The sequence below is a fragment of the Antechinus flavipes genome, chromosome 2 (genome assembly GCF_016432865.1).
Source record: "Antechinus flavipes isolate AdamAnt ecotype Samford, QLD, Australia chromosome 2, AdamAnt_v2, whole genome shotgun sequence".
NCBI lineage: Eukaryota > Metazoa > Chordata > Mammalia > Dasyuromorphia > Dasyuridae > Antechinus > Antechinus flavipes.
Window position 1 is genome coordinate 57597997 of NC_067399.1, and position 144179 is coordinate 57742175.

The 144179-nt window shown below is 37.7% G+C and overlaps 1 protein-coding gene across 1 annotated transcript; it reads right to left on the reverse strand.

Annotated features, from left to right (window-relative positions):
• Positions 1 to 22972: 22972 nt before the first annotated feature.
• Positions 22973 to 103605, reverse strand: CRISPLD2 (cysteine rich secretory protein LCCL domain containing 2). The gene is made up of 15 exons (XM_051974915.1): positions 103507 to 103605; positions 79609 to 79952; positions 73674 to 73792; positions 69483 to 69615; positions 68434 to 68549; positions 63405 to 63505; positions 57691 to 57834; positions 56039 to 56099; positions 54409 to 54475; positions 53543 to 53673; positions 50817 to 50860; positions 49749 to 49821; positions 46912 to 46987; positions 35894 to 36027; positions 22973 to 25761 (listed from the first exon to the last, which is right to left on the reverse strand). Exons 2-15 carry the CDS (start codon positions 79846 to 79848, stop codon positions 25707 to 25709), a joined length of 1494 nt encoding a protein of 497 aa, XP_051830875.1. The 5' UTR covers positions 79849 to 79952; positions 103507 to 103605; the 3' UTR covers positions 22973 to 25706.
• Between the last annotated feature and the right edge of the window lie 40574 nt (positions 103606 to 144179).

Sequence of the window (144179 nt, forward strand, 5' to 3'; positions counted from 1 at the left end):
CTTGGACAAACCATTTCCCCTCAGTCTGTTTTTTTCTCATGTAAAATGAGGGGGTGTATCCTCCTTTTCTTTCTAAAATTCTATGATTTTATTGTTTACCAATATTCTCTCTACTTTCCTGCTACAGGTGTGACCAGAAGAGCTGTTTGACACCACTGCCAACGACAATATCTCATTGCTGCCAATGCCAAAGAGTCAATGCTTCCTTATCTTGCTCCCTTTGGGGCTGTTGCCACAGGCTAGTAATCCATAGGACAAGACATCACTGCTTTCCCTAGCACCAGTGTTGATAGCGCTGTCCAAATGCTACAGCCTTCATTATTCCTTGGCTGCTGATGGCCAGGGAACTCCTACCCCCATTCCTTTATAATTCTTTTAAAAAGAGACCAGTGTACCAGATCTCAATCTTGTTGTCAAGATTTTAGGAGATATAGGATGAGATCAAGCAGGGGGAACTACTCTGACCAAAAGTAGGACACAGGGTAGAGCCTAGTTCTGGTACAAAACCCACTTCAGTAACTAAAGATAAAGGGATAAGTGAAGTAGTGAGTAAATTAAAGATAACACAGACTAGTATAAAATACATACATTAGCTAGAAATCCCTCAAAAGTAAGAGTGAACATAAACTCAAAGTATTTAGAAAAACAAGGAGTAGACTTTTTTGGGGGGGGAGAGGGAAGCAGAGTTAAATGACTTGCCTAAGATCACACTGCTAGTGTCTGAAGCCATATTTAAACTCAGATCTTCCTAACTCCAAGGCTGATGCTCTCTCCACTTTGCCCTTCAGAAATGGATTTTCTGAAAACTAGAAGAAAACAAAAGAAAAAATTAATTTTTCTACAAAAACTAAATGAATACCTAAAAAAATTCATCAAAAGGAAGAAAATTAAATAATAGTAAACAAAATATCAAGTACTCCACCGACTCACTGACGAATGTAGGAAAGATTTATTTTACATTCTTCCAAGAATAGGTGCCTAGGTCAGCAGAAATACCTTTGAAACTTCAAAGGCAGCATTTTATTTTCTATCCTGAAGCACATCTCTCCCCTGATTCCTCATTAATTGGATATTACAAAAGTTATCTATCATGAATCTCCACCACTCATTATATAGCCAGTCCCTGCTCCCAAAGAGCTTATATTCTAGAAGGGAGAAGCTAACAGAGGAGGACTAAGGGCAGAGAACAAAAGATTCTTTTCAAATCTCAGGCTTCAACCCTGATTACAAAAATCAGACTCTACTCCCAAGGAACTTGCATTCTTTTGGGAGAAGATCAACCCCATCCTTGATTATTCTTTAATGTCCTTGTGGCTTTCAATTTTCCAATTTAAGTTTCATCTCTCCAATTTGATTTTCATAATTGTGGAAACCAAAATGCCCATCCATTTCTCACAATAGCCACAGAGAAAAAACCAAGGAGAAAAAATACTTAGAAAAACAAGGGGTAGACTTTTTTTTTTTTGGGGGGGGGGGATCAGAATTAAATGACTTGCCTAAGGTCACACTGCTAGTAAGTGTCTGAGGCCATATTTAAACTCAGATCTTCCTGACTCCAAAGGCTGAGCTGCTTCTCAGAAATGGATTTTCTGAAAACTAGAAGAAAACAAAGAGCAATCAGTGACTCCATGTCACAGCAAAGAATAACAAAACAAAATTAAAAGATTGAAAAATAACAGAAGAAAATGTGAGATATCTGATATGAAATACAACTGACTTGAAAAATAGGGCACAGAAAGATAATTCAGGAATCATGTGTGTATGTATATAACCCACCCAATAAATTTCAGAGATCTCTCAAGGTATAAAGAAAAAGTTTTATTCATTTCTCATGAGAAGCAGAGGTCACCCTCAACATATAAGAGGTAGAAATGAGGCGCTGAGCACAGGCAGCAGGGGAAATATATATTCCCGACACAACACCATCCTCCTCTTGATGGCTCATCTTCATTGACTGAGAATATGACCTTACATTCTAGCGCAAAAGCTGCAGCAAATGAGGAAGCAACACATAAATTCAAATTTAAACAAAGACATGGCTTTTGCTGAGTCTGAGTGTGTTCTCAGCTTATGGACTGAGTAGATAAGAGTCAGGTCAGTCTGCTCTGTACATTCCCAGAATTGTTCTATTTACCCATGTCCTGGGAACTGTTTGTCAGGGAGGAAAGGTAGGGGAAAACAGGAATCTGATCCCATAGCTTGGTTAATTTATAGTTTTCTTTTTTTAAAGAAATATCAGAGTTTTCCCATTCAATCCCTCCTCTTTATTTTAATGAGATTTCTTCATAATTTGGTAAGATTAATTCACACTGTTGGTCTATCTGATCCTCAGCCTTGGGATCCTCTCATCCCATAGTATTGAGGGGAATCCATCCCTGTCCCTTCAAGATTAGCATCATTAGTTGATTAGAAGCAATGGTCACCATATTGTTAAGACTATCCCAAGCTACTCAGGTCATGAACTGAGTTAAGCAGGGTAAACAGATAGGTAGTAAAATAATTACAGTCACCAAGGAAAATGAAAGAATGTGTTTCCATCAATTCCCACTTAACCTGGACCACCATTAGGTGCCAAAGGGAGAGTTTCAAGTCTGTATGGGAACATGTGCTAGTTTCCTAATATTCTTGGTAGTTTCTTTTACCAAGGCAAGAGTCCATAGACATCTCTTTCTTATTGATTGGAGTTTTCTTCTTGGGCTCAGTTATTAGGGCCACCTATCATCTTAACCAGTTATGTCCCCCACAATTGGAGTAGGTAACCTTTCACAAATAAAGATGTCTACCACAAAAGTCAGCAATGACAGAAATGTTAAAATAAACAGACAGCCATATGCATAGATAACTAGGCCAAAAACTCACCTATCTACTTTAAGATATAATGACCACATTTTAAAAAAATTGTGCTCATGGCGTCTACTGATCATTTGCTCTATTATAAAAACTTACCATAAGAGAAAAAAAGGCAGGGACCTCATTTAAATAGCATCAAATCTGGTCCTTAAGGCCTTAGCCTGAGAACACATTCATGATACAGGATAAAGCATCCTTAATTTAATTTTACTTCAGGTAAATTGTCCCAGTTTTCAATTAATCATGTAGTAACAATTCTACCTTAATCCAAACTCAGAAATAATCAGGTGAGTTCTTATTCAAAAGAACACCACTGGGAAACTGTAAAGGGCTGAATCTCTGAATAGGTGCACTGGAATCAGACAACTGAGCACTTAAGGCTAATTACCGATTGGACAATACTCTATTAGCATATGCTTGGAAAATAGCCCTTCTCTTATTCTGTGCTGGCTCAATCTTTTGGTGTATACAGATAATCATAGGCGGAATTAAGGGATGGAGTAAGACAAGCCAGGGCCACTTTGGAGGAGGACAATGAGGAGAGAGGAGATTGGTGGCAAGCCTCGTGGAGTTTCATCCATTTACTTCTTCCCCTAAAGACAAAGGACTTTTGCTGATCTTGACTCTGGCTGACCCTGAGGTCAACAGGGAGCTGACCCAGACTTCACAGGAAACTGAGTCAGAAGGATCCTACCTTAAGAGGAAGTCAAGGTTGTCCTCACAACTCTTGCCTAAATATTGACTTCCACCTATAACAATTCAGGATCATGTTTTGAATAGTTTATGGCATATTCATTTTAGATGGAAGATAACTGACTTGATGATCCATAAGACAATCATACCTGAATTTAAAACTTCACACAATATCAGCTACAGTACAAGAGATCTTTTCTCCAATAGCAAATGTCATTAATCACAGCTTTAGGTTAATTTAGCTCTCAAGGATCACATATCCTTAAAAAGAATTAATTATGACTTTACATTGATAACAGTAAGAGATTCATTATAGAAAGTTCACAGCTTATCTTTCATATCTAAGCAGATGGTTTTAAGTTAAACATTACACAAATCATTTTGCCTTTAGAATGCTCGATACATAGGAAAAATTCTAAACTGCTTATTGTTTATAGTGGAAACGTTCACAGGGACAAAGGCAAAAACTATTATCCTCCCTTTAAATAATGGGTACAACTTTAAGATGATTCAATACAATCAATTAAAACAAAATTTGATAAACTTCACATATATAAAAGGTTTCACTTAACATTTTTGGCCCTTTTAATAGTACAAATTTGTTATGGGCCAGAACTTGAAACAAGGTGCTAAATCACTGGAATTGATAGAGACAATGCTTATGTACTTAGTTCACATATTAGAGTTCATACCTTTAAGAGATCATATATAAGGAGGAGCCCAGTAGAGCTTCGGGAGATTCACAAGTCAGAAACCCATAAGTCCACTCTCTGGGAGGTGGATTCAATTCATTCCATTTTCAACCTTTGTGCAGGCTGGAGTCTTTGGATTCAGAGGGAGCTAGAAGCTGAAGAGACAAAGGACTAGAGGCAAGAGTCTCAGAACTAAGGAGAAAGATAGGCCTCTAAAAAAACCGGGCTATTTTGACAATAAAGGATTTGGACTTTAACCCCTGAAACTAAGGCTGCTTCTAGAAGCCCCCCAAGAAATCTGCACCCAGAGAACAATAATATTTTAGAGTAGAGAATATTACATTTTGGTGCCTGAACAGGAACATATATAATCCTGATTTTTAGTGGAAAAGCCTCTGATCCTGATCCAGTGGAAAAGTCTCCTCGACCCAGAAATTAGGGTGAGTACAACAAGGAAACTTTATTAAGGGCAAAAGTAATATTTCAGCTGAAATGGGACAGATGTTTAGAAACAGCCTTCTATTTCTCTTCAAGGAAAATGTGTAGAGAGCATTGTCAAAATTATGAAAAGCCAAGGTTTGATTATAATGTGGGAGTAGATCACTGAACTTTTAGAAACTGTACAGTACACATCTCCTTAGTTCTCTATAGAAAAAGAATTGGATCTAGATGAATGGAAATTAGTAGGAGAGCAACTTTGTCAATTCCACAAGAAAAATGGACCTGACAATTTCCAAAGACACACTTAATACATATAATTTAATACAACTGGCTTTAGGAAATTATATGTGTTAGAGTAAGGAAAAAGAAGAAAGATCAACTAAACTAGGTGAAAAGGATGAAAAATTAGATAAGCATTCACAGCAAGAGAAATTAAATCATTCCCAATACCCTGACCTATCTCCCTCAATTAACCCTTCATGGGTGGAGAGAGAAGGAGGAGGGGGAGAGGCAGTAAAGTAATCAGCTCCTCCTATGAAGCAGCCTATGACAAGATTAGAAAAGGCATTGGTTAAGGCAAAAAGTGAAGGACAGAATGTATCTGATTTTATATATGCATACCCTGTGATTGAAGAGATTGACTCTTCAGGTCAAAAAATTAGAAGATATACTCCTTTAGATCTGGAAAAAATTAAGGATTTGAAAAAAGATTGCACTCTTTATGGGGCTACATCATCTTATGTTAAGATGTTACTAGATAGTTTGGCTTATGAAATCTTAACCCTGAGTGATTGGAAATCCATAGCAAGGACATGTTTAGAACCTGGAAAAAAAATTGTTGAGGCTTTCAGAGTATCATAAATTATGTAGGATTCAAGCCAGAAGTAATAGGCAAACAGGAGTTAATGTGCAAATCACTTTTGACCAACTAGCAGGTGAAGATGGTGAAGATCAGTATGGAGAGAATTCAGAACAGATTAATTACCCCACAACAGCTTATGAGCAGATCACAACTGCTGCTATAAAAACTTGGGGTACTCTTCCAGGAAAAGATCGAGGGGAAGCCTTCACAAAAATAGAGCAAGGTCCCAATGAACCTTTTGCAGATTTTGTGGGACATTTGCAGACAGCTATCACAAGAACCATTGGAGAAAATGCAGCCAGACATCTGGCTAAGGAAAATGCTAATAAGATTTGCAAAAGAATTATATGGGGACTACACAAAGGTGCTTCTTTAGAGGAGATCATAAGACACTGTGCCACAACGGGTACAAATGCTTATTATACACAGACTATGATGAACATGGGAAGACAGGATCCCTCTTGGCAAGGGACTTCTAAAGAAACTCATTGATGTTTTCAGTGTGGAAAACTAGGACATCTGAGAGCCCAGTGTAGATAAAGAGATAGAATGAGAGGACAGGGTGAGAAAACCCCAAAACCCCATGTCCAAAATGCAACCGAGGCTTCCACTGGGCCTCAGAATGTAGATTGACCCAGGGAAATGAGAGGCTCAGCCCTAGATATCATGCAAAAGATAGGTGGGGCATGATGGCAGCTGAGTTTACACCCAGAGAGTCTTTAGAAGGTCAGGACTCTGATGTGATTTGCCAGCAGAAAAGCAATCACATGGCAGAAAGGGATTACATGATCAGCCAGCCAAAAAGCAATCAGATAGCAGAAAGGGATTACAACTGGGGAGAATACAGGCTTTTTAAACCAACAGGGCAGTGTCCAGAGCAAACAGCTCCAATGTAATTACCAGATGAGGAGGAGAGATTTAGAAAGTGGTAAATAGAAGGGAATTAGATAGGTTAACTGCTTGGGAGAAAGGGTTTGTTTATATTCTTACAGACAGAGAAGGAAACAGATGGGTCACAATGAGCACCTGGAGAGAGACAGAAAAAGAGAAAAATCTCAAAACAAAGGAAAAGATCTAAGAAACATCTGACACTGAAAGAGCATGGCTGATAACGAGACTGTTTCAGGACTTGAAAGCCAGCAGGAATCATTGGATTCTCTAACACAAAATGAAACTATTGCAGGACTTCAAAACTTGCAGGAATTATTGGATTCCTGGCACATGAACTAATAGACAATAGATTCCTTTTGGACTATTTCTGGGACTTAAGGACATGTGTAATTCTGCATGTTAATTCATGTTATTTGTCACATCACTATTAGTCTGTGTTACTATGTGCTTATGTAATTTATGTAATTATGTGTAATACCTCCCATATTGATGGATTTATGTATACCTGTTTCAAGTGAGCACCTTCAGAAACCCGCTAATTTGATTTGATTTCTCACTTCCTTTGGTGTTTTCATCTCCCTTCCTGAGAAGTCAGGGAGGGCATGATCACTTCCTTTTTATGGTGTTTTCACTTCTTTTTTGAGCAGTCAGGGAAGGTGTGATCACCTTCTGGTTGGGGTTCTCACCTCCTTGAGAAGTCAGGAAGGTTATGACCACCTATGTTCTAAATCAAAAGAAAGTGGGAGATGTTATGGGCCAGAACTTGAAACAAGGTGCTAAGTCACTGGAATTAATAGAGACAATGCTTATGTACTTAGTTCACACCTTTAAGAGATCATATATAAGGAGGAACTCCCACAAGCCCAGTAGTGCTTCAGGAGATTCACAAGTCAGAAACCCACAAGACCACTCTCTGGGAGGCGGATTCAATTCATTCCATTTTAAACCTTTGTGCTGGCTGGAGTCTTTGGATTCAGAGGGAGCTAGAGGCTGAAGCTGGAAGAGACACAGGACTAGTGGCAAGAGCTCTCAGAACCAAGGAGAGAGATAGGCCTCTAAGAAAACTAACCAGGCTATTTTGACAATAAAGGATTTGGATTTTAACTCCTGGCTACATTTGAGGTGATTATTACTTTGAACTGAAACTAAGGCTACCTCCAAAAGCCCCCCAAGAAATCTGCACCCAGAGAATGATTATATTTTAGAGAAGAGAATATTATACAAATTCATTCTGGTATGAGGTAAACATTAAAAATATTTTTTATATAATAAACTTGTAGATTATCAATAAACCCATTTCTTGTTTGGAGACTATAAAACCTAAACAAATTTGTTACCCAGGGCTGTCAAAATGGTCATTGCCCTGGTGCAAAGTCAGTTTTTACAGATTACAAATTGTCTTCAACATTCTATTCTTGAGGTTCCTTTATAGATCTTCTAGCTATGGTATAGAGTCCACCTCTTCTCAGCCTCTGGACCATGGTCTAGGTCATCAGTAACATCTGATAAGGTCCTTCTCATTCTAAGCCTTCCAGGATTTAAAAGGGACCCACCCAGTCTCCTGGAATTACAGACTCCAAAGGTGTTATCTAATTCTGGCTTCCTAAGGGCTAAAAAGGGATGAAGACACTGCCAGTATATTATTCCTTAAAAACCTATCCTTTGTTCCAAAAGAGAGTCTTTCCTTTCTCCTCCCAAATAAAACAAACCAATTTCATATAGGGAAAGTCCCAGGTCACTTCTGGGAACAATTCTAATTCTTTAACAAAGCAATAAGCAAACATTTGTCCAAGGCAATTTAGTCTGTAACATCAATTTAGTAATCAGTTTCTTAAGAATCTGATTCATTCCCAGATGAGGGCAGATGCCCAGGTGTATGGAATTGCCCATTATTTCTTATAAAACCTTAAAAGTAAAATATGTTCATTTATCAGAATCAATAATCTCTACCAATCCATACTTCAGTACAATTTATTCCAATGTTATTCCGTTAACCCCCCTTAAAGCAGCAGAGCTCAGGGGAAGGCTTGCACCCCATTTCCTATATTTCAGTTTCCGCACTGGTATCATTTCATTAAAGCCCTAATCTAAATATTTTGGAGCCAGACTCCCTTCCTGTGAAGGGACATCTCCCCAATACCTTCTTATTTATCTTTAGACATATTACACACTTTTCAGACACAATTTGTTCTGCAATTACATACATTCCCACAAAATTTTTTTGCTTTTACTTCTTTGTTAAAGGGAGAAAGCAAGACAAACCTTAAGATTAATATTCTAAATAGCTTTTTACCAAATTTCACAACATTTATGCCACATATCCAGCTGGGCTGACAAAATGTTAAAACACAGCTCATACAATTTTTATAAATTACCCAATATACAATTTAGCAAGCAAAATTCATCTAATTAGGAGATACAAACATGTTACCTCTTTAGGTAAGTTACCAGAGAACCAAAAATTTTAACTTAAAATCAAATCAAAAACAGATTTAAATTTCTAGTAACACTATTTGAATATCAATGCACACATTTCTAAACTCTTATACCAAAATAAACAAGTTCACAATTTTAGCATGCAGTTCATTATTTATACAATTTCAGAATCAGAATTCCAATACACATACAATTCCACACATAGCCCCAAACTTAAGGTAACAGAAAACTGCCCTTTCAAGTATGATCACACATCTTTAAGAATTTGGCAGACTCTAGGACTCTGGGAAAGAGGGTTCGAGAAATTTGGACCCAGGTGCCAGGCTACAGGTCTGTGGCCAGTGATTATTTCCCCCTCTATTTCAGAAATGCTGGGGAAGGGGTCCATATCAAAGATATTGAGGCACCATGCAAACCCCAAAAGAATTCAGGCCAGCCAAAATAGATTACACAAATCTGAAAAGCTTGGAAAAACCCAGAAAGAGCAGTTTTTTTCTTTTTTCTTTTGGCAGTTCCCCTCAGAAGGCTCTTAATCATGTAAATTAGGCCTACTTAAAATCATAATAAAATAACTCAATTTAGCTGATAGTGCCAAGCAACTTAAAACTTATTCTCAAAAACCCCAGTATCTGTTGAAAATGTTTTTGACAGTTATATAACTTTTCACTATTTCTGCAGACTCAAATTGACCAGAAATGTCATTTTTTCCAAGGTGTAGTAATTGAACATATCCCTATATAGCCAAATTTTCTTAAAAGACATCACACATTGCTTGAGCATCCCAGTGGTTTTCTTAATACAGTTACAATCTTCCCACTCAAAGGCTTATTCAACATTCTCCTCTCATCAGCTAATTGCCAATATCCTTTAGGAGGGGTTTATTGCTCCATTATCTTCCAACCTTTTCTCTTCCTCTTTAGAACACAATGGGGCTGCCACAAAGTGGGGAGAAGGACAAACATTTGTTTTTGCACTCCTCCCTTTACAAAGCCACTTCCTTCAAACATTTTCCTCTTCAGTCAAACAGTTTCCCACTACCTCACAGGTTATTCCCTTTTAATGCTCTCTAACACTAAATTGTTTACTCCCCCAAGGTCTTGTATTAATCCGATTTCTTAAGGAGCAAAATAGATTTATTGAAAGGGAACATACAAAAACTTTAATAGTTCATCCTTCACAAGTCCCTCTATTACTGAATACAATCTTATTTTTCTTTCCAATGATATAGAATATTGTTTAACACACATGCCACATCCTCTGGATTTTTCAGATTGATTTTAAATGGGGAATTTTTAAACTTCCCCTATCTCTTCCATTCATATTCTACCAAAAGAGGGTGCATTTTAAATACTACCTAACATTTCAACATCTTTAATTCCAATACAAATTGCTTGATTCAATCTCAGCCTCAAAAATTATTCTCTATCTCTGGGATTTACATCTATCCTTTATTTTTTTCCATATTCAGGAGCGACTTCTATATAGGTCACACAGAAATCTTTTCCTTTATCCCCATCCATTAACAATTCCTTAAATTTCAGACTAATTTACAGATCGAAGATCTCTCTACTCCAGTAACTACTGAATCTTCTCTTTTGTACTCTTGTTTTACACACACACACAGTAATTACCAATTGTAGCTTTTAATATAATGAACAATCTTAGAATTTTCATAAATAATAACCAAATGGTCTTAGTTATAATTTCCTCTTAATTCACAAGCAAAAGTGGAAATACCCAATCTCCTAAATTACATTTACTGAGTTAGAAAACCTGATAATAACAACAGATTTTTAAACACATTTTCCAGTTCCTATTATTTTTTTAGTTTATATTCTAATAACATTCAGGATACTAGATAACAAACTAAATCTGGGTTCTACAATCTCAGAAAAAACTACTACTACTTATCAGTTCAAATAGAGTAGAACCAATCTATCACAACCAAATTCCTACATACTTAAACTTTCTCATTCACTTTTCTATATACATATATCTCCTTTCTTCTACTTGTTTTTACCATCTTCACTGTGTTAAATATATTTTCCTCTTCTCTCTCATTCTTCTGCAAAGTTCTGTAGTTGAACCAGACTCAGAGGGAGAGAAAGAGAAAAAAGATTCTCTTTCCTTGGGCTAAGGATCCCAAAATTAATTCCCAAATTACTTTACCAAGATAAAAAACCAAGACACTCACCCATCCAGAGTGATCAGTTAAAAATCTTGCCTTGAGCCACTCTGAAAGAATTATTAATATGAATTCCAAGAATTCCAACAATTCAGCCTGATCTTTTCCAAAACAGCAACACAGGCTGTTATCTCTCACAAGTTTACTAACTTTTAACATAATGTACAGAATGCAAAGCAGACATACACACAGAAACCACACAGACATATCCAGTTAAGTTGGACATACTCAGTCAGCTTTGGGAGCGTCCTCCCCATAAAGTACAACAATATTTGATTGTTTTAATCATATTTAATCTTCCCAAGGGACTATAAACCAGTATCTCTATTTTCTTTTCCATGGGGGTAGGCTTGGACTGAGACCTTCCCATTTTGAATCGTTGACAAGACTTTTCAGGATCAGGTGTGCTTAGATCCCAGGCTCTTACACCAATTCAGGGGGGTCGTCCCCAAATCCTCAGTCACCCAAAAGATTCAGACCCTTCTGGAATCTAATGCATTCAGATTCTGAAATCTAGCTTACCTGTCTTTGGGTTTTGAGCACAAAAATGTTGCATCCTCTCACTGATCAATCAGGTTTTTAACCACGGATTCACTTTTACTTTATACTAAGTCTCTCTGCTTCAGGTCACTTTTACTCAAAGTGGGGGAAGAACTCTCAAGCCATGACAAACTGCCAAAATGGGCAGGGTCCCCTTTGCCAAGTTCCAAGAACCTGGTGATCCCCCCAATGATCACATGATCCTGGACGAGCCCCCAAATTGTGTGGTTTGTAACCCATTCAATAAATTTCAGAGATTTCTCAAGGTGTAAAGAAAAGTTTTATTCATTTCTCATGAGAAACAGGTGTCACCCTCACCATATAAAAGGTGAAAAGTAAAGTCCCAAGCATAAGCAACATGGGCAATATACATATTCCTTGACACACCATCCTCTTCCTGTTGGTTCATCTTTGTTGACTGAGAATGTGACCTTACATTCTAAGTGCAAAATCTGCAGCAAATGGGGAAGCAACACATAAATTCAAATTTAAACAAAGACATGGCTTTTGCTGACTCTGAGTGTGCTCTCAGCTTATGGACTGAGTAGATAAGGGCCAAGTCAATCTGCTTTGTACATTCCCAGAATTGTTCTATTTACCCATTTCCTGAGAACTGTTTGTCAGGGATGAAAGATAGGGAAAAATAGAAACCGTATCCCATAGCTTGGTTAATTTATAGTTTTCTTTTTGAAGAAATATCAAACTTTCCCCATTCAATCATGATTTTAAAAAATAGTCTGGAGACTATATTTTGAGAAATTATAAATAAAAGCTGCCCAAATCTATTAGAATCAAAACTCAAAATGTAAATAGAAATAATCCACTGATGATCTCCAGAAAGGAATTCCAAAAGGAAAAGTCTTTGGAATGTGATACACCCATATGCAGAACTTCCATATCAAATAAAAACATGGCAAGCATCCAGAAAGAAGCAATTCAAATTCCAAAGAATATCAGTCCTGGTAGCTTTCACTAAAAAAAAATGATTTTGTAAATTCCAAAAATATAAACTTTTCATTAAGAATAACTTTCTGCAAGGCTGATTATAAATCTTACTATTGAACCCCTAGTGGAATAGTTGACTTTCAAGCACCTCTGGTGAAAAGATCAAACCGAGTAAAAAATTTGAAATAAAATCATAAGTCCACAGGTAAATTTATTTGAGCAATTGGAAGGAGTTGTATAATGATGTAGTGCTAATGTTCTTACAGAGGGAGAAGAAAAAGACTTTCTCTAGAAACTTAATGTTTTCAAACAGTATTGAATGAAGATCTGTTGGCTGAAAAGTTAAAAGGGGCTTCACAGAAGGTATAGATGAAATCCATTAGTGCTTAGAGAAATAGATCCTTTTTACTTAACTTTTATTAGAGTTCCCCAATGAGGCCCTTACAATGGAGGCAGGACTGACACCTTTAAACCTTCTTCATCACGTTCTTTCTCCCAGTAGTCTTCTCACTCTAGAAGAGCACACTGTTTCTATGGTCCCTTCCTCTGATTGGATGGTTCCTCCTGGAACCTCTATAATAAGGAAAGTGCCCCAGACCATCATATTCACACCTTCATTCCTCTCCTTTTCTGTATCTCTAGACTTGTTTTTTTCACCATAAGCCCCACCCACCCCTTTATGCTTTCTTTTGAATGTATTGTCTTTTTCCATTAGACTTTGGGTAGGGATTGGCTTTTCTTTTGCTCATGTTTGTATTTACAGCACTTAGCACTGTCTCTGGCAGTAGTCAGTGCTTAATAAATATGTCTATCAACAACTCCTTCAGGATAGCCAACGCTTCTTCCCTTATTGTGGTCAAGACTAATACCTACAGAGAAAGATGTCACCAGGAAACAGATATTATCTTGATGATGGTTTTCAAGTCACCACAATAAAAAAGAAGTCTAGGATTCCTACATCTATGTCTTAAGGCAGTTAGCTCAGTTGTGAGGTTATAGCATCCTAAGAACATGGAAAAGAGAAAAGGCTTAGTATGCATTTATATAGTGCCTACTCTGTGCCAAGCACTGGTCTACATGCTTAACAAATGTTATCTCATTTCATCCCCATAACCATCCTTGGAGGTAGGTGTTACTTTATCTCCATTTTACAGTTGAGAAAATTGAGGCAAACAGAAATGTCCAGGATAACATAGGCTAGTGAGTGTGTGAGACCAGATTTGAACTTAGTTCTTGAATCCAGAAGCATTACCCTATGCACTGTATCACTAGTTCCTAAGGAGCTCTTAGAGGCCATCTCTTCATTTTAGAGATGAGGAAACTGAGTGACTCAGCATTTGAACTATGTCTTCTGTCTCAAAAACCACTGAAATTTTCACATGACTATATGTTCAACTGAGGAGTAAGGGTGAGAGATCATAGTAGCTCAGTAATCTTCTAGTTTCAGGGCAGAAGGGGGATGGTGGCCCCAGAGGCAGAGTTGCTCAAGCCCATTCTGGGAGTGAGAAAGGCTGTCCAGATCGCTTGGAGCCAAAGGGCAAAGTGGAAACAGAAAGAATCCACCAAATCATCTCCTGAAACTCCCAAAGGACAATTACTTCCAGGAACATCACAGAAAAAAGCCCAGAGCTTCTAGATCAAAGAAAAATATAGCAAGCTGCCAGAAAGAGAGAATTAAAGTACTGAGGATGTACAATCAGGATTACACAAGACAGCAGCTACAAATATAGAGGAATGAAGAACTTGGGATATGGTTTTCCAGAAGACAAAAATCTTTAGCCTTACAACAAAGAATGATATACCCAGAAAAATGGAGTATAATATTGGGGGGGGGCACTTTTAAAGAAATAGGAGACTTCCAAGCATACCTATTGGAAAGACCAGAGCTGCATATTTTGAAGTGCAAAAAATGAAGTTAAGAGAAGCATAAAAAGGCAGATGTGAATAAACAGCAGTAAAAAACTAAGCAAGGATAAACTACTTATATTCAAGTATGGGGATATATGTGCCCCTTCAGAACCCTAATATCACCAAGGGTAATAAAAGGAGTCTAATTAGACAAGGCTTGGGAATGGTTATGTCAGGTCTTGATGATCCTAAGAAAAAAGGGAATAAGGGGGGGGGGGGAATATGCTACAAGGGAAGGGAGGAAAAGTTAGGGAAAATTACCTCACATAATCAGGGTAAATAAGTAGACATCTATTCAAATAAGAAAAAGGATGTCAGGATGAGAAGCTAATATGAACCTTACTCTTATCTGAAATAGTAAAGAAAAAGAAGGGAGAAGAGAGAGGGGGGGAAAGAGGGAGAGAGAAAGAGAAACAGAGACAGAGAGAGAAAAAGACAGAGAGACAGAGACAAAGAGAGAGAAAGCCAGAGGCGGAGAAGAAAATAGGGAGGGAAAGAGGGAGAGAGAGAGAGACAGAGACAGAAAGAGACAGAGACAGAGAAAGAAGGGAGAGATAGAAAGAGGTAGAGACGGAGAGAAAAAGAGAGAAACACAGAGATACAGAGACAGAGAAGGAGAGAGGGAGGAAAAAGGGGAGAGACAGAAACAGAGAGAAATAGATATACACACAGAAAAAGAGTAGAGGGAGCAGAGACACACAGAGAAAAACGGGAGGAGAGAGAGAGAAAAAAAAGAGAGAAGTAGAGGAGAGGGATTAGTGGTAGTACCCCTGTAGTCTGGCCAGATGATAGCTGGAAAATTCAGCCCAAAGTGGCAGATTTTAGGAAGAGCATCAGGCAGGTGGAAAACACTCAGAAGAGGTAGCCAAATGTATATGAAGGACTTCAAGGTCATGTCATTTGAATCTAATCAGTTGAAGGAACCAGGGATATTTAACCTGGAATCAAGAAGATCTAAAAGGTTCATGAGCATTGTTTTCAAGTATAGATACCACTTGGAAGATTGATTGAATTTATCCTGTTTTGGTCCCAGAGGGCACATCTAAGAGCAGGGGGTAGATAATCAAATAAGTAAATGTAAGCACAGAACAGGACCAAGGACAGAACCCTATATAGCATACCACTGACAGCTAGGTGACCCAGTAGATAAAGTGTGAGTCAAGAAGACTGGCTCAAATTTTGCCTCAGACCCTGGAAAAATCATGTCATCTCTCTCAGTTACAGACATAATAATAGCATTCACCTTGCATTGTATTGTAAGGCTCAAATGAGATATTCCATGAAAAGCACTTTCCAGATGCAAAGGAACAATATAAAGGCCATTTATTACCATTAGACATCTCTAGGATGGGGCAAGACAAGGCAAAGGACATAAATGCTTTTGTATGGTTTGTGGTGCCCATCCCTGTTCCATATATGTGGCAGATTTTTTTAAAGTAAATTAAAATGAATTTTGTTCAGGTAATTTGATCTTACAGTTGTGGTTCCTCTTGAGATTACTGGAGACATTCTGGGGTGTGGTAAAAACCAGAATTGGGTTGAGCAATCATGCTGGCTGTGTATCAGATAGTCAGCAGAACTCCCTAACTAGAAAAGCCAAATGAAAACCCATACCAGGGTAGTTCAGTGGCAAGAGCCCAAGATTGGCATTCAAGAAGCCTGGGTTTCAGTCCTGGCTCTATCACTAAATATTTATGTGGTCTGATATAATCAACTCGAATGTAAGAACTGTTTTCATGATTCACATAATTCTGTGCCTCTGTTTCTAAATCTAGAGAACAATAAAATTAACTTTAAATTAAAAACTATTAATTAAATGCCTACACAAGACCATAATTAATATATAATACTCATAATAATGAGTATTATTATACTATCTGCTTCATTAGTATACCAGAGCAATCCCATAAATTAAAATCCTAAAACTCAAGATTTGAAGCATTTTTTAAGCTTTTTATTTTCAAAACATAGGCATAGATAATTTTTCGACATTTACCCTTGTATATCCTTGTGTTTCAGATTTCCCCTCCTTCCCCCCAACCCCTTTCTCTAGATGGCAAGCAATCTAATATATGCTATATATGTTAAAATATATGTTAAATCTAATATGTGTAAACATGTTGATACAAATCTTTTGTTGCACAAGAAAAATCAGATCAAAAAGGAAAGAAAATGAGTAAGAAAACAAAATGCAAGTGAACAACATCAGAGTGTGATCCACACTCAATTCCCACAGTCTCTCTCTGGGTATAGATGATTCTCTTCATCACAAGATCATTGGAACTGGCATCAATCATCTCATTAATGGAAAGAATCATAGTGAAGCAAATTTTAAAAGAGTTCTGTTTCAGTATTCAGTTCAACACACATGGAAGGGAAGTTTGTGGAGTAAAAAGAATAGTCACAGGACTTGTGAGCTATGATAATTCATTTCATATCTCTGGGTCTCAGTTTCCTCTTCTGTCAAATGATGCAGTTGTAGTAGTTGATCTAATGTCCCTTCCAGCTCTTAATCTATGAAACTACTATGTATTAAGTACTGGGATATGAAATCAAAGTGGAAACAATCTTTGCATTTAAGGAGATTAAATTATTTAAAAAATAACTTTTGTTATTCTAAAATTGATAAGAACAGAAAAAGAGGATTATATGTGAAACTACACATTTCCATTTCCTGGGTGGTGTAATGAATAGAGTAGACAGACGTTTCCTGAGGTCAGGAAGACCTGAGTTTAAATCTAGCCTTAAACATTTCTTAGCTGAGTTACTTAATCTTGTCTATATCAGTTACTTCATTTGTAACATAGATATAATAACAGCACGTACATATCAGGACTTTCATGAGGAGCAAATAAGATATTTGTAAAGTGTTTTTCAATCATTAAATTATTATAGAAATGCTAGCTATTATTTTCATGATATGCAACTCCTTTTTAAAAAAGTATGTAATACACTGAATGTTAGTCCAAACCTGTTCTCTTGTCTGTTTCCTTCTGATCCTCCTGTTCTATCCTGTATATTTTTTAATGCTTCATTGATGCTCTTATCATTTTTTTCTGCCTGGTATTATCTTCCCTTTCCTCCATCCCACATAATAAATAGGCATAGCCCAGCAAATATCAAAATTACAACACAAATCTACACATTAGCCACATCCAAAACATATGTCCCTTTTTTTCCAACTCTAGTCTACCTCTCCTTCATCAAGAGGTGGGAAGTAGATTTCATCTTTACTCTTCTAAAGCTGTGTTTGGTCCTTCTAAAAATTGCGAGAGTGGGAGTATATGCAATATGTTCATAAATAAACAAAAACAAGGTTGTTTGATGAGGGAGAAAACATCAAGATCTGGGGACATTAAGGGAAAACTTCATGGAAGTGTTAATACTCTGGTTCAACCTTAATGGAAGATAAAGAGAAGCCAAATTGAGGAGAGGGTGTACAGTGGCTTGTGTGAATGCATCAGAAGCAGCAAGGAATACTCTAGAATCTGGAGACTAGCAAATTAATCCAGTGGAGTATATGAATGAGGTGGAGGTAGAAGGCATAATTTGAAATGAGACAGGAAAATTAGGTGGAGACAAACAATGGAGGACCTTAAATGCCAAGCTGAGTAATTTGAACTTTAACCTAAAGGCATTAGGAAGTCCTTGCTGCCTTCTGAGCAAATTGGATAGGAGAACAACCTGTGCCTTAGGAAGATTATATTTGACATGGAAGATGCAATTAGAAATGGAAAAGAGTGGAGGACATCAATTAGAAAACTATTACAATAGTCTAGGCAAGAGGTGATAAATGAAAAAGTGTCTTAGTCTTGTTAAGTGATGTAAACAAAGAGACTTGGTAAATGACTTGATATAAAGTGAGAGGAATGGGCAGCTAGGTGGTGAAGTGGATAGACCTCCAGCCCTGGAGGTAAGAGGATTTGAGTTCAAACTAGATATATGAGAGAGAGGGAGAGAGAGACAGAGACAGAGACAGAGACAGAGAGAAAGACAGAGACAGAGAGACAGAGAGACACAGACAGACACCTGTGGGAACTGATAAGGTCACCAAAGGACAGAGTAAATGGTTCAGGACTGAGCTTTGGTGGCCATCACAATAAAGATTGGGACATAAATGATACAGCAGAGGAGATTGAAAAGGAATTAGAGTACTAAACTGTACCTGAGAGTTTTTATTCCTTTAAATCTTGCTCTTTAAATGTCCTTTTTTTTTCTGTAAAATAGCATTATAATATTTATTCTTTAGTTGTCCTCATAAAAAAGTCCCATCTATATTGGGGAAAAAATAAGGCTATTTCTTTTGAGTCACCATTTTATGATGCTCATAGAAAGCCTAGCTATTTGGATAACAAAGCTACAATTATTCTTCTAACTTTTCTTTAAAAAAGTTTTTTTGAGAGGCAATTGGGATTAAGGGACTTGGCCAGGGTTATAACAGTTAATAAGTGTTAAGTGTCTGAAGCCTATTTTGAATTCAGATCCTCCTGACTTCAGGACTGGTTCTCTATCCACTGTACCACCTAGCTGCCCCGACTTTGTTTGTTTGTTTGTTTGTTTAAAGCATTTTCCTAGGTGTTCAAATCAATCTTTGCTTCTTCTTCACCTCCTGCCAAGTCCTGTTCATTCTATTGTCATAATCTCTCTCACACATGTACTCTTTCCATTCCATGACCACTGCCATCATTCTGGTTCAGGTTTGCTCATCTACACTATTTCAATAGATTAACTGATTTCTTTCCCTCCTCCCACCCCAATCCATTGGTAAATCCATCTTACATATATTGCCAAATTAATCTTCCTAAAGCATGCCGTATTTGCTGAATGAAGACAAAACAATATATCCCTGGATTCTCTTTGCCACTACTGTCCTGTGTGTACTGCATGCTTTAGTCAAACTGGACTCGATGCTGTTCACCAAAATGTATCCCCATGCTATTCAACTTTTGCTCATGTTATTATCACTTTAAATAACTACTATATTTCTCTCTCTCCCCAATCCAATTTTGCCTGTTTGGACTCTCACCAATCCCTCAAGACTCAATTTAGATACTAAATCTACCATAAAACCTTTCTTGATTTTCCCTTGCCCAAAGTTATAATCTCTTCCTTCTTGAAACCTGCCCCACCAATAACATAGAATTTGTACTTCAGATGATAGCATTTGACCACACATTATAGCCATTTTTATAGTGGATTATTTTATCTCCTACCAACCCATTCCTAGACTATAAAGGGAGGAATTATATCTTATTTGTAAACTCACAAGAGCTTAGCTTGGTATCTAAGTCATAATGAGTACTTGATTAATACGTATGATAATGCATCTGTATAGAATGATGGACTCATGTTCTCCCTGAGTGACAGATTGTTCAAATGGGATTCTCTCTTCCAATCATAACCCTCTTCTGAGACTAATTGTAAGACAAAATAATCAAGTTGCTGACTTTTGTTATCTTTTGCTAATTTAGAAAACCAGGGAATGGACATATGACCTCTCAGAGAGCTGAAGAATAAATTTCCAAAAGAACTGGAGTGATCAGTCCCTTATTCAGCCTGACAGCCATTTAGTTAGATACTTAATGCCCTTGATAAATTGGTTCCCATTCACCTTTTCAGTTTTAAATGAGATTTTGCCTTTTAATACACTTTCTATACAACTCTAAATATACAAGTGATCCCAATTACATCAACTTTTTTTTGCTTCTATGACCTTCTTTTATGTTCTTTTTAAAAATAATAACTTTTAATATTCAAAATACATGCAACATTCAGTCTTGCAAAATCCTTCTGCTCTAAATTTTTCTCCTCTTCCTCCCACTTCCTTTCCCTAGACAGTAAATAATCCTATATAGATTAAACATGTGCAATTATTCTATACATATTTCCACTAGCAGATAGCAGATTGCCCTCTAGCATCCCTACTCTCTTAGTTATTTTCAGTTTCTCTCTTTCTATTGGCTGCTTCTCTACTGTCTATAACCATTCCCATGTCACCTTTAAAAAAACCCTAAAACCTTGTGACTCATCTATTCCATCTAGCTTTTGTCCTGTATCACTCTCGTGTTTTGTAGCTAAACTCCTTGAGAAGGCCATCTACAATTGTTACCTTCTTATTCTCTCTTCTCACTCTCTTAAAAAAATTCTTTTAAATCTTTCTTCCAACTTCATCATTCAACTGAAACTGCTCTCTCCAAAATGATTAGTGTTCTCTTAATTGACAAATCTAATGGCTTGTTCTCAATCTTTCTGTAGTCTTTGACACAATTGATCACCCTTTTCTCTCGCTAGGTGTGCAAGCACTGTTTCCTCCTTCCCCAACTCTTCTCCTACCTATCTGAGCACTCCTTCTCCATCTCTTTTTTGGATCTTCATCCAGGTCATTACCACTAACTGTGGATGTCCTTCAAGAGTCGACTTCTCTTCTTCCTACATACTACCTTGCATAGCAATTTCATCCTCTCTCGTGGAGTTAATTATCATCTCTGAGAAAAGATTCTCAGATAATCTTTTTATCCAGTTTTAACTTCTCTCCTGATCTCCATTCTAGCATCTTCAGCTGCTTATTGGACATCTCTAAGTGGATGTCCAGCAGACATCTGAAACTCAACATGCCCAGAACTCAATTTATTATCCCTCTGTCCAAATCCTCTCTTCCTCAAGCTTCTCTATTTCTATTGAGGGACTGGGAGGACCATCCTCCCAGACTATGGAAATAGTCCACAAATTGAGCTTCCTTCAAGTCTCCTCCCCTCCAATCCGACCTCCACTTAGCTGCCAAAAAGTTCCCAGTGTCTGGCACATAATAAATCCTTGTTGATTTGACTTGAATAAATGTTCCCAAGTCTTCTGCCCTCTGACACTTTCTTACGTTGTTGCAGACCATATCTAGAATATCTCCTTTTTTCATCTCCTTTTGTCAGAATCCTTTAAGGCTCAATTCTGGTTTCATCTCCTCGGTAAAGCCTTCCCTATTGCTCCAGCTAAGCATGAAAGCATTTTCCTACAACTTTCCCATGGTACCTCCTTTGCCTTCATCCTATCATAACTTGTGTTATAGTCTATGTACCCCAATAGATTAAAATCCCCTTAAGGGCAAAGAGTGTTTCATCTTTGTCTTTCTGCTTTGCATGATGTTTCATACATTATCAAAACACTTTAAATGTTTGTTGAAATAAATGAAAAGGAAAAAAAAATTTCAAAAGAAAACCTGAGCTAATTGCCTAGGACTGGGTCCTTATTTCCTGAGGCTCTTTCCCCAAATTCAATAAGTACATAAAGTGGGGTTCAGATTTCAGATTTCGTGAATGGAGAAAGCTACAATTTGCGGGGATAATGTCAGTGCAGGGAAGCTGCCACCAACGTAACAGAATGAATATGAAGTTGTGGATAAGAAGGCTCGAGGGAAGCAGGACCTGAAGTTTTGTCTTCAATTATTGGAAGGGTGTTGTCCTGTAGGAGAGTCAAGTCAAAAGCATTTGCTAAGAACTTACTATGTGCTTTCTATGAAGGACACTATTAGCAGGATGGCGCTGGCCCAGATTCAGGTTCTTGGTTATCATTCAGTCCTGACTCCCCATGATCCCATTTGGGATTTTCTCAGCAAAGATACTAGAGGAGTTTGCCACCTCCTTCTCCAGCTCATTTTACAGATCAGCAAACTGAGACCAAACAAGTCTCTTAGTTATTTTCAGTTTCTCTCTTTCTATTGGCTGCTTCTCTACTGTCTATAACCATTCCCATGTCACCTTTAAAAAAAACCCTAAAACCTTGTGACTCATCTATTCCATCTAGCTTTTGTCCTGTATCACTCTCGTGTTTTGTAGCTAAATTCCTTGAGAAGGCCATCTACAATTGTTACCTTCTTATTCTCTCTTCTCACTCTCTTGTGAGAAGTGGGCATCCCATGCAGCTACTGAGTGTCTGAGATCAGATTTGAGCTTATGAAGATGAGAGTTCATGGTTTTAATTAAGCCCAGTGTTCTACCCCTAATCCCAGCTTTTTCAAGTCATAAATGTCCAATGATAAGCCAGATTTACCAATCATTCACAGCTAGTTGTAGGTAATACCAATAATAGCTCCCATTCAGAGTACCGCCTTCAAAAATCCTACAATATTGGGGCAACTAGGTGGTGCAGTAGATAAAGTACCAGCCCTGAGGTCAGGAGGACCTGAGTTCAAATCTGATCTCAGACACTTAATACTTCCTGAATATGTGATCCTGGACAAGTAACTGAAGCCCAATTGCCTCAGCAAAAAAAAAAAAAAAAAAAAAAAAAAAAAAATTCTACAAAATCATTTTATAGAAGAACAACTGCTTATAAAGGTTGAGTGAACAAATGAACATGGAGATAATGAAGTTTTTTCATTCAGATGCCTAACTTCATAGGGAAATGAGATCCTGTAAAGTGACTCACTCACAGGTCATATGTGGCCAAACCAGGACTTCTGACCCCAAGTCCATCACTCTTTCTATGAAACCACACTGTCTTTATTATAGGGAAAAAATGAAATAGCTAGAAGGATCCTTTGGGGTTTAACATTTTTTTATTTTATGAATTGTTCAAAATTTTTGAAAATGATTTACAGAAACTTTAGGGAAAAAATTAGAATTAAAAAAAATAACAAAGTAAGGCCCCTTGTTCATGCAAAGCACACACAAAAAATTTACAATAAATTTTTGTACATAGGAAATAGTAAAAATACATCATTTTTCATAGAAAAAAGCACATATATAAACTGCAGGTAGAGGTGGCCTGCAGATAATATTATTAAACACAACACAGATTTAAAAACAAGGTGAAAGTTGACAATCCAAGAAAATGATAAGCATTTTATTTGCGAAACAGGAGATGTGAAATAACTCAACCCTACTTTTGTTTCATCTTATTAAATCAATTTCTAATAAGATGCAGAGCCCAATACAAAATATGGATTTACGGACAGCCCTTGTCCAATGGGCTACCAGCTAAGAAGACCAGTGATTATAAATGAAAATGATTCCAGTTTCAAAATACACAGGTGATGAATGAAAAGGGGGGGAAAAATCAAACCAGGGAGACCTGGTTCTGGTCAAGTTGATTTTATACTGTTAAAAGGGCCAAAGGTATGGCTTTTATAGAGCACCAATAATTGATGTTCAAATAGGGCATATAAAAGACACCTAAGTATATGAAAAGATTTTCTTATATCTACTTAATAGCAAGATGCTTGCCGGTGAAATACACCCAGGTTTCACTGGACTGTTACCATATTATTTATCAAACTAAGGAATCTGATTGACTTTATAACACAACCATAAATATCTCATTAAAAAGAGAATAATTCTGTCATTTCAAACCTAGGCATCCAGAGGCAGCCAAATATCCAGATACTTGGCACCTTTAATACAAAATGAAAGTGTCTAGCACTGAGCCTTGCATACAGTAAGTGCTTAATAAATGTTGAGTGGATGAATGAACACACAAATATTGGGATAATGAAGTTTTTTCACATAGATGTCTATGAATAACATTAAGCAGACATTTAATTAAGCAAAATATGCTCCAACTAATTTTTAACATCTGTCTAGCTACAAGTTTAATTGCTTTCTCGCTAGCTAAAGCTAAAGTCTACCTATCTTCAAACGCTGTGGTAAACCGATATGCAATAATGTAATTTTGCCTTACTTATTCCCAAGATAGACAGATCTTTTATGCTTAACTTCTTGATAAAGCGCAAACCAGCTTAGATTTTTTAACTTGATGCATGGTCCCTGTCTCTGAACTTAACTCCATGGAAAACTAAATTTGAAACCAATATTTTTCAAGAAAAAGGCAATCTTTTACCATCCTACAAAATGAATTTCTAACATGTGTATCTTTATTATGCAGCTTTGTTACAAGCTCATAAGGAACTGAGGTTTAAAAAAAAATGAGCATGACCCAAACAACACAGGACTCCAAGGAGCCTTGGAACATTTGGAAATTACAATTCCACAATAACAGGAAGAGAAATGATACCCATGTGTTACAATCTACGGTTGTCATTAAACCAAGGGGTAGCTTCATAACCACAAGGCTGTCCCTCTCCAAATCTTGCTAACCACAGAGAAGAATGTGCACCGTGGAAGAGTGCTGGGCTTGAAGGGAGCCAATCTCAGTAATATTTAAGGAAAAAATAAAGGTAATCCTTTTAGAAAATAATTCATAAAAGGGAATTTTTATGCCCTAACAGTGATGTTAAATGTATGAATAGAAATAAACAGAATGTGTGTAGACATTTATTTTATACACATAGACACACATCCTCATGCATATACAACATTGGGCATGGTCTTAAACTTATTGATGACTAAAAAAAAAATCTCATTTTAAAACAAGGACACATGAACAATAAAAACTCATAGTCTGGCATATCATATGGGCTAGCATTAAAGACTCTAGTCTGTGAGTTCCCAAACTATACCAGAAATTGGGATTTAAAAATAGGTGCTATGAATGAATGAAATGAATGACAACATTACTATTTTGAATCACTGTTTAGATAAAACCAGCACTGCTGTGTATCTCAAATTTTATTTGGTTATCAAAAACCAATGACCAGTTGGGACCCATTAACTTGGAGATGTGCCAGGACAAGAGATTTATGCCCTTATTATCTATTTTCCCTCTTCCCTATCTTCTCATGTCTTATAAATTGTCTGACCAGCAAACATTAAACCCATGTTTCTTTATTATTAAGGATGGTTTTTATTTATTTTTACATCTTCTACCATCCATCCTTCTTGACTAAATTCTACACGCCCATCATCTAACATACCTTTTCCCCAAACCATTCTGCAACTGAGCACTTTTCAGTCAAAATCGTTTCTTCTCTGAAGAAGATGAAACCCTCCTGCTCCACATATCAGAATGGCTTTTTAAGTAATCTCTCATTCATCTCAGGCAGCCACTTGTTTCCTGTGCATAATGGCACAGGGCTTTGGGCAGTGGGTCTCAGAACCCCTGGTCCAGGTCAAAGATAGCCTGTCTCTGAAAGCCTTGCCCTAGAATGTTGCTCCTCAATGGAAACGAGGTGGTGCTCTCTCCCAAGGTGATGAATGGGAAAAGAAGGGTTCATTCAGCCTGGATGTCACATCAAAGGCCACTAGAAGTAAATTTTCCAACGCTCACAATTTATAAAAAAAACAAAACACACACACACACAACAAACAAAACAAAAACAAAAACAAAATCGTAGCACTCAGGTGAAGAAGATCTCTTCTTCCTTGGTTCTGGGAGTTTACTGCTTCACTGCAAAGATCCGGAAAGCCTTCCCATCTCGAGGAGTCCTCAAACTGCAAATTAATATAAGAAATGAATTATTGATCCTAAATTCATTGCCCAGTGCACTATCTTGAGAGACTCAGAAAGAAAAAAGAAGACTTGATTCCAAATATTCAGGGATTTAATAACTACAGAACACACAAAAAAGAATAATCAGAAGAAAGACACAGTAAGAATGCTGATATTTAGATTGCAAGCTCTTTGAGGGGCAGGGACCGTTTCTGTATTCCCTATTTCTATATTCCCAGCACTTAAACAGTTCCTGTTTTCATACCTTTGATTCCCCTGATATGGATTGTTCAGCCTATAAAATGAGGGTCTTTTGACTACTTGGACTCTGGAGTCCCTTATCATCCTATAGCTATGGTCCTGTGAATGGGTTCCAATATCATTGAGAAGTATAGCATCCTGGTGTGCCAGCAAACAGCTGTATGTCAGGATAAATCACTTTTCTCAGTTATCCAGATTTTTAAAAGGGAGCCGGGGGAACTAGGAACATGGGGATTGGAGAGGGATCATGAAAGAGATAGTATTTGTGACATTTAAAAGAGCTCTTGAAACTGGGAAATTTCCATAGTAAACACAGGGTCAAGGAAAAAGCATTAGAGATAGCAAATTGAATGAGAAAAGAAATGGAACACTACTAGTGGGGATCTATGAAGAATGATCAATAACCAGTGATCTGGCTGGAGTGAGTCCATCTACAGGGTCAAAGCATGAGATGAAGAAGCTCAGTGCCATATTGTAAAGAGTCTTTAATGCCAGCCTGGGAAAGCTGAACTTTATAAGCAATGAGAAGTCCCTAAAGACTAGTTGTGAGCCATAGATTGGTATGAAGAGAATTTTGTTCAAGAAGCAAAAGCAGCACACATCAAGAGCATTTTCTGTTCACTTTTTCTGGAAGCACAAGATGGATTAGAGTAGAAGAGGTTTGTGGCAGAAAAGCTTTGTGCTATAGGAGGATTGACTATCATATTGACCAGAAATAGTTTATAAGAAGCATAAGTTCTTCTGTCAGAAGAAGCCTTAGAGGTCATTTAGTCTCTCTACTAATAAGTCAGCTAGGAAGGAAAGGAGAGAGAGGGAGGAAGAAAGGGAGAGAGAAAGAGATAGAAGGAGGGAAAGAGGGAGGGAGGAGGAGAAAGAGACAGAGAGACAGATATACAGAGACAGAGAGAGGACAGAGACAGACAGAGAGAGAGAGGAGAGACAGAGAGAGGAAGCAGAGACACACAAAGAGAGATACAGAGAGAGGAGAGAACAGGAGAGGAGGGGAAGAGAGGGGAGAGGAGGAGGAGAGAGGAGAGGAAGAGAGGAAGGGAGAGAGAGAGAGAGAGAGGAGAGGAGAGAGGGAAAGAGAGAGAGAGAAAGGGAGGAGGGAGGGAAAGAGAAGGAGGGAGGAAGAAGGGAGAGAGGGAGGAGAGAGAAGACATGGGCAGAAAGGGAGGGAAGGAGGAAGAGAGAGGGGCGGGGCAGGCAAGCATGCCTGGAGGAGCAGCTGGCAGATTGAATGCGATTTGTGAATGCTTCAGGGTTTGAATCTAGGTCAGGCTCATTAAGCTATTTTCTTTTAACTGAATACTTTGATAGGACTCCGCCGAAAACAAGTGTGAAGGCCAGAAGTCGCTGGCCATTCTGCGGCCCTTCTCCCTCTGAATCCCTGGGGCCGAGGAGTTCTCGCCAGCTTCTCCCTTCGCCTGGTACTTGTCACTGTCAAAGCAGGCAGAGCCAGACGGCCCCGCTAACAAACAGGTCCGCGGTGGCTAGAAAGGGCGGATCACATGGGGTTGGGAGGGTCTTCATGCCATCGGGCGGGAAGCAACAAAGGGCATGGGACTGGTTTTTAATTGCACTTTGAAGAAGCAGAGTTCGAGAGACAGAATCTATGAGTCTTGGTCTAGGAAACTCGAGATCCGGGTTCTAGTTCAGCACTGGAAAAAAGCCCCCAATTTGGAGGCACAGCTGAGAGATCTCTTCTGGGGAGATATGGCCCAGCCCGTACTGAATAAGAACTCTCCCAGCATGCCCTTTTAGACAAGGTCTTGTAGACCTTGCCAGGAACAAGGGGAAATCAAAGTCCTGAGTTTGAATCTCGGCTCTGTTACCTTAAACCCGGTCAAGACAGGTTTAAAATAATTTGAAAAACCCACACAGATACCTTCCCAAACCACCTGAAAGCACCGGTTAACTCCTGAAGAGCTTCTGGTCCTGAAATGCTTCTAACATCAAATTCCATGATAGTACAAGAAGTCACTTTCCTTCCCTCTCTTTCTCTCTTTTTCTTTCCCTTTTCCTCCCTCCCTCCCCCCTCTCATTCTCTGTTTCTCTCTCATTCTCTGCTTCTCTCTCTGTCTCCATGTCTCTCTGTTTCTGTCTCTCTGTCTGTCTCTCATTCTCTGCTTCTCTCTGTCTCTGTGTCTCTTGATTTCTGTCTGTCTCTCTGTCTCTGTCTCTCTTTCATATTCTATAATTCCATGGGAAAAACCGCCACTTGCCATTTTTAACCCCTCTCTTATCTGCCTTCTTCTTCCCCCACCCCAGACTTCAGGCCAGTTCCAAGCTTTTGGCTACCCTGGAAGTGAACTTCTTAATACATCAGCCTGGAGTACACAGTGTGATTGAAACCTAAGGCAAAGCCAAGATCCAAGACAGAGCTCTCTGACACACACTTAATCTGTGGCTAGCCCTTCAACCTTGCTGCCAGAAAAGGAGGGGACTCTGGCTACAGCCCCTCTCCTCCAAGTTTTTTCTGGAACAAGGGTAGTCAGTGCTCTGCTGACTTACTCAGGATTCTCCTTCCTTCTTACTCTTTTAAACATCAGCTTTAGGAAGAAAAAAGTCCCTCAGAATCTCTTGGCAAAATAAATCTCCCCCCCCCCCCACCTTTCTGAAATGTCCAGAGTTCTAGGCTGCATCATTCTGGAATTCTCAATTTGATAAATACCAAAATATCTTAAGGATTCACTGGAAATGCCAAGTGCCTGAAATTTCCTGTTATCTGCTCTGATTTGGTAATAGAAGGGATGCACATCTGACCATGTCACTTTCTAGCTCAAAATTCTTCCATCTCTACTATTGCCTCTAATGTAAAATAAATATGAAGTCCTCAATCTACAATTTAAGGCTTTATAATCTGGCTCTCACCTATCTTTCCACACTTCCACTTTCCATTCAACTCATTATGCCCTGCTAGATGTTTCCCCTCTATATCCCAGCATTGTACATTTACTCAGGTGGGGCCACATGTCTGGAATGCACTCCCTTTTTCTTAATTATGTTTCTAGAAACTCACAACTACCTTCAAGACAAAACTAAACCGTTGCTTCATTTCCTTGACGCCACTAACTGGTAGTACTCTTTCCTCTTGAAATTACTTTCAAATAATATTTAAGGAAGGAGTGAATATTGAAAGGACTCAGAAAAGGTTTCTCCATTGTACACAATGACAGACATACTGTACAATGATCACCTGTGAATGACTTAACTATTGTCAGAAACACATTAAACCAAGACAATTCTGAAAGGCTATCTACCTTCAGAAAAAGAAGTGATGGATTCTGAATACAGATCCAAGCATACTTTTTTAAAAATACATTTTTCTTGTTTTCTTTGGTCTGTGTTTTCTTTCACAACATGACAAAAATGGAAATATGTTTTGCATGACTGCACATGTGTAGCCTATATCAAATTGCTTGCCTTCTGAATGAGGAAGGAGAGAGGGAGAAAATTCAGAACTCAAAATTAAAAAAAAAAAAACAAATGTTAAAATTATTTGGAAAAAAATAATTTTTTTAAAAGAAAAGGTTTCTCCTAGGAGTAGCATCTACATTGAGCCTTGAGGGAAGATAAGGACTTTAAGAGATTAAAAACAAGAAGGAAGTTCTGTTCAGAGATGGCAGCCAATCTGGCTGGAACGTAAAATGCAATAGGGCTGGAAAGATAGGCTAGGACCCATTTGTAGGACCTCTGAAGAATTGAGGTTTGGGATTTTTTTAAGGTAGCTGAAAAGATTTATAACTAGAAAGCACTTCAGAGAGCATTTGGTGCAGATAAAGAAATGGAGGGACAGAGACATAATGGTCACACAAATATTAAGTAGCAGGGATGGGACAGTCAAATCTATGCTTTTGGAAGATCATCTTGGCAGTTCTATTGAGGATGCATTGGAAAAGGGGAAGGATCAAGGACAATAATTAGGAGTCTCCTACAATCATTCAGGCAAGGAGAATGAGGACCTGAGCTATAGTGGAGGCTGAAAGAGTGGAGAAAAGGGGATGGGAGTGAGAACTCTTGTGGAAATGGAATGGATATTTAATTATATAACAGAAGTGATAGGGAGAGAAGAGTTAAACTTGAGATTGTGAAATATGTGGCCAGATGCATGAGGACTCCCTTAACAGAAAGAAGGGAATTTGGAAGCCTGGAGTGGTGGAGAGAAGATAATAATAAATTGTGCTTTAGACAAAGTTTGCTGCCTATGGGACATCCAAATTAGAGAGTGAGACTGACCAACAGGGAGTTGGTATCTTTTTAAAACTCAATTTCTGCCTCTAAAAAAGGATGGAGAAATGTAAAGGGAGATATGGAAAACTTAAAGGAGTTTAATACATAAGAGGTTGTTAGTTTGGAACCTTTAATTTCAAAAGAAAATCGCAATGACTGTATTTTAATATAATTGTTTTTCTCTGTTTTTATTTAATGCATTTAAAAATATGATTCTGAGAAGAGGTTCACAGGTCCTCTAGATTATTACTGAAGGAATCAAAGACACACAAAATGTTAAGAACCGCTGGGTTATCTGCTCCTTAAAGTTATTTTCAACTTTTTAAAAATGTCTTGGATTCTATCTAGATTCTAGTACAATGTTACTTGATTCTTCTGGAATATACGGGAAAAAATGACTAGTTTCTAAAAGGGGATCATGACAAAAGAATAATCATCTCATAGGATTTCAGAGGAAAAGTTAATAGGGAAACATTAGGATTATCTACAGTGTCTCTTTCTCTTTCACAATGGACTTCCCCAGAATCCTACCATTCTGGGAACAAAGAACTGAGAAATATCTTCAAAATCAGTCCCCAGATTGTGGGAATGGAGTCCTCAGGGCAGAGACCCATCCCGAAAAACAGTTACTGTCTGCCAACATGGACACAAACTCCCCCCATGAGAGTTCTTCAAGTCTTTGTGTCTCCCGATAAAAATAAAGTTGTATTTTATAACTTAGGGAATCTTTAAAAAATGCTCAGAATACATTTCAGCTAATAGCCCTAACTTTGGCTCTGTTTTCAAAGCAACTTCATCCTAGAAACTATGTTTCAATATTGAGCATTGCTTAAAACAAACCAGGTCTTCTCCTTCTACTAGGGGGTATGGACATTCCAAAAATAGCAGGAAGAAATATTTTTTGCATAGTGGCAAATGCATTGGATTTGTGCTCAGAGGGCCAAGATTCGATCTAAGTTTCTGTTACATACTTTATATGTGACTTTGGATACAGTTTTTAAAATTAATTTTATTATTTTAAAAATTGATTTCATTAATTCATTTCTTTGAGTTGCAGTTCCCTTCTCCACTTTTCAAACATATAACTCAAAGACATACTGTCTCTCAGACAGACTTAGAACCTCCTTTTATGAAAGTCATTTCCATTTCTAGAATAACATAATGAATCTACTCTCCAGTGGCTATGGTGGATAGGCCTTATGGAAGCCACTGATAATAATATTTATTTACTAATCTCATTTTCATTATGTCTGTAAGTGACAATATGTGTAAAAAGCAGGGAAATTGATAATGAGCAGTAAAATTCATCTTGGCTTATTTTAATCTTAATTGCCTTTTTATTAGAAACACTTATTACAAGAATTTTGTTTTCTAAAGATAACTTTTTGGTGACTGAGAAAGTCAGAAAGACAAATTTGCCGTTCCAGATTTAATTGTTTTTGTAGCTTTTCCAAGTACATTATTCCTTATCTGAATATATGGGGATAAATTAAGGTACTGCATATTTCACATTAAGAAAAAGCCCCCAAAACATTACATAAACGTGTGTTCTTCTCATCAGCTAATTCATCATTCTCATTTTACAGACAGGGCAACTGAGGCTTGGAAAGCTAGAAGGATTTATCCAAGATCCCATAACTGTCTTATGGCCCACCAGGGACCAGAGCCCAGAGTTTTTGACCACCGCCACAACACTTTTTCCTCCAGGTCCTATTATAATATTATGAATTAATATAATATTATGAAAAGCAAGAACTGGGGAAAGAATGGCTAAAGCAAAGCCCCTGGTGAAGAGAATCATTTCTCTTGGCAGCTGGCTAGAGCTGGTGAGCTTTAGGAAAATTGCAACAACATGCTTCACTAAGGGCTTTCCTCATAACAACCTTGAGACTTGAGCTAGCAGAGTAATACTTTCCCCATTCAACAGAAAAGGAAACTATGGCCAAGATGCTTGAAGTTTCTTGCCCAAAGTCACACATTTAGCAGGTGGTAGGGCTAGTGGGCCAATCTAGGTCATCCAAATACAAATCTAATGTTTTTTCTGGTTTTATGGAAGAGACTCATTGCGCCACATCTGAGACCCAGTGAAAGAGGGGTTGCAAAGCCCCATCAGGATTCAAATGAACCTGTGATCTAATTAGCCAATATGCCTTCCAACAATGCAGATAATTATTTAGCCATCCCTTCCTGTGTCCTGTGTGACCTCCAATAAATTCCCAATAGGGAATTCATCTCAATTAGGTGGCACAGTGGGAAGGATGAGAGATTTGGATTTGGGAAAACTAGAGTTCCCACTCAGACTCAGATTCTTCCTAAATGGGTGATTCTAGACAAGTCTTAATCTCTTTCAGCCTCAATTTTCTCATCTGTAAAATAGGGCTGACATAGCAACTACTTCACTAGATGCTTTGTTTTCTTTTAATAATAGCTTTTAATTTTCAGATACATGCAAAGATAGTTTTCAACATTCATCCTTACAAAATCTTGTGTTCCAAATCCCACCCGTCACACCCCATTTCCCTCACCCCTCTCCCCTAGACAGCAAGTAATTCAATGCAGGTTAAACATTCACTAGATTTTTTGTGATGATCAAATGGGATAAAGTGATTTCTAAATGTAAATCTAATAATAATAATAATAATCCTCCCCCCAGTAAACTGTAAACCTCTTGAGGTTGAGATCAGGGAACCTTATCCCCTCTTCATCTCCCACCAAGCTCCTTTGTACCAAGCTGGTGAAGTAATTTCTTCTCCCTCCTGAGGTACTCAGCTAGGAGCATTCTCCTAACAAATTATTATTCTCTATCCAATTGGCTGGCATAGATACTATTCACACCAGTAGAAGCAAGCAGTGAACAAACTGTAGCTCATAAAACTACTCTTCAAAACATTGTTTTCTCTTAAAGGGGAAAAAAACAGCCCTCCAAAAATTGGTGTCTTGGGATTTCTTTTTCCACTAGACAGGAAATTCCACCTAATCAGCTGCCTCATTTCCCTCCATTAAGTCAATGGAATTTCCCTTCATTAAGCATTTCCAAATGAAGGTTATAATGACAAAAAGAGAGAGAGACACTAGTTGGTGATGATGATAATAATAATAGCTTTCAATTATATGACACACACATTTGGCCAGTGATCTGGCACAATGGGGAAAGCACCAGACTTGGAATCAATCAAGAAGACAAAAGTTCCAGTCTTGTCTGACATTTAGTAGCTGTATGATCCTAGGAATGGCATTTAATCTTCTTTTAGCCTCCATCTCCCTATCTGTAAAATGGAGATAATACTAATATCTGCCCCATACGATTACTACAAGGAACAAGTGAGAAACTTATGTAATATGTTTGCAAATGTTAAAATTTCAATAGCAATGCTATTATTTTTATTGATTTTAATACTTAATATGAATGTTATGTCAATGTTGAATTATTGGTATTGAAGGAATACTACATTGATATTACCGAGTAATTGATTTTAGTTGTTAATAATTATCTGATAAAAATTGATTCTATTAATTGTGAGTAATTTTACAATTAATTATTTGTTAATCATCAACAGGTAATTAATATATTGATATTGCTTACATTTTATTAATATATAATGATTGTGGTGATAGTGGTGATGATGATGATGATGGCAATATGGCATAGCAAAATTCTTTTAGGGTGCTAAATGATGGCAAAATAGCATAGCAAAATTCTTTTAGGGTGCTAAATCTCTTTCAGGATTTAGCTTGTTAGCACCACAACCTCATGGGATAGTTCCTTTCTACTGGATAATTGTGAGCTACATTAAGGAACTCACAATTTATATATACACATATACACACACACTCACAACACATGTATATATACACATACATACATATATGTTCATATGCTCTCTCAACTCTTATTATATATTTGCCATTCCTAGTGTCTATTGTAGCTTTTGTCTGTAACCTCTTCCTTTAAATAAAGCTACTTTTTGCCCTCCCCCCCAAAAAAAATGGCTTAATAAACAGAAGGCTAGCCTATATTTCCAAAATATATGCAAAGATATTTCAATATTCACCTTTGCAAAACCTCATGTTCCAAATTTTTCCCTCCCTTCTCCCACTCCTCCCCTAGAAAGCAAGTAATCCAATATGGTTAAACATGTACAATTATTCTATACATATTTCCACATTTATTTACTGCACAAGAAAAATGAGATAAGAAAGGGGAAGAGAAAGGGAAAAAAAACAAGCAAACAACAACAAAAAGGTGAAAATGCTATGTTGTGATCCACGTTCAGTCCCTATAGTCTCATCTGTGGGTGCAGTCACTTTCTCCATCACAAGTCTATTGGAATTGGCCTGAATCACCTCACTGTTGAAAAGAACTAACTCCATCACAATTGATCATCACATAATCTTGTTGTGGATACAATGTTCTTTTGGTTCTACTTAATTCACTTAGAATCAATTCATGTAAGTCTCTCCAGGCCTCTCTGAAATCAGCCTGCTGAGCATTTCTTTTTTAGTCTTCTGTATCTGATACAAATGATTCATGTGACCACAGGCAAGTCACTTAGCAAGCTGATAACCTAAGAAGCTCTCAACAACTAAGTTACAATCAAGTTACCAACCTAAGTTAGTGAAGGGAGCTTCCATACTCAGAAGTCCCCATGCCAAATAAAATCACAGGATTGTACCAAAATAAAACAAAACAAAAAAAACTGAATCTACTGTCACCTCTCTTCTCCAGATGAGGAAACAGGCTCAGAGAGATGTACTGATTTATCCAACTTTCGTAACCACTAAGTAGTAGATAAATAAGTACTAGTAATAGCAGTAGTACAATAGTACTACTAGTAGTAGCAGTACTAGTAGTAAAGTAAACATTAATATAGGGCCTACTATGTGCCAGCCATTAGTAAGCATTGATATTATACCCATTTTATAGTTAAGGAAACTGAGGCAAACAGGTTCCACACAGTTATTAAGTGTCTGAGACTGGATTTGAATCCAGTTTTTCCTACCTCTAGGCTCAGTGCTCTACACATGTGACATTAACTGCTCAAACTGGATAATGTTGGGACCCAATTCCAAATATGCTTCTGGGGCCATTCTTTGTTCCCCTGCACCACATGACAGAGATCCAACTGATAGGAATGGCTCTTACTCCTAGCTAACCCAATGTGATGAATTCAAATACTAGAGTTGAGATGCTTGCTCTCCTGGCATTGCTAATTACCATCTATGTGACATTGGGAAAGTCACTTAACTCTGTAAGTGTCTGTGTTCTTCCCATCTGAAAAATGGCTAATGACCCCAAAGGTCCCTGGCCAGGCCCAAGTCCTGGGCTCATTTCCCAAAAGTTTAAAAGCATAGAAGTAAACCTAAAAGAAATGGGTCAATAGTCTGTGGCTTGTTTTAACCCACTTCAAGGCTCCAGTGAAGATTCTGGGATTAATGGAGTAAAGTATTTTGCTGGAACAAAGTCCAGAGAAGAGTTATAGTAAGTAAATATCTGCCCCAATAAGAAATGAAGGGCCAGGAGAAAGCATCCCCCCTAAAGTAAAAATTTGCTCAATCTCTTAGACCTGGGCCCCATTTCCAGGCTGGTTCAGACAGATAGTGCCTTCTAATGTTCTAAGAGAAAGAAGAACAAGCTCCTACCTTTCAGACTGAACCCCATTTCTGAGCGAAGCAACATAAATCTTCTTTTTATCTACAGGCATCACATCCACATAACCCCCAGTCTCATCTTTGATGACTCCAGCGTGCACCGCAGTCCTGCAGATACTTGAAGTCTAGAAGAATACATAGGATTATTTCAGGATTGTGACATTTCTCCAAAAAAAGGTAAACACGGGTTTTCAAATTCAACCTTAGAGACACTGTCCTGCCCTTAGTGCAAGCCCAATAAATCCTTGCATTTTTTTTTTTTTACTCAATGGCTGCTGGATGAGCATTACTTCTGTAGCAGATATCTCACCCCCATCAGCATACTGGAGTAGAACAAGCCCTGGATACTACATCAGGAAAACTGAACTCTAGTAACAGCAATGGAGAATGGAGAAAGCTCTAGACTAGAACTGGAAAACTTGGATACAAATCACAGGTCTATTACTTATAAGTTGTGTGCTCTTAGAAAAAGACCTTACTTAGAATCATAAATTTAGAGTTGACTGGACCCCCATCATTTAATAGATGAGGAACCTGAGTACCCAAGTTAGGAAGTAGTTTACCCAAAGACCATAGATGTAAACAAAGTCACAATTTGAATGACTTAATCCAATGTTCTTTTCCCTATACCATCTTGTCCCCTTTCTCGACATCTCAGTTTCTTAACTCATAAAAAGAAAGGTTTGAACAAAATTGGTCTTTTTCAGATAAAATATTCTGCAGATCGCCTTCTCAAAATCTCAGTTTCCTCCCTGATTAAATAGAAACAATGCCTTCTTGAATTGCCCACCTCATAGTTTGGGATGAAGATCAAATGAGAGAATATCAGTAGACATAAAATGTAAAATATTCTTATTATTGTGGTTATTGAGTAAATTTATTTAAACAAAATTCAAACATTTCTATTCAGCATACATCATATACAAGGCCCCTTCTAAGAATAGTCTCAGATTCTTTTCTATTGTTTTCTAGAACAGGGTCATGAAAGTGAGAATTGAGGGAGTAGAGAAGAAAACTCAAAAATTACTTAGAAATTATGCAGAATGTCACCAAAAGCCTTTGCTTAATCTATAGATGGGTAATGAACCCCGAAGAGTGATTTAGTAACTAAACACAATCAATGATGCACTTCTCCATTTGGATCTAAATATCAGTGTGAAGTATCTTTTCAGCTCAGAAACATGAAAACTAAGCATCAGAATGGAACAAACTTGGAACCTGACCTTCAAATTGCTCTATTAGAAAGGGTTAAATTAAGATTTTAAAAAATTTATTTTTAAATAATAATAATAATAATAAATAATTTGTTATTTTATTTTTTCAATTATATATGAAACAATTTTTAAATTCATTTAAAGAATTTTTTGAATTCCAAATTTTCTCTCCCTCCCGCATTTTCTCTCATTGAGAAGGCAAACAATTCATAAGTCCAGATTTTTAAATAAGGAGATAAATCAATCCCAATGCTCTCATTTGAAAGATGACTATTAATAATATCTGAAAGAGAAGAAAGACTTAATAATTTCATCCTTATCTCATTTTTAAAAACTGTATGTTTCACAATGACAAAATTATTAGTATAGGAGCACATGCTTAAACTTATAAACTGATATGCATACATAGCATATAATCAAGCATTTTTAGAGGTGCATTTGGAGATCATATAGCTCTTGTCCCAACTGGGTTAAATGCCCTGTTGTCCTCTTCCCACGAGATCATTATACATCTTTTCTCAAACCATAAGGCATCTAAGGGCCTTGAGACAATACATTTACATCCTAAAAATTCTTGGATTAAGCTTTTCAATAATGCCATAATTCATCTGTTTTAGCAAAAAATCTAAATAAGATCCGAGTTATGAGTTTGTTAATCTTTCCCTCCTTCCTCTTCATTTTATAGGAGCTCATGGCCTACGATGACCTCTGGCATGAATCTGCCATGTTCTTCAATCCATTTAAGGGCTAATACTATACTATAATACTATAATAATAATACAGTTTCATTTATCAGGAAACTCATAGGAAACATACTTTTAATGAGTGTTTCTGCATTTCTAAGTAACAAGAAACATATAATTTCTCAAACTCAGTTTGTCTACTTATTATAAAGTATCACTAGAAGAAGGGAATACTTTGAGGAAAGAATATTGGAGTCAAGGACCTGCATTTGGGCACTAATATTTGCCAACTGGTGATAACTTTGAATGAACCACATAATCCAATAGACTGATCTAAGTATACATACTCATGGATGATTTTCAGAAGCTATTTATGTTCTGGCACACTTTGTCTAGGTATTGAAATAAAGTATCAGGAAGTAACAGTCACATGAGGGAGTATCCCAACACTCCCTTGGTGTGTCCCATTCCTCTGTCGTATAATAACACTGTGTCATGAACAGAAAGAGAACTGATACAAATAATTCTGTCTTGACAATTCTATTCTCAACCTGACAGTTTACTTATTTAATAGATGGCTGTTTTCAAAACAGGAATCCTTAATCAGACTGTCAGTCAAGAAGCATTTATTAAGTGCCTACTATATACCAGGCATTATATTTTAAGTATTTTACAAATATTATCTCATTTGATCCTTACAACTCTAGAAGGTAGGTGCTACAATTATCCCCATTTTACAGGTGAGGAAATTGAGGCAACGAGGTAAAGTGATTTGCTCAGGGAAGAGTGATAATTCAGCGTTAAACGTATCAAACTTTGCAAGTTTTAAGAGTTGTTTACGAAGCCTCTGTCCTTCTTTCGTTGATCCCAGTTGGCTTCCCCAGTCTCATATGTATTTACTACTTCATTTGCCTCACTCTTGGTTTGGCAGCTCTTAACGGCCCTAACTGCCAATTTGGTTTTACTTCTTAGCATCAACACTGCAAGAGAACGTTTTGTCTGAAAGGCTTGCTTCACACAGGCCTTTAAAGGCAATGAGAAATCGATAAATCTAAGAAGTTAATTGTGAAATTAAGCTGTCTTCGAGGGATTTTTCAAAATATCCATTTAGAGCTATTTTTTTTCCAGACCCTGTTCCCTATTCCAATGCTGCAATATACCCGAAAGCTTCCCTCCTTTCTTTCTTTCCATTCCTGCTGTCAATGCAGCCGGATGGATAATCACTATCTCATCCCTCCAAACAAAAAATCCACTTTGAGAACAGACTGTTATTGTACTGAGTGCACAATAAAGTGCTTCAGCACAAAGAACTGGCTTCCCGCCCACACTTTTTTTCCTAGGAAGATTCCTATGGCAAGGTAGTGGAGTTTCACCAGCGAGGAGACAGATCCCCTCATCTCTTGAGTAAGACCAGAAACATGGGTGTAATAGACAGAGTTCTGCGTCTTTAAGCAGGAAGGCCTGCATCTGAAACCTACCCCAGATACTTCCTGGCTCAGCCTCAGTTTCCTTATATGTAAAGTGGGGATAATAATAGTACTTACCTCACAGGGCTGCTATGAGGCATTTGAATTATACTTTTCAAACCTTAAAGTACTATTTAAATGTTAACCATTATAACTTAAAGACAAATGCCTTTTCCAAACTAAATTCTCTGATCCTATGATCTTTTATCTACCTCATTGGATTGTGAGTTCCTTGAAATCAGGGCCTGTCTTTTGCCTGTTTTTTGTAACCCCAAAGCTTAGCAAAGTGCCTGGCATATAGTGGGTGCTTAATACATGTCAAGTGATTAATTGCACCTATTTATTTATTTATTTAAGTGCTAACTGATATCTTCGTTAACAATCAGAACAATGGATTCAGGTCTAATTCAGAGATAGACTCACAAAATCTGAGAGTTGAAATGTATCTCAGAGGTCAGCTATTCTAATCTATAACTGAATAGGAATCTCTTCTATCACATCTCTGATCAGCCCCTATAGGAGCAGACTGTGCCCATTGGGCCTAGTTCTGACCAGAATGAAAAGCTTTCTGAGATCAAGTCTAAATCTGCTTTTCTGAAACTTCCCTTCTTTACCTCCCATTATTTCTATTTCCATTCCCAGGAACCAAGGAGAGAATTAGTTCTGACCTAGGTCCCACATGGCCGCCCTTCTTTCCAATAGTTACAGACAATTATCATGTCTCCTCATGACTATGAATAGATTAAATGATAATCTAAAAGCTGTTTTCATATATGTATGACCCAGAATAGGCAATTCAGATAACTAAAATTCTGGGTGAGCTCATAAAAAAAAGACTACACTGGGGACCAGGAGACCTAGATTCTTGCCCTGGTTTTTGTCACTAGCCAGTTGAGTAATCTTCCCTCCTGACATCATTTTTCTCATATGTAAAAGGAGCATCTAAGGCTAGGTGACACAGGGGATAGAGCCTTGAGCCTGAAGTCAGGAGGATTCATGTTTGTGAGTTCAAATCCAGTTGTAGACACTTACAGGCTGTATGACCCTGGGCAAGTCACTTAAGCCTGTTTGCCTCAGTTACCTCATCTGTAAAATGAGCTGGAGACAGAAATGGCAAACTATTCCAGTATCTTTGCCAAGAAAATCCCAAATGGTGTCATGAAGAGTCAGTAGGACTGAACAACTAGATGATTTCTAGGGACCTTTCCCACTATTATAAATTATAATTATTATAAAGATTATATTATTAGGGATTAAAAAGAGATCTGGTTTTATTTACAACATTTTTGTGTCTCCATAAATCCAGTTGCTTAGTTCACATTCCTAGAATTACTCCCTTAGGAATCATCATCGGGGTGTCATTATACCAGTGATAAAAATCAAGCTTATTATAAACTCTCATCTCCTGGAAATTTCTCCAATTGGGAATGAATTACTGAGGTTTGCCAAAAGATGAACTACTTTTCATTTCACGCCCATAGCGGTGTTCGCTTGCCCTCCCATCCCTTGAGGGTTCCTGAACACTGATGAATTGTTAGTTTTCCCTCTTCACAGCCAGACTCGTCATGAGATGATTCAACCTTACACTCATCAACACATCTTCTCCTCTAAGGGGATGGCACCATTCAAAATGTACACTGATACACTGGGGTTGGGTAAAGTGCTCCCTTCCTCTTTTTCCTTTCCTTCCTTCCACACCCTTCCTCTTGCATGGTTTTTGTAAAAGGTACAGATTGTGCTCTGCATCTGACTCAACTCCGATGTCTAACTATGTGGTCATTCACTAAAATACTTTTATGCTGCAGAATCTTAGGATGGGAAGAGATTTGATCTCTAACCCATCACCTGGAATCCAGGTAGATAAAATGCTATCCATCCTTTCCTTTAAAATTGGCAGAGTATGGCAACGGCCTAACATCATTTGCTACACAAACAGCTTTTCTTATTTCTCTTAAATCTGTAAGTCACACACTGAATGAAATCCCTCCTGGCACAAGGTAACCCAATTTCTTCTCCTGCTGTTTTAAATGGATACAAGAACTTTCCTTTGTCTAGTAAAAGCCCACTTTTGATTAAGATGCAAAAAGATACAGATTGCTCAAATGATATTGAAACATCTCTTGAGTGGCAGCTAGATGGCATAACTCTTGGTGTTCAGGAATTTTGTTTTTTAAATATTTAACCTAAAATTACATTTCTGTCACAGGCAGTAGATGAGGTATTGGAACAAGACTCAGGAAGGCTTGAGTTTGAATCCTAATCCAGACACATACCAATTGGGTTATTTGGAAAAATCGCCTAACCAATGTCTTCCTCAATTTCCTCCTCTGGGCATAATATGGGTATAAAAATAGCACCTACCACCCAGAGTTATTTAGAGGATAAAATAAGATGTGAAGTGCTTTGCAAATCTCAAAATGCTTTATAAAGGCTATCTTTTATTATTGAACAGCTGATTGTTTTAATCGCCTGCTTTCCAAACTATATCTGGCCTAGCTTTTCCCAAGCTCTCAAATATGATGACTCTCAGATTTGTAGTAATACAATCTTCTTCCTCTCATATACACATTTTTGCACACACATGTAACCATAAGTACACCTCCTCTACACAGACACAAGCCTGAAAGTCCATTCAGACCAAGAGAGACAGAGATAGAGAAAAGAAAGAGAAACAGAGACAGAGAGAAATACACATATACAGAGAGAGAATAAATAGAAAGAAATTCGTATTTCAAATTCAAACTATTCCAGCAGAATTAAAGGAGCATTTACGTTAAGAACAATTTATAGAAAGGCAACAAGACTATGAAAAGGAAAATGGTTCTAATCATCTACAGCCATGAGATTGTGTAAATAATTCCAGTATTTTAGAACTAAATGGTTTTTGGAAGGTCATAGTCTAATCCTCTCATCTCACAGAGAAGAAATATGGGAATGACTTAGCCAAAGTCATACATGCAGTTAGTAAAAGGCAGAACAGGGGCAGATCTCTCAATCTGGCTGCTCCCAAACCATGGATATAATCAGAAAGTCTTTCTGATGGACTGAGATATTCTGGATGGTTCACCTGATAAAAATTAGAATAAAAATTTCTTCCTAGTAAAACAAAACCCTCTTTTACAAGGGGGTTTCTCTCTTGGAAACGGAGCAGAAGAAAGGAAGCAATATCTTATGGTTTCACAGAACACTATATAGTAGCACTACTAGCTACCTAATCTATAGACATATAAAAGCATGTCTATTTTCAATTATTAAGTTATATCTCAGTTCCCTCAGCCTAATAATAACAGCAATAATAATGATAGTAGCACTTATAACACTTTACAAATATTATTTCATCTTATCCTTATAACAACCCAGAGGATTAGGTAGGTGCTGTTATTATTATTATCCCCATTTCACAGATAGAGAAACAAAGGCAGACATCAGTTAAGTGACTTGCTCACACAGCTAGCAAGAGTCAGTAGTCAGATGTAAACTCAGGTCTTTCTAATTCCAATTCTAGTTCTAACCACAATGTCACTTAGCTGCTTAAAAACTGACCTCATTTCTTCACTCTAATCACTTTAATGCTAATGGTGCAGCCTGCCTCTACCTTCATCATGCTTCTCTTCAGACTTACCCAGAAGCTCCTGAGAAATCCAGGAATCCAAAGCAGCAGCCACAGGGCTTTGCTGTCTCATTACTATGCTCATGACCACATGGTCCCAGAAATTTGCCAGGGCTTGAGTGTCTCTCTTCACCAACTCTCAGGATCCTTGTTCTACATACGCATGTATTTCTTTGGAATGGTTTTGGAATGCTTCATGCCCTAAAGTTATTCTTCAGATTTCACTGAGAGTGACTTAAATCTCCCAGGAAAAGCAGCCCCAGCTAGAAATCCTGGGGTGTGAAGCAAAGTGGAGGCAAGAGAACTGGGCTGCTAATGACACTTTGCATGACACAAGCAGCTTTCTCTTTAAGGGAGCATTCAAATAGAAAACTCCATATTAAGAGGGCCTGCTCTCCCAAACTGATATGATACACTAGAAGCAGTGGAAGGAACATTTACTTTGGAGTCAGAACCAGATTTCAAATCCTACTTATTACCAAGGAGACCTTGGGCAAATCCCTTCACTCAATTTTCTCATCCATAAAATTTGGTTTAGAATCAGGGTTTCTTAAGTTGGGGAACTTCTTTTTTGAAAAAATATTTTGAGAACTCTGTTTCAAATAATTGACTTCCTTTGTATTTTATTTTATATATTTAAAAACATTATTCTTGGAAGAGTTCCATAGACTTTACCAGACTGCCGAAAACATGAGAAAATTTAAGAATCTCTGGATTCTAGATGTTGCCTGTGGACCTTTCCATCTCTGGAATTAAGATCCCTTCTGCTCTACTGCCAGACAAGATTATAAGTCAAATTCTACTCCCTTGACACGTCCAAAATCATAGACAAGAACGTGCCTCCCCTAATAAACACAGACAGTATAAATCAGAGGGGGAAGGGGTTGCATTCCCCCGCTTCATGGCACCCTTCACCTAACTGGGGCAGCTTTGGCTCTGCTCCCTTACTGGAGCCACTGAGGGGAGGTTCAGCCCAGATCCACAAAACTACCAGAGATTAAACCACCTGCCTGGCTCTTTCCATGTCCCGCCTGCAAGAAAAAACGTTGGACTCATTCCTCAATCCACTGAAAGTCTGTTTGCTCTGTCACTGCTCCAGGGACCTGGGGTTTAATCACGAATTCAAAGAGCTTTTCAATCTCTTCCCTCCCTTTCCTGTTCTACTAAGGTCAAAATGATTTTCATTCATCTTCTTCTTGAGTTAGAACCTCTCTGGTGGCTAGAAGCCAAATTTTTCGGTCTTCTACCTCTCATCTTTAAAAAACAAAGAAATAAAAACAGAATGTACATTAAATTTTTCTAACCTCAAAAGACTCAGCCTCCCTAAATACATGGGCCTGTCCACAGGGGTTTCACAGCCAGAACTAAAAAGATATCAGGTCTTCTAAGGTAGCTCCTATCATGGGGAAAGCTGGATTTAAAGTCGAGAGATCTGGAAAATGAGCAGTGAGTGCAGGCAGAGGCCGAGTTGTTTTTCAGTCATGTCCAACTCTTCGTGACCCCATTGGGCTTTTCTTGACAAAGATACTAGAGTCTTTTGTGAGTTCCTTTTGAGTTCCATTCAACAGATAAGGAAATTAAGGCCAACAGGATTAAATAACATGTCCAGGGTCACACAGCTAGAAAGTGTTTGTGGTCAGATTTGAACTTGAGTCTTTCTGATTCCACACTTGATGCTATATCCACTATGCTACCAGATTGACCACCACCCAAGTCAGAGAATTTATAATCTACTTTGTAGATTATAATCTATAATCTATCTGATTTTCTGTGAGTTACTTATCTTTTTTGACACTTATAATCTGATGTTCTGTGAGTCACTTATCCTTTTTGAACCTTAATTTCCTAAAAGAGAAAGGTGGAATGCGTATTGATGACTCTTTAGTCCTTCCCAGCTTTAGACAAACAATCCTATGAGGTGAGATTGAACTGTAGCTCTGCCACTTATCTCATATATGACCCTGAGTCACAGCTTCTTACTGGATATCAGCTTCCTCACCTAACAGAACCCACACTATCTATCTGACAATGATGTCGTCGGAAAAGAAGTCAGAATGATGCATTTAGAGCATTTTACATACCACAATTCACTTTGGAAATAATTCCTTTGGAAATAATTAATCCCAGTGTTCTTTACTTATTTTAGTCATGGCTGACTCTGTCACTCCATTTGAGCTTTTCTTGGCAAAGATACTGGAACATTTCCTTCTCTAGTTCACTTTACAAATGAGGAAACTGAGGCAAATAGGATTAAATCACAGCTAGTTTAAATGCAGGTCTTCCTGGGCTTATGCTCTATCTACTGCACCATCAAGCTGCCCATATACTCTACAGCATTTAAATAAAAGAAGGATCTGTCATTTCATCAGCATGGTGAATTCCCACTTTGGGAGACAGCCCAACTCTAACTTAGTAGGATCCTAAGTTCAAAGTGGATTCCAAGTTTAGCAATTTCCATGTTTAACCATCTAACTTCCTCTGATCATAGAGTGATGATGGGGGTCACAGATCTGGAAGTGGTGGAGGAACCTCAGGGATTGGGATCAATCCCTTCAAGTCTTAACCAGCTATCAGTGATTTGCCCTGAGGTCACATAGCTAACAGTTGTCAGTGGTAGAATTTGAACTCATCTTCCTGATTCCAAACCCAGGACTCTATCCATTATGTATCACTGTTAAATTATACTAGACAAATGAATCTTTATCCCATTCTTAGAAATTTCTTTGGGAAGAGATTCTATAGCGCTATTAAGTAACCTTCCCTACTCCACTTTCCTAAACAACCCCTGGTGTCTAGGAGTTTTGTTTTATTTAATATTTAACCTACAATTACATTTTTGTCATAGGCCCAGGGATGGACAGCTCTGCCAAAGCACATATTGAAATGGCTTGTTGTAAGTGCTGGGACTTCAGGGCACATCTGGCTTTAGAGACAGGGAACCTGCATATCATCCCCAATACCTGCTGTAGCTGACAACCACTGAACTGGGAAGAACAGATACTTTTATATCCACAGCACTTAAAGGTTTACAAAGTATTCTCCACTAGGGAAAGGCTAAACAAATCACAGTTTACAAAATGCAATAGAATACTATTGTTCTGTCAGAAATATCAAAGACTTACATGAACTGATGCAAAGTGAAATGAGCAGAACCAGCAGAACTATTTCTATTGTAGCAATGACATTGTAAAAACAAACAATTCTGGAAGGACTTAATGCTAATCAATGTGGTGATGAGTCATGATTCTAGAATATCTAGCATTTATATAATGTTTAAAGGTTTACGAAAATTCATCTTACAAATACTATCTTATTTGGTCTTCATAACGATCCTGAAATATATTTTAAAAGCCTAACTTTAAAAATTCTTCTTGTTACTATAAGTCTCACCCCAGGAATCTTGGGTGAACAATGAGCTTCCTTATAAATTTAGCTGCTTTACCAGGGGTCCATGATCAAGGAAAATAAATCTAGCACACTAGAAAATGCAGCCAGTGAAAATGTCTTGAGGAATTAAGAAAAAAAGTGGAATGACAAGATATAAGGCAATGGAAAAGCAGAATTGACTTAGAAAAATTCAGCCTAATTACTGTATGAACTGATGCAGACTTCTATAAGCATCTAATTAATCAAGTAAAGTTGAAAATAATCATAAGATCCTAGATTTCAAGCAGAAAAGTGTCACAGAGGTCATTCAGTCCAGCCCTCTTTTACAAATGAAGAAACTGAGACCCACAGGTATTAATGTCTTGCTCAGGGTCACAATTAGTAAGTGTCTGTGATGAGATTTGTACTCCAGTCTTTCACACTCCAAATCCAGTACTGGACCCCCTCTACCATGTAGCCTTTCAACTCTAAAAGTAGAGAAATTGAAGTCCGAACCAAGGAAGTACAAGGGCTTAGATTATGCAATTATCTCCCAACGTAGCTAAAATTCAGACCCAGGTTTCCTGATTCTCGGACATTGAAACCTAGTATATGAAGACTTCGAGGACTTTGAGATCATGTCTTTTACTGAAACTGCCAACATACTCACATCTGCATAAATGTTGGTCCCATACACCGGAGCCCAGTATGATGGTTCATTCTTACAGTGTGCTGGACAACGAATTCTGAAACAACAATATGAAACCTTTACTCTTCACATTAAACAACCAGATAAAACCAAAATAGATTCTGAGAACTCCTCAATCCACCTACATTTCTTTTTCACATTCTCCATCTCCCTGGGACTTTTAAAAAAACCTTTTTTGGTGACTCTAATGAGCTTGGCAGCACTGGTACTTTTTCCTCCAATTAAATTGCGAGATCTGTGAGGGAAAGAACTAACTCTCATATAAATTCAGATCTTCCCACAGCCCAGCACATTTCTCTACATTATAATAAATACATGTAATAAAATTATTGCTATAAATTTTGCATCTTGTTCTCTTTTATAGAAGGAAATCGAGCCAACTTCAAAGAGGAGAAATATATTTTCCCTTCCTTCCTCCCACTCCTATGTAGTTGCCAGTGATGGTGAGGGACATTCCTTCTTCTAGCCAGGGGTCCTCAAACTTTTTAAATAGGAGGCCAATTCACTGTCCCTCAGACTGTTGGAGGGCCGGACTATAGTAAAAACAAAAACTTTGTTTTGTGGGCCTTTAAATAAAGAAACTTCATAGCCCTGGGTGAGGCGGATAATCATCCTCAGATGCCACATATGGCCCTCGGGTCATAGTTTGAGGACCCCTGTAATCTAGATCATCTCAGAAGACAGGATTAGGCTTGAGAAATTAGATAAGACATTCACCTTACACAGTTTAGATGGATGTTGTCCCCAGATGGCATACATCATGTATTTGGATGACCCTAACTATTGGGACCCTACCTGACATTGATTTGGCATCTCAAGTCCTTTTACCATGGATTCTGGGAGTACATTTATGAAAGAGGGGCTAAAGAAATGCCCATTTTAAAACTTCAATGCATTTCAAATACTGATCCTTTACCTAATGGACTTTGAGTCAATTAATGACATATAAGAATTCATCATCCGGTTTCAAAAAAGCTGATGTCTGTATATTATTTGAAAGTTTACAGAGTATTTTACATACATAATCCTGGTTGCAATCATTAGCTATTCTCTAAATTAAGTGCCACAAGGCATTATCATCTCTGTTTTATAGGTTGGGTTAGAGAAGTTGTGTCTCCTCCATGGGGCTATAACTATTAACAGCTGGAAGTGCAATTTAAATCAAGGTGTCTCCCGACTCCTGGTCCAGTGCTGGGAAGGGTACTGAACTAAGAAGCAGGAAACCAGAATTCTCCTCACTGACATTGGCCATTGTGGAAACTTGAACAAGTTACTTCTTTTTCTCTAAACTCCAATGTCCTCATTTATAAAATGGGAGGTTGGGACAAAGCGATTTCTCCTAACTAAAAAAAAGTCTGTAAATAAGTCTATATTAAAACTAATTCCCAAAATTTCTGAGCAAATGCTAATCTGAAAGTTGTAACTGGACTTCTTTGTCACAAGGAAGGTTCTATTGGAGGACATTAGTGGCAGTAAAGTAACAACAATTTTTTAAAAATATCAATAAAATTTAAAGTGATTTAAGAATCATGTATCATCATTGTTGGTGGAATTGTGAACACATCCAGCCATTCTGGAGAGCAATTTGGAACTATGCTCAAAAAGTTATCAAACTGTGCATACTCTTTGATCCAGCAGTGTTTCTACTGGGCTTATACCCCAAAGAGATACTAAAGAAGGGAAAGGGACCTGTATGTGCCAAAATGTTTGTGGCAGCCCTGTTTGTAGTGCTAGAAGCTGGAAAATGAAGGGATGCCCATCAATTAGAGAACGGCTGGGTAAATTGTGGTATATGAATGTTATGGAATATTATTGTTCTGTAAGGAATGACCAGTGGGATGAATACAGAGAGGACTGGCGAGACTTACATGAACTGATGCTAAGTGAAATGAGCAGAACCAGGAGATCATTATATACCTCAACAATGATACTGTTTGAGGATGTATTCTGATGGAAGTGGATCTCTTTGATAAAGAGAGCTAATTCAGTTTCAATTGATCAAGGATGGACAGAAGCAGCTACACCCAAAGAAAGAACACTGGGAAATGAATATAAACTGCTTGCATTTATGTTTTTCCTCCCGGGTTATTTATACCTTCTGAATTCAATTCTCCCTGTGCAACAAGAGAACTGTTTGGTTCTGCACACATATATTGTATCTAGGAGATACTGTAACCTATTCAACATGTAAAGTACTGCTTGCCATCTGGGGGAAGGGGTGAAGGGAGGGAGGGGAAAAATCGGAACAAAAGTGAGTGCAAGGGATAATGTTGTCCTGGCATGGGTTCTGTCAATAAAAAGTTATTTAAAGAATAAAAAAAAGAAAAAAAAAGAATCATGTATTACAATGTTTTTGGGAAAATGAAAACTGACCCTCCCCCTCATCACTTACCTCTCAAATAAACAATTTAGACTCAACAAATATATATATATATATATATATATATATATATATATATAATATATATATATATATATATATATATAAACATTACAGTAAAAGAGACAATTCATTTTTTCTCTATGATTTCATTGAAAAACTATCATAAATCATTGTGTAAATTCTAATAGTTTATGATTATGAAAATCCTACGTGTGTGTGTGTGTGTGTGTGTGTGTGTGTGTAGAGAGAGAGAGAAAGAAAGAGGGAGAGACAGAGAAAGTGAGAGAGAGAGAGAGAGAGAAAGAGAAAGTGTGTGTATATTATAGAAAGAGACAGAGATAGAGACAGAATCAGAAACCAACTGTCAAAGGCATAATCTTGGACACCGAATCATTTCCCCAGGTACAACCATTACCTTGGGCAATGTTTCATTGGCTTCTCAAATTGACATAGCTCAGCAACCGTGCTATAACAATCCAGGTCTTGCACTGTGGGAACAAACACAATGGAAAATGGGACAATCAGGAGCATGAATTTGTTGTTGTTTATTCATAACCAACCTGCTGTGATCCTATTTGGTATGTTATTGACAAAGATACAGGAGGTTTGCCATTGTCTTCTCTAACTCATTTTACAGGGGAGGAAACTGAGGTAAGCCAGGCTAATGATATGCCCAGGATCACATAGCTAGTAACTGCCACAGACTGGATTTGAAATCATCTTGACTCCAAGCATGGTGCTCTATCCACTGTTCCCTTGGCTGCTCCAGGGCAGAGATTAGAAAATCTCTAATAGCCTTTCCTGTTCCAATGCTCTTTGAATAGTTAATATGCAAAACAGGTACATTTACCATTTGTAGATAGGGAAATTCTATCCTTGTAGGGATGTGATCCCTCTAACTTTTCATAGCTTGGAAGTAACTAATGCTAAATTCTGACTCCAGACTAATAGTACACTCAATAGAATAAGCATTTTAAAGCACTTTTTTATGTGCAAAGGATGCTAATGTGAAAATTATAACTGGACTTCTTTGTCACAAAGGAGGGTTCCATTGGCGGAGGAGAATAGTAAAAGCAAAGTCCCTTGAGGGATTTTCCACTAGAAATTTAAATTAGCTTTTGTTAATTTTGCTTAAGCAGTGGGTAGATGGCTGGAATTGAAATGAGGAAGACCCCAAGTTTAAATCTAATCACAGACATTTATTAGCTGTGTGAACCTAGATAAGTCATTTAACTGAAGTCTTCCTCAGTGTACTCAGCAGTAAAATGTGGATAACAATAGCAACTCCCTCCCAGGATTGTTTTGAAGAACAAATGAGGTGACATCTGTAAAATATTATGAAATTCTTAAAGGGTTATATAAATATAAATAAATAATAATAAATATTATTTATAAATAAATAAATACAAAGGGTTATATAAATATAAATATTATTTAAATATAAATAAATAGAAAAATTATTATATCTCAGCAAAAGGCTTACCTGTTACTTTGGAAACTATGAATGAGTTTGAAGGTTTGTATTTACTATAAAAAAAATACAATAGAAAATGATCAGCATAATCACATTCTAAAATACAAATGAATTAGTTAAATAAGATGACCCTATAATGGTCTTCTTCAGTTCTGACATTCTATGATTCTGTCCTTCTAAATTAAGCACAAACTATGGAAGGACTACAAACTCCAAGTATGAGCAGCTCTCTAGGAATCAGATAGATAGACTGAAAAATGGGATCAACTTTTGGGAGTGTTGGTAACAAATGCAAAAGACTTGTGAAAAAATGGACCCATGTAGAGTTTAAGATTCCTATTAAGGAATAACAGAAAATTAGAAGATTGGATTAGAAGGAGCCCTGTAGTGTAGCAGATAGAGCACTGGGCTAGCAATAGCAGGAAGATCAAGGTTTAAAACTTGTTTCTAACCCCAAAGCTAAGCCCACTTAACTGCTTAAAACCTCATCAGTAAAATGAGGATAATAATATCTGCATTACCTATTTCTTGGGGTTTTCGAGGATTAAATGAGGGTAATGGATGTAAAGTACTTCCTAAATCTTAAAGTGTTATTACAATTATTAGATGAGCTCTTTATTCCTCCCAGCACTAAAATTATATGAATACACTCAACACCCAGCTTCAATTGTCTTTCCCATAGAGATCATAAACACTATTTCTGTATCTTTAAGAAGCAATGGATTCTTCCACCCTTGTTCCCATTCCGTCCCTTTTTCTCTAGCAGACTGTCTCTTCCATCATCCTCTCCCCTTCATTTATCCTCAATTTCTTCCTGTCCCCTGGCCACTTTTCTGATGACTCAAACACACCATGTCTCTTCACAGTTCAAAAGACCAACCTTCCATCATTGTTATCCTTTACCTCTTTTCTCCTTCATGGCTGAACTCTTTGAGACATCTGAGAAATACTCCACGACTCCATCTCTCTTCCTGCTGTCTTCTAAACTCTCTGCAGTAAAACCTTTTATTAAACTGAAACTGTTCTCTCCAAAGTGACCAATTACCTCTCCATTGTCAAATCTAACCGCCTTTTCTCAATCCTCATCCTTCTTGACCTCTCTATATGTAATCTTTAGAGTTTTAAAAGTTTATTCTTTATTTTGAAATTCCTTAAAATTTTTTCTTAATTCCAAATTCTCTCCCTCCTCCCCTATCCAATGAGAAAGCAAACAATATATCAATTATCTGTATGAACTCTTTGACACTATCAATCACCCTCTTCTCCTGGATATTCCCTCCTTTGTGATACCATTTTTTCTCATTCTTTCCCTTGATTTCCAACAGTCATTCTCAAGTTCATTTATTGGATTTTCATCCAGGCTATGCTCACTAAATGAATTTTCCCCAAAACTCTATCCTAGTCTCCCCTTTCTTCTCCCTCTATATTAGCTTGCTGGGTGATCTTATCAGCAACAAGTTAGATGATTCTCTATTCATCCATCCCTATCCTCTCTCCTGACCTCTAGTCTTAAACCATCAACTGCTTTGGGCCTCTGGAACTAAATGTTCCATAAACATCTCAAACTCAACATGTCAAAAACTTTCCTTGTATTCTTTCCCCCAAATCCTCCTCTCTTCTAAACTTCCCTATTTCTGTTCTTCCAGTCACTCAGACTTACAACCACCAATTCTCATTTCATTCCTACCCTAGATCCAGCTGACCTTTCCAAATTTCTTACACTTCAGCCCTCTACATACTTTTATTGACCTTCTTGCTATTAGTACAAGACAACACTCCAACTTCTGATTCCAGGCCTTTTCCTGGAATGATCTTGGCCCTCCTCATCGCCTCTTCTGGCTTCCCTGGCTTCAAGACTTAGCTCAATTCCCCTCCTCATCAGCAGGCTTTTCCCAAACCCATTGTGTTTTCTCTTCTGAGATCACCTTCCATTTGTAGTATATATACCTTTTATCACCTAGTTATTTTCATGTTTATCACCTCCATTTAATAGTAAGCTCAAGCTCGCTGAGGACAGAGACTCATTTTGCTTTTCTTCATATATACAGTAGAAGACAAGGAGTAAACTGAAACTTGCTAATTAATAAAAATGACCAAAGTGAGCTGTGTATTGGTCAAAGCTTTTTAAAAATGTTTTTGAGGGGCATTTAGTTGGTTCAAATCTAGTCTCAGACACTTACCACTTCCTAGCTGTGTGACCCTGGACAAGTCACTTAACCTCAATTGCCTCAGCAAAAATAAATAAGTAAATAAAAGAAAAATAAAAATGTTTTTGGTTTATGCATTTATGCATATTATGCTATTAAAAATAGCACAATGTCTAGGGCAGGGAGGTGGGGGGAAGGGAGGGAGAAAAATTTGGAACACACGGTTTTGCAAGGATGAATGCTGACTTTTGAAAATAAAAAGCTATTATTAAAAAAAGAGAAAAAGAATAAAGAAATGTTTTTGGTTTATGCATTTATGCATATTATGCTATTAAAATAGCACAGTGTCTAGGGCAGGGAGGTGGGGAGAAGGGAGGGAGAAAAATTTGGAACACAAGGTTTTGCAAGGGTGAATGCTGAAAACTTTTGAAAATAAAAAGCTATTATTAAAAAAGAGAAAAAGAATAAACAATGTGTTATAAAAATAAATATGAACAATGAAAAAATATTTAAATAGCTCAGGTAAAAGGGGGAGAAAAGAAACTGTAATTCTAAAAGAATTGACATAAAATCCAAGTCAATACTTACCTTAAAGATGCAATGCCATTCCTTTCAGACCGCACAAAAAAGGGTACTCTTCCATTCCTGGTGATGTCAACCAGACCTCCTTTATCATCTATAACACCAAAATGGATGGCAGCACGGCATATGCTTGATGACTAGGGGGGAAATGATAACAGAGATCTAGAAAGCTGATAATAATGGAAAACTCTTCTCAAGCAACAAAATATCATTTTATCAAAAAAAATTTAACAGAAGGTATTGATTGAGCTAAATTGCTAAGATGATTATTACAGACTGAACAGATGGAGTGATTTTGTTATTCTCTGGGATTTTTATTCCTCAAAACCCTAAGATCAGAAAAATCTTAAAATAAAAAGGATCAAGAGCAAAGTTTCTCCCTTCCAATTTAGGAGAGATAGAAACCAGATCTGTCACTTTATCTGTACTAGGAATTCTCAGCTAAGAATACACCCTGTGTCAATGCAGGTCCACACCTTTCCTGCAACTTCTGGTCCTGTACAATTAACTAAAGCAGTGAGAAGTAGCAGTGTGTCTTCCCCAGGATCCCACGGCAGCACATCTCAGAAATGACCCTTGAGCCTACACCTTCCAGGTTCCACGGCCAATTCTCTATTGACTTTGCCCCACGTGGTTTTGTTTGTTTACTTGTTTGTTTATTTTAAGGCTGATCAGCTTGCTGATCATTTCCAGTTTTCAAAACTGGTTTCCTGACCTTGTTATGAAACTAGGGAATTCTTGCAGGTCAGTTCCCTAAACTCCAGGTCCATCATTCTACGGATAAGAAAACCTTTCCATGTTAAAATGGCCATATTTTCTGTTTCTATAAAATTTGACTCACACTGTTTAAAGGGACAATGAGCAACACTTACACTTTCATATAAAAGAGTTCCAAAAATTTTTGCCTTGTTGTTGAAACAGCCTGCTGGGCACTGATATCTGGTTTGGAGAAGGGGGGGAGGAGAAAAACAACAAATCATTTCTCAGGATCAAATATTTTACTTAATAGTTATGCTAATAACTTAGTCCTTTTCATGCTCATTTCCTACAAGTGCCCTTTCCAAAAACAGGAGAACCTCACTCATTTGTACCCTGGTTAATTCTAAATTTGTGATAGATCTGACAGGAGCTGGGTTAAAATAAATTACTGTGTCCTTCAATTTTACATATAAAGTTGAAACATATGAATTATAGACACATTAACAGTTAACCTACATAAGCCAGTTTAATATTCTTTAAAGTCATCATTTGGGGCAGCTAGATGGTGCAGTGGACAGAGAGCTGGGCCTAGAATCAGGGAGATTCATTTTCCTGACAAATGTGACCTTAGATCCTTACTGGTTGTGTGAGGCTGAACAAGTCACTTAACTCTATTTATCTCAATTTCCTCATCTGTAAAATAGGTGGAGATGGAAATCATAAATAGTCATTTGCAAAATGTTAGACATGCCTGAAACAACTGAACAACTATAAAGATATAATTTACAAAAACAAACAACCCCCCCCCAAAAAAATCAAAGGAACTGAATAACCTCTAAGGTCCCTTAAAGTTCTGACTATCAAAATACAATAAAGCTAAAAAGAAGAGAGCTTCAAGAGCTTATTAAGTATTACTCTCCCATTCTCATTTTATAGATGAAAAAACTGAGGCTTGGAGATGTTAAGTGACTTGCCTGAGGTCATATAAGTAGTAAGAGACAGAATTAGGATTTTAACCTAGATTTTCTGACTATAAGATTGAGTGTTTTAAACTATTCTAAGGTCCTTCCAGGTTTGATGATCTAGTTTTTAGGTTTTGTGTTCTAAGGTTCTTCTAGCTTTGATGTTCCAGATTCTAGATTCCATGTGCAAAAATCCTTCCAGCTTTGATGTTCTATAATTATGTGAAATGATGTGCTAATTATATATCTCCTTACCTTTTCTGTACTCAAAAATCATAGTGTTATTTTTTAAATAGCCTACAACTTCAACTTTTTCTCTAATGTAAAGATCTTTCCTCCAGTTAATCCAAACTAGTGATTAATTCTCCTATTATTTCTTTTTCAGAATGAATTTGGCAGGGTCTTCAGGGTCCAAATTTTTATTTCCAAGTAATAACACCAATAATGTCATTTATATAGTATTTACTATGTATCAAGTACCATGCTAAGCACTTTAAAAATATTAATTAATTAATATCATTTTACTAAACTCTTAAACCAGAATGAGTTTCTACCCAGATGGGTAGACATAGAGATTTTAAGTTAAAAACCTAGATTGACAGAAACAGAATATAAATTTGTGCCAAGTATTTCATAAATCGTGGCAGTCAATTGAGACCCACTAGTTATGGTGGTCGTGTATTACTCTTACTATAAAATAAGATGGATTTGTAACTCTTGCTAAACCTAAGTTGTATTAAAATGTAATTTTATAAAGACTTAAGAGGTATCATATTGCTCTTTGAACTTAAAAGCCTTTAATAAAGGTATTGGCTACAGAAAAATCAAAACAAAATGTTACCTATTACATGTGGATCCTTTACATTTGTCTCTCATTTTGGTCTCACACTTGATGATTTGTGCTAGGAGATTAAAAAAATGAAAAATAGAACTGAGAAAAAAAGATTCAGGGAGAAAAACTAAAAGAATCAACAAATCTAAATCTTCCAAATAAAGCAAAAACAGAAACATTGAACGTCAAAAAAGAGGTAAATAAAACTGAAAGAAAACAAACAAAAAAAAAGCATAGAAACTTCAGTTGTTTTTTGTATTTTTAAAAATCTAGCAAAAGAGACAAGCTTTTAGGAAATTTGATCACAGAGATAGAAGAGGAAAAAAAAGAAAAAAGGGAAAGTTAGAAGAAGAAAGACCAGGTTATCAAAATAAAAAATAAAAGGAGAAATTTGAAGAGGATAAAAAAGGAAAGAAAAAGTGGGGGTTGAAATCTTTCTAAAAGATCCATTTCTGCAGCCCGCCTATCAACTGTCAGATTTGTGTAGAGCTGTTCTTAACAAAGATGTGCAGCTACCTCAGAGCCTCTTCTAGGGATTACTATACTGAATTTTTAATGCAAATAATGGGGCAAAGCTGTTTTCATATAAACATTTCTCTCATTAAACCCATGGAGTGAAATAATGCTGAAAACCAACGATGGAAAATCAAACCCATCCCAACTAAGGCTGAATTCAAATTAAAATTCAGGCCCCCTGGCTTTTAGTCTAATACCCTTCCTGCCACCACTTCCTCAATAAAGCTTTCCCTGATGTCCCAGCTAGGAGTCATTTCTTCCTCCTCCAAACTCCCAAAACTATGAGTCTATAGCTTTTTTAGGACCCACTTTTATAGAAAGCCTTTCCCAAACCCTCTTAATTCTAATACTTCTCTCTGCTCTTTCTTAGGTGTCCTGCATATAACCTATTGATACATACATACATATATATATATATATATATATATATATATACACACATATGTTGTTTCCCTCATTAGAGTGTATACTCCTTGAGGGCAGGGTCATAGTGGGCACTTAATAAAAGTTTATTGATTGATTAATTGACCTGGAGTCTTCTGTTTGTGGATGTAACCCTAACTAGACCCTAAATTTTCATAACAGTTCTGCAATCATTGGAGTGACTCATGGTGACGTCAGTGAACTATTGGTGAATCAAGTAAGAGGTGGTGAACTAGAGGTAAGAAATGAGTCATACATTGTTATACAGACAATGTACTGATTGTTTCTTGTGGTGGAACATCATTTGGGAAGAGACAGGGTTACAAAGAGGAAGAAAAGAACATCAGTTAAACATGAAACTAATTTTTTTTAAATGACTATTGTCTTACTCAACTTTATAGTTTTCATAACACTCAGCACAGTTCCTAGGAATATATCTTCAGTTAAATCTTAAAATATCTGAGTTAAATAAAAAGAAGGCCACCCAAGTGCACTCCAGGTTTAGGATTCTTACAGTGTTTAACAAAAATAAATAAAGTGATTAATTTCTTTTTAAAAAGAAAGAAAAAAAAGGTCTAGAGTTTTGCTTTGAGACTCCACCCTAATGTCCAGTATTTGCCTGTTGGAGAGCTCTCAATACCCTCGAGCCACTCAACCAACCCAAGAGTTGGTTCCAATTGGAATGGGAGAGGAGGGAGCCATGAAACAAGAGTGTCTCTTACTCATATAATTGTCTGCAGTGGTTTTCTTGGGCTTGGTGGGTTTGGTTACCCTTGGTTGGATCCATACGGGTTTCTCCTCAGGAATCTGAGACATTTCCACTTCATTCGTCTCCTCGGTCTCAGGCTTCTGAACATAAGACTCATCTTATTAGTGGGGAAAAATAGAACATAACATAATAGTGTTAAAATCAAATGCATTTAGAAAAAGATATATGTGTATATGTGTGTGTGTTCCCAAAGTTCTCCAAAAGAACTTGACATATTAGTGTTAAAGTCAATGCTTTTTGGAGGGATACACACACACACACACACACACACACACACACACACACACACATAGTCCCAATAGTCCTCTGAAAGCTTCTAAATGCAATAAAACTTTTGGGACACTCTGGTTCTCTTACTCTTGAGAGGTTTTATTTCACACACAAAAATTCATTTTCAAATAGCTGGGAACCTTTCAATATGAAAGGTTATACAGAAGAGAGCATGCTAGGTGAAATTCTACTAGGAAAGGGAATATGGTCTGATAATATTCAAAGTATTGCTTTGTACCTAAGAACAACAGACATGATATTTCATTAGATGTTAGATTTGGAGCTGGGAAGAGCTTTGGAAGTCATTCAATTTTTATGTAAGAGAAAACAGAGGTTGAGGCACTTGCCAAGATCATCAAAGTAAGAAATAACAGAGTTGGGGTTTAATCCAGAATCTCTGACTCTTAATCCATCAGTAAGGTCACTGAATTGCTGAGTCAATGTGTCACTGAAGTAAGGTTACTGAATTGCTGTGATTTTCTTTACTCATCCTTGACGCCAGAATTTCCCATTCTGATACAACAGGAGATGGGGAATCTATGCCCTGATTCCCTCTTGACCCCCTGAACAGTTTGGAAACTCTGACTCTTAATCCAGCAGTAGGGTCATTGAATTATTGAATCAATGTGTCACTAAAGTAAGGTCATTGAATTGCTGTGATTTTCTTTACTCATCCTTGACTCCAGAATTTCCCATTCTTGTATAACAGGAGATGGGGAACCTATGCCCTGATTCCCTCTTGACCCCATGAACAGTTTGGAACCATCACTATCTCTGAGCCAGAAGTCTCAATGTCCTCAGGACAACCACAGTTTGAGAGAGGAAGACTGAGAGAAAGGAATGAGGATTAAAAGAGCTGAGCAGCAGCAGCAAAGGGGAAAGAGCACTTGGGCCCCACCTGGGACATAATGAGCTGACCCAGAAATGATCAATGACTAGAAACAACAGGCAAAGGGATGGAGTGAAAAAAGGCTGACAAGGCAGAGATCCAAAGGAACCACTGAAGCCCTAAGTGTTTAAGAACAAGAAGTTGTGTTGAAACTAACAGTTACACTGATCTCTTCCCACACTGAGAAAAGTTCCTCCAGCAATGGCTTGTTCTTTTCCCAGTGTGTCCTCCCTGTGCCTCTCCACTAACAGACATTGCTTGTATCTTCTAATTAAACATTTCCTGAGTCTTGATTTTTTGCCTCAAATATAAAGAGACCAGGGGTTAGCTAGAGACAAAATAATCCAAAATCCAACATGTCTCCTCCCCTCATTCCTTCCCTAAATCTGAAGAATCAGAAAAGGCTTTTTTTAAATCAAGGGGAAAAACAGCAGTAAGACACTACTTGACAATCAAAAAATTGTGTTCAAGTTTACATTCGATGCTCTACAGAGACATTCTATTTGCAAAAGCTGCCCGGGTCAGTGCTCGCTACGTCTGCTGGCTTCCTTCATTCCCTTGAATGCAGCTAATAAAAAGTTTGTTTTCCATTGAAAAACAAAAATGGTATAACGAGAATAAGCCAGACTTTCTTCCTTGGGCCTTCCAGATTTTTATACCTCATAATCCCAGCTTTATTGGGTCTAATGTAGGTCAGTGAGTCAGTCAGAAACCTTTGAATATGTACTGTGTGGAGAGAACCATGCTAAGAAATCAAAGACAATCCTTGCCCTTGAAGGACTTAAGACCCAGGGAGGATGGAAAATTCACATGTAAGAAAGCGGTAAGGATACTTGACTGAATAACATGCTTTCTATATTAATAGAGTGGAACTAAGGATCCCTACAGTTAACCACAGTAGCTCTGGGGAATTTCCATTCCTAAGTTCATTACAGGGCTCTTTTTTTTTTTTTTTTTTTTTAAAGACTGCCTCTACCTCTGGGCAGGTCTGCTAAAGGGGAGATGAGGAGCTAAGAGGAATGTAGGAAGGGAACCTTCTAGATTGAATTAATGTTTGAGGGTTTGTTTTTGTTTTTTTTAGTTTGGGGTTGGTTTTTTTTGGGGGGGACTAACCTGCATTTTCATATGTGTGAAGATCTCTGAATATATCTAAAGATCACTTTCTCCACCAATGTAAAAGCAAATCACTTAGGACTTAACATATTTAAAAATATGAAAAGTTAAATGACTTGCCTATTGTCAGGACTTGAATCCAGGCTTTTCTGACTTTCAATTCAAATCACTATCTCTCGCTGCTTCTTCCAAGTAAAACAACATCAAAATATACATATATATTGCCCAAGAGACTGGAGTACTTTGTCATTTTCTTCTCCAGCTCATTTTACAGATGAGAAAATTAAGGCAAAAAGGGTTAAGTAATTTGCCCAGGCTAGTAAGGATCTGAGGTTCCCAGACTCCACATCTGGTACTTTAAGCCATATAAGTAAGTGAAGAAGATAAGTTTCCTGACTACAGGCTAAGAGCTCTATCTACTGGTCTCCTCCATATACCAGGTATATATATGCTAGCTACATACAAACATAAAGGCAATTTAAGCAAAAATCTGAAGTGGATGTCTCCCCTAAGGGCTTACGTTTCTATGTCCTTCCCTTTCCCAGTCACGTGAATGAGAGATCCAAAAACTACCAAAATTGAAAAATTTGGAAGGCCTCAGATCCAGATAGTCATTGACTGTTGACTAGAAAGACAACACCTAAAATAATTCTAAATGGGTACAATTTGGCAATTAAACATTATTTGGGGTATCACAAGGACTTTCTTTTTTCCCAGGAGCATGCCCAAAGTTATGATGCAAATGGTATATTATGACTTTTTTTTTTACTATTATTTCATTAAATGCCTTTTTTTTTTTTTTAATTGTGTCCTATGGGCTGATGAGTAAAAGTAAACATAGTGGTGGGGGCTCATGGGCTATGATTCAAAGCTGATTTGAATAGAATCCCTAGACCTTGGCATATCTTTTCTGGAAGAACTCACTCAAATTTGGATATAGATGCCACCAGGTGCACGTTATTATCCCCTTCTTATAGTCAAAAAAAAGTCAAGCAAAGGTTAGTTAATTGTCCACAGTCATTGAATATTGAATGGTATTCTCAAAGAATCCCATTGAGGGTATTAAAAGAATGTATTCAAGGTATTCAAAGAATGTCTTGAGGGCAGGAAGCATTTTTTAAAAATTCCCTGATTAGTATGGAACCTTACAAATAGTATGCATTAGCAATGGATAGAGCCCTGAAGTCAGGAGGACCTGACCTCAGACACTTAACACTTCCTAGCTGTGTGACCCTGGGCAAGTCACTTAACCCCAATCGCTCAGCAATAAATAAATAAATAGCATGCACTTAACAGATATTTAATGATTTAAATTAGAGCCAGGACCAGTACCTAATTCTGCCTTCTTAGACTCTCCATGTGATCTTTCCATCATGCTATAATTTGATCAAGTCAATATTTGTTGAGGATCTGCTATGGTTAGAGCACTGTTCCAGGTACTAGATAGTGACACTGACCCATCATCAAAGGGAGGTCTGACACTCTTCACGTATCATACAAATTATAGCACATAGAGAAAAACAGATCCATGCAAAGTACTCTATGAGGAGAGAAAGAGACTACTTTATGACTTCTCTGGTGTCAGTCCCTAAGTAGGTGAATTTAAGCAAGTTAGTTAAGCCTGGGTGCCTCAGTTTCCTCATTTGTAAAATGAGCTGGAGAAGGAAATGACAAACTACTCCAGTGTCTCTGCCAAGAAAATCCCAAATGGGGTCATGAAGAGTCAGTCACAACTAAAATGCTTCAACAACAAAAACATTATAATTAACAGATTTTTTTTAAAGGCATGAATCTGTTTGTGAGATTATTATTTTTTTAAGACAAAGAAATTATCCTCCTTCGATGTCAAAGCCTGCGGACATAAGAGTATGGATTTGAAACCAAAAGGGATGATTGAAGTCATTATTCCAACCTTAATTTTATAAGTTAAGTTACTTATTACAGGTCATAAATGACAGAACTAAGATTTGAACCTAGAGATTCTGATTCAAAACCTAGTCCCCTTTTCTCTACCTGTCTCCTTCTGTATGCTATTAAATCTGAAACTCTCTTTGTTCATGAACTTCCAAGGGGACTATGGATGGTTTTTCAGGGTATCCATAATCCTGAATAGGAAAAAAATTAATCTTTATTTTTACATAATTGGTCTCCTTTGTGACTATGCATTTTGTTTCATGCATTTAAAAATAAGCTTCTGAAAAGAGGTCTACAGGTTTCACCAGACTGCCCAAGGTATCTCTGATGCAAAATGAGTTAAGAACTCTACCTGTCAAATCAGTCTCTGGCAAAAGGTGCCCAGACTTCTGATGTTCTATACAGGGTGATCTGTTTGGCTCAGTCTCCAGGGGCGTGTACATCATTGAATACAGTACAGCTCTATTATCTTCGACTCAATCCTCTTATCCCAAAGCAATCCTGGCTATTTTTCCTTTGGGAAATGCTTTCCCTTTCCATTGTTAACAAAAACTGTCCGGGAGCAAACAGGGAATCTTTTTTTAAAGGCTTGTGTCCAAATCTTATTGTTGCCTGTGTACCCCAAGAAAGTCAAGTCTCTCTATATACCAAATATTCTTAAAGTTCTTTTCAGGATGACAGAAGCAGAGGGGCTGCCCCCGATTAGGGAACAGAAGACTAACATGGATGTAAAGGAATATTACTGTGCAATGAGAAATGACATGAACTGAGGCAGCATGAAACAAGGAATACCAAAAGGGCAGTATTGATAATGATGGCAACAAACTGAAAAGTCACAAATGGGAAGTGAAAAACCTATGTTGAAAGCAGATATCTGAAGGGACTATTTGACTCTGATCCCACTAACCCCATGGTTGGCACAAGGTCTAAACCAGTTTCCCGGCTGCCACACCTGGAGCCAGCTGTTACTGCCAGATGTCACTAGTTCCCCCAGCTCCCATTCCTCCTACAACTCTGTTTATGGACTTTCAGTTGTTATGCAACACAACTTATGTGTCAGTTAGTAAGGTTGTACCTCCCAGGAGACTCTCTCCAAGCTGGAATATTATTTTATACCTCCCTGCCTCCCTTGAGCACACTAATACTTTGGTGCTGAATGGCATCTCAAATTGCTTGATTAAAGATCCTAGTTTTTGCTACTCTGATAGACCTCTTGTTTTTCAGTTGATGTCAATAATAGTCCTAGAAAATAAATAGTAAACTCTTTCTTTTAACAGAGAAGTGAGAGACCACTGGGGCAGAACATCATAAATGCCATCCAGAGAATTACTCATTGTAATTTGGGCTGGGGGAGCCTAAATGGGTTTTTTATTATTTCAAGGAAATTCCTTGAAAGGGGAGGGGGGCCATAATTGTCAGAAATAAATGCAATGTCAAATCAAAAGTCATCAGTAAAATATTTCTCATTGAAAGGCTCATACCACGATAGCAGAGGTTATTCCTGCAGCCTCCACCGTAACTGGGTGGACATTCAGAGCAGGGCCGGCCATTTCTATATGGAGCTTCTCCAATCCAATTTCCCCTGAAAAGAAGCAGAAAATCACCATCAGACAAACCTCCAAGATCTTCTCGAGTTCATTGCCATGGACACGCTAGGTACCTGACTCTGAAACCCCATGAAAGTACAACCCCAAAGGCAGTAGGAATTAGGGGGGAATGAATGTTTCCACTGTTTGTAGGATGGCAGACAGTATTCAAAACGGAAGACAAAAAAAAAGTTTCTGGCCTCGGCTCTTTCCATGAACTTATAGTCTGAAGCTTTCGAGCATAGACGTGGCTGAGTAAACGGATGGACGGAGATACAGTGGGGCCCTTTTCATCCCACAACTGTGTAGTCACAGTTTGTGTTTGCCCTGGAATACCAACCTAGCCACAAATCCACCAATGTTTCTTTAGTCCCAGGACAGAAACGGCACCCAACACACGCTGGGCTGAAACGTCTTTCCATTTTAGAGTCTGCAGAATTTTCCCCTCTTCAAGCCATTTCAGAAATGAAAAAGCAGGGTTCCCAGCCTTAAATGTCAAAAAGCAGAGGTTCACAAGAGAACAACTCATACCGTACTAGCAACTTTGTAAACCCTTTGTAGGACTTCAGAACTTGGTGCACAGCACAGTGTCCGGCAGATAATAGGTGCTTAACAAATGCTTAGAGCAGCTAGATGGCACGGCCTGGAATCAGGAAGGTCTGAGCTCAAATATGGCCTCAGATACTGGGTAAGTCACTTAATCCAGCTTGCCTTAGTTTCCTCATCTGTAAAATGAGCTGAGAAGGAAATGGCAAAACACTCCAGTATCTTTGCCAAAAAAACCCCAACTGGGTTATAAAAGTCAGAAAGAACCCTGAAACAACTGAACAATTGAAACTTATTGACCTCTCTGAATCCAATTCTCCCTGTGCAACAAGAGAACTGTTCGGTTCTGCAAACATATATTGTATCTAGGATATACTGCAACATATCTAACATATATAGGACTGCTTGCCATCTAGGGGAGGGGGTGGAGGGAGAGAGGGGAAAAATAGGAACAGAAGCAAGTGCAAGGAATAATGTTGTAAAAAATTTACCCTGGTATGGGTTCTGTCAATAAAAATTATTATAAAATTAAAAAAAAAAGAAACTTACTGACCTCCCAGATTCCAAAGGACCTGAGGTGAAACAGAATCCCCAGTGAAGTGATAGACTCAGGACAGAGAATGAGTCAGATATTTTTGGACATGGCCAATGCAGGAATTTATTTGTTTTATCATGTGTATTTTTTTAAAGTTTAACGTTAAAAAGTTTTAAAGTTAATAGGAGAAATAAATATTTGCTAATTGAGAAAAATATATGTTTAAATTTACATTTAATAGTTGCATTAAATTTATATACATTTAAATTTGTATTAATACTTATATTAAATTTATATATTGAAGTTTAAAATCTGTAGGAGCATTGATATTTGAATTAAAAAGGACCTTTAAGACCTCATTACTTTACAGTCAAGGCCTAGTCTGAGGTCTGGAAAGAGTAAATAACTTGTATAACATTCCACAAGTAGTAAATAGCAAAGCCAAAATTTAATTTTAGATCACCTGACTATTCCAGCACACTGTTCAAGAGGGACAGAGTATGTAATAGGAAGGATTCTGTTTGTCTCCATCCTTCCATTCTTTCTTTCATCTCTTTTTCTTTCTACCTATCTATCTAACTCTCTGTCTATCCATCCTTTTTTCCATTTCATCATGTTTGAAGTTATTATCTAATAACAAGAATATCTTTCTTTCCATTTTTCTCTCTCTGGCTCTTGCTGTCATCAGAAAAAGGTGAGAACCCTCGGCAACGTGGATACACATCCTTGAAATTTTACTGGAAGTCAGAGGATATCTGTGATTCATTTTAGAAATGTGTGTCATAGCCAACTTTCTAGGAATAGGATTCTTCTCAAAAGCGAAAGTCATTTATCAGCTTCTAGCATGTTTTGAAATACTGTATAAAATACTGCCTTGATACAATAGACCCACAGACGTTCTCAAAATACATCATGCAGAATGACGATAAAATGAGTGCCCACAAGCCTGGGAATGGCCAACAAATTGTGGTATATGAGTGTAAAAGACTTATTGTGCCTTAAGAAATGTTGACCATGAGGATTTCAGAGAATCTTAGGAGGACTTGTGTGAGCTGATACAAAAAAGAAGCAAACAAAACCACAAGAACATATTGTCAATGGCCATGATAACTCAAAAGGAAACAGCATTAAGGGACATCAGAAATCTGATCAATCTAATGCTCCAGAAAACTGATGACAAAACACACTTCTCTTGGTAGAGACAGGATGACCCACAGATATAGAATTAAGCACAAGCTAACAATCAGATTTGCTTAATTGTTTCTCTGTTGTTGTTGTTTTTTTTTTAATACATTTATTTTTATGGTTTGGTTTGGTTTTGTTCTTAACATGGTCAATTTGTCTTCCTTGATCTCATTTTTTGTTAATTACAAAAGAAGGTTTTATTAGGGGGTAGATTATATATATATTTGTATACACACACACATATATACATATATATGTGTGTGTGTATATATATATATTATATATATATATCATATATATATATATATATTTTATATATATATATATATATATATATATATATATATAATATATATATATATATTATATATATATATATATTTAAAGCATGAAAAAAACTTAGGAGGTTATGAGAACCTGTCCAAGCTTATGTCACTAGTATCTCAAGAACCCACTTTTTAGTAGGGACAGGAGAGCCTACAGATAGATAATATGATACAAGCTAACAGTCAGATTTGCTTAATTGTTTCTCTGCTTTTTAAAATACATTTATTTTTATGGTTTGGTTTGGTTTTGTTCTTAAGATTACGTCTCTCTATTTTGCCCCACAAGTCAGGACACACTTTGATTGTCACAGAAGCTTTGACTTGCTCTATTACCAGCCAAAGTCAATTGACTTCTCCCTACATAGCCTACTGAACCCCTGTTCCCATGGACTCATTTATTAATGAGGGGTTTTATATGGCCGTCCAATCAACTTTAGTCCACTGATTATAGTTAAGAACTTACTAGCTCAAGGCCCTCCAGACACAGCATCTCCTATAGCAAGAATTACAGGCATGTTCCCCATACCCTGCCTGTTTTTTATTATTAAAAGGGAGAAAATAAAAATTAAGAGAGGTATAAAGAGAAATTGTTGTGGTATAAGAAACAAAAACTGTCATTAAAAAAAAAAAAGTTAAACCATGGCCACCACAGCAAAATGAAACATTTAATGGATATGATCCACAATTTTTAACAAGAAAAAAAATCATACCAAAATAATAATTAAAAAACCCCCTTTAATCTGATCAGCAGATCTTCTGGGGTTAAGTCCCATTCATAATGTCTACTTGTCATATGCAGTTATTTGCATAGTATTTCCCGCACTGGAATGCGAGCTCCTCAAGGACAAAAACTGCACTTTTACCTTTCTTTGTATCCCCAGGACTTAGCCCAGTGCATGACACATAGTAAGCACTGAATGACTTTGTGGATGAATGGAGAGACAAATGTTGGTTGCTTTGAAGGTTCTCTAAGAAGTCTTGGGAGGGTTTTATAATATTTCAAAGTAAAAAGTCATGTCTCCTCTCACTGGGCTGAACTCATTGGGCAGAGTGTTTTCAAGTTCTGCTGAGCATTTTTTTTTTTTTGCCAGTAGATAGGCTCCCTTTTCTATCTGAGCTGGCTTCACTAGGCCAGAGACTATAACTCCCTTTTTATTTCCACGCTTAGCCATGGTAGGGGCTATAAGGGCTAAAACGTGAGCTGATCCATCCTTGGAGATTCTGAACAATGGAAGAGTTGTCTCTATTAAGGCAGGACTAATCAGTGTACATTGGAATATATGTCTTAAGAGTGGCTGGAGGAGGGGAGGGGAGGGAAAAAAAAGACAAGTAAATTGTCTCCTATTAAGGAATTTTCTGTACTCTATACTCCCCAGGCAGTGATGTAACCCGTGCTGCTCTCTGCTGAGCCTGCCCCTAAAATGCTACCACAGATATGCAAAGTATTCTCCGAGGACTTCACTTTCCTTCCAACCTCAGCTATGGCCCACCCTACCACAGCCAAGTCTGACGGAAAACCAAATGAGGATGTTTCCATGTTAGCCAATCCTTTCAAAACAGCAGGCTACAAACTAGTTTAGCTGTTCTCTCATCTACAGCCCAGATTTCCCATTCATCGACAACTACCATTCACTTCAAATGCATGAATGAATGAGAAAATCATCCCCACCCAGCTACCCCATGGAAGATGCTGGTGAGTGTGTACGTGTGTGTCGGGGGGACAAAGAAGGCTTTGGCTGCTCACTTCTAGGAGATGCAATAAAGGAAGCCATGTGTCCGGTGAAAGGGACTGGAAGCCTTGCCATTGGCAGAGCAGAGAAAGGGACTAAGGATGCTTGGGCTGAAGAAGGGAAGATTTAGGTAGAACAGGTCCGTTTTGAAGGGTTGCTGTTTGTTTGACTTTAGGCAAGGGACTTCTTTTTTCTGTGTCTCAGTTTTTTCGTCTGTTCACTGAGGAGAATGACCTAAATAATCTATACAATCCTATCTATAAACTATAGTCTCTACCTTTTCTATCAAAGAGATAAAACTAAATCCAATATGGAGAGGCCATACAGTTCAATGGAAAGAGAGGTAGCTTTGGAGCCAGAAGTCCAGTGTTCAAATTCTAGATTTTCTGTGTGACTTTGAGGAAATCTACCTCTCTGTGACTCAGTTTCTCCCTCTATAAAAGAAGGAGTTAGACTCAATGGATTCTAAGAACCTTTCTAGCTCTAAGTCATAATCAGTTAATTACCACTGAAGTTTTACAAAGCATGGGCTAATAACAATGATGCTCTCTTGCTGTGTATTTTGAGATCATCAAAAAGCCATTTCTTATCATCTTTCTTACTTTGGAGAATAATTGCAGACGAGATAGATCGCATTCTCCCACACGTCTCCCCAAACATTTATCCTCCTGCAGGTGTTCACAGCACAGCCAACCTTGTTGGTAGTCGCCCAAACTATCTGGAAAAGAAACAAACATGGCATGTATGTCAGACCCCGAGGAGCAAGTCAGTGCTAGTGAAGATTTGTCGTGTTCTCAGGGGGGCTTGCAAGCAGATGGTCAACAAACACGGTGTGATTGACAAACACACTGAGCAGGGGCCACTGTCCAAGTAGTTTGCCTCCTCCCCTACTTTTCATAAGTATTTTAAATCCCACCATTAGATTCCTCTTGAGTTCTAAAATCTTTCTGGTCTTCTTGAATCTCTTCTGGCAAAAGGCAAATACTCTTGGGAAAGGTGGTACTTTAAAATCTCATTGTTAACACCTGAATAGATATAGCTAAGGTAAGGGAGGAGATAAGCCATAGATAGAGAAGGGTACTAGAAGAGATATGCAAGAGCACCAAAATTCAAAATGCCTTCATGCTTCACAATTTGGCAGCAAGATTGCCCTTAAGATACAAAATTACAAAATAAATAATTTTTTTAGGAAAGAAAAGGAAAAAATAAGCATTTATTAAATTTTTGGGACAATCTATTCTCTATTTACAAATATGATCCCCTTCAATCCTCACAACAAAGCTGGGAGGTACATGCTATTATTATCCCCCATTTTACAGTTAAAAAAACTGACAGAAATTAAGGGATTTGCAGAAGATCATGCACCAACTAAGTGTCTGAGGCAAGATTTGATTCCAGGCCCAGTGCTCTATCCACTGAGTCACCCAGCTACCTCTGTGCCAAGGAATTGAGTCTGATGTCAGTATACTTCAAAGAGCTGTTTATTCTTATTATTCATTTTTCTGAGCAGTGAATCGTCCCTCAACTACTCTTTCTCCCTTGTTAAAATGGGGAAGTAGTCATTGGTTTCCAAAATTTCTACCAAAATATCTGTATCTGCCATTTGATGATCCATATTAGCTAAGATCTCAGACCTTGACTAGCTTCTTACCTGGGTATAATGAGTGCACATAGGTCCCGAGCACCTCTCTGGACACCAAGGATTACATTCATGGGGGTAAGGATATGTGTAATCTTTGACTTCGTCATACCATGACTGGACATGGAATGCTGGTGAACGATACCTGTGGGATCAGAACTATTTTGGTGACAATGCAGAAAACCTTACACATTAGACGTGTTATTTTGATCATGTTCAAAATAATGTTCATTATTTTGAACATGAATTCATAGAGTCACAGAATTATGAGGGGCTTCAAAACACTTAGCTGGACCCCTACTCAAAGCATAAATCCTGTTTTCACCCAAAATAGTCAGCTACCCTCTGCTTGAAGACCCTAAGTTCTGTGAAACTCACTACTATAGAAGGAAGCTCATTCTATCTTTAGATTGTTCTAATAATTAGGGAGATTTTGTATTGTTTTCATTAAATATGATTTATGATAAAAATTAATCATGATTAATGATTTCATTTTCAGATAGGACTTTTTTTGTTAGATAAAACCCTATAATTTCCATCCACTGATCCTGGAATTAGCTTTGGTGGTCCATGAGAATTTACTAGTCCCTCTAGTATAGACCAATCCTGCAAAGACGTAACAACAGTTATCATATTCCCATTAAATCTTTTCTTCCAGCCAAACATCTGAACTTCCCAAAGGGGAAATGCCTTCAAACCCCAGGAAAATCATATTTGAGTGCTGACTGATATCAAGGTTCTCTGAAAAATCCACAAAAAAGATCATTTTAAATAAAATGAGTGAAAAAAATTGCAACACAGTTTCTGCACTTTATTTTTTATTATCAGCCAGAGCAAGCAAAGAGAAAATGATTGGGGAGAAGTTATAAACAGTCATGCGTTTCTATAACCCATTCATTTTTGTACCACAAAGGAAAGAAATGATAGAGAAACAATAAGAAATTATTTGCTCTGTAAGAAGTACAGGAAAGAAAAAGAAAAATGAAAAAAAAGTAGCACCTCGCAAAGAAGAAACATTTATTGATGGGGGGAAAAAAAACACAAAATCCTAGATTCTCATCCTGGTTCTGTCATTCATTTGATGGGTGAACTTGAGTCCTTTCTGTTTTTCAGTTTTCTTATCTATACAATGTGGAGTTTGTACAAAACCACAGATTGAGTCCTTGAAGGGGCTTTAGAGGTAATTTGGTCCCATCCTTTCGTTTTGCAGAAGAAATAACCAAAGACCACAAGGTTAAATGACTTGCTCCAAGATAATATAGGTAGCTGAAATTAGCAAATGATTTCTTTCTTTCTTTTTTTTTTTTTTTGATGAGGAATTGGGGTTAAGTGACTTGCCCAGGGTCACACAACTAAGACATATTAAGTGTCTGAGACCAGATTTAAACTCAGATCCTCTTGACTTCAGGGCTGGTGCTCTATCTACTATGCAACCTAGCTGCCCTGCAGATGATTTCTAAGACCCTGCCAGCCCTAATATTCTATAATTTTAATTCCAAAGGGACATATCACATATCACAGTTTTAAGGGAAAAAAGTCAATAGTGTTTCCAAAAAGACAAAGAAAAAAAATAAAAGAGGGTCATTTAATTATCTTTAAAAATGCACAGAAGAGGAAAAAAAGAAAGTTCAGAGGGAAACAGAAACAAGCAAGGCAACTTTGAAAGTAACATTAAAAAAAGAGAAAGTACCATGTGGAATTTATTAAATACTTAAAAAAAACAAACTAGATAATACAGATCTGTGGTTTCAAATAGAATCCTTTTTTTTCTGTTTTACTTTGTATATGGAAATATTCCCCTTTCTTGGTGTTCATTTAGTTCAGAACCAAAAAAAAAAAAAAATTCAAGTAACAGCTAAGAAACCTCACTAATGAATAATTAATGCTGCTCAATTTGTTTATATGATATCAAGAACCCAGGTAAAGACTGGAAAATTTGATCAAGTCTCTGGAAGTTTTCCGATATCTACATCTCTACATCATTCTCTCTCTCACACACACATGTCCAACTGAATTTTTCCACTTTCCTCTGCTCTCCATGGCAGGAATCCCAAGGGAAGAACCAGACTCTGTTATTGTACCCTGGTCAGGTAAGTTATTCTGAGCAGAAACTAGAGGTATCACTCATTTTATAGTGACAAATTATTCCATTTGCCAGGCTGGCACTGATACCTTACCAGGAAAGAAAATAAACTGACTGCAAATCTTGGAAGGGGGGCAGGGGCAGAGATGAGGTGGAGGTCTATGGCCAGCAAGTATAAACAATGTGGTTTCAATAAAGGAAAAACTAGGATAAGGAATGACCATTTAAGAGCAATGTGGTAAATGGGGCGGTTTAGAGGTCTTGTAACAATGACTGTTGGGACCAAGAGCATGATGGTAGTGGTCAGCGATGCTTACAAAGACATTCCATCTCTTCAGAACACCCACTCAGAAAATTAAGATACATGTTGAGCTTTTAGGGAAACATCAGTTCCTTTTGGAGCCTTTTCTCCCAAGATTCAAGACAATGTATTGATTCTCTCTGAGAACATCATGAGATTACGTGAGTTCCTTGAGGATGGGCACCATGTTTTTGCCTTATTTTGTATCCTCAATACTTTAGCACAGTTTCTGGCACATAATAAGTGCTTAATAAATGTATGTTGAGACTCATTACCATTGTGACAGGCACTTAGGATTAACTGGAAAAACATGGCAAGCATTCCTTATCTCCAAATGTAAAATCCTTGTACAAAATTAGCCTCAAAAATGAAAATGGAGAGGAAGCAGCAGAGGAAAAAAGGGAAAAAAATAACATTTGTGTTTCAAATAAAAGAAAATATCTAACAAATTTTTTAAAAATCCATTAAAAATTCCAACTGGAAAAGATAGAATATAAAGGGAAAATATCAACATATGTTCAGTAGCTACTCTTCAGAACCCTGCATGGAGGGTGATTCCAAGTTAAAATAAGCTCCTCACGGAATGTCCAATGGCATGAAAGGATACACATAGGCACAGATATCACCATAGCACACAGAATTTTATAAGTGCATTGGAGAGTTGTAAAGAACTCAAGAACAATAACCATTAGCAACTACAGCAGGAGGGGAAAACTTCCTGGAAGAAGTGCTAAGTAAGCTGAGCTTCAAAGGATGGAGAGGGATTCTGCAGGTGAAGAGGGAAAAGGAAAATATTCTAGATACGAGGAATAGTGCGGGCAAAATGGCAGAGCATAAGCCATGCTCCTAAGAGCAAAGCTAGTCCAGTTTGGCTACTTAATTGGAGCATACACAGGAGGAAAGCAGCATCATAGATTTAGAGCTGAAAAGGATCTTCAAGGCAATATAGTTTAAACTCTTATTTCAAAGATGTGGAAACTGAGGACCAGAAGGTGAGGTTAGTGCTTAAAGTCACACAAAGCTAATAGTTGTCCCCAAGTCCCCTGATTTCCAAACCAGTGTTCCTTCCATTGTAATAATGTGAGATAAGGTTAGAAATTTAGGATGGTAATCTTTGTCATCTCTCATCCCATTAACATTCACTTAATCATCCTACTCAGAACAGACAGATTCCTCCGCTAGGATCTAAAACTATGAAACTAATTCAGCCCATCCCTGGAATGTTCCTCTTCCCAACGAGGGCAAGAAGAGTCATGTCTGTACCCATTTCCCATCAATCAATGTGACTTTCAGTAATACATCCATGATGTACTGTGTATGAAGATGATCCTTTGGCCACAATATGAGCAGGGTATGTACCCAGAATTGGTTTTCAGTAATACAAATGGAAAATACTGGGCTATTCTCTTGGCCAGTGGTCCTCAAAGTGTAGTCCAAAGAATTGTTGGGGTCTCTGAAACCCTTTCAGAGGGTCTACAAATTCAAAATCATTTTTTATTTCTAATATAGTAAATAGCTATAAGTATAACCCATGTGAATGAAAACTCTTTGAACAGATCCTCAATAGTTTTTTTTTTTTAACAACATGAAGATACTGAGAACAAAAGTTTGAGAACCATTGCTCTTGACCATCAGCATTTGATGTAATAGTTCCATAATACCCCTACCCCAAGGCCATGTGACAAATCAAAACCAAACTGAATGGTCCACAAATAGATCCAATCCTGTAATCTTTGCTTCATCAGTTGCCTGGATTAACCACTGACAGCTATAATAAGAGATCATGAAAGTAACCTAGATGATGCTTTCTGCTTCTTACCTTCCCCAATGGACAGCCAGATTCTGGCCAATGGACACAAGGAGGGTAGCAGGTCCATGTTCCCAGATACATTCGTGGGCCCAAGCTGCCGCTGACCTTTCCAACTCATCATCCCAGGTCTATATGAGAAAGAAAAAACAAAAAACAGGCAAAAGCAAATGGTAATTATTTATAAGATTGACAAACCAGACAACCAAAAGGTGTTATTTGGTCTTTAGAGAAACCACTTGATGCAGCTTGTTGGATCCTTTTTAGCTGTTCTAAACAGAAAAGACAGTATTGTCATGGTTAGGTAGGAGGGCCTTCCCTAAAAATAGGAAAGTGGATGGAGTGGCTGATAAGAGACAACAAAACAAGTTCCTTAAGTGAAAAGTGTCCTCATTCTCTCATTCCATCCCCACTCACCAGATGAGCATAGATAGGCTCCTAAATCATCTAGGCCTCAGTTTCTCAATTCATTCTCAGTTTATTCAATAAAATAAACAGCTTAAAAGCCTAAGAATCCAACATCAAAATCCTATTATCTTTGATAACGTTCATAAGTCAGATTCCATGTATTTCCACATCTAACCATTCTAAAATGAAGGAGCTGTCTTTTGAAAATTTTTAAAGGGAAAAAATAACAATTCTGAATAAAGTCATCTTCATGGAAGAATACCAGGGGTAACAATAAGCCACTCCCTTATGACGCATGAGATCTTGAAAGTTAGTACCAAAAAAATCAGTCCTGGATTTGTTAAAGTATTGCTCCCCTTCCTTATATATTGCCAGAATCTACTGTGGTTTGGAAAGGGGCCAAGCAAAGAACAGAGACCCTAAGCTAAAGATAAATCTGATTTTCCTTCTCCAAGAAGAGTCCCAGAACTCCTGATTCATCAAGAAAGAAGATAAACAAACTCAATGGGGGCCATTTCTCTTCTCCAGCTCTATGTGTCTTTTGGCTTATGGTAAGTCAATTGCTTTAAGTTATACGTAGCTGAATTATTCAGGAGAATAACACATGTAAAATTGGTTTTTGGAAATCAGATCCACAAGATTGTATCACTAGGACCTTCCTGTTGCAATGTCATTTTCTGAGTGGCTAAAGATTATATAGTGTTTTGAGTGAGAAGGAATATTGGAGACCACATAAGTCTATCCTCCTTCATTTTATAAAGGAGGAAGCTGAGATCCAGGGAAGAGGCAAGTACACCAAAGAATGTAGCAGAACTCAGATTCTACGCAGGTTTGTAAAATCCAAATAATAGAATAACAGTGACAAGGAGAAGGAGAAGGAGAAGAAGAAAGAGGAGGAGAAGGAGGGAAAAGAGAAGAAAGAAGAGGAGGGGGAAGAAGAGAAAGAAAAAGAGGAAGAGGAGGAAGAAGGGGAGGAAGGGCAAGGGAAGGGGAGAAGGAAGATAGCATTTCAAGGTTTACCAAATACTTTACACATATTAGCTTGTTTGACAGCACTTAGAGCAGTGCTTGGTACAAAGGAAATGCTGTTAAATGTTTCTTGATTGCTTGAACTCTCTGAATTAGGTCCTATTATTATCCTTATTTTATATATGAGGAAACTGAGGCTGAAAAAGCGGCATTTGTAGCTAGTAAGTATCTGAGGCAGGATTTGAACTCAGATCTTCTAACTTCCAAGTCCAGTACTCTATGGATTATAGAGTCCATAGAGGACTATGGCCCTCAGCTGTTTTATCCATAGCCAATGCTTTTTCTACTACACCCAACTTAGCAGTGCCCAGGGATGCTCTTACTCTTTTATCTGAGTGGACATGGCTTAGAGAACTGAGAACCAGACAAGGCTTAGGTTCAACTGTCAACTACTCTATTAATGAATTCAATGACTATAGACAAGTCTCAGTTCCCTTAATTGTGAAATGAAAATAACAATATCTCTCACCTTCACTTCTCGTGTTTATTGGGACAATCGAATGAGATAGTATCTGTAACATGCAAACCTTAGGCTACACTATCAATATCAGCTATAACTCTTCTAACATGTAGGCAGGAAAAATTCCACCTTATACAATCTGCTTCAGTCTAGCAAAATATACCATCTCTTTATTGAATTTCCCACTTTGGAATGTGCTTCCCAAAGTGATTGAAATCTTCCTCCAGTAGGGTCAAGCAAGCCATTAATCTCCAGCCCACTCATGGATGTGCGACTTATGCAAAAATGGAAATCCCTTTTAAAACTCTGAAGGCAGAGTAGAGTCTTGGTTCCTTCACATCTGGTTGAGCCAACCTTAAGGCGTTTGAGAAACTGCCGTTTATTGTTTTTTTATCTTCGGCTCATTATCAAAGTGGACTTTGCTAACTTTTGGCCACAGACCATAACCTTTACTACTGTTCCTCAGGGGGAAAGAAAAAAAACTAAAGAAATAACCTAATAAAGGAGAAGGAAGTGAAGGGACTAGAAAGAGTATTTTTGGTCTTGGCAGCTTTCTCACTTGAGAATGTACAAGAAGAAGGAGACATCTGGTCTATAACAAAAACTTGTCAAAGGAGAACCACGGGATTCATTCTCCATTAATCCTGACCAGCAGCGTTATAAACCCATTACTTTCACACAAGCAATTCAAAGGAAATCCTGAGCCCTTACTTTTCCCCTGTCCCTCCCTACTTAGTTTTAATTCTCACCTTCTCCAGGGAGCTTAACCCAATCATGCTAACCTTCTGATCGCAGCTTCTTCCCAAGTTTGCTAGCCTCTTGTGTCTGTACTATTTAACCTAAATCTTGTCTTGGGGATTTCTGATACTGACTATGGGATCCTAGGCAAATCATTTAATTTTTCAATGCTCTAGACAACTTTCAAGACCATTGTGTTTCAAATAAGAAGCTAACCTTCATAGATAGAGAGAGTTCTCCACACCAATCACAGATCTAGTCAAGGAGTCTTAACATACTGGATAGAATTATGGGTCTGGAGTCAGGAACAAGCCTGACCTCAAATACCTGTCTCTGAGCAAATCTCCCAGTGACTCAGTTTCCTTAACTGTAAAATGGGGATAATAATAACATCTACCTCCCAGGGTTGTTGAGAGGGTCAAAGGAGATATTTATAAAGACCTTAGCACAGTACCTGGGCTTATAGTAGGTGCTTAATAAATGCTTGTTTCTTTCTCTCCTATTCCTATCCTAACCTGATCTCATTAACTAGGTGTTAAACTCTTGTTTCTAGCCAGAAAAGGGCTATTAATGTTGGCAAATTCCAAGACCCAGATAAAAGTCCCTGTAACCCTGTACTTATGACAAACTGCTCTGTGAGCTCACTTCCATTACTATCTGCTAGTGTATTTTAAGTTTTTAAGGCTCATTTTTTTGTCACTGCCACCTGACCATAAGCTTCCAAGGGAAGGGACTCTGACTGGATCAGCCATATATTTTCTTATTTTACCCACACCCAGCACAGGACCCAAAACAAAGGGCTGGATACATATTTGCTGAATGAGTGACTATAAAACCTGGGGAGCATTTGTCAAATGATTCTGCTTTTAAAAATCTAGCTTTAACTACCTCTAGTAGCTTTAACAGTGGTCATTTAAATCCAACATAATAAATCAATTAAATTAATCAGACCATCTCTGGGATGTTCCCCACTTTAACTCTGAGCATGTGCTCTCTAGGCTTGGATCTCCTAATGTGTAAGATAAGGGAACTGGGCCAGATGATGGTTCTCTATGATTGTGTCCAAAATTCCTAAATCAAGTCAATAAGCGTTTATTACTATAAGCCAGTGGTACTCAAACTTTTGTTTTCAGTATCTTTATCCTATTAAAAATTATTGAGGATCTCTCCAGAGCGTTTTTGTTTATCTGGGTTATATTTATAGACATTTACCATATTGGAAATAAAAACTATTTTTGAATTTGTAGACCCTCTAAAAGGGTTTCAGAGATTCCCCAGGATTCGCTAGACCATACTTTGAGAACCACTGCTATATGCCAAACACTGTGCTGGGGATACAGAAAAAAAAAAAGGCAAAGCCAAATCTCTACTCTCTAGGAACTCACAGCCTTTTGGAAGGTGAGGGTGGGAAGGGATGATACATAAACCACAAATTGCACAAACAGGATTCATTGGAGGTAAGCACAGAAGGAAAGCTAAGGTAAAGGAGGACTGGGGAAGGCAGGGCTTGGACTGGGCTCTGAAGGAAGCCAGGGGAATCAGTTGATGGAGATAGATGGCTAAAGCTTAACTACTTCACAAATCAGCAACAAGGTCTCTGGATGTCCCCTTTTCCTCTGTCTTTATGTGCAGAAACAAGTCTCTGGAGGATTCACAGTCCAGTGAGGGAAACCTGAATTAAGATTCAGGGAGTTTAATTCAAATTTCAGCTCTCTTCTTTACTTTGGGGATTCTCTCCTTTGAGCCTCAGTTCCTTAGTCTAAATTAAGGGTTTGGACTGTGCGCTCTCTAACGGTGATGCTGGGGATGATGCACTAGATTTGAAGTTGGAGGACTGTCGTTCTATTCCTGGCTCTGTCACATCTGTGTGACTGTGGGTAAGTCAATTGATTCCTCTGGACCTTAGTTTCCTCAACTGTTAAAAGTGGGGGATAGATGACATTTCAGGTCCTTTCCAGTTTTACATCCCATGATTTTCTAAGTTTTTTGGTTCTCCCTTAAGACAAGGTTCTAAGGCTATTCTGGTATGTCTCTGGATCTCAGCCCCAGGAAGTCTCCTTACACTGAAACAAACTGAAACAGGATCAAAATAAAAGATTCAAGGCATTAAACTATAACCTACAGAACATTAAATAAATAGGGAGATACAAAAAAAAAATCATGGCCTTTGCAAGTGGCACTAATTTACAGCAAACTTCTTTCTTTGTGCTATTTAAACTTCTCTTTAGTGCCCTAAATTCTCCAGGAAAAACCAGTAGAAAAGGGGAAAAAATGAGCAACTGTTCCCAATAAACCATCTAGGGAATATTGTACAATTAGGGTGGAGTTAAAACCTCCGGCCAATGAAAACATCTTCTTCTTGGGGCCTTCTATTTCCTCACTCAGGACATATCCAGAATCATTCTTCCTTCCCCAGGCCACTGCCCATTATTATGGTGTGAATGAAGAATTCTAAGGATCCCTGCTTCTAGCCAATAAGGCTAGAATGACTAAGAAGACCAAACTCGGAGCTCATACAACATTCACTCTGTCTTCACTTTCCTGTTTTTCCCTTTCCTTTTATGAAGCAAGTTTTCCAAAGACATATTTCAGGAAGACCTACCATACACTGTCAGGAATTACAGGGCCAAAAAGAAAGGGGAAATTTTTTAATTAAAAAAAAAAGAGAGAAAATGAGACTTGGATGGGGCTACCAATCCACTACTCTGTCTGATTTTAATTTTCTCCATTCTCCAGGTCCATTCTGGGAGTGGAAAAAGAGGAAAGGGAATAGTGATCGGAAACTATGGGAGAAAATTCAAAGTTAGAGGGAAAGAGATAGTCATGTGTCTTCATTCTCTATGCTTCGGTTCCCTCATGAATAAAATTAAGAGGTTGGTCTTAATGTTTTCTAAGGTTCTTTCCCAATGCAAAGACCAAGGAATTAGCCAGAAAGGAAAATAGAGGGGGAAAACAAAGATCACCAAACAAGAGTCATTATAATTTTCAGATTCAGAGATGGAAGTAACATAAGAATAAAATATTTCATGAAAATATGATTAACCAAAGAAAAAGAATCAAGGAAGCATCAGAATAATGAGGAGTGTTAGGTATTACTGAGGGGAAGAGAGGAGAGTTTTCCAGATGAAGGAAAGAATCAGGCAATAGTGTTAGATATTTATAAGGTAAAGGATCCTGAAAAAAAAAAAAGTTATAAAGAGACATTGAGATCATTGGTCATCTTTGAAGAAAAACACCTGCAGAGAAGCTAAAAAGGGAAGAAACGAAGCTAGACTTTCTGCCCCAGCCCTTCCTCCTTTGCAGAACACTTACCATATATTCCATGTTTGAGGCTGATGGGTAGACCTGGCCTCTCAGTTTGTTGTGAAGCATAAGTATCTCTTCCTTGTCTGCTCTGGGGATGGCTCTTTTGCCTCTGGAATGAGGCTGGTTATCCTGATATTTTCTCAGAAAATTCTCCAAATGAGTGGCATTGGGCAGGACAAACCCCTGTGTTTGACATATTAAAACTGCTAATCCCAGGAAGACAATACAAAACCGGGAGGGACTCATGGTCTAATTTTATAGCAGGAATTACAATGACCCTATGCTCCTGTTTTGAGGCAATACTTCCAGCACTTGTCTCCTGGAGGGTGATTAAAATGTCCTTAATAGACCTAGAATTAAACAGAAGAAAAAGCAATGAGGAACACAGATTAGCATTAATCCAGATCCAGTATCTGATGTCCCAGGAAGGATTCCTAGAAAGTAAGACTGCTTAGATTCCAAATAGAAGTCAGAGCAAAAACTCTAATAATGACATTATCTCACATTCTCCAGACTTTATATTTTCTAGTTTTAAAGAAAGTTTCCTATTTATCCAGAATGATCCATCATTCAACCAATCATCTCAGAAACAACTATTGAATAAATCAAATTTTTTAAGGGAATTTGCCTCAGGATCTAACTAATGTGATTTCACCTGTGAGGAAAAACTCACTTCTGAGTTTCCTAACAAATGAAGGCTCCAGACCAAATGTTCTTAATCCTTTTTTTTTGGTATATTGGACCTCTCCAACACCCTGGTGTCAACTCTGGACTCTATAGATCCCTTCTCAGAATAATATTTTTAACTAAATAAAAATAAAATATATATTACAAAGGAAATCAGTTAAGTTGAAACATAATTCTCAATTTATTAAAAACCAAACAATCCCAGTTTGTGAATCCCAGATTAAGAATCCCTCCCTGTTCTAGCCCATTTAAGAAAGGATTCATTTTGATGACTTGGAATTCTACAGGAAGATAAATATTAGATAAGTAAAGAGAGCTATCCCAAAGAGTTCTGTCCCATAAAAGACTAGACATAGAAGATAAAACCAAAGAAATCATAAAGAAATAGAAAACATAACAAAATCAACATTGGTGCATTTTGAACTTGGGTAGCTTTGAAGGGATCCAGGATTGAGGCAAAGTGTGAGGTATGTTGAAAATTTAGTCATATTCCCTACTGATACTCTAAGTCTGTTTCATCTGCTTGATAACTTTATCATTATATTAAGATAACTACAGATGAGTTCTCAAAAATTTTTTTTTATCTCACAAACCTCTGAATACTCAACTCAGTCTCTATCTTCAATTGACTTAAGCTTTGACAAATTTAGAAATAATATCTCTGATTGGTTTGTTTATTGTACTTTGGGCAACTAGGTAACACAGTGGATAGACTAAAGGCCTAGAGTCAAGAAAATCTGAATTCAAATCCAGCTTTAGCTATGTAACCCCGAACAAGTCACTCAACTCTGCCTCAGTTTCTTCATCTGTAAAATGAGCTGGAGAAGAAGATGGCAAACTATTCCAGTATCTTTGCCAAGCAAACCCCAAATGGGGGGTTTGATGTCACCAAAACATCAGAGAAGCCTGAAAAATGACTGAATTGAACAATGTACCTATGCAATCTTATGTGTCTATGTAGTAAAACCCCTTTCTGGATTCTTCTCTCAATTTACACTCACATTTGCTGACAAAGTACCAGAGATACCTCAAAAGTTCACCAGTATATTTTCCATGAAAAATCAGCCAATACCCTTAATGAGCTCTCAGCAAAAGCATTTGATCAAATGGCATAAAATATTCCTCCACCCCAATAAATTCAGTGCATGGTCTCCCATAGCATCAGTGGGAAAAACAGACATAAAATTAAAAAGTACAGTAGTAGTGAGGTACAGATAGATGTAGGAAGACACACTTGGGCTAAAGTAACTCATAGTTAGTGACACTTTTAAGCAGGGGTCCTCAAACTTTTAAAATAGGGGGCCAGTTCACTGTCCCTCAGACTGTTGGAGGGCCGGACTATAGTCAAAACAAAAACTTTGTTTTGTGGGCCTTTAAATAAAGAAACTTCATAGCCCTAGGTGAGGAGGATGAATGTCCTCAGCTGCTGCATCTGGCCCGCGGGCCATAGTTTGAGGACCCCTGCTCTAAGGTCTGAAGATCCTTTTTCTCTTCATAAGAGTCTTCTTTGGAGCATCTTTGCTGGAAGTGCCGCTTGGCTGGGTTCCCAGGATCTGTTCTTCTTCACAGTCAGCTCTTTTCTCTGCTGCCAGGAGTCTGGTTTCTTGAAGTTATTTCCTCCCGTGGTGATTTTTCACTCCACATCTAGAACACATGTCCCTGCTCCATACTTGATTGATGACTCCTCCTACAAGTCAAGTCACTCCACTTTAAATCAACATGGCCAGACTACATAAGAAGAAAGAAGTATTCTCTTCTCTCTACTCCTCTCAAAGAGGGATTCCTTAGGAACCAGGTTCCTCATATACTGGTGGCTCAAACTGATGAACTCAAACTGCTAGGTGGGGTATCTTTCTCTGGGCAAGATATCATATGAAGAAGATATCATGTAATTGTGGAAATATGTATAAAAGATTTGTACATATTTAACATATAGTGGATTACTTGCTGTCTAGGGAAGAGGGAGGAGGAAGGAAGGGAGAAAAAATTGGAACACAAGGTCTTACAAAGGTGAAGTTGAAAACTATATTTGTATATATTTTGAAACTTTTTAAAAAAGAAAAAGAAAAGAAAAGAAAGAAAAAGAAGGCATCATGGTCAAGGAGGGATGGGGATTAAAAAAATCCTCTCCTCTTCACTCCCTGCAAAGCTCTTTTCCATAAAGTGCTAAATTCCCTCGGACTCAATTGTCCTTATGGCTTAGCTATTTAAAGTCCTGTTTGTTCAATGAGATTGATCCATTTAATTCTATCAGAGAATTAAGGTGTAGCAGTTGAGGCAGAAGCAAAGAAGTTCAAAAATAAAGATTAATCTAAGCCAAGGGCTTTCAGTGGTTGGCTGAGTGCCACTGAGTTCACATATTCCAAAGGAGTCAGGACATAAGCTCTCTTCACAACTAGTTTAAATACTTTGTTAATCCTTTACATTCTGAGCCTTCTGGACTAGGAGTTAGTCAAAGATCAACCCCCTAAAGTCTTATCTTGCATTAAACTGTAATATCTCTAAAGGCAGAGACCATGTCTTATATAACTTTGTATCTCCCCTAGCATCAATCAAGCACATTTGTTCTGTACAGAAAGTAGTTGTGTGACCCTGAGCAAGTCGCTTAATTTTGACTGCCTCAAAAAAAAGTGAATCAAAGTAACTGATGAGGTAAAGATTGAAACCAGATAAGGATACATGTGGTATACATGTGGGGCATGGGGGAGAGAAGGGAATGACTTGGAACAAAAAGCCCTGGATTCAAGTCCTAGCTCTGCTAATGGCCCAGAATATTTAATCATGGACTAGTCACTGCCTCAGTTGCTTGCCATATAAAATGAGGGAATGGGACTAGATCAGTTGTTAACTTTTTTGTGTCATGTGCCCATTTGACACTCTACTGAAATCCAAACAATGATTTTTAATGCACAAAATAAAATACACAGTATGACAAAGAAAATTAATTATACTGAAACATGGGAATAATCTACCACCATCACTCCCTTCCATACTCATAAACTTCCTGAAATCTACACACTGGCCCCCTGAAGAAGTCCTAGACTAGATTTTCTTTGAGGTCCACTTCAATTCTGACATATTTTAAACTGGGTTTATAACTCAAAGGAATAACAAGGAGAAAAAATTAAGAGTGGATGAAGTAGGATGAAGCAAGTACAACTCAAAGGAGAAAAAAGCCATGTTAATATAGTTAAGGGAGAAAACTGGGCCATGGGAATTCTCCAGCACAATATTGGGGGAGAATAGGGTCAATGAGAAGAAATGTCAAAATCCCCGAGGTTAACTGTGGCAGATATAAATAAACATAATCCAAACACAGTATATTTGGCTCGACATTTGGACAACCTTCCCAGAAGTACCGCTTTTTGATGTGACATTTCTGGGAATGAAGGGAAAAATGTACATTCTTTCCAGTATTCCATTGGAATCTCAACTAGTCTGGCAATATTTCTCCAGCATATTCCTAGACTCTTCTTTCAACTTACTCTACTGCAAAATATACTACCTTCCCTCTTCTTTCTAATCTTGCTGAGTAAAGCTTTTGATCTGATTTACGTGGACTTACACTACTAAAAAGTGGGCTGAAACAAAGGTATTCACCATAAGTCTAAATACAAAATGAATTCAAGGCATAGTAGTTGAGGCAGAAGCAAAGAAGTTCAGAAGTCAAGATTAATTCTAAGCCTAGGACTTTTGGTGGTTGGCTGAATGCAGCTGTGTGTCTGACTCATAGAAGAGCCAAAATAACCCCAAAGGCTAAAGGCTAAATTAAAAGTTGAGCAACCACCCCTGTGGAGCACTGACCTCATTGTTGCTGCAGTTTTGGAGGAGAACCAGCAGATGAAAACTGAGAACACAGCTGCTCAGGACTAGCTGGTGGAAGAAAAAGGAAGTAGAGAACACCAGAAGCTTGCAGAGCATTTAAAAAAAAAAAAAGGCAGCAATCAGCCTTACCCAAGACAGAAAGGGGCTCCAGCTGGGAATTGGCCCCAGAAATATTTATTACTTTCGTTATACATGGTATTTATGCATATGAACTCTCCTACATGTATTCCCCAGCCAACACATGTTCCCATACATGCTCCTTCTTGCACAAGTGGCATGGAAATTTGTAAGAAAGTGTATTCCCGTGTGTTTAAATAGGATTTCCCTTGTTTTTACATTAAATGTTTCTTGCTTTGAGCTAACATATCCTCTGGTTGGTAGAAGTTGATTTGGTAGGATTTTTAGTAGATCCTGACTCAAAGCATGTCTTGAAGCTAGAGTAGCTTCGGAGGGGTCCTTGTTAAGGACACCAAAGCAAGTTAGCCTGCATTCATTATTTTTCACCTCAACAACCATGTGAAAGCATAAAAACCATTTTGATAACACCTAAACTTTATAAGTCAAAAGCATAAAGTAATAAAACTTAAAGGCTAGATTCATATATCCAAAAGTGTTTTCTCCTCTTCTAATGAATTACATATTGAGGGATTGGTGGGAGTGGGAGCAAGTGAAATTGCACTGATAACTCTTGATATTGAAGTCAAAAGACCTTGATTTGAGCTCTGAGGCTCACTTATTACCTATGTGAACTTAGATGAGTAACTCAGTATATCTAAATCTCAGTTTTCTAAACTTTGGACTGTATAGCTCTCCAAGATCTTTTTCAGTTTAAATCTATGTTCTTTAAGATAGGGTCAAATTTTTAATAGTATTTTACTTTTTTTTAATACATGCAAAGATAATTTTCAATATTTACTTTTGCAAAACTTTGAGTTCCAAATTTTTCTCCCTCTCTCCTCTTTCTACCTCCCCAAGACAGAAAGCAATCCAATATAGGTTAAACATGTGCAACTCTTCTAAACATATTTTCACATTTGTCATGCTGTGCAAAAAAAAAAATCAGATCACAAGGGAAAAAATGAGAAAGAAAAAAAAAACAAGCAAACAACCAAAAAGGTGAAAATACTATGTTTTGATTCATATTCAGTCTCTATATTCTCTCTCTGAATGAGGATGGCTCTTTCTATCACAAATTTATTGGAGTTGCTTTGAATAACCTCATTGTTAAAAAGAACCAGATGATGGTTGATTTAAAAAAAAAAAACCAGTCTCATTATTATAGCCACATCTCATTTTAAATCAAATTACTATCACTTAACTTGGTCTCAATTTTATATGTCTCTGAAATTTTTTTAGTTATTTCCAAAACTCAAAGATGACAGGTGGACACCACTGAGGCTATTTGGCGTGTAGGATCTGGAAACAATTCCAAAATAGGAGTTCTAAAAATGTTTTGTGCCGTGGCAGTATCATAGATTTAGAGCTGCAAGAAGGAATCTAGAATCCAGAGAGATCTAATTATTTGCTCAAAGCTTTACAGATAGAGGTGACAGAGAGGAGATGTGAATTCAGGTCCTTTGACTTAAAATCCAGTGTTCTTTCCATTGCAATACTTAGCATCCTGAAAAAATATTCACAGGATAGTTCAACTGGATTGGTGGGAGAGTACCACAGGTTTCAAAGTGGCCATGACCCCTTAAACAATCAGGCCACTTTAGAGTATATATACCCAGGGATAGTGGATTGCTAATGGACTCAATCAGAACATTTCTACCAACCCTCTATACAGAATATTAGAGAACCAATTTTGAAAGTCAATTGTGTAGACATCCCTTCTCTTCCCTTCATTTCTGTACAATGCAGCCAGAAGCTCAACCTTAAGAATCAGTGAACGTTCTAACATCAAAACAATCAGTTAACAAGCATTTGTGGAGTGTTTATTCCAGGGGTCCTCAAACTTTTTAAATAGGGGGCCAGTTCACTGTCCGTCAGACTGTTGGAGGACTGGACTTAAGTAAAAAAAAAAAAAAACTTTTGTTTTGTGGGCCTTTAAATAAAGAAACTTCATAGCCCAGGGTGAGGAGGATAATCATCCTCAGCTGCTGCATCTTGCCCACGGGCTGTAGTTTGAGGACCACTGCCATGGCCATCAGGGGCAAAGTCTTGAAAATAACCAATATATACCATATCTCATCAAGGTATTGAGGGAAGACAGGATTTCCAAAGTTAAGATGATCTATTCTTTGTATCAACATTCTTTTTTGATGCCTTTTTGCCCATTAGAGGACACGTGGCTGAAAGAATTCTCTTTCTTGGTCAGCTAGAATAACTGTGTCACAGGGACCTCAGGTTCAGAGATTTGATAGCTTTGACATTAGGATGACATTTCTCTCACATAGCCACAAATCACAAGAGCTGGCCATCGTTTCACTTCATCTGGTGACCAGCTAGTAGTTCAGAGATGACTATTCTCAGATTTGGATTTGAATAGAGACACTATAAAACCTTCTCCTTCCAACTCCACAAACACAAGTTTTGTCAGCCTCTGAGATAGCAAGAATAGTTATTGCTCATTTTCTCAACTGGGGACAACTGGGGGAAAGAATCATGGTCCTCTGACCTTTCACCTTATGCACCTTATCACTCACCACTATCTCTCTTAATCATCACACCCCTCTGGGATGAATTACAACCAGAAGCTATCATCTTAGTCCTGTCCTTCTGACACAAGCTGTTTGAAATCATATTGTGGGGGAATAGAGCACCAGGGCGAGGGAGGATACAGAGCTTAGGGGAAATTAAAATGCCACAAAGAAAAAACTATGAAATATTTGTTAAAGCAACTGCTTATTACATAAGCAGATAGGCAGTAGTAGATGACTTTGCAAAAGTTTACAAAGCATTTGGGGGCAGAGGCTAAAAGCAAGACTCCAGTGACTGTGGGGCCTGCCAACAGCTGGCAAAGGCAGAGCTCATGCTCCAGATTTAAGCTTTAAGTGAAATGCCATGATACCAAAGCCTTTAAATCTCCCATGCAGGATGACGCACTAGAGTTTCTCCTGGACATAGATACATTGCCTAGGAATGAGGTCACCTTCTTGAACTCTTATAGAGGAGAAGATAATATGAAGATGGGAATGAGTTGTTTCATCTTGTCTGCAATAGATTCTTTTTATGTTTAGGAGAACCTGCCAGAAGGATTACTCTCGGGGTTAAAAGATAGAACTCCAACTCTAATTTAATGATGTGGGCTTCTTACTAGAGCCTGAAGGCTCCATCTGTCTTATAGAGGCTTCCTTCAAAAACCAGGTTAAAAGGCCAGCCATAGTTTGTTTTTTTTTTTTACTTGGATTTTTCCTATCTCTCAACTCTTGTTGAAACTGTACTATACAACTTAATCTTTAGTTATAATATAACCTTTTATTATTTTTGCTAATCATGTCCTGTCCCGACTAAATTGTAAGGTCCCTGCTGGCCAGGGCCAAGTCTTCTTCTGAATATCCCACAAAACCTAGTACTGTGCTGGGGAATCCAATTCAACAAGCAGAGGAGAAAGATTCAATAAGAGTTATCAAGTGGAAGCAAGTGATAGAAAAGGGGGGGAAGAGTTATAGATTTGAGTGAGACTTAGGATGTAATTCTGACTTTACTATAATCCTGATTCATTTCCTTTTCACCTTGCCTCGGTTTTCTTGTTTTAAAATGTGAATTAACAATACTTACTTGATGTCATTGCCTTCCCTCCGAGATTATTTCTGATTTATCCTGCTCACAAATTGTTTATACATAATTGTTTGCAAGATGCCTTCCCTCTCTCCCTGCGCCCCATTCAATTATAAACGAGAAAACAGATGCAGAGACCATGTGACCTGTCTATGGTTACACCTCCAGTGCATTTGGGAAGTGATATTTGAACCAGACCTTCCTGATTCCAGAGCCCAGACAGCTCCAATTACAAAGTCTTCTTTCAAAGATTCTGTGGATTTCGTCTGAAATTTCCATTTATTTTTCCTATTGAATTTGCCTTAGCAATGGCAGTGCCCAGAAAGCAGGGAATTCCCCTTGCTCTTTCTCTTCTCCAGGATAATCAATGCCCAGACAAGAACCAGAAATTTGAGAGAGCCCGAATGAGGCAAAGGACAGCTTTCCAAACTATTCCTCCAAACCACCCAGAAATTCCAAGAATGAAGTAGCAACAGACACCCCCACCGCACTCCCAAACTGCGGGAGACCTCTTCAGACACTGGGCAGAGACCTCAATTTCAAACTATCTGGGTCAATACTAGATGGTGGTAAATACAACTAAGGCTAGACTTGGCAGGAATGAATCACTTTTATGAAAAAAAAAAGTACAAACAGAAAGTGCTGTACTTGGTATAGTTGTACTTTGATATTATCTAGGATATGGAAAGAAACAAATAAGTGCCTGCTTTAACTTGCTTCCCTCTAATAAATAATGTGACTTTTCTGAGTCTCAATTTTCTCATCTGTTAAATGGGGAGGGTGGCTGCCCCTTTCAGGTTCAATCAACCAAACAAATAAGCATTTCATATACCAAGCACTGTGCTAAAATCTAGAGAGATAAAGATAAATTGACATTCTAATAGAGGAGAAAACATATACATATGTAAAGGTATAGATAACACTTCTAAAATGAATACAAGGTATTTTATAAAAGAGTACAATTTCAGCAAATGTTTTATATAAAAGGTTGTACTTGAGTTGAGTTCTGAATGCAGATTCTAAAAAGCAGAAGTGAGGAGGATGGCCACTGAAGGCATGAGGGACTGCTACTACAAAGGCACAGGGATAGAAGATGGAGAAATGTTTGTTCAGAACTGTGAGTAGGTTGGTATGGTTGGATTGCAAAGTATATTCAAGGGATCATAAATTTAGAGCTGCAGAATAATGTGCAAGAAAACTGGAAGGGTAAGAATTGAGTTAGGCTGTGAAGAGCTTTAAATAACCGAGGGGTTATATTTAATTCTAGAGGTAACAGGGAGTCAATGAAGCTTTTGGAGGAGGAAAGTGAGATAACTAAACACAAATGTGTACTGGGATGAGGAGAGATGAAGATAGAAGACCAAATAGGAGACTAATGTTATTGACTCAAGTGATTAGGACATTAGGACTTTTAGAAGACCTTGGGATGAGTTCTGGGCATTGGGACTAGAATTAGAAATGTTTTTCTCAAAGGAAAAAAATTCACACAATTTTTGGCTACATAAAAAATGCTCCAAATAACTGGTAATTAGAGAAATGAAAATTAAAGTAACTCTAAAGTTGTACTTCACATCTACCAGATTGGCAAAGGTAACAAAAAGAGGCAATTTTTCAAGGGGTTGTGGGAAAACAGGTATGTTGATACACTGTTTGGTATGGCTGTGAATTGGTTCAGTCATTCTGAAATCACTAGAACTGTTCCCTAAAAGGTGCCCTGAAAGTTACGGGAGTGTACACATCCTTTGACTAATCCAACAATACAACTGTTAAAGCTATATCTGACATTTATAAAAAAAAAAAAAGACAAAGAAGGAGGAGGAGGAAGAAAAGGAGAAGAAAGAAGAAGAAAACCCATGGGTACCAAAAGTTTTAAAGCAGTTCTTTCTGTGACAGCAAAGAAATAAAAATGAAGGGGAGGAGTGTCCATCAAATATGTAATAGAAAATCACTGCACTACAAGAAATGGTGAAAGGACATATGCAAAAAAATCCCTGATGCCTTGTATGAACTGATGCAGAGTGAAGTGATCAGAACCATAATAATATAACAGTGCTGTAAAAAAAAAAGATTTAAGAACCCTAATCAATGCAATGGTCATGATCAGAAAGCAATGAAGCCTTCTACCTATCTCCTAACAGGGGCTTGATAGACAATGTCCCAAATGAATTGTAATACATTTTTTGATTCAGCCAATGTGGGAATTTGTTTTGCTTTACTTTGTTTACTTGTTACAAGAATATTGTGTATAAGATAATTGTATAAATATGTATGCATATATGGGGTTTAACATATTTCTACCATGTTTAACATATATTAGATTACTTCCCATCTAGGGGAAAGGGTAGGAGAAGGGGGAGAAACTGGAACACAAGGTTTTATAAGGGCTAATGTTGAAGAATTGTCCATTCATATATTTTGAAAAATAAAATACTTTAATAAAAAAAAGAATCTCGTTTAGCAGAATTTTTTCTTCTCCATGATGAGAGAATAAATGGGAGAGGAAGGAAGGTTTCAAAACAGCAGTACAAAAAAAAAAGAGGAAAGGTGGAGGAATAGTCATTGAAACCTATTTAAATGTACAAAAGAGAACAGAAGCAAGGCAAGAGGAAAACACCCATAAATAGAAAATCTTTGAATGTTTTATGTTCAATGTATTTATATACTTAAAAGGAAAAATAAGTTATATATAATACATTCTGATGGAAATGTTCATTTTTATCTGATGTTTACTAAACTGAGAATTAGAAAAAAAATTTAAGTGATGTTCTCAGTTATGATGTGATCATTTGTTGTACTAGCACAGTCCAAAGAAATGAAAATATGAAATCCCAAGTTGATTTACTGGATTAAGTGTGTGCCTGACTAGTGCCATTCATGTAGACTACTATACTCTGCCAACTTAACTGGTCTTCAGAGAGATGTATTAGTAATGTGAGAGTTGATGAAAAATGTAATCTACCTCCAGAAAAAGAACTGGTAGAATCTGAATGCAGCTCAAAGCATACTATTTTTCACTTTATATATATATATATTGTGTGTGTGTGTGTGTGTTTAGAGGGAGGCAGTCTGTGTTTTCTTTCACTTATATGGAAATGTTTTGCATGCTTGCACATGTATGACTTTTATCAAATTGCTTACCATCTCAGGGAGGAGAAAGGAGAGTGAGTGAGGGAATTTTCAAAAATAAATATTAATTTTTTTACATGCAATTGGGGGAAATATTATTTTTTAAAAGTTCTGTGAGAGCAGACCCAAGCATTCAGGGTTGCTCTTACATGATGGTTATTACTAATGTACAATAGCACATGATCCAAAAGGTCTTAAAGACTTCAGAATTATACAAATTGATGTGAAAATGAAAAATTCTGGTACCAGGAAGCTAGGTATAACTGTAGATAATGAATTTGGATTTTGGAAGACGAGTTCAAATCCTATTTATACATTTACAAGTTGGAACTAGGGCAAGTCACAACCTCTTTTAGACTTCAGTTTCTTCATCTGTAGAATGGGTATAATAACAGTATCTACCTCCCTTCAAGTAGATAACATCTGTAAACTGCTTTGTAAAACTTACAGACCTGTGATAAATACTAGCTATTATGTAAGACCCAGAGTGGATGGCAATGGTCAATGTCAAAAGGCTAAATTAACAAAAATAAAAACAAAAAACCTACAATCCTACCCATATTAGGCATGTGACTTTGGGCAAGTTCTCTCTGGGTATGAGTTTCTACATCTGTAAATGAAAAGGCTGAAGGAAAAAGCTCGAAATTCAATGGTTCTAAAGTATTTTCTGTATTTCTATATGTATGCATGCATGTATTCATAGATGAGGGTGTAGTTAAAGCTTAAGCTTTATTAGACTTTGGGGATATTATATATATATATGCGTATGAAAATATATGTATGTGTATGTATGTATATGTGTATAAACAGTTAGATGGCACCATGGACAGAGCTCTAGAGCAGGCCGCAGGAAAATCTGAGTTCAAATCTAGCTTCAGACATTTACTAGCTGTGTGACTGGGTCGCTTAATCCTGTTTATCTCTATTTCCTCATCTGTTAAATGAATTGGAGAAGGAAATGGCAAACCACTCCAATCTTTGCCAAGAAAATCCCAAATGGGGTCACCAAGAGTCAAACATGATTGAAAAGACTGAACAAAAATAACAAAATATATGTGTGTATATTCATATATATAGATACATATGTGCATAGCTATGTACTGTGCACAGTGTGTAAGTATGTATATTTATGTGTGTATATATGTATATATATAGTGTATATATACATTTATCTGAATGATTATTATAGATATTACATTTAAGTGAACTCAGAAACTCAAGCAGTGATAGACCAATGAGTTTGAAACACACACACACACACACACACACACACACACACACACACACACACACACACACATCCCTGAGCCGACTACTCAGACAGTGCCCAGTTGATTCAGTAGTTTGAGAGAGCACTTTGTTCAGCAATGCCAAAGTATATCTGAAAATACCTCTTCTCTACCCATAAAGCATAAGACTTGAAGTTTCTCAGGAATAAATACAGTCTGGCCCCATTTTCTGCCTAGTGGTACTTTCCTTAAAATGAGAACAAATTGGCTGTGTTGAAGATGGGGTGGGGGAGGGAAGGCAGGAGAAAGTGAGAATTTTGATCCAATTTGGCGAATAATTCCTTCTTTCAGATGCTTCTCCCGGAGAGTTTATAGTTGGATATTACATTGTATGAACTTATCATAAGCCTTTGCAATAGGAACCTGTCCTAAACACTTTGTGGCAAAATAAGATTTTTTTGGGGGGGTGGTCTCATTCACTACTAAATTAACTAGGAGGGAGAGAGAAAGGGAATGCCTTTCAGACACTACATGTCCCATTTCAAATGCAACCCTTCCAAGAAGCCTTGATATTCCCAGCCAGAAGTGATTTCTCACTTACCTGATCTTAGCATTTTTGTACTCCTCACATGTTCTTTTCATGTTCTAATTTGTATTATTTATCCATCCCTATTAAATTATCAGCTCCATGAGGGCAGGGTCCACAATGTATTTGTTGTTCACTTTTTCCTTAAAAATCTGGCCTAGCACTCTGCAAATAGACTACAGTGGATAGAGCACTGGATTTAAAGTCAGAAAGATCCAAATTCAAATGTGATCTCAGACACATATTAGCTCATGTTACACTAGATAGGTCATTTCCCCTTTTGCTTCAGATTTCCTCGCCTGTAAAATGAGCAGGAGAAGGAAGTGGAAAACAGCTCCAGTATCTCTACAAAGAAAACCCTATTGAAGTCACAAAGAGTTGGAAAATTATTGAAATGACTGAACCGTTCAACTGTAACAACACGAAATTATCATAGAGATGGGGATTAGTCCTGTGATTTCTTAGGGAACTCTCAGTTCCCTAAGTTCTATAGGGAACTCTCAGATGAGGAAATTTCTTCTACAAAGGCAAGTTGATACTTTCTCAGCAACTTGGTATTTCAGAGTGTTTTCTAGGTACTTGTAAATCAAGGTCTTTGACCAGGGTTTTCAATAGCAAGATTAGAACTCAGATCATCAGCAGCTCCAATCACTGCTTCACTCCTATTATTTGCCATACTCCTTCCCTCTTAAATGTTTGTGAATATTTGCCATACTGCTTTACTGCTAAACGTTTATGAAGAGATGAATGAATGAAATGCCCAAATGCTTCACTGAAAGTTATCTTTGAGATTAATTAAAGTCAAAGAAAATCTCTTAAAAGTAAAGACAGCATAATTATAATTTCAAATTTCTTGCTTATAACCAATATTAAAATATTAGATTTGAATTGAATTGGAAAAAGTGATTTCCAAACTTGGATTCCTATCTCCTACCATATTTGTTTAGCCTCTCTCCATTCTTCCTAGGACATAAGTAAGTGGTCCCCATCTTGAGTCCACCTCAAGGACAGAGTAGCTACACATCAGAGATGATCTGTGATCTGTGATCATTATGCTAAAGAAGAAGTAGAATTTGAATTTGGATTCAACTTTCAACGTTGTTATTGTTTCCTATTTAATTTTTGTCTAGTCACTTTCCCCGAGTTTTCTGATATATAAAATGAGAGATTTTGACTATCTAGATCAGGAATAACTTAAGGGTTATAACCAGGGATCATCAATCTGGGAGCTATGAGCTTTTTTTAAAAATTAATAACTTTGAGATAAATGATTTTCTTTTTAATCCCCTGCATTTTAATTTATGCATTTAAAAACATGATTCTGTGAAGCAGTTTCATCAGACTGATTGCCAGAAGGGTTAGGCACATAAAAAATTTAAGAGCCCCTGGGCTCTAAAGGTGATTCCTCGGGGTCTTCTAACTCTTACAGTCTTTAGAGTAGAATTAATACTACACTTAAATAACTCCCCTGGGCTGTTCTCCAGTTTTCTCACCTATATCTGTATTTTCTTTCCAAGTCAATTTTATGTTCTCAGAACTGGGGCAATGACTTCTACATCCCTTCACACCCAAGAAAATGCTGAGCATATAGCCGGTATTAAGTACTTTTTGAATAAATGATCAGAAATAATCAGCTTTCTTGATGCATTGATTATTAGTCTTATTGCACAATGTAGGAACATTACAAAAAGCTTATAATGCACAAGGAAAAAAAGATTTTCACATCAGAAGTCTAGAAACAAGCAATATATTCTTCTTGGGAAAGGCAGACCTTCTGGTGCTTATAAATATGCTAACAACTTCTCCTCCACCTGAAGAAGTCAACTTGTGCATAAAACATCTCAACCCTGGAGGAAAATCAAAGTTTTAGCTCCTAAAAAAATAAAACCAACCCCACACCCATCTTTACTATTTGACTTAGCTCTGAACTATCTGGGCCAGCTGTACAAGGATAACTGCCTCTTCCCTATTTGAACAAAGCAAAGGATGAAAGTTTGCCAAACTTTTGCACACTTGGAGACAAATCACAGAACATCAGTAGAAGAGCGGGCTTGTCCTGAGCATAGTAAATGGTCTCCTAAGAAGAGGCAATATTTATACCACAGCTTGCACTTTTAATAATAGCTAAGTGGTGCCATAGTGCATAAAGCACTGAGTTCAAACCGCCTCAGACACCTTCTACCTAGTCAAATCACTTCACCACTTTCTGTCTCAGTTTCTTTTTCTGTAAAACAGGATAATAACAGTCTACTTCTCAGAGTTATTGTAAGAACTGACTAAAATAATGTGTAAAGCACTATACAAACTTAAAGTGTGATATAAATGCTAGCTATCATTATTAGTATTCTCATATACAACTGCTTCTCAAACTGCTTTTAGGGGAAAAAAAAACTGTTGTTAGTGATATTTTCCCTCCAAAATACAAGTGAGATTTGTATTACCAAAATGCAAAGATTTGGTGGTATAAAATAAGATCAATTTCCAATATTGGAAAAAAATTCTAGGGGCAGCTAGATGGCACAGTGGATAGAGCACCAGCCCTGAAGTCAGGAGGGCCTGAGTTCAAATTTGAACTCAGACATTTAATTATTTTCTAGCTGTATGACCCTAGGCAAGTCACTTAACCCCAATTGCGCAGCAAAAAGGAAAAAAAAAGAAAAGAAAAAAATTCCTTGGCTCCTTTCTTTACCCTAAGGGTATTCTACACTCAGCAGATCCAATTCTTCTCTCCCACAAGACCAGTAATTAGAGATTCCCTTAATATATTTTGTTCTACAAAGACTTAAAATTCCATGAGTGCTCATGTACTAGGCTCAATACTAGGTTCCAGGGCCACAAAGCAAAAATGAAATAATCCTTATCCTCCAGAAGCTTATATCCTAAGGGGAGGTGGTGATTTAAAAAGTTCAAGAGACATAGTTTCTGGGTAATTTAATCATGGTATTAATTAGACCACCAGGTTATTAGTAAAAAGGATGGTCATTTGGTCAATCCTCTTAAACTAAAAATAATAGAGTTTGTGTATTCTTTTGGAAGAGGAGTGGCACTCAACTCTGATTGGTTAACACAGTGGAAGAAGAGGGGCTGAGAGTAACATCAAATCACCCTTGGAGAGAGAAATTATCTCCATACTCAGACCACCATCACCATCCCTACTCTTGGGCTATCTAGTCCAGGGCTTCTTAAACTTTTTCCACTTGCAATCCATTTTCGCCCAAGAAATTTTTTCTCCACCCTGGTACATAAAATTTATTGATGATAAATCATAAAGAAATTTATTTTAAAACAATTGTTTGCTATACATATAATTTCACTACTTATCTAAGATGAAAGCAAACTTGCATACCAATAAGATGGATGGGCTTTATTTTTACGTAAAGAATTAAATCTTGGTGGAATATTTAATATCTTTAACTACTGCTAAATTTTTCATGCTCCCCACATATAGTTATGTAACCTCATACGGAGCTGAGACCCACAATTTAAGAAGCTTTGATGCAAACAAAAGGATCTGTCTCCACCCAAGTTTCATTGAATGGAATACACCTGAAGTTAAAGAATCCTTGTAGGGTTGGGTTGGATGGAAGAGACATTTAACTCCACCTTCAGAGACTGAGGTCTTGAAAAGAAAAGAAAGGGATAACTCAATTTTCCCAAATCACTAGTAATTAATAATTATTTCTCTCATAGCAGCATGTGACTGGCAACATTGTCAAGAATAATACTTATATATAAATTACATGTTATACAAGGAGTACAAAGAATTTTATAGATACTTTGGTGGTCTTTGTCTAGGTTCTTCTTCTTTTTCTTCTTTTTTTTTTAAGATTCAGATTCTTTTTTTTAAGCTTGTTTTCTTTTTCTTTTATTTATTTATTTTGCTGAGGCAATTAAGGTTAAGTGACTTGCCTACGGTCACACAGCTGGGAATTAAATGTCTGAAGCTAGATTTGAACACAGGTCCTCCTGACTTCAGGGCCAGGACTCTATCCACTGAGCCATCTAGCTGCCCCTTTTGTCTAGATTCTTAAAAAAAAAAAAAAAAAGCATAGGATCTGTATATGGAACTGGAAGTGATTAGAGAGGTCATCTACTCTATTTTCATCATCTTACAGAAGGGGAAACTGAGTCCCAGAGAGGCACAATGCCTTAATAAACGTTGACTGAGAAATGATTGGCCCAAAGTTACACTGATAATAGCTTCGGAACTGAGGCGGAACCCAGGACTTGGAGGCAGTATTGTACAGTAGAAAGAATATTAATTCTACAGCTAACAAGGACCCAGGTTCAAATCTTACTTTTGATATTTATGGCCTGTGTGATCACGGGCAAAAAAATTAACCTTGTGGCACCTCAGTTTTTTATTCTGTAAAATGGGATAGGGGATTCATATTAGATGATCTCTAAAATCTCTGGCAGGTCTCAATCTTTTTATGCTTGAAGTGGGAAATGCAAAAAGGTTAGGGAGGAATGAGGGCTGACAGTAATACAGTAAAAAACAAAGAAGCCGTATCAGGCTCAGTAAGTCTTTGAAGGGGGCTGGGAGCCCTTTGAGAATCCTAGCAAACCAGCTTGGAGCTTTCCCAAGACTTTCCAGATCTTCTAAAAGATTCTGACCTCCAAATTAGGGAACCCTGCTTTAAGAGGACTAAGGGATTCTAGTTTTGGAACAGGAAGGAACTTTGCAGGCCAGCTTTTCTAATCCCCTCAATCCAATAAGCATTTATTAATCACCTACTCTGTGCTGGGTACTGTGTTAGAGCTCAAAAATGAGACCATTCTGCTCTCAAAGACAGATAAGGGATAAATGCAAGATAACTGGGGTACAAGTCCTAAGGGGAATGGGGAAATACCTATTGTAAAAGATTGTACCAGAGCTGAGTCTTTAAAAAACAGAGGGTTCCATGAGGAAGAGGTGAGAAGAGAAAACATTTCAGGCTTAGGGGTGGGGGACAAGGAAAGGTCCTTGTCCTTTGTCCTTCAGTTGGACACTGAAAACAACTGAATTATGTCTGCACAGACTGTACCCCTTTGCCACTTGGGGTTTTCTGAAGTGGTTTGCCATGGCCTCTCCAGCTCATTTTACAGATGAGGAAACGGAAGCAAACAAGGTTAAATGACTTTCCCAGAGTCACACCGCTAGTAAGTGTCTGAAGTCATATTTGAACTCAGGTTTTCCTGACACTGGACCTGGCACTCTATCCACTGTGCCAGCTAGCAGCCAGTGCAGACACATGGCAGAAGGAAATTAAATGTTAGTGTGGGGTACAAGAAGGTAGTTTTGGATAGAACATAAATTTAGTTCCATTAGACTGTGAACTCCTTGAGAGTAAGGACTATTTGTTGCTTCTTTTTATAACTCTGGCCTTAGCACAGGACCTGGCATGCAGCAGATACTTAATAAATGTTTGCTACCTGACTATGCGAAGGGGGTAAGCTAAAATCAGATTGTGATATAAATAAATAAAATTTAAAATTATTATTTTTATTATAAAATAATATAATATTAAATAAATAGATAAAATTTCTAAGTAAATAAAAATTTAAATATTTTTAAAATAAATTTTATTTTAATTAATTAATACTAAATAAATTAAATAGAGCAGAAGCATTTGTATTTCATCCTAGAAGCATAGGGAGTCAATGCAACTTCTTGAGCACGGGAGTAATATGGTCATTCCTGTACTTTTAGAATCTTCATTTGGACTGGAGCCATGGAGTGAGCCTAGCATTCCTAATGTTGGAGAGCCTGAGGCTATTGAATCACTTGAGCTCAGAATCAAATGAGACATTTGTAAGGTACTTAGCACAGTGCCCAGCACATAGTAGGTGCTATCTAAATGTCACTATATGTCTACACTAAATCCAGCAACTATGGCTGCCTAAGAAGGGATGCATCTGTCGAGGAATGGAGCAGTTCAAAGTTCCCCTGCCAATCTGTATTAGCCAAACTATTTTCAGTCTGGGAAAGCTAGAGAGAGTCAGTTAAAAAATAAACAAACCAAAAAACAACCACTAAAACCATATATACGTATATGCATATACACATATGTGTATTATATACATGTGTTAATGTATTTGCATACATGTATATATGCCTTATAGTTGCAATGTCCAACTATAAAACTGCATTCATATACACATATGGATCTATATGTGTGCATATACATATTTATATAAAAATGAATTTGACAACTTTAGGGGATAAGTGAATAAGAAATCATTTCAATAGTCTAGGTAAGAGATGATGAGGGGGAAAAAAAATGAGGATCTGACCCAGGTTGCAGTATAGGTGGACAAAAAGAGGTAGAAATGAGAGATATCATAGAGTTGATATTAGAGGGAAGGAAATAAGCATTTATTAAGCACCTACTATGTGCCAAACACTGTGCTATCTCTAGAAAGTTTATGTTGTGATTATCCCCCATTCTGCAGATGAGGAAACTGAGGCAGATAGAGATAAAATGACTTGCCCAGAGTAACTCAGCTAGTAACTCCCTGAAGATAAATTTGAACTCGGGTTTTCCTGACTCCAAGTCCAGCATTCTCTCTTCTCTACCACCCAGCTATCATAGTAACTGATTATAAATGGAGGTGGAGGTAGGGGAGGAAGATTGAGGGAGAGTGGAAAATCATGGATGGGACCTCATTTTATAGGCGAAGAAACTGAAGTTCCAGGACAATTAGACAGCACAGGAGATGTGGGACAGGGCTCCTGAGACGTGACTATCTTACATTTCACCAAACTTTAAAGTTGGATATAAAGGTCCTGATCAAGTAGAAATGGGTCTTTTCCATTCACGTGGTTTCTTCAGCTGAACTAGCTCTGACATTTCTTTAAAAAAAAGTTTAAAAAGCTCCAAAATAGAAGACTGACCTTTTTGGACATATTGCCATTCTGTGCCAAGTAGAAAGGGAGACTTCCCAGAAATGGAGATTTCTGGGTCATGGGTATTTCAAGAGGAGGGCTCTTCAGCATCTAGCACGCAGTCCTGTGATTTCACCGCTCTCCTGTACTGAAACCAGACAGGCAGACACACAACCTGAAACTGTCTGTAACTGGCCCTCTTTAAATTGTAGCCTGAAAACTTAAGTGACTTGACAAGGATCACACAGTCACTATGTGTCCAAGGCAGGATTTGAACTCAAAGTTGACTACAAAGCTAACTCTTTAAAATAAGAGGAGCTGATGTTTATATAATGCTTTAAGGTCTGTGCAAAACTTTACATAGATTATCTCATGTGATATTTAGGACCACTATGTGAGGGAAGGTCTTTTATTATTTCTTTTATTTGGGGGAGGGAACAATTGGGATTAAATGATTTGCTTAGGGTCCCACAGCTAGAAAGTATCTGAGGCTGCATTTGAACTCAGGTTCTGCTCCAGGACTCTACTGAGCCACTATTTTGGAGCCTCTATTAGTTCCATTTTCACACTGAGCCTCAGAAAGTTTGCCTAGAATCAGAGAACTAGAAAATGTCTGAGGTCTAGGTGACAGTTTTCTACCTATTGTGCCATACTATCTCTCCCATAGTAAACAGCCTTTGAAAATATACTGTCTAGAAGTTGCTCAATCCCAGCAGAGCCACATTTCTGAAACTGTGGTTTGTAGCAATCTAGGGAAGATAAATTTCTGACAGACTAACCCAAAAGGTCATCTCCCCAGAATATAAGGCACAGTCCTTTCAAAAGCAGAGTCTGTTCTGGGACTGACCAGGATTATACAGCCAGAACCACAAAGAAAGGCTTATGGGGGTAATGAGGGAGCAGGAAGAGATCCATTCTCTGTTCAAAGAAGCAGGACCCAGTGGGGGAACTTAATCACCTCTCTCAAGACATTAGGCTTTCTCTGGGACTGTCGTTATAAAGTTTCCAGTGTAAGAAAGGGAAGGAAAAGGAACAAAATCCCTCCCTCCCTGAATCCTGCCCCCCTCCCCACCCCAGAACAAGATGTGCTTAGTTTGAGGGTTTAATAGATGCTCTCAGATTCCTGTCACATGAAGTTATGAGCATCTATTCAGCTGAACAAACTGAAAAAAAAATACCCAGACTGTATTTTTCTTCCTTTAAAATCCATCAGCCTCAACTGAGTGATGCCATTCGAGCACATCTGGGATTGATCAGAAACCAATGAGTCTGCAGAAATGGTCTCCTAGGCCCCAAGCAGTCAGACACAGAGGCACCTCACATACAGAACAAATCACCGCTGGTGACAAAGTCAAGGTATTTTCCAGATCCGTGGAGGCCAGGACGGGTCACTATTGTGTGAAGGGTTTCCTTCCCAAACAAAAACTGTCAAATTTAGCACAACAGCCCAGGTGGCGATGCCCTACAGGAATGGTATTTTCTTATCTTGGAGAGATGGAATGAATGTGATCAGTTCTCTAAGCAAATTTACTATTCTGTTGCTCCACCCACTTCCAAGTGGACCAAGCAAACTCAACCCTCAGTTACTTCCTTTCAAAATCTCTCTAAACTCAGACCCTTCTGGCAGGGTTATAGGTTTTCCAGAGTGTGTGGCAGAACTTTATTCCTTACACTCATCCCTTTCCCCAAACCACTCCAGGCTTCACCCCCCCCTTCCCCCCATTCAGAGCAACAAATCTCCCCTGTGTGAAAGTCTTAAATTATAGGCTCCCTACAAAATTCTGCTTGGTTGGATGACAATCGTAGATCCTATAGAGAGAGCCTTTCATAGTCATCTAGGTTAAATTTCTTATTTTAAAAATTCTGGTTGGATCCCCAGCTATGCTTAATTATTATTTACAAGACTTTCAAGAATAGGGCGGCTCTTCTAAGATTTCACAAGTAATAAGTGGCAATAAGAACGCAGATATTCCAGCTCCAAAGCAATGCTCTTTCCCCAACACCCACACTGGCATGCCCCCTGTAGTTGGTGCTTTCAGAACTGTCCCCCAAATTGGATGAAGTTGAATGTGAGAGTAAAGGGAGAGAAAGAAGGCAGGAGGCATTAAGGGATGAGTGCACGACATTCAACTAAGCCAGAGGCAAAATTCCAGGTACCCTCAGAGTGAGCACCGTGTATAAACCCCCAGCAATGTCTCTTTTTGGCACGGGCACCCCTTTTGCTCACAGTGACCACTCTGGGCAAGGATCCACTTAACCCACCCATTTCACACAAAAGAACTAATGAAAACCCAAGAGAATGTACTCAGTGGAAGCCCTGAGTCTCATGGTGAGTAGTTAAGTTTGTACCAAAATATACATACTCTACATAGGAGTGGCCAAACATCATACAAGGTTTGAATTCAGCATTAGTTGAAAGTGAAGACTGTCATTTACACAAGTACACTCTGTTTTATGAAGGGGGGGGGGGGGAGGAGCAACAGCTTGTCCAGAATTCAAATTGATTTTAAATTAAGGTAACTTACCTTAAGTCCCACTGTTCTTGTAAAGCCAGACTCAGACCCATGTCCCCCAAGATACTTTCTAGGTACCAGTCCTTGGTGATCCCTGCTACCCCTGATGTCTTACAGTTATTGACTATACAATTCATCCTAGATTTAGCTTATATTACCTTATACCATAATAGATCTTTGCAAGTCCATTGTCTCTCTCCTCAGCTAGATGATCAGCCCATCAGGAGATTTCTTTGCCTTCCCAGTGGCTAACACCTAGAAGGTCTTCCCAAAATGATGATAGAAGCTGACAGAACAACAACTTCATTTGTTCATTCAAAATCTTTTGGACCTTGATACATGGGCAGATGTATCAGATGTGTCCAACCATCCTTGCACACACCTGAATGGACAGCGCTCCCTAACCGAACCATGTCACCATCGTCACTGCCACCTGATCACCTCCTACTACCACACGTGGTCTAGCACTAAGGGCACCAAGTGCAGGTTCAGATCCTGCCTTTGTAACTTATTCCTTAAGTTGTCTTTATTAAACTCTCTAAGTCACATTTTCTTCATCTGTAAAAAGAAGGTTTGGACCACATGATCTCTAATTCTACCATCTTATCTCTCTGTGCCTCAATGTCCCTTGCTATAAAATGAAAGGACTGGATTAAATGATAATATACTGAAAACAGACATGCTCTGGGAAGCCAGAGAGCTTGGATCTGAGTCCCGATCCTCATACTTAGTAGCTGTAGGGTTCTGGACTGATGATTTTTACCCTTCTGTATCTCAGTTTCTTTATTTGTAAAACAGAAGCAATCGAGATTTTACTACCTGTCTTCTAGAATTGTCAGGAGAGCAATCTCTAAATTTTACGTCGTTTCTTCCTGGCCCTAAAAATCATTTGACTAATTTCAATCTCATCTGTCTAATGGGGGGATAGGCAGTCAAGAAGCATTTAAGAACTACAGCCCAGACTCTGGACGATACTTTTTCTACCACTGCCTTTGGAAATGCTCTAAAAACTTGAACTAGAGTTATTATTGCTATGTGCCAGGGTGAAAACTTGAAGATAAAATGTGAGCAAAGATTTGGAGCTGGAAGAGGTCATCTAGTTTAAAGACGTGGAAACTGAGGCACAGGGATAAGCAGCAGAGCAAAATTTGAACCGGGGGGCGGTCTTCCAGGTCAGCATCCAGCCTTCCTCCAGCTGCTTCTCGTCCTGGGCTGCTTTTTAAGTTGTCTAAAAGCAAAGTTCTAAGGGTTTGATTAGAACAGGGGGGAATGAATGAGCGCTCAGTCCTCCACAAGCAAACGGAGGCTTCATGAAGGGTCGGAAGGGGACGGCAGGCGAGCACTCACCTCCCCGGAGCCTCTGACTCTCCGTGGGTCCTCGCAGAGAATCCCAGTGGGCTGCAGCCGAGCGGAGCCGGAGGATGCCCCGTAGGTCTCAGCAGCCAGCTGCCAGTGAGGAGCGGCCCCCGCCGCCTCCTGCCCTATATGCTCAGGTTCTAGGCCCCGCCTTCTCCCCGGAGGGCGGGCTCGGTTCCTCCGAGACCAGTGGGAGGGCAGGGCAAGGGGGGTTAGGGGGAGCGGGAGGATGAGGAGGCTCCCAGAAAGGTTCGCTCTCCTTACGGCTCCGCCCCTTAGCCGAGCTGGGGAGAGTGGGAAGAAGAGGGTGAGGGTTGTGGTGGGGGGGAAGGGGAAGAAGAGGGTTGAGAGATTAAAGAGATGAAAGGAGGGAGGAAATTAGGAGACTGGAAGTAAGGGAGGCAGGGTGGGGGTAAGGGTACGGGGATTGGGGAACTAAGGAAATAAGAAGCTCAGAGATGGAGGGCTCCCAGAGAGTTACTGGGACTCGGGAACTGGGAGCTTAAAAGGAAGGGGATGAGAGGAGTTAGGGGATGTGAGAGGATGGAGGGATGGGGGATGAAGGGGATCGCGAGACGTGCGGAGAATGGGGGGATTGAACGCCGTGGGGGCGAGGAGTTGAAGACTGAGGGAGAATGGAGGTGAGGGGTGGAAGACGGGCAGTACTTCTAGCCCTGCTTGGGGAAGTCTCTGCCCACCTCCAAGGGCGTCCGCTTGACACCCAGTCCGCCTTAACAAGGCGAGGATTCAGGGTATAGGGAGAGGCAAGGGAAGATCTTCCACCCCTACAGTCCTCCAGGCGGCTGGAAATGAGTCCCTTACTCCTCCAGAGGTGTGGAAACGTCTCCGTCCGAATTCCCGGAGGAGAGGAGGTCCGCAGGCCTTGCGATTGGGCGGTTTTGTCCCCCTCAGCAATTCCCTTCTCTCCCCTCCCCAGCTTTACGCTCCCCAACTTGTCTCTTCCTCACACCAGTTACCCCTCCGCCCCGCACTCTGGACAGCCTCCCCTCCCCCATTCTCTCCAACTTTTCTATACATACATTATCAGCAGGTTTCCTTTTCCCTTCCTCCCTAAATTTCTCCTTCAGCCTCAACAGCTTAATGTCTGTTTAAGTCTCTAGTGTTCTGTCCCTCACTCACACTAGCTTTCTCCTCATCAACTTTCCCCCCTTTCACATTTCGACCCCCTTCTTCATACCTCTTCTTGCAGTTTTACTGGGCTGGAAAAGCACCAGAATCCTGCCCACAGGGTCCCCAGACAGAGCCCAAAGTATGCTTAGAGCACCCCTAATGTTGTACATTGGGGAACTGTAACAGAACTAATGTGCCCTCAACTCAGTTGAGGGAGAAGAAGAAAAGTTGGGGCCAAAGAAAAGCTCACCTGGGAAGCAGCCACCTTGAAATTCACATTCTAGGAGCTTTCTCCTTTATCTATTATTGTTAACTGGGTTCCTAGCTAAATTATTTCTACAATGTTCTACTGGAGTTTCCAGGTCCTCTAAATTTAGATAAAGTCTTCTCACCTCCACCCTAGTTATGGCATTGGCACATAGCACTAATTAACAAACGTTTATTGATCAAGAAAAACAATGTATTCCAGAGGAGAGAGCACTGGATCTGGAAAAAGGAAGGGGATGAGAGGAATTAGGGGGTATGAGAGGATGGAGGGACTAGCTAGACTTGAATCCTAGCTTTGCCTCTTCTTAGTTGTGTGAACTTGAGGAAATCACTTACCCTCATGAAATCAGTTTCCATCTTTATAAAGTGAGGGTCAGAAGGGTCAGAAAATTGGAGAAGATGACCTTTCTTTGAATCCTATAAATTATCAGACATTTGTTTGGTTATACCCATTGGGTCCCATATAAGGTATTCATGAATTTTCTTCCTCTGGATGTTTGTTACTTTTCCAAAGTCTTCACCAGTCTTTTCAGCCCCTCCATCTCACTAAGACACCAGACTAAAGAGGAATCCCCAGGATTCTATCAAAAATCCTCTGATAGAAACTATCAGGACCTTGACAGCTCACAAGATGGTAGGGAAGTTGAGTGGGAAAGATGGGAAGAGGTTAGAGGTGAAGATGAGAAAAAGGAAAATTCATGAGGAGAATTTCAGGAATGGATTGCCAAAGACTGCCAAGAGTTCTAGTTCAGAGGGATCTGACAAAGAAAAAAAAAAGAGTGATGTCAAAATGACATCAGGAAAGTTTCCCAGCAATCGTTTCATTCGTCAGCAATGCTACAGCTTGACAGTCTGCCCCGTCAGGCAGGGAATAGTCCTCTCCTCGATGATAGGCAGCCAGCGAGCCTGGCACAGGGAGATCGCTGCTTTGTATAAACCATGACCACATCTGCCCCTGTTCCCACAGTGGTTCAAGCTTCTAGACACAGTCCCCTAATAGAAGCAATGAGTCCCAGGATAAAAAAAAAAGACAGATGATAGCTGATTAGTGTGTTTCTGTCTCTCTTTCTCCCACTATCTCCATTCTTCTCTGTCTCTGTATCTGTCTCTGCCTTTTTTTCTTTCTATTGATAAAATCTTTTCCTCAAAATACCACTGCCTTTCAGCTTTCTCCAGCTCTAGAGAATTGCCATCTCTCTCCCTCCTTCTCTCTCTCTCTCTCTCTCTCTCTCTCTCTCTCTCTCTCTCTCTTTCTCTCTCTCTCTCCCCTCTGTGTCTTTTTGTCTGTCTCTCTCTCTCCTCTCTCTCTCTTCTCTATTTCTTCTTGTTCTTCTTTCTCTCTGTGTCTCTCCTCTCTCTTTCTCTGTTTCTCTTCTCTGTCTGTCTCTTTGTATGTCTCTCTCTGTCTCTCCTCTCTGTTTCTTCTCTCTCTCTCTCTCACTCTTTCTCTCTTCTCTCTCTGTCTCTCCTCTCTTCTTTCTTTCTTTCTTTTCTTCTTCTTCTTCTTCTTCTTCTTCTTCTTCTTCTTCTTCTTCTTCTTCTTCTTCTTCTTCTTCTCTTCTTCTTCTTCTTCTTCTTCTTCTTCTTCTTCTTCTTCTTCTTTGTTTTCTTCTCTCTGTCTCTCCTCTCTCTGTGTGTCTCTCTCTGTACTCTCTCTCTTTCTGTCTGTCTCTCTATCTCTCTATTCTTCCCCTCTTTCTCTCTCTGTTTCTGTCTCCATTTGTCTTTCTATTTCTGTCTGTTTTCTACCTCCCACAACTCTATCCCTTTCCCTCCCTTCTTCTCTTGGTTGTTTCTATGAATTCTCAGAAATTTGAGTAACAGTTTTCAAGTTGAATGGACTAAGGAATAGTGAGTGACTTGATAGATATCCTCCAAAATAAACCCAGTAGTTACAGAGGATACTTCCAAAAGATGGGAGCACTTGTCTAAAACATTTATTTCACTTACACCAAAAAAAGGAGAGGGATGAGAGAAAGAGAAGGGATGGAATTTTCTACATTACTTTCTTAAGTCTAGATGGGATGGAGGGAGATCTATTTGTTTTTAAGTAACAAAGGGTTCATTTGTTACCAAGTCTAAAACCATGGTTCATTGTTCCATTTGCACCAGAGCCATCTGGAAACTCCCCCAACCCCATTCAGTTATTAGATTTTTATATGTTCTATAACTATTTCTGGGACCCCATTGTTACACTATTCCCAAATCTGGCCATCAGAAGCTCTTTCTAATTGTTTGGTGGGGTTTTTTTTTTGCCTAAAGGCTGAGAATTTAAATGTAGCCACCAAGTTAACATTTTCTAGAATTATTTTTGATCAGTAAAATCAATAGAAAGTCCTCCTTTCTTCCTCTAAAATCAATAATGGCTGTATGATCCTGGCTCTTTAAGATGATTCTGGTAAAAGTAGTCTAAAGAAATAGTTCAAAATCTATTATTTTCTTCCCTTGTATGTTTTCTACTTTCTTCACTGCCCTTATCTTTCTTTTGTGTCTCTCCTCTCCTCCTTTTCTTTCTCCAGCCCACTTTTTTTCTTTACTAATCAATCAGCCAGGGTATATTTTTACTATTACATTCTCAGAAGATCAGTGATGAATGTAAGAATGTGCTAGAGTGAGCTAAAACTAAGAGTGGATTGTTAAATTTTCAGTGTGAGCATTTACATCTCAGAAACTGACAAGCTACAAATTAGGACTTAATATATTGTTTCCTTGATTGTCTAGACTTAAGAAAGTAATGTATAAAATCTTAATAATGCAAGTTAAATGTAAAAGTACACATTGATCTCATCTTTTTTTTTTTTAAGAACTAATAGTTAAACATTTACAAGCACAACCTTGGAATTACCTAAGAATAACAAATTCTAATTCAAGTCCACTGGATGCTGATGTGATAGGAGATTGTCCAATAGGAACTCAATTTTTCAAAAATGCTCAATAGATTCCGCTGCATGTCTATGGAAAGTTGCTTTGGGAAATATATGACTGCAAGCGCCTATAATTTTGGATATTGGAAAAGCTGATGTTCTTAAGTTCAGAAACTCTGAGCTTCAGAGAGAAAGACTAATTGGGTGTTTATATACTCCCAATTGACATTATTAGTAAATTGAGCCCTGGAAGTTAGGAGGTACCAGTTTGCTTAATTATGCCTAGTATCATGTCTGGCACCTAATAGGCACTTAATAAATATTGAGTGAAGAAAAAAATTGAAGGAATTAGAGTAAGAAACAAAATTATCACTCTTTGCAGATGTTATGATAGTATACTTGGAGAATCCTAGAGAATCAACTGAAAAACCACCAGAAACAAATGTTGAATGACATATTGACCAAGAAGGGATGAACCAGCTCAGATGAAACAGAGCAGGTCAAAATTCCTGTACCTCTAAGCATGGGATCAAGCCATGAGTAGCCCCTACATTTCTAACCCAAGTGAGATGGAGAGATCCAGGTTTAAGGGGAAAAAAAACCATGATGATCCTCAATGGAGAAGGCTACTCACTGCTTCTGAGTATGTGCAGGTATCCATATTCTATAAATGTGTCTTGTTAATGTGATGTAGTGAGGAAAAGCTTCTAATTGCTTGCTGAGCCAGAACTAAGTCCAATAGAAAACTTTAATCACCCTGGTACATTTCAAATGGAGTTGAAGAAATGATGTAAAACCTCTGGAGATGTCCCTTCCCTCACCTGGTTGTTAAATAGTCAAAAATATACATTTTTGGGTTTCTTCACCCTCTGTGGTGTTTATTCTTTCTTAGTCATAATGAATGAATGTCAAAGATGGAACAGTCTAGGCTATGACCTTTAGGGCTCCAAAAATTTGGAAGAGTCACAAAAGGTCCAGTGTAAAAACCTGTAGTAGATCCTACTATAGCTACAACAGCCGAGTCCAGTGAACCAGCACACTTGGAAGTACAACTGACTTATCAATCTAATGGTGAATCAGCCCAGCAACCAAGACACCATGTTCTGAAAGCAAAGGATCAATTGGTCCATTGGCTATGTCAAACCCAAAAATGAACTTGGTGAGAGGAATACTTCAAAGCTATCATTTTAAGTTGGAGTCCACTCTCCCTGAAGGTCAAGGTGATAGAGGAGGGTGGACTCTGGTTCAGAGAGGAAAATTTAAGCCACCATTTTAAATTTGACATATTGACTCCCCAAGGTACCATTATCAATTGTCTTAAGCTTTATCTTGCCATTGGACTTCAATAACTCTGGAAGAGAGAGGGAGGATGACAGTTTTGCACAGTCCTGCCTCACTTAAAGCCAATTAATCGGCAGGACACCACCCTCATGATGTCCTCTTAGGGAACAAAGGAGAAACAACAACAATTCTCCCCAAAGATCTAATTATACAGGGAGAATCACCCCAGTTCAGGATATTTTTGTAATTTGATTTTTAATCACATCTTTTTAGTAAACATCCCTTTGAAAAGGCTAATTGGTATTAAGTGATTATCAATGATATTAAGGAAATATCAGCTGATCAGTATACAAATCAGTGAAGATGTTAACTGGTCAAATGATATTTGGGAATAATATGACTCATAAATTGAAAATCTAACTCAGTTTCAATTGATCAATGATGGACAGAAGCAGCTACACCCAAAGAAAAAACATTGGGAAATGAATGTAAACTATTTGCATTTTTGTTTTTCTTCCCAGGTTATTTTTTAACTTCTAAATCCAATTCTTCCTGTGCAACAAGGTTCTGCACACATACATTGTATCTAGGATATACTATAACATATTTAACATATATAGGACTGCTTGCCATCTGGGGGAGGGGAGGAGGGAGAAGGAGAAAAGTCAGAACAGAAGTGAGTGCAAGGGATAATGTTGTTAAAAAAAATTACCCAGGTATGGGTTCTGTCAATAAAAAGTTATAATTATTTAAAAATAAATAAATATGACTCATAAATTATAAAAATAGAAAGACATTCCCAACCATCAGACTTACACAAAGGGAAGGGAGTCAGCCTTCCTTTGGAAGTCCAGTTTAGGATTGGTAGAGTAAATTCCAGAATTTATAGGGCTTGATTATGGAGAGTCTTAGAAATGAAGTTGTATTTAATATAGTAGGGCATCGGGATTCATCAAAGGCTTTCAAGAGGCATCTCTTTGGCAATTTTGTCAAGATTGTTTTTTTCAAGTTCTTTCAATCCCCTGCTAACACCTTTCCCACTTGCATGTGGACATATCCCTATCCCAGCTCCTCCATTCAACTACTAGTACTGGTTTTAACCTAATCCATTCTTTGTCATGGCAAATGTGGAAGGAAAAGAATAAAGAGGAAGTAGGAAACTGTAGCAAAGAAGAGCTGGATTGGAATCCTCCCTCAAACACTCATCCTGCTTCATATACCCTTCGGCAAATTAATTATTATCTCTGAATCTCTAAAATAGCAACCATAATACCTATAGATCTACTCAAATGAGATAATTCATAAGGCCCTTTGAATAACAGATATGAGTTATCATTATTATCATGTGGAAAGTCTGCTTCTAGGAAGGAGAAGTCTGCTGATTTTCTTAAGCATCAGTCTTGAGAAATAGAATAAGGAATAGTGTTTGCTGCTAAGGCAGAGATTCTGAAGCTGAAATTAAATCATGGAGAGACTGAGGTAAAGGAAAAAGCTTGTATGGTCACGATGAAGCACAAAGTGGAAAAAGGACCTAGCATGGCCAGCTGGGGAATAATGGCTCGAGCTTCTCAGCTCACTACCATCCCTGCCCATACCAAAATACCAGTTAATTTCAGGCAAAAGTACAGTTTGGATCTCTCATCTCTCTCATCCTTTATCTGATTAAAAATAAAATCAGTGCAACATTCATGATAGGCTTTAGGTCTGGCATGCATCTGTCTACACACTACTGAGTTTCTTAAATATCCTGAGGTGTTTTTTTTTTTTTAAGAGACTCTTGGATTTGACCAAAAAGTTAAGGGGGAAAAAAGCAAAACGCAATGAAAACTGAGAAATATCCAGTTTTCAGTAGTATTTGTCACACCCATTCAATAATTACACAATTTCTCTGAGTTTCAATTCCACACCAAAGCTACTGGGCTGTTGATTGATCTGTTTCCAGTCTCTCATCTCTCCAATCCATTATCCACACCAAATGGAAATACAGTTCTGACTAATATCACTCCCTAACTCAAGCCATTTCATGGCTCCCTACTACTCCTTGGATGAGAAATAAAATCTTTAAATTGACTTTAATAGTTCCTGCTCTCCGATATGGCTTCCACCTAATTTTTCAGTCTTTGTTCCCTTCATTCCTTTTCATATGTCTTCCATTGCAGTGAAGGAGTGGCCTGCTAGTGGTTCCCTATATTTTATATTCCAGCTCTTACTTCTGTGTCTTTTATATAACTCCCACAACTGCAATGTGTCACCTTTTCAATGAGACCTCATCAACTCCCTCCCTGCCTTCAAAACTCAGTTCAGGTGCCTCTTCCGACAGGAGATCTTTCTTGATTCCTTCCTTCTTCCAATTGTTAATACTGTCTGCTTTTAAAAAATTATTTTGCATATAATTTGCATTTATTTACACATATTGCTATATATATACATATATATACACACATATGTATGTATGTATGTGTATTCACAAATATAGATAAATAGAGTGCAGTAGAGATAGTACCATCCCTGAAATCAGAAAGATTCATCTTTTGGGGTTCAAATCTGGTTTCAGAAACTTAACTAATTACATGACCTTGGCCAAGTCACTTAACCATGTTTCCTCATTTGTAAAATGAGCTTGAAAAGGAAATGGCAAACCTTTCCAGAATCTTTGCCAAGAAAGAGATGGAGAGATAAAGGAAGAGAGGGGAAAGGGGACAGAAAGGAGAAAAACAGGGAAGAGAAGGAGGGAGAGAGAAAGTGAGGCTGACAACTTTGCATAGTCCTGCCTCATTTAAATCCAGTTCATGTACAAATCATGAGGGGGAAGAGAGAGAAAGAGACAGACAGAGACAAAAAACAGAGAGACAGACACAGAGAGAGATAGAAATAGAGATACAGAGATAGAAACAGAGACACAGACAGAGACAGACAGATAGAGGCAAAGAGAGAGAGACAGAGGGATATGGAGGAAGGGAAGGAGGGAGAGGAAGAAAGAGAAGGAGGCAGGAGGGAGAAAAGAGGGGAGGAAGGGAGAGAGACAGAAACAGAAACAGAGAGATGGAGAAGAGAGTTTCCTCAAAATATAATATCTCTTTGATATATACTCCTTGAAGTCAGTGACTATTTGATTTCTGTCTTGGAATCCCTAGAATCTTGAACAGTCCCTTTTATTTAGAAGACACTTGATAAATTTTTGTTGAATTAAATTAAATTGATTAGTGAAGTAAGAACTATCCTGTCATGAAAATTATTTTGTCCAGGAAAGTAATAGGAAAGAGAGGAAACAAGAGAAATGGGGATGAGAATTTCACTAAGTAGATATACAAAAAGTATTATTCCTTAAGGAAATTAAGTGGCCCAGAGGATAGAACACTGGTCCTGGAGTCAGGAAAATCTGACTTCAGACACTTATTAGCTGTGTGATCCTGGGCAAATCACTTAACCCTGTTTGCCTCAGTTTCCTCATTTGTAAATTATCTGGAGAAGGACATTGCAAACCGCTCCAGTATCTCTGCCAAGAAACAAAGAGCTGCACAAAACTGAACAACAACAAAATTATTCCTTAGCAATCCATAGTACGGCTGACCTTAAAAACATGAAACAAGTGATTGGAAAGGAATATTCAATGAAATCTTCCTGTTCACACAACACACATAGATTTGCAAGGTACTGAAAAGCTTAGATAATGGGGATAAAATGCAGAAGATCTGGCCAGACTAGGAGAGTGGGCAAAGAAGTGGCAGAGCAGTTTCAATTTCATGGTGAGGTATAGTAGGGATTCAGAATCCAATGTTGCTACCAGAGCTCATGCTCCCATCAGTGGTTCCTTTCCCTGCTTTTTGTAATCTGCTGAGAGTTGGTACATAATTTATGAATTACCAATCAATCATCTGAAGAATACAATATATAATTAGCTAATAGATAATGAAACTCAGGAGAGGAGCTCTACAAGGTCTATAATAAAAGTTTTTCTTTTCAAGAAACTAATTTTTTAAAAAATTACGATCATATCCATGTAAGCTTTTCCTAATGACTTCAGCTGCCCTTGCTACTCACCAGATGGCACTCCAGCTACACATGAGCTACTTATTCCCTATCACAAAGGTTTACTTTCTCCCAAGCCACTGACTCAAGCCATCCCCCCATCCCCAGTTCTAGATAAATCTAGGAATCTGACCTGGAATATTCTCAACAATTATTAAACAGGGAAAGTGAAATCCTTATTTCTAGAATAAGCCCCCAATTCCCACATTTCAACATTGTTGAATTTCAACAATTCCCACATTGTTCGTGTTAATTCATAGAATTAAAATGGTATATTTGTGTATATATATTTTTCTTAATGGGCATCTTAAAATTTAAATTTGATGATATTACAAACACAAACACACCACACACAGAAAACAGCAGGAGCCGTCTATTAGCTCTAGGGTCAAATGTGAAATATTGTTTGGTTTTTAATTCCTTTCCTGGCTTCTTGCTACTTTTCCAGTTTTCCAGATCTTTACTCTAATCCTCCTTCTCTATAATTTAGTGACGCTGACCTCCTTAAATAAACACTCCATCTCCTGTTTCTGGCTCTTCCCATGCTTGGAATGCCCTTCCTTCTTTCTGCAAACTAGCTTCCTTGCTTTTCTTTAAGACTCAGCTTTTACTTATGTGAACTGATGCTAAGGGAAATGAGCAGAATCAGGAGATCATTATATACTTCAACAACAATACTATATGAGGATGTATTCTGATGGATGTGGCTTTTTCCAACAATGAGATGATTGAGACATGATTTTGTGACGAAGAGAGCCATCTGTACCCAGAGAGAAAACGGAGGGTGGATCACAACATAGCATTCTCACTCTTTTTTTTTGTTTGTTTGTTTGCTTACATTTTATTTTCTTTATCATTTGTTTCCTTTTTGATCTGACTTTTCTTGTACAGCAAAATAATTTTTTAAAATTTTATATATATATTTATTGTCAAACTATTTATAGCAAACTTGGCCCTCTAGGTTTTTTAAAAATTATTATTATAGCTTTTTATTTACAAGATATATGCATGGAATCTGGAATTATGCCCAAAAAGTTATCAAACTGTGCATATCCTTTGATCCAGCAGTGTTTCTACTGGGCTTATACCCCAAAGAGATACTAAAGAAGGGAAAGGGACCTGTATGTGTCAAAATGTTTGTGGCAGATCTGTTTGTAGTGGCTAGAAGCTGGAAAATGAATGGATGCCCATAATTGGAGAATGGTTGAGTAAATTGTGGTATATGAATGTTATGGAATATTATTGTTCTGTAAGAAATGACCAGCAGGATGAATACAGAGAGGACTGGCGAGACTTACATGAACTGATGCTGAGTGAAATGAGCAGAACCAGGAGATCATTATATACCTCAACAACGATACTGTATGAGGATGTATTCTGATGGAAGTGGATTTCTTCGACAAAGAGAAGATCTAACTCAGTTCCAATTGATCAATGATGGACAGAAGCAGCTACACCCAGAGAAGGAACACTGGGAAATGAATGTAAACTATTTGCATTTTTGTTTTTCTTCCCAGGTTATTTTTACCTTCTGAATCCAATTCTCCCTGTGCAACAAAAGAACTGTTTGGTTCTGCACACATATATTGTATCTAGGATATACTGCAACATATCTAACCTATATAGTACTGCTTGCCATCTGGGGGAGGGGGGGAGAGAAGGAGGGGAAAAATCGGAACAGAAGCAAGTGCAAGGGATAATGTTGTAAAAAATTACTCTGGCATGGGTTCTGTCAATAAAAAGTTATTATAAAATTAAAAAAAAAGATATATGCATGGGTAATTTTTCAGCATTGACAAGTGCAAAACCTTTTGTTCCAATTTTCCCCTCCTTTCCCCCATCCCCTCCCCCAGATGGCAGGTAGACCAATACATGTTATATATGTTAAAGTATATGTTAAATGCAATATATGTATACATGTCCATACAGTTATTGTAGAAAAATAATTGTATAAATAATAGGTATGCATATATTGGATTTAACATATATTTTACCATGTTTAACATATATCGAATTACTTGCCATCTAGGGGAGAGGGTGAGGGCAAGTGGGGAAAATTAGAACATAAGGTTTTTCAAGGACTAATTTTGAAAAATTACCCATGAATATGTTTTGGAAATAAAAAGGTTTAATAAAAAACAAAAGTTAAAAAAGACAATTCTTTTACAAGATGCCTCTCCTGTTCTCCCACCCAAATGTCAGTAGTCTTTTACCTATGAGATTATCTTCCATTTATACTTGTATATAATTTATGTGTACATTTTTTTCTGTATTTATATTGTCCCAGCAAATTGTGAGCTTTCTTAGGACAGAATCTCTGATCTTTGCCCTTCTTTCTATCTCCAGCACTTAGCACAAGTGGAAGCACTTAATATCTCCTTGTTGGCTGGTTAAGGCAAATAATGGCAGCCATAATGAATCAAAATAAAATTGGAAAGAGCTTTTAAAAAAAAGCATATGGCAGAAGTCACAATAACCGTATTAACCTCTTTCCCATACCTTCCCCCCAAACATACCACCTTCCAGATGGCAGAAGGAAGGAAAGACAAAGAAAGGATTTGGCACATTTAGAACCTGCTGAAATTTTCTCAGCAGCTGTACTGAGGAAACAAGGGTTAGAGTTTTTGCAGATTTTTGGGACGTGACAAGATTTGCCTTAGCAAGTGTCCTGAAAGAACAGGGTGGGATTGCTTGTGGGATGGGCTGGCACACATCCGGCGGCTGGTCTCACCACAGCTAAGGTTCTTCAGTCTTATCTGGTTCCCTCCTGCCTGTTCTCATCTCCTTCGGTTCTGTGCAGGTCTGCCTCACTCCAGTGCAGTTCATGCACAAGTCAAGACATCTCCCTTGTGATGTCATTGGTTTTTTTTTTTTTTTTTGAAAAGAAAGGACCACCATCAACAACCACAAAAACAATTCTATCGTTTTCTAGGTCTTCACCGGGATTTTCAGAGGGCTCTCCAGGTGTCATATCCATTCTTGTTTCAGTATGTCGGGCCATTGCAATATTTCCAGCCCCTGGAAGGGAAAACCCCAAACCCAAAATGGGTCTTTCCTGCTCCAGGATCATAGAATTCATAAGTTAGAGTGTTTTCAAGATAAAAGGAAATAGAAACCCAAGAACTCTGGGAAAAGTCAGCCTGTACACAGTCCTTGTCTCCCCATGGCCTCACTGATTCACTATCCTAGTCACGATTGAGAGTCATTTGTTACACAAATATAAGGCATTCAGGAGAAATTGACCCCTACTATATTTATCATATAAGGGATTGAAGCTATCAGTTAAAAGGCAAGAAAGACTTGCAGTTCATGATGATTTCTTGGAGACATTCATCAATTGAGTTGTTGGACCACATCAGAAAGCATGTTGACCACAAAAGATCACGCAACCGTTGGACAAAACCATGGTGGTCCTGCACTGGGAATTCTGTGTGCAAATGTAGCTGCAGACAAGAAAGAGAAAAACCAGAGATTCAAAGAAGGGAATTTCTAAAATAATGGAGGGGATTAGCTAGTCCATTGTGTGTGAACCATTTGGGATAAAAACAAAGATGTTGAGAGAAATTCTTGAATTCTATAAAATTATGAAGGAAAGAAAGGGAATAACAAAGCCCAGATGAGCAGAACAAGAGTTTTTCACTGTTTTTCTTCAAATATGGTTCCATAAATATATCTCTCAGCCAGAAACAGAGCATTGGACTGGCTGGCCTGGAGTACTGAATCAACATAGCAATTTTTATATTCTTGAATTCTCTTTTGTAAAGGGAAACTTTTTTCAGACAAAGCACTGAAATATAAGAATTCTACATTGTCTCAACTAGAAAACTCCTTTATTTAGAGGGGTAACTAGGCAATTGGGGTTAAGTGATTTGTTGGAGGTCACAGCCAGGAAATGTTAAGTATCTAAGAGCAAATATGAACTCAGGTCCTCCTGACTTCAGGAAAAGTTCTCTACCCACTGCCTCATTCAACTGCCCCCTGGAAGCTCCTTTAAAACAGGAAATGTGCCCTATTATTCCTACAGCCTTTACAGGGTTGTACCTTACAACTAACAGGCACACACTAATAAAAAAAAATGGAGCAGTTGTTTTTTGTATGGATTTCTACACAACTGTGTAAGAAAAAAAACAATTTTTAATGTTTTCCTTCTTTTGTGTGAGAGGAAAATCCATTAGTCAAAAAGAACTTGGAAGTGTAATTTGCTTTGTTTCTTAACCTTGCCACAGGACCTTACTGTACCTTAATAAAGTTTCATGCTATACAGATTAATCTTTCAAACTGTAAAATTGATTTTCAAGGTGAACATGTTATTTTCAATTCTTTCAAGTCTGAAGAAAAGAATAAAAAGTAAAGCTAAATTATAAATGCCTAAACTCACAGAGCTGGGACTAGCTCCTCCAGGGGTCCTCAAACTATGGCCGCGGGCCAGATGCAGCAGCTGAGGATGTTTATCCCCCTCACCCAGGGCTATGAAGTTTCTTTATTTAAAGGCCCATTAAAAAAAAAGTTTTTGTTTTTACTATAGTCCGGCCCTCCAACAGTCTGAGGGACAGTGAACTGGCCCCCTACTTAAAAAGTTTGAGGACCTCTGCTAGAGTGTTCTGATTTTCAGACCAGCATAAAGACTTCCACTTTAACATATGATATAATTCATTAAAATGGTTGTCATAATTACAACAGCTAAGAGCTACAACATAGCTCTTCAAGATGGGCAAAGTGCCTTATATGTGTTCTCTCATTTGAGTCTTACAACAACCTGGCTGAATAAGGATTAATAGTATTTCCACTTTTACAGATGAGGAAACTGAGTCTTAGATGTTAAATTATTTGATCAAATTCACACAGCTACTAAGTTTTAGGATCAATATTTGAACCTCTGGGCTCCCAGTGAGTACTCTAGAGGTTAACGACTTTGCACAATACTGCCTCACTAAAATCTAACTTACTTGCAATTCAAAATACAACCCTTCTGATGTCCTTGGTCTTCTTTGAGAATGAAGGTGAACAATAACAAATACATTGCTAAGGCCTTCACATTTTTTTAAGTAAAAGATGCAAATGTATCCATGAAAAAGGATTTCCGTCCCTCTTCTTATTTCACTTTAAATTTGACCTTTTACACACAATTATTTTTGGACTGCTGTCGACAGAAGAGCAAAAGTTTGGGTGGATTTTTTTAAGCCTCATTATTACAAAGGAAAAGAAACTTACGTCACAATTTTAATAGGGTACTCCTCGCCTTGTACTATTTTATGAAGTTTTTAAATGATTCATTCAGGAAACTCCAGACTAGGCTATAGTCATTTTGCAAAAGAGGTCATGGCCCCGCTTCAACCAGAAATCTACTGCTCAGGTCTGACAATAATGGTCAGCCTTTGTGGGAAGTCCATAATTTAAAAAAAAAACATAATTTGAAGGCTAATTGCCTTAAGCAAACATTACTGAGTGATTTGCTTTCTTCAAGTTTTTGAGGATAGTCAGATTGTTTTCCTCACAAACCTGTGACTTGGGTTTCCAAAAGCAAAAGCAAAGAAATTTTTACCCAAAATCAAACCTTCCCATAACTCTGGGTAAGGATCACAGTCATGGAAAATTCAACCACTCATTGTTCTCTATTGCCTCTATTTAGTTGGAATTTTCTGCTTTCAATATTAAAGTCATTGCTTTTTTTTTTTTACCCCTAAAATCCTAAAATTTTAATATTAATAGCTAGCATTTATACAGCACTAACTATCTTCCAGGTACTGTCCAAAGTGCTTTATAATTATTATTTCAATTGATCCTAAATATAACCCTGGGATATATGTGATTTTTATTATCCCAATCTTACAGATGAGGAAACTGAGGCAGAGAGAGGTTAAGTAGCTTGCCTAGGGTCACACACAGAGAGTAAATATTTGAATAGCTCAGACCTTCTTGAGCCCAGACTCAGTGTCATTTCCACTGCACCACCCAACTGCCCATATTTTAAAGCTAAAACACTGAATTTTAAGGATCTTCTTATTAAACTTTTCAAACACAGCTACCAAAGTCGTTTTCCTATAGCCCAGATCTGATTATGCAAATTCATCTGCCTAAAATCAGAACAGTATTTTTTTTTTTTTTTAGCAGGCTTAGGATTTCACCAGTATAGGATACTCTGGGTGAAGAACTCCTTGGCCCCTGCTCTGGGACTTACTCAGGCCACTGAGAGCTTCACTGATTTCTCCAATGTCATACAGCCAGTAGGTGTCAAAGGTAGGATGTGAGATTTGTTGTCTATGCCATGTTTCCTTTTCATAATAATAGCTTTTCACATGATTCATTCCATGTTATCTTCAAAATAATCTTGAGAGATAAAAATCTTCCATGATCATTCTGGGGGTAAAATATAGGTTCCCCCAGCCTGGCACTGAAGTACATTCATAAGTTGACTCTAGCCTATAATTCTATTCTATGAAATTAGAAGTCTATGAATTCAAATCTATAAAGTCCTAAGCCCGTGAATTCAAAGATTATGAAGTCAGAAACCTGTGAATTCAAAGTCTAGGAAGTCAGAAGCCTGTGAATTCAAATCTATGAAGTCAGAAGCCCATGAATTCAGACTATGAAGTCAGAAGCTTGTGTAATTAAAAGCCTATGAATACAAATTCCACGAATTTCTTATTATTCACCTCTATATTTGTCCTCCCTCCTCTCCTCTTCCTCTCCCAATCCACATTCTCAATCCACATTCTCCTTCCAGACTCAGCTCAGATAGACATAGAAATTTGTATATTGTCTCCTCCATTAAACTGAGAGCTTTCTAAGAGGGCTAATTGTCTAACTTCCTTTATCACTCTGTGCTTAATAAACGTTTTGGACAAAATGACTGATCCATTCCCTCCCCACTCCTCAGTTGTCAATGATTACCTCATGCCCAAATCATCCTATATTTACTCATTTGAGTACATGTTGCAGATACCGCCAACAGAATGTATGATCCATGAGGACAGAAATTTTTATTACCTTTATATACTGTGCTTCTAACAATCATTCATTCAGTATTTATTAAGCACCTTCTATAGCCATTTCTTGAAGATATTGCAGGTTTAGTTCCAGACCACCACAATAAAGGAACTATCACAATAAAATGAGTCACATCAGTTTTTTTGGTTTCCTAGTCCCTATACAAGTTATGTTTCCCCTTTATCATAGTCTATTATTGCTTAATTAAAAATATTTTTAAAAAATGCTAATCCTCATCTGAGCCTTCGTTGAGTCAGGGAGGTTTTGTTTCTGGAGGGTCTTGCCTCTATGTTGATAGGTGCTGGCTGATCAGAGTGATAGTGGCGCTGGCAATTTCTTAAAATAAGACAACAATCCTTCTTTCACTTGAACATTTAGAAGTCATTGTAAGTTTATTAATTGGCCCAAGATTGTTGTGTCTCAGGGGGCATGGGACCTGAGGAGAGGAGGGAAATTGGGAATGGCAAGTGAGGAGTCACAATATTTATCAATTAAATTAACTTTCTTGGGGCAGCTAGGTGGTGCAGTGGATAGAGCACCAGCCCTGAAGTCAGGAGGACCCGAGTTCAAATCTGGTCTCAGACACTGTCTAGCTGTGTGACCCTGGGCAAGTCACTTAACCCCAATTGCCTCAGGAAAAAAAATAAAAAATAAATTAACTGTCTTATACAGGTGCTATTCATGACTCCCAAAAATGATTACAATGATAACATCAAAGATGGCTGATGGAGCAGCTAAGCAGAGCAGTGGATAAAGCATCAGCCCTGGAGTCAGAAGGACCAAAATCAAATCCAGCCTCAGATACTTACTAGCTGTGTGATCCTGAACAAGTCATTTAACACTGATTGCCTTTTAAAAATCATATTTAAAATAATGAAAATGTTTGAAATATTTGGAGAATTGCCAAAATATAACACAGAGAAACAATATAAGTAGATACTGTTGGGAAGGTTGGACCATTAGACTTTCTCAAGCCATGGTTCACAAAACTTCCTATTTCTGAAACAATAAAATGAGGTATACTTGTATGTATCAGGCCCTGTGCTAAGTCCTGGAAATATTAAAGAAGGCAAAAGATAATTCCTCCCTTCAACAAGCTTACACTCTAATGGAGGAAACAACATGCAAAAAAATGTATACAAAACAAAATATATGTGGGATAAATTTGTTATGGTCCAGTCATTTCAGTCGTGTCCAATTTTATGACCAATTTGCAGCTTTTTTGGCAAAAATACTGGAGTGGTTTGCCATTTCCTTCTCCATATGAGGAAACTGAGGTAAACAGGATTAAGTGACCTACCTAGGGTCACACGGCTAGTAAGTATCTAAAGCCACATTTGAATTCAGGTCTTTCTGACTATACTGTCTAGCTAGTGTATCAATGTCCCACTGGAAGAATGTATCTAGAGCATACCACGAGGATAGGAAGGAGGGCTTGATTTCAGACATAATTCTCTTATTTTACCATTTGACAGGGAAGATCTGAGTCCTAGCCAAGAATTCACGGAGCTGGAGCAAATTCAGTTGAATATGAGAGGGATGATGGAATATAGTTGGGAAAGGGACTGTCCAGCTCCTCAGAACTTCTAGCTCAGAGTTTCACAGGACTCAGGACAGCAAGCTGTCCTGGGAGAGACACAGAGATAGGTCTCTGGAGGATGGCGATCTCCCCAGGGACAGCTACACCCTAGCAGTAGAGGACTGTGTGGTAAAATTTGAGGAGAACTGTCACTGTTGGGAGAAAGTTTACCTATTTCCCCAAACTGAATCCTACTGACGATTATAGAAATTTAGACACTTAAGGGATCTCAGTAGCCATCTAGGCTAATATATTCCTCCCCAAAAGGATCCCTAAAACCATAAACCTCCATAAACCTATTAGGAAATTATAGAATTTCCCCATGAAGACCTTCAGGGAAAGAAAATTCATTTTATTTTTATCTCTCTCTAATTAGTAGAAAGTTTTTCTTGACATCAAGCTTAAAATTACCTCTCTGTGATGTTTACCCATTGTTCCTAGTTCTGAGCTCTGGGGCCAAGCAGAGGATTACAGGATGAGCCTGCAGCTGAGGAATTCTCCTGAAGTCCAGAAAAACAGAAGCTTAGCTAGGAGAGGGAATGTAAGCCCCTCAAGGGTAGGCTATGTATTGCTTTTTTTGTCTTTTGAAGAGTATTCCTATTATATGTAATAGGTGTTTAATCATTATTTAATTATTATTATTATTGAATTAAACAGCACTGTAACTGGCTAATTTTGTGTCCAAGGCAAGAATGTCATATCATACCCCTCCTATCCTAAGTGACATAGTGGATAGAAAGCTGGACTTGGAATTAGGAAAACTTACCTTCCTAAGTTCAAATTCTTAAAAAGAAATCAAGCTAAGTTCAGACACTTAGCTGTGCGAGCCTGGCCAAATCACTTCACTCTGTTTGCCTCAGTTTCCTCATCTGTAAAATGAGCTGGAGAAGAAAATGGCCAACCCTTCCATTATTTTTGCCAAGAAAATCCCAAATAGAGTCTCGAAGAGTTGGGCATGAACTGAACAACAATTTTTACACACCCAAAGTAAGGACAAAGTCCCTTATAACAACTCTAAAATTGTTTTGAGAACATCTCTCATATCCATCTCTTTTTCTCTATTCACAAGGCCATCTCTCTCACTTAACTGTTGTGAATGTTGTGGGTCTTTCATTCTCAAAGATGACCAATTTCGCCATAGAGTGATGTCTTGATTTGCAAATAAATTGTATTGAAATGAGACAGAGCTGCAAAAAGTCATCATCAATCTCATTTTCTTCTTCAGAGTCCCTCACCTGCTCTCCTCTCTCCTCCCTTTCCCCAGTGACAAGACAGTACTTTCCTGACTTTATTCCCAGATTTCAATGTCTTCTTCCTCTAATCTATCCTCAAGACAATGTCAAAATAACCTGTCTAAAGCCCTAACAGAGGGATGTTATCCCTCTTCCACAAGACCTCTCCCAAGTGTTAATGTGCCCTCCCCCAATTACATTTAACATAGTTCTATTGAATGAAGGAAGAAGTTCCTTGAATGCAAAAGTAGTTTCATTTTTGCCTTCGGATCCAGTGACTTATTTAATAAATGGGTAATGAATGAATGAATGCTTTTCAAGGCCGCCCTATTGCCTGTAGGTTAAAATGCAAACTCTTCAAGTAAAAAAGCCACCCTTTTTTAGGCACACCATGACTTCCCTCGTCAAACAGATCTAGCTGCTGGTCCCTGGATGTGGCATTCTATCTCCAATCTCAATGCCTTTACCCAAGTTCTCTCATGCCTAGGATACATTCCCTTCCCACCTCTGGGATCCTATCTTCTTACAAGACTCAGCTTCAGTGTGACTTCCTATGGAAAACCCTTCCCAATTCACTCCCCTCCAAAAGCTAGTGTTCTCTTCCTATCAAATAATCAGGTAGCTAAGTATTAAGTTCCCTCGCAGGAATATATTCCCCCTTGAAGGTGACAATTGTTTTTAATTTTCTGATTGCACCATCAGCATGCTACCATGTCTTTCACATAGTAAATCAGATGGGGTCACGGGGGGGGGGGGGGGGGGAATACATCTGGCCTCAGACTTGGTATTTATGCTATTTAGTTTTATTTCCTTGTTTTTCTTTGTTACAGGGACAGACTCTGGCAGAGGGATGACTACAGGGAAATGTCTATAGTATTTTTAAAAGGCTTGAATAAAGAATTGTTTTGAAAAGGAAAGAAAAGAAGAGAAGTCAGAAGGAGAGAAAAAGAAAAAGAGCATTGAGCTGGATGTGACATAGATCTGGCTAAAGTAAGAATTGAGACTCTAGGACTCAATTCCCAAATTTCCATCTCCCACGGGTACCCAGAAATGTCTTATCCTATAGAATATGATTTGTTCTTGCTGTGTTGTTCACTCACTGGACTTTTGTAGGGACTATTAAATGGCGTACTGGACTCTCCACAGCAAAAGGATTGCCAAGAGCTCCCCATCAAGGTTGGAACTTGGGAAACAAGAGCCCTGGGCTCCTATTCCAGGACACTATGACCATCGCAGCCACAGACTGCTCATTCTTCATTGGCAGAAATCGGGCAATAAACCTGACCTGGTACAGAGAAATTCAGCTGTCAGACAGCTTTTCCCATTTGTAATCAATGGAGTCCTGGCTGGGCTATGAAGCAGAGACATTTTTATCTTCCTCGCTGAGAGCAGCTGGTAGGGCCATTAATTACACTTACCCATGCTAAGGGAAATGAAAGCCGAGACCATATTTTTTTTTCCTTTTTTGACTGAACTTGATCAATTCCAATTTAATTTTCAAAGCAATCGGGCTGAGCCAAAGGCCCAACTCAAGTAGGCGGTGGATGTTGGCTCCGGTAAAACATTCCTATGGATTATAAAGCTTGCTTCTTCTCAATGAGTAAGCAGCCTGTGATACCTACAAGCCCAAACTCTTGTTCTGACCTGGGGACAGACGCAGGTGGGATCTCAGACACGCTCTGGATCATTTTAATCAGTAGAATTACTCAGTTCTGGGTTACACTAACTTGCTTTCAAGCCAAGTCAAAGTGGGAAAATAGAGAGAGCATCCACAGCCATACAAAGAATCTGTGATCTTGTCAGGAGAAAAATGCCATGAGGAAGTGTGCATAATGGAAGCCATGTCCCCTTTCTTCTTTTCTTTGGGAAACCATCCATTGCACAATTCTGCTGTTGGTTTGGTTTTTTCCTTCTAATTCTTTGGGTAGCAGTCATTGTGTTCTCCAACAATAAAGATTTGTTATTCATTTCTGCCTCATCATGGTAGTTGAGGAGTTCCTGGGCTCTGACAGATTATGACAGTGAATTGCAAGTTCTGGCACATCTACTATGGACCTTAATCTTAATTTTTTTTTAATATTTTAATAACACTATTCCACATAGTTGGTTTTCTTTATATTTTATTTTGTCCATTTAAAAACCATCATTCTGAGAAGGGATCCATAGACTTCTCCAGTCTGCCCAGGAGGTCTATGTCACAAACAAAGCTAAGGAGCTATATCCTTTCCAGCTCCCTTCTCTCTCTCTCTCTCTCTCTGTCTCTGTCTCTCTTTCTCTCTCTCTCTCATCTCTTTCTCTCTCTCTCTCTCTCTCTGTGTGTGTCTGTGTCTCTCTCTCTGTCTCTCTGTCTTGCTGTATGTCTCTGGGTCACTGTCTCTGTGTCTCTGTCTCTGTTTCTCTCTCTCTCTCTCTCAATGTGTGTGTCTCTCCCTCCCCCCTCTCTCTCATTCTATTTGATTGCATGAATAAAGGGGCTGCCAAGTATATCAGTAGTGGAAAAAGAAAAGTGTCCACTAGAGGGAATCATGGGTCCTTGCAGCATTGAAGGATACTTTAGAATTTTATTTGTAATTTCAGGTCCCTATGACAAGTTATAGAGACAATGAGATGCTAGGGTTCATCCCACCACTATTGCATTTGCACTTTGTAGATATTAAACTCTTTTTAGATGTGACCATTCTGGTCTCACTCTTGACTAGTAGAGGGTGAGACTATTAAGTGATAGTGGATCAGTATAAAAATAAGAATTCTTAACTTTTTGTATCACGGACCCCCCTGGGAGTCTGGAGAAGGATAGGAACCTCTGATAATAGTCCTACTTTTAAACACATAATATAAATTTGTAAGATTACCAAAGAAATCAATCATATTTAATTGCAGTTGTCAGAATTTCTTAAATCCCCAGGTGGTTCATTTGTATATATGAAAAGACCTTTAGAAACAATGAATTTCTTGTAGGTATTCAATCATTTCAGTCTTGTCCCACTCTTCATCACCCCATTAAGGATTTTCTTGGCAAAGATACTGAAGCAGTTTTGCTATTTCCTTCTCCAAAGCATTTTTACAGATGAGGAACTGAGGCAAATTGATTTACCCAGAGTCACACAGCCAGAAAATGTCTGAGGCTAGATTTGAACTCAGGAAATGTCTTCCTGACTCCAAGTCTAGCACTCTATCCACTGTGTCATCTAGCTGCCCCACAATGGACACAGTAAAATTATTTTATATCTTTTCTCTTTACATAGATCAAAAAGGAAAATCTTAGTGTTTAAAAAAACAACAACAACAGAGAACTTTGAATGCCAAAGCTGCTTAGTGATTATTGAGCAAATATCATTGCCTGGCTTGAGATTTATACTATAGATTTTGGGAAGTTTGGGGAAATGCATTATGTGGTCACCATATGTTAGGGTGAAATCTCTCCCTGAGGGGACCCAAACCTAAAGTAGGAAGTTATCCAAAGGAAAAGCTAAATCTTTGCTCTTTCTTATCTAACCTAGGAGATGGCAAATCTCAAAGCTGGGACTAAAGGAAGAGACTAGAACGGAAAAAACGGAAATCTTTGTAACAGAAGATTGCTGCAAACCTTTTAAACCTATGGACAGTAGAGCCTTCAGCTGCCCTTGGGAGCAACTGAGTTTGTGCCCATTTTCTCCATGAACAAAACATATATTTGTAGGTGAGTTTGAGAATAATGTACCTACTGCTCTTATTATGCCATTTAAGTAAATGGCTTTTGCCATTTACAATCTAGTGGCAGATTGAAGCACATTGGTGGGGACTCAAGTTGCAGTTTAATTAGAATATATTATCTCCAAACCTAAAAGTAATTACTCTTCTGTGTACCCAACCTGTAAGCGCTAGCTCAAATCGAGGGATGGGATTATTACTCAAAAAGGCTGCTACACATAGTATATGTATAGAATAATTGAATAATAATTTACCATTCTGCAAAATAATTTCAGAAAGTCAACATAGTCTGGGAAATGAGCTTTTTCTTTGTACCCAAAAGTGATTCACCCAGCAAACCAAAGAGACGCAGAGATGTTTAATTCCAGGCCATCTACCATTTGGCAAGAAAGCCCAGAAAAGTGCTGCAGGACCACACACTACTCTCCTATAACACTGAGTCATCTGGCTCTAAAATGGTACCTCATTAATGCTTTTTTACCAGAAATGTCCTTATTTCTTCTTGAATATTTTTCTACAGATCAAATAACAATTTCCAGATCCACAGATCTGACATTGGCAGATCTCATTCGCCAGCATCCCTGGGGCTTCAAGCATGAGATGCTTCAACTGGCCTTCTGTTCTTTAATTAAAGTAACATCCTAGTTAACTTGCAACCAGAACCACCAAGCAAAATACCATGGGCTATCCTAAATTCCAGGACCCAAAAGCAGATGAACCTAAGGTGGCTTGGAGAGCTCGATTCGATTAATTCCACAAGCCTTTCTTAAGTATTTACAATATGCCTGAAATACAGGATTACAAAGATGAAAAGAAGCAATTCAGTTCATTGAGTTTATATTCTATTAGGAGAATTTGTAGTCCTTAGGAGATTTGGGAGTCATTTGCATAGAACTGATAAATGAACTAAAATCTGAAGAGGAAAAAAAAGCCTTTTAATGATCACAATAATAAATACTTGAGAAATTACTTCCATGACTACATATTTCACTTTAAGCCATCAAGGACAAAAATATGGACAGGGGCACTTTGAGGGTCCAGCTGCAATTAACTTAGAGTGACACTCTGAAGTAGAACATCATACCAAATATGAATTGCTGTGGGGAAAATCAAATTGAAATTTCTTGAGTAATCAGATTTTTAGATATGCAAATATGAATTCATTTCTGAATCACTTGGCTAGGGGAGGAATAGAACTCAATTCAATTCAGATAGAATTTGTAATTTACATTTTATCATTACCATTTTAAAACTGATCACTTTAACAAGTATAGGCAAACTCTATACTCCCTCCACCAAACTAGTTTCACAATAACAAAAATGATACGTGATGAATAGATCTGACTCTAAAGTTGTGAAATGACACGGAAATATTATGCAGCTGCTCTCCCATCTCTAACATTGTTCCTATAGCGTCAAATGCCTCCTGAAATCTTGTTTTGCCTAAAATTGTGTTGCATTTGAACTAGTGAGCCATCCTTGGTAAGGTATTCTTGTATTTCTCTATTATTTCTTTTTTAAATCCACGACCTAATTAGTGCAGCTAAGTCAGGAAGATCCATAGTGGACTCAATTTATGACAATGCAATAGTGGAAGCAAGAGTCCGGAAAGACTCTTGACTCTATGAAAAAGATGAAGTTTGGGGATGACAAATTGAGTTAATCAATCTTCCTAATACTCCTTATATCTTGACTCCTAAATTGTGCTGACCTATTAGCCTTAACCTCCCCTCCTACAATCAGTTTTCGTATTTCCATCTGAATGTCCTTGGGTCTTATTTCTCTGAAGAAAACCCTGGTGCTGACCCACTCTCACCTTCTTGGCTTGGATATTAAGTAAGCGTCTGTCTTTCCTCACATCAAAGGGCTTTTGGGGTAGGGGAGCATGTTGGAGTCTGCTTGTCTGGGCTCCAAGCGGATTGTTAAAATTTCAGTACAAGCATTTACACCTTAGAAATTGGCAAATTTTGGTTTATTGTTTTGTTGATGGCCAACATTTGGGAAACTGATGAAGAAAATGGTAATTCTACAGATTAAACTGGAAATTGTGTCCTACATACTTTGGGGGGAAGGAGAGGGAGAACCAATTGATCAACATTTAGCAGCGTACCACTGGATTTTTCCTTCTCAACTCTGTGCTCCCCCTAATCAATAAGGCACATTGGTCCTCTCCTGGGTGAACAAAGACATCCTCATTATTCTACAGAATCTCTCCTAGATGCTAACATATCCAACTGAGAAAATATGTGTCAATACCTGGTCTTTGAAAGTCTCTACTTAATTAAAGTTCTTGGGCAAAATTTGACTTTTCCTCTTAGAAATTTGATTAAGGATTACGTGAGTCATTTGGAACAAGACTCAAGAAGAGAAAGGTATTTATGGCATGGAATTTGAACTCAAAGTACCTCTTACCTCCTCCAAAAATATACCCAAACCAATAATATTGCAAAGATGGTTACTAGATGGCTGTAAGAATGTTATCCTACCCTCTGGATTTTTTGGTCAAAGAAAACACACAAGAAAAACAGAATGTATTCCACTGTTAAGCAGCCAAGAGGAAAAGAAAGTAGAATGTAATGTAGGAAAATCTGACAATATTGGCAACTGAAAGAAGTCAGTAAACTCTGATATGCAGATAATGTGCTATGGAGTTTGGAGGGGAACTGTTGGGAGAGCCATAGTGAGATTTCCCACTGACATCAATCAGGACAATATATAAGGAGGGGGACAGAGACTAATGTTCTGTGCTTTGTGTGTGAGGCGATTGGGATTACATGAATTGTCCACGTTACATGTTACATGTCTGAGACCAGATTTGAACTCAGGTCCTCCAGGGTCGATGCTCTATCCACTGCATTATCTAACTGCCCCAAGTCCATTTCATAGTAGAAAGCTCTGGGTATTAGAGACTTAAGATGTGTCTCTTTGCGTTTCCCACTTAGTAGAAGTGGATTCTAGGACCAAGGAGAGAAAAGTTAATCCCTCTTTTAGGTGATATTTTTTTAAATGCTTGAAGACAGCTATGGTACCCATGCCCTCCTTCAAATGGTCTTTTCTCCAGACTAAATTATCTCTAGTTCCTTTCATTGATCCTCACATGGCATGATCCCCAAATCCTAATTATCCTGGCTGCTCTGCCCTAAACATCTTCCAGTTTACCAATGTGTCTCCAAAAACGTGTTGCCTACATGGAATATGACAGTAGAACTACTGCTCCCCAGTCCTGAACATCATGCACTCCTTAACATAGCCTAAAAGTACTTTAGGTCTTTCTGCTTGCCGTATTAGCTTTTGACTTGCATTGATGTTAATGTTCACTAAAAAGTCCAGTTGAACTGCACGCCTTGTCTATGTGTTTACGAAGCTGATTATTTGAACCCAAGGACAAGGCTTTTTATTTATCTAATAAATTTCACTTTATTAGATTCTACTCAAATTTCTAGCCAGCCAAAACATTTTTGGGGATCCCGACTCATCTCTTTTAGGGGGCTAGCCTTTGTCCCCAGCTGGAAATTTACTTCTATCTCTCTCTTCTTTTAAGATGGGACTCAGACACTATCTTATCTATGAAGCTTTTCCAGATTCCTTCCAACTGTTAGTAACGTCCCTCCCAACCTACGTTGTACTCAGATTTGTGTGTATGTATTTATTTAGTCATTAACTTTCTATTTTTTTATCAATTTTTATGCACACTGTCTCCCCAACTAAAACATAAGCTCCTTGTGAGTAGGGATTGTTTCATTCTATGTCTAGGACAATTCCTAGTACCTAAGGGTACTTAATTGATGATTTTTCATTCATTTTGTTCTAGAGATAAGTTAGGCATTTCTATATCCTTCCAGGAAAAATTTTGCTCTGAGTAATTTAGTTTTATAAATGACCCACCCACAGTTATTTGGAAAATGCACTCTTGCTCAGTAATTGAAGTGTTCCTATGTATATTAAAGATGCTTAGATCCTGAGGTTATCAGTAAGCACATAGTATGAAACAATGCACGTATTGAGTAAGTGTGATGTAAACTCTTCTCTTAAGTTGACACATTTCAGAGTAGAATGACAATATTCCTAGAGATATTGTTTTGTTTCCCATTTAAATGTAAGTACCTAGCATAACCAACATTTGACTTGTCAAAGAAATCTGCTGAGTCTAAAGGAAAGAGCATGAGACTCGATATCAGAAGAGCAAGGCTTGAATCTCTCCTTGGCCACTTGATACTTGTATAACTCTGACTCACTTCGCCTCTCAAAGCATTCTTTCCTGGAAAATGCTCAACCTCAGGGACTCATAATTTCTTTAGCCTGGAGCTTCTTGCACCAAGCCTGATCTGCCAGATCAAAGATATCTCCACCTTAAAGGTTTAGAGAACTGCCTGTGGCTCAGTGAGTTTAAGCAACTTGCTTACAATCACATAGCAAATGTCAGGGGCAAAATTTGAACTTGGGTCTTGCTCCACCGGACAACACTGACTCTCTTCATTAGTCAAAGGTGGATAATAATATTTGATCTACATCTTTCCAGAGTTGTTAGGAAGAGCCAATGAGATAATGTATGTAAATGCCTTGTGTCACAAAACCCAACAAAATTTGTCAAAATCACCATCATCACTTCCATCTTCTTCTTATTCTTCTTGTTCTTCTTCTTGTTCTTCTTGTTGTTCTTCTTCTTGTGGTTGTTCTTGTTCTTCTTCTTCTTCTTCTTTTCCTTTTTCTTCTTCTCATCTATTTTCTTTTTATCTTTTCTTTTTTCCTCTTCCTTTTTCTTCTCTTCTATTTTCTTTTCATCTTTTCTTTTCTCCTCTTCTTCTTCTCCTTCTTTTGTTTTCTTCTCTCCAGCTTCTTGTTCTTCTTTTCTTCCATTTTCTTTTCATCTCTTCTTTTCTCCTCTTCTCTTCCTTTCTTCTTCTCCTTCTTCTTTTGTTTTCTTCTCTTCATCTTCTCCTTGTTCTTGTTCTTCTCTTCCTCCTCCTTCCCCCCTCCTCCTCTTTCTTCCCTTCATCCTCCTCCTCCTTTCTCTTTTCCTCCTCCTCTTCCTTCTTCTTTCCTCTTCCTCCTGCTCCTTTTTCTCCTCCTCCTTCATCTTTTCCTTCTATTCTTCTTCTTCATCATCATTCCTAGATGTGACCTTAGACAAGTTACTTCTTATCATTGTTAAATATTTATTGAACATCTACTATGAAAGCATGCGCAAAGTATTGTCCTAAGTGCTAGGGGAGGGAAGTGTTGGGACTAGTGTTGGGGGAGATAGAAAATAACACATAGTCCCTTGCCTTGGAGAATTTATATTTTTGTTAGGGAGATTTGTGAAAAGATCATAGGATCATCTACAGAGTTAAAACTAGAAATGACCCAATAGGCCATCTAAACCAATCCTTTTATTTTATAGACGAGGGAATGGAGGCCCAGGGAGGTTGTGACTTATCCAAGGTCATGAGGGTGGAGGGAATGTCAGACAAGGGATTTAAGCCCTGGTGGTCTGACTCCAAAGCCAGCACAATATTCCCTTTACTTTACAGACTCCCACTAAGGAATCATTCAGACTATGTTCTTCTCCAAAGAAAGGATGCAGGATTATAGAATCAGGAATATCTAATTTGTGTGTGTATGTATGTATATGTATCTATATTATAAGTATGCATGTATTACATATAGCTAATATATATGTATATAACAAATAGATTATAGGTAGTGAAATGTTCCACCTGGAAGGAATTTTAGATTCATATAATCCAACTGCCTCACATTACACATGAGGAAATTGAGACCCTGAGCATGAAAGGGACTTACTCAAGTTCATTCAGTGAGCAAGTAGTGGAACGATATATATGAAGATATGAAGATAGTTCATATATAAATCTAGGCATCTACCTGAGACTTCTAATGTGAGTGGTTTCCTTTGGTTCATTTTACAGATGAAGAAATTGAGGAAAACAGGGTTAAGCAACTCACCCAGAGTCACAGAGTTACTGCATGTGTGAGACCAGATTTGAACTCTGGAAGAGGAGTTTTCCTATTCCAAGCCAGTGCTTTATCTACTAGACTACCCCCCCCCCATGCTAACTTACTAGAACACAATCTAATGGGAGGAGAGAACTTGCAAAACATACACAGAATCAACAAAAATAGGGAAGATGGGGAAAGATGATCGTTTCAATTTGGAACTTGTGAAGTTTAAGATGTTAACAGGATATCTAAAAAGTGTCTAGGAGGCTACTGGTTGCCGAGATGGGGTAGGTTGTAGATAAACAGAGATGCACTTAAGGATGTGGATTTCCCAGGACTGATGAGTAAGATGGGGAAATCTGACTTGGCCCAAGAGCTCTCCTACTTTTGCCCAATCCCTAACTTCCACAAAATAAAATTCCCAGAATCAATGCCTCCTAGGCTCTTAGAGGAATAATACAGCACTGAAATATCCCCTAACCCAGCCAAATTCATTAAGTATCAATGAGAAAGAAGAACAGGAATGCCCAGATTAACTTGGTTTGGCAAAACATCTTCAGATTGTTTTCCAAATCTTTGATGAAACCCAAGATGCATTTTTCCCATGCATATTTTCCCTCAAAGTTGAAAACCCATATACATTTAAAGGAAAACTTGATCCTTATGTTTGGGATTCACTTATGCTTAGCTCATCAAGATAGAACTCTATAAAAGCTATTAGGTGGCCAAGATGTCTTAGGAGCCTTTTAAGTCTTAGAACTAGATATTTCCATGTTACCCACACTAAACAGAACTGCTGTTTAATTCCGAAGCTGGTTCTTGAATTTCATGAAAAGTGGGTCCATATTTGGCAGATGTTTTTTATTTTTTCCCCATCCCCTATAAGTAAAATCAATATAAATCCTTTCACTGTGTCAGGACCAAAGAACATTGAATTTATCAAAAACAATGATTTTGTGATCAGCCCTAGATTTGGGATCTGAGGATCTAGTTTCAGCTCTTGATTCTGCCTACCATTCACTTGCTACCTATGTATTGTTAGGCAAGGTTCTTGAAATAGAGGTATTGGATTCTATAACTATCAAGATCCTTTCCATCTTTAATCAGACTATAATGTTGAGACTTTAGATGGAAATTATGAAAATCATTTGTGAATATTTTAAAACGCCTAATTCTAGGGCTAAGGATAAGCATAAAAACCCAACCATAGAAATAACAAACCCACTCATGCAAATGTGATCTTGCTTAGGAGAAATTTCTATCTTCAAATGTTTACATTTACAAAAAAAGAAGCTGATCAATGAATTAGGTATGCAAGTGAAAAAAAAAACACTGCAGAAACAACAAATTAAAAATCTTCAGTTAAACATCAAAATTGAAATCCTTAAAAAAAATCAAAGGAGAGATTAATAAAATTCAAAAGTAAAAAAAAATCAACTAATAAAACTAGGAGCTAGTTTTATGAAAAATAGATGAACATTGGCTAATTTGATTTGAAAAAAGAAAATCAAATTACTAATATGAAAAATGAAAAAGGATGAATGCACAACCAATGAAAATCAAAGTAAAACACTTATTAAGAACTATTTTGCACAATATCATGTGCATAAAATTAACCATTTAAATGAAACGGATGAATTATTTATAAAAAAAAATAAGTCACCCATATTAACAGAAAAAAAAAGATAACAAATAACCATATCTTAAAAAAAGAAATTGAACATGTCATAAATGAGCTACCTAAGGGGAAAAAAAACACCAGGACTAGATGGATTTAAAAAGCATTCTATCAAACATCAAAATAATAATCAATTCTAATACCATATTAGAATTAATATGAAAAAATAATTAAGATTAAGGTAATTAAGATTGTTGTTCAGTCATATCTGACTTTTTGTAGGATAATGATTTGTGTGAATTTTGTGGATTTTCCTGACAAAAATAATGGTATGATTAACTATTTCCTTCTCCAGTGGATTAAAATAAACAGGGTTAAATGATTTGCCCAGGGTCACATAGCTATTAAGTATCTGGGGTAGGATTTGAATTTAGATCTTCCTGTCTCCAGACCTAGCTCTATCCACTGAGTCACTTTGTTACCTTTATTAATGAAGGAGTCCTACCAAATTCTTTCTTTGACACAAATTATATCTGTATCTATATCTATTTAGTTACCTATCCATCTATCTATATTTATCCATCCATTCATCCAGACATCCATCCGTTTACCTACCTATTTACCTATCTACATTTCTATCTATTTATCTATCTATCTATCTAGTTTTGATACTTAAAACAAAGAGCAAAACCGGAGAAGGAAAACTATGGAGAAATTTCCCTAATGAATATTGACACAAAACTTTAGATAAAATTTTAGCAAGGAAATTACAGCAATATATCCCAAAAAAATATATACCCAAATATATCCACTGCAATCAGGTTGAATTTATACCAGGAATACAAGACCGGTCCAATATTAGGAAAACTTTAAATACAATTGGTCAAATCAATAACAAATCAAGAACATCACATGATTATGGCAGTAGATACAGTTTGTAGAAAAACTCCACAAAATACAATTTCCATTTCTATTAAAAATACACTAGAAAGCATAGGAATCAAAGAAGTTTTTCTTAAAATGATAACCAGCATCTATCTAAAATCAAGAGTAAGCATTATCTGGAATGAATATAGACTAAAAACCTTTCCATTAAGACCACCCTCATTACAATAGCAATAAAATAAGAAAAAGAAATTGAAGGAATAAGCATAGGCAATGAAGCTATCACTTTTTGCACATATATCATGGCATATTTAGAGAATCCTAGAGAATCAACTAAAAAACAGTCAAAACAATTAATTTAGAATATAAAATAAACTCACTTAAATCATAAGTATTTCTACAAAAACCACAAGGGAAAGATAAATTTCACATAAGATAACTTTAGGTGGTATACCTATCAAGGCTACCTATCAAGACATACACAAGGTATATATGTAGAAACTAGGAACACAATTACAAAACAATCTCCACATATATGTGTGTGTGTATTTAGGTAAATATAATTGCCCATGGGCAGGCCAAGCCAATATAAACATCATCATACTTCCTAACTTAATTTACTTATTCAGGATAATACCAATCAAACTACTAAGGAATTACTTTTCAAAGTAAAGGAGGAAAATAATAACAAAATTCAACTGGAAAAATATAAGTCAAGTATATCAAGGGAATCAATGAAGAAATGAAATAAGATAGCTTAGCAGTATCAGATTTCAAACTATACTACAAAATAGTAATCATTAAAACAATCTGAAACTAGATTAGATATAAAGTGACTGGTCAATGAAATAGATTCAGTAGACAATATGCAGAAGTAAGTGATTATAGTAACATGATGTTTTATAAACTCAAAAATCCTGACTATTGGAACAAAAATTTACTGTGACAAAAACTGGAAAGCAATGTGGAAGAAATTAGGTATAAACCAGAGCCTCACACTGTAAACAGAAAAAGTTCAAAATAGTTACATGATTTAGAGATAAAGGATGATATCATAAGCAAATTAAAGAATCTTAGAAAAAAAATGTCAGGTCTATGAATAAGGAAAGAACTTATGAACAAATAAAAGATAAAGTCATAAGACATCGTAAACAAAATTACATGCATCCAAAATTAGAAAGGAAGCAAGAAACTGGGGGGAAATTTTTTAGCGAATTTTTCTGATAAAAGTCCAATTTCTGAACTATATTGGGAACTGAGCCAAATTTGTAAAAACAAGTCATTTTGGTGGTCTGTCTCCTTGTTGAATGCTGAGCAGAGACTATCTACCAGTACTATAAAGACTGTATTACCCAAATATATGGTGAGATGGTGCCGTGAATGGAGTGCCTTAGAATCAGAAGTTCGGATCTTAGACATGTCTGAACTGTGTGACCCTGGGTGTTCAGCTGAAAAGTGGGTATGATGGGATTACCTATCTCCTAGTGTTATTGTAAGGGATCCTATAAGATCATATTTGTAAATCACTTTGGAAAGTTTAAAGCCATATGTAAATGTTAGTTATTAGTATTATCTAGGCACTGAAAGTAATATTTTCAATCCAGACTAGGTTCCTGCTACGAGGCAAGGGAATTGAACCCAGAGGCAGTTTTTTTTTTCTTGTTCAGAATTGCTGCTATAGATTCCTAAGATACAGATACAACCCATCCCTACTGTCAACCCAGCAAGTACAGACAAATGAGTCTACAATAACCCTGTTGGCCAGTCCATACCATTTTCTGGCTCAGGTGTAGGAGAAAGGAGATCAGCAGGAAGAGACAAAAGACTAGTCCTTCGGCCCACTTACAATGTTGTAAGTGTACCTGAAGAAATAGGTATAGTTATATGTCCAGGGGACAATATTGGAGGTTGCTCGTATGAAATGTGTCTTGAATGTAATTGTACATGTTTTATTGTTTCATAGTGAATATACTTATTTATTAAATATTTGACATGTTCATTTGACAGTTGACTTGATATGGTCAGACTTTTAATAGTTTTATTTATTGTTTATTTGTATATTTATAAATGCCTATAGTCATTTGATTTCTATATTCTGATACAGCCAGCTGACTTTGCTTTGTTGTTTACAATTTCTATTAGTAATTAGAATATGAATATGTATATACAGGAATTATGTTTACATAAGCAGTATAGTATCCAGTACTGTGTTCACCTGGAAAGATTTATATGAACTGGTAAAAAATGAAATTAACAGAACTAGGAGAACATTGTATGCAATAAAGGTAATGTTAGAACTATACCCACTTGTGAAAGACTTAACTATTCTAATCAATTTGATGATTGAAGACAATTTCAAAAGACTCATTATGAAAAATTATATCTACCACTAGAGAGTAAACTAACAAATTCTGAATACAGATGGAAGTCTATATTTTCTTTATTTTTCTTGATCCCTCCACAACATGAATAATGTTGAAATATGTTTTGGGTAACTTTGTATATATAATAGATATTGAATTCCTTGCCTTCTCAATTGAGTGGGAGAGAGGGTAGAGGGATGGAGAAAATTTGGACTGAAAAATTAAAAAAACAAACTAACAAGTAAACTTGGCTAGCCAGAAGACTGGGTTTATAAGATTGGGTTTGTGCATTGGGCAGAAAGCAAAAATCAGATATGAAAGTAAAATATCTGTTCAATAGTTTCATGAGTCTCCTTAGAGTCTCCCTCCCAGAATGATAGAAGAGATGAATCACTGTTTCATGTTTGAAATATTTGTCAATATTTGCTTATGAGTCTTTCACATTTTAAGTATTTATTTTGTGATGGGAGAAATAAATTACTACTCCATATCTGACATATAGACTACTCTGTACATTGATTAACTTTCTAGAAGGGATATCTGTTAATTATTTAAGATGGAAACCTAGACATGAAGCACAACTCAGTTTCATTTAAGAGATTCCCCCCCAAGTTCTGATCTGGAGGGTGGTCATGATGAGTCAGAAAGCAAAAAGAACGTGATGTCTTTGGTTTGCATTTAGACTCCTTTTAGAAAATAAACTCAATTCATGTGAATCCATCATTTGGGACTTTTAGTGGGAAGAAAATGTCACCCTACTGTTGACAAATGAATTGAATAAATGTCCAGACCACATCTAGAATATTCTCTATTCACTTCTCAAGATTGTCAAAAGGATTTTGATGAACCAGAATGGTCATTGGTTTCATGATCATTCTATAAGAAGGTCCATGAAGAAATAGGGGAATTTAGGTCACAGAAAACAAAGCTTAAGGAAGAAATGATAGCTCCCATTCAGTATTTGGAGGACTACAAAGGGAAAGTAGAGTTGGTCCATTTGACTCCGGATGGCAGAATGAAACACAATGGGCAGAAGTTGAAAATTTCAAATTTCAGCTTAATGTGAGGGAAAACTTATTTAATAATGAGAATGATCCCAAAATAAAATGAGCTCTAGCAAAAGATAGGAGCTTTCTTCTCACTAAAAATTTTTAAGCAGAGCCTGGATGACTACCCCTTAGGAATGTTGGAGAAGGGACTCTTGTTCAGTTATGGGTTTGATTAGTTGGTCACTGGAGTCCTTTCCAACCCTGAAATCCTCTCATTCTGCTTGTAAGTGGCAGAGGCTGAAAGACCTGGAGATGTAGTGGTGGAGAATGAGTTCATTAGAGTAAATATTATGAATAAAATTTGTTATAGACACAGTGAGTAACTTGGTGCTTAAGACAAATAGTGAATACCATGTTGGTCCTAATATAGGTCACACGTTTCCCCCAAAGTCTGGTTTGCATAAAAGCTAAGTGTAGTCTATAATCAGAATTATTTTTCAGGACAACTCAGTGCTTCTTTTTCTTTCCAAAGAGCTCTTAGTTTAGGGGTGTGAATTGTAATCAAACCAATATGGTAGCTTATTGGTTCCAATATAAGTTGCCCCTGAAATCAGTCAATCAACAAAAATGTATCAAATGTCCACTATGTGATAGGTATTGGGGATGCAAAAATAAAAAATGAAACGTTCTCTATTCTCAGATAGCTTACATTCTAATATACTTGTATCTTTAACAGTTCATTTAAGACGTGGCTTAAAGCCAGAAAAACATTGTACACAGAAACGAGATTGTGTGATGATCAACTATGATAGACTTAGTTCTTCTCAGCATTTCAATTATCCAAGGCAATCCCAATAAACTTTGAAAAGAAAACACCATCTGCATGCAAAGAGAGGATCATGGAGACTGAATGTGGATCAATATATACTATTTTCATCTTTTTTTTCCCCTTCTTTTTTTTTCTTATGATTTTTTCCCTTTTGTTCTGGTTTTTCTCTTCTAACATGACAGATATATAATTTTTTACATGTACAACCTAAAAAAATCAAAACAAAATATTTTTAAATTTTTAAAAAAGACTCGGTTTATAAACTATCTCTTTTATTAAACTCTTTAGACCGTATCCCCAAAAACATCAGTGGAGGAGAGGGAGAAGAAGACAAAAGACCTTTCTGAACCAAAATATTAACCACTGCTTTATTTGTAGTGACAGGAGAATTGGAGTTAACAACCTCAAAGAGAAAGAGTGGCCAGTAGAGAGAGCCCTGGGTTTGGAATAAGACTTCATTCAGAGCCTGTGTTACAGTCTATGTGAATGAAATGTCACTGGATTAGTGATTTCATCAAGGAGAGACTTGAGCCCTGAAATTGGATTCAGGGAAAGTGGGTTCAAATCCCATCTCTACCATTTACTGCCTTGTTTTACAAAGTCACTTAGCCCTCTGAGCATATGATATGCTTCTTGGCCAGGCTAGATCACAAATCTGCTAATCCCATACTATTGTCATCTGTCTCTTTTTGCAAATCATCTATAGAGACTTTGACCAAAGCATTAGTGACTTTCCTCTGCTTCTTTTCATGTTCTCATAGATACTCCTGAAATAAATTAATGACTCAAGGGTCTGTGGATTCTTCAATGTAGGGACTCCCTGCATTGATATCTAGATCTAGATCTAGATCTCAACATATATTCAAGAGATATATGGTGCTTTGGCCAAAAGATCCATCATTCCTACCACCAAATTGGTGATTTGCTAAATTAGGCAAATATTTGGAATATGGAAATATATATATATATATATATATATACTGGAATTCCAAATTTACTAATTTTTTAAGGAGAAAGGAGAGGAGTCTATTCTGTGATCTCATCAGGAAAGCATAAGAACAATTCATTGAATTTTATCATCTTAGTGAGTTACCCTATGACATGGAAAGGTTAAGAGCATCTCCCTGATCATACAGCTAGAATCTGGCAGAGACAGATGAAGTCAGATCTTCTTTATGATGCTTTATTTGAGAGCAATAGAAAAGCATAGGTTCTGGAACCAGAGGACCAGTGTTCAAATTTCACCTCAAAATCTTATCACTTGTATGAACTTGGGCAAGTTGCCTATGTCCCCAGGCCTTAGTTTCAACTGTAAAGCAAAGAGACTGGCCAACCTGGTCTGTGAGTAGAATTACAAGTCTCATCTAAATGATCTACTAAAGTGAGAATCTTCCATTTTTCTTAACATGAAACCTTACCAATGGAGCTCACAAGATAACCATTGCTTACAATATAACCAGCCCATCTTTTTCATTCACACATTTCTTTGATAAGAAAATTTGTTTCACATCTCTTTTGTTTGCTTCCTATTTGTTAGGGTTTATAAGCCTACATATCCTGTGATTCTCCATTGTCCTCTTAGTTAAATTCATTTTTAATTCTTCAGTGATTGTTCATTGGTACACATTCATTCAAAGAATAAAATAATGTAAAATAACTTCATTTCTATGGTATGGTCCACTAAAAGTCCAGTATCTTTTATTAGCTTAGATAATTAGAAAAGATACTGGAAAGGAAAGAAGAAAGAAGACAACAGGGAAAGGAGAGGAAATTACAATGGGAAACAGAAGGAGAGATTATAAAGGGAGTGTCTTAGAAATAAACTCTTGCCACATTCCACTCTTCACTTGGGCCATGAGCATCAAAGTCAGTTATTACTTGTTACCATTCCCTTTTGAAATTCAGATTAGTGATCCAGTAATTTAGATGACTCCTTTCTGTACTAGGAAACAGCTTGTCTGCTTTAATTTCCAACTTCAGAATTTATTTTTGAAACAAAGTTTGCTTGCTGGAAGATTTTCACTCTGTGAAGGAGTGACAGATTTTAGAAATTAACTTTGGAACCTGGAAGGTGTCTGTCAATTTACAAGCTATGTCAAAAAAACTTCTTTGACATCCAAAAGCTGTCTGGTTGTCTTATTTTTGTTCTTTGGAAAATTTTGCCTTTTTCCAAAATGCCTAAAGGTTACCTTCAATTATAAAATTTTGTTTTATTCTTCTGAGTATTTTTGTTTCTAATTCCAATTATATCCAGTGTTTTTATTTAGTTGAATCCTGTTGAGAATAATACATAACGGAAACTCCTAACCCATTCCCCCTAAAAATCAATAATAAAAAAATCTTCTGGATCAAATATGCTAAGTATCATTTATAACACTTCTATTGTCCTCACTAAATAAATTTCCAGAGGCTTACCTAAATGATATAAGGCTTTCTGGTCTTCAGCATTGTGGCCAGAGACTAGATGAAATTAAACCAAATTAAAAACTAGCCAAAACATTTTGTTTTCTTTCTCATTTTTTTCTTCCTTCTTGATCTGATTTTTCTTGTGCAGCAAGATAACTGTATAAATATGTATACATATTTTGGGTGTAACATATATTTTAACATATTTAACATGTATTGGACTACCTGCCATCTAGGGGAGTGCAAGTAAGGAGGGGACAGAAGGCTGAACAAGAGTCAATGTTTGCCCATCAATTGGAGAATGGTTGAGTAAATTGTGGTATATGAATATTATGGAATATTATTGTTCTGTAAGAAATGACCAGCAGGATGAATACAGAGAGGCTTGGCGAGACTTACATGAACTGATGCTGAGTGAAATGAACAGAACCAGGAGATCATTATATACCTCAACAATGATACTGTTTGAGGATGTATTTTGATGGAAGTGGATCTCTTCGATAAAGAGAAGATCTAACTCAGTTTTAATTGATCAATGACGGACAGAAGCAGCTACACCCAAAGGAAGAACACTGGGAAATGAGTGTAAACTGTTTGCATTTTTGTTTTTCTTCCCGGATTATTTATACCTTCTGAATCCAATTCTCCCTGTGCAACAAAAGAACTGTTCAGTTCTGCACACATATATTGTATCTAGGATATACTGTAATCTATTTAACATGTAAAGGACTGCTTGCCATCTGGGGGAGGGGGTGGAGGGAGGGAGGGGAAAAATCGAAACAGAAGTGAATGCAAGGGATAATGCTGTAAAAAATTACCCTGGCATGGGTTCTGTCAATAAAAAGTTATTAAAAAAAAAGAGTCAATGTTGAAAAATTACCCAGGCATAAGTTTTGTCAATAAAAAGCTTTAATTAATAAAAAAAATTTTTTTAAAGAACTAGCCAAAAGAATCATTTTAGGAGCTGATGTACAAGGGATCAACATGGTGTGGGGGACAGAGCAGTGGATCTGGAGTCTATTTAGACTTATGTTCAAATCCTGACATTGCTACTTAAATGCATGACCCTGGATCACTTAACCTTTCTGGACCTTGCTCTCCTGACCTATAAAAATTAGGGACTTGGACCAGATAACTTCTAAGGTCCCTTCCAGTTTTAAGTTTGTGTGACTCTGCATGTATATGCCTGAGCAAACTGATGGAGTGGATTTTTTGAACACATTCCTGTCAACTTTTTAGTCTTTTGAGACATTTGTTTTGGGTTGTAGCAAATTATGGATGTGTTAGACTTTTTGCATATTTTCGGGAAAAATGGATTTTTTTTCTGCATCAGCATTGCCAAAGTAATAAAAGAAGATTTAAGGGAGCCCATAAACGCTAGGTGCTTGAGTCGGCTTGCTTGCAAACAGCGTTGGTAGTGGTCTGGAAAATATTGTGAAAGACACTGAAATGGCTAACATGAGTCTTCACGTTCATATGTTTTATATTTGACTTGGAATATATAAAAACCAAAACCCCTTAATTTCACAAGTGATCCATTTACGAAAATGTTCTGTCCTACTTAACTGTGAGAGGCGGCAAGAAAGATGATGTCAGCCCAAACATTGAGAGGCATTGAGTATCATTCTTGATTTCAGTCTTTCTCTAATGATGTTATCCTTATGAAATGCTGGATGTACATTCATTTGTAATTCCATTGAATAATAACTCAATATCATAATAGCTCCTGCCTAGAGGTAGAGGTTGGAGAATTATATAGAAAGAATGCTAAGTTTAGGAAGCCATTAATGTGTGGAAAGGACTGATTTATATCTATTAAGTTTGGAAGAGTAGGTTGGGGACAAGTTGAGAAAGACTAAAAGCCAGCAAGTAATTTTTGATTCTAGAAGTGATGTGGGTCAACTGAGTTATGGAATGCCATGGTAAGATATGCACTTTAGGAAACTCAACTCATCTTGGCAGTTGTGTGGAGGATTGGTTGAGAGACTTGAGGCAGTAGGACATCAATTAAAAGGTTGTTGCAATTCCTGAGGCAAAAAGTGATGAGGGCTTAGGTTAGTGTGAGAGGACAGAAGAGGCCAGATGTAAGAGGGATTGTGGAGGGAGAACTGAGAATATGTGAGGGTAAAGATTTGAAGATGATGCTAAAATTGCACACCTGGTTGATTGGGCAGATGGTGGAGGTGTCCTCGATGGAAAAAGGAAAGCATAGAAAATTACGGTTTGTGATGGGGGAAAATCAAATGAATTCTGTTTTGGCTAGTTGGAGTTTGAGATGATTTCTAATTAGAAATATGAGAGGAGACATAGATGATAGATAGAAATGGATATGTACATATATACATATAGGTATTTTGTATAAGTATATACACAAACACAAATTCTCGATATTTGTTGGTTGTAGGAAAACAACTGGAAACTGAGATAAGCAGGATTAAGGGACTTGCCAAGTAAGCAGGCAGATGGTGACTGGCTACTAGAGCTCAGGAAAGAGAATAAGAAAGGAAATATATCTCTGGGAGTCATCAGCATAGAAATGGTCATTAAATCTGTAGAAGCTGATTACGTCAGTGT

Coding starts and splice junctions, on each gene's coding strand:
- CRISPLD2 (XM_051974915.1), bottom strand. CDS start 79,848: ATGAGTCCCTCCCGGTTTTGTATTGTCTTCCTGGGATTAGCAGTTTTA. Junction 57,835..63,404: donor GAATAACCTCTGCTATCGTG/GTATGAGCCTTT, acceptor CCCACTAATAAG/ATGAGTCTTATGTTCAGAAG. Junction 54,476..56,038: donor AAAGGATCCACATGTAATAG/GTAACATTTTGT, acceptor TCTCCAAACCAG/ATATCAGTGCCCAGCAGGCT.